Genomic DNA, 143,858 nt, shown 5'->3' with positions numbered 1-143,858 from the left:
GAGAAACTGTTTATTAAAACAAAAAACTTTTGCCTTGTCCTTGCAAATGATCTTGAGAGTTTCAGATGTGCCAGGACTGGTGGAGAGGGAGAGCTGGTGTCAGGGGGCTGGAGAAGGTGGTGGGTATGAATGTGAGCCACCAAAGGGTGACCACACCACTCAAATGCCAGGGATAACTGAAGCAACAGCAGTTATCTCTTGTAACACAGGCAGGTGTCAACATTTGCTTTGTTTTGCCAAGGAATGAAATTGAAAACTTCTGGTGTTGGGTTTTGTATTGTTTTTTCCCCTCAGAAAAAATAAGGTAATTGTTTTGTTCTGGATGAATGCCTGAGGCACCAGGGTAGAGCATCCATCTCTCATGGTGCAGAAACCAGAGATTTCTCTGCTCCCTCACCCATTGGTTGGGGTACCAAGTGAAAGATTTTGCACCATTCCAAAAAAAAAAAAAAAAAAAAAAAAAAAAAAAAAAAAAAAAAAGACTTGAAAATAACTTTCCACACTGCAGGTGAGGGGCCTGGACACCAGATACTCTCCTGGATGATGGGAGCAGGAGAGACAGAAAGGGGTATGCTCCTGCTCTGCCTCCTCGCTCAGCCGTTTCACACCTTGTCTGGAGTTAAATTTAGCAGAACAAATACATTTGCACAGAAAACCTTGGTTCTAATTAACTGCCATTTTCCAACAACACAAACCCCAATTCACTGAAAACTTTCTGGTGACTTGGATAGGATGCCACTGGTTTGATGGTGCTCCCGACACAAGGCAGGATCAGCCTCGGCGCGGGAAGGATAAATAATCAATTTTCACATGCTGGAGGAGCAAAACTGAAAGCTTTTGATGTGAAAAAGCACCTGAACCATCAAATACTGACATTCATAGCTCTGGAAAATTCGACTCTGAGAGTGGGCACTGAGCTTGAAGGAGCAAAGAGAGGTCACATGTATTTTTTTGTGAGAAGACAGTGGCTGCACCTGCCAGCTCATCTAAGAACTCTGCTGAGGCGGGAGGAAGGAGCGTAAGGATGTGCCAGTTCTTTTCTGTGAGGTGGCTCCGTGCCCACTGCAATTATGGAAGGAGGAAAACAGCAGTTTTGTGAATAAAGCTGGCAGCTGCCCAACACAGCCTGAAGAAACAACCGTACCTTGGAGAACCCTTCCTTTTTTCTCTCTGGGCTGGGCCAAGCTCTTTAAAGGAGTTTAGCACTCATGTAAGCATCTTCATTTCAAGATGCTCATTACTGATAAAACCTATCCTGGTCCCTGAGCAGTCTTCAGCCTGTGCTGGTATGAAATGCCTACAATGCTGGTGTGGGAGGTTTGCCTGCTTTAGACACTTCTTAATCTGTAACGAGTGAAAGTTGGTTTCAGCTCAGAAGCATTAGGTTTAAAAATACTTCTAGGGTTTAACAGTAACCATTATAGCTCTGGACAAGTTTATTATCCTATATGGTTGCTGAACAAGCTTAATTCTCAACCACAAAGGCTTCCTCTGGTACTTTTAATCAGGTTTCACATGGGAAAAAACCATCCTTGGATCAGTTCTGACCGCACTGCCTTTTGCTGTGGCTAGATGCAGGAGGACTTTGTTTTCCCAATATGAGACATCACACACAGAGCTCCTCAGCTCTGTGGCTCATGCTGATTTAAAGTCACTGGTTCTGAGCCTGCCTGTGTCCTTACAATCCTTCCCAAGCCTTCCCTGGATTGCAGAGCTGTGCTCAAGTCTCTTTGCAGCCATCCTTGGGGTTGCAAACTAAGCCGATACACTTTGAGCTCCTCTCCATCATGCATTTCAGCAAGTTATTCTGCAGAGTGATGAGGCCATTTCCCACATCCCACACATCTCCCTACACTGGGGAAGTGAAGGAAAACACTGTAAAAGAGTAATAATCCCCCCTCATGCTGAGGCTGGAGGGAGAGGAACAGCCCTGCAGTTATTACTGAATATTGGCAGCCTCCTGGTAACAGCAAAGCCTCCTCCAATGGGTGTATCAATAAATCAAATGCATGAACATTAACACCATGTGGTTCTTTAAAGTGGATCTTTGTTCATATGGTGAGAAGCTGCATTACCAAAGTTTTACAAACAGAAAAGACACAAAATGAGTCTTCTGGAGTACGAGCTTTGGCTCATACTGAGCAAAAGCCAACATTACTTTCCTAATCGGTCCTAGTGGTTTTATCTATTGAAAACTAAAAGGAAAAAGGATTCAACAAGGGCAGAGGAGTCATGAAGAAAATAAGATGAAATGAGAAATAATGTGGAAAATTAGAAAGAGTCTGCTGGAAACAAAAGTTGTATAAAGGTTAAGGCAGAACTGCACTCAATGAAGTGTGAGTTCTTGCAAACCCTTTCATGCAATTATGGCAGAAGGGCTAACATGAAGAAGAACATTATGCAAAAAAAAAAAAAAAAAGAAAATAAATACCCTAGAGAAAAAGAAAGGTGAATCCAGGTTAAGGCAGTGTAAATAGCTTTCTGATATACACACACCCTCCATGTCCTTCATTCCTTCTGAAGAAAAGTATTGCATTTTAAAGTCAATAGATGTGTTTATCCAAGTCACTCCTAGCTCACTTCACAAGGGAGGCTTTGGGGTTTTTACTTTTTGGTTCCAGACAAAGTAATTTTTCTTTGTCTTTTTTTTTTCCTTTTATAAAAATGCAATACATTTTTCATATTAACAAAACAAGAGATTGAAAAATTACTTTTGGCACTTCCATTCTATGACCCATTTGCTGCTGATGTGAGGGAAAAAAAGGCAGGAGATGGTCCTTGCTGAGACTGCAGCCCCTGCAAATACCAGCTTTTTGCCTTTGGAATATCTTTCTCCATGTAATTTTCAAACCAAACTGCATCACATTGATTACAGAATTCCTGATGTGGCCAGATGAGGGGAGCAGTTATCTCCTTCACTTTGGAACCCCAGCCCTCACCACCCCCAGCCCTGACCGACTGCTTTGCTGCTGCCAGCAGGACTGTTTCCCCTTTGGTTTCCTCATGAACATTTCCATCCAAAGTATATTTTGCATTTTTATTGGTCGTCCCCAGACGTGTGGCCTTTCATCTCTTGACATTGGATCCATATGCCGATCTCAGCGGGGCATGCAGGCTGCAGCGCCTTCCCATGCCACACCTTCCACGCATCGCTGCCGATGTTCCAGGTCACATCCCATCCCTAGCCCATGTTTCACAAGCCTCAGCATCCTCTCCAGGCTCTGTCCTGCACACCAAGCAGCTGCCTTAAACCCTCCCATCCACACTCCTGCTGCCACAGCACTGCCATGAGCCTCTCCATGCTTTCCTTCCAGAATATACATCTCATTTACCTCATTATCACTCCTGCCCAGTAACCCAAAATATGTGTGGCCCCACTGGCACCCACAGTGGGGATGAAGCAGCCTGGGGATGTTCAGTCACTTGGCAATGGTTCTAACCCCCACCAAAATCCACAGAGATTTGCTAAACTGGGGTTGGTACTCTCCATTAGCTTCTCCACTCAGCAGCTGTGGGAAGGGTATCACAAAGAGCTAGAGGTGATGCCCAAGAGCCCCAACTTTTTCCACAGTGTGAATGAACTCTCCCAGGCTTTTCTCTTGGCCCTAAGCCAGCTCTGATGATCTATTCTGGCCAGGATTTTGGTTAAACAGTCCAGCCAAGTGAGGAGTGCTGGAAAGATGGTGGAGGTGTGGGAAGAGCTCAGCCTCGACGTGGATGTACCTGAGGCATGACGGAGTCTGGAAACACACAGACCTGGTCCTGTGCTAACATCTGCTCCTCCTGCTTGGCACGTGCAGCTCCAGCTGATATTGACAGGAGTCCCATGTGTGTCTGGACAGAAAAGCTGCAGAGCCTGAAGCAGAGCCATGGTGCTCTCACCATTTCACACCTGGTCCTTCCTCATGCACTACAAAGCAAAGAAATCCCTCCTGCTTGTTGTGGTTTGATCTTTTTCACAGATCCCGACACAGCAGGCAGCCTCAGAGCTGCCCCCAGAAAGGGTTTCTGCTCGGTTTGGATCGTGAACCAGTTGTCAAAGAAAATTATGCTGTAATCCTGGGAGATCCAATAAAACTGTCCCACAGGTTAGGGCCTTGCCAGTTGGAGGCAGTTCTTAATGCAGATTTCACTCTGCGTGTGTCACATTTGCTAATTTTCCATGAATGATTCCTGATTTTCAATCGACCTTGGTCTTTAGGTTCATAAAACTTTGTTCTGCATTGAAGTCTTTTGGCAGTGTGAAGTTTTGCCTGAAATAAAGCAGGAAAGAGACACCCTGAAATATAAATTCAGTCAGGCTTTGCACAGGGAGCAGCATTACTGTCAAATGGTACATTTTGTGCTGCTTCTGCTGAATGAGGAGAAGTTCCTGTAGAAAAGGTAGTAGGATTTCAGGAATACAGATTCAGACAGTACTTCTGAAAGAGTTTAGACTGAGTTTGTAAATGCTTTGGGACTCAGCTTTTCCCCTGTAAATACAGTCTCTATTTTTCCTGTTGTGTTTCCTGTAGTTTTCAAAGGGACCCAGTGGAATTACTGTACAAGTCCCACGGAATAATCCATCTGTTCCAGTTTCATTAAATGCCTCAGTGATGCCCTTTCCTGGGAGAGTAGATCATTCTCCCTGATCTCCAGTCTGGCCCTATTTACATGAGCTGACAGACTACCTGATGGAGCCATTATTCTCTTCTCACATATAGTCTAAACTATTTCCTTTTGCTGGGCACAGAGCAGTTTTAAATCAAGACGTCTTAGTTCATGGAGGTTAGAAACAGCCTTATAAAATGCCTTATTTCTTCCTTGCTTCTATGTAAATCTATTTTATTGGACAATTGGAAAACATAACACTTTGCTTGTGTGGATAACCCCCTATGTGCTTCCAAATACAATATTCAGGGTTTTTTTTCAGAATAAGCTTTTCATGAAAGCCTGTTTTTCCCTGCACCCAGGCAGAGTTTTTGGAAAGCAACCTGCCCTCCTGCCTGAAATAACACCCAAACCCAACCCTTGGCTGGGAGCTCTGCACGAAAAGACATTTCAGGGCTGACATTCAGGTCACATCGAGGTGGTTTCTGTGTGATTTAAGGCTGAGAATACAGGTTGGAGCAGTGCTGGAATCAATGGAAAAACCTCCAAGGGGTTTTAACAATTTTCTCCCACCTGGTCTGCCTGGTAAAAGAAGGTGCCCGAGCAGAAATTAACCCCTAAAGCCCCTTTGCCCGTTGCTCTGCCAGGCAGCCTCTCATCTCTGCCATCCCTCCCAAATGTGTTCTGGCAGGCAGAGTTTGTTCTGGCTGGGAACTGGGTTTACAGAGATTAAAGAGACGCTGTGCGGTGGGCAGCGAGCCTCGGCAAGCCGGCAGATAAAGGCGGCATTGGAGGCAGAACGGGCACGGTGTGGACGGAGCTGCTGGGGGAATGGGCCAGCCAGGGACATGGGGGGAGGTTCCACATGCAGAATACACATGGATTAGTGATAAATACTCAACCTCCACATTCGGAGCAAGAAGTGCTGGAAGGCCCTGTCGCTCCTATCGCAGGGCCTGGCTCTCTCTCGGCTCTGGGGTGATACAGTGCAGCCGTTATGCTCTGCAGGACTCCTTGTCAGCTGCCCAGCGCTGTACAAACACGGCAGAAAAACACCACCTGAATATTTAAAATCATCAACAGGCTCCTTTAATGCCTCTGCTTGACATTTAATGCTCTGACTTGAGGAAGAAATAGTTAACTGAAACATCAACACAGTTTTGCAGTCAGGGCAATATCTTGCGCTTATTGTCACCGTCGAAAAATGTTTTCCCTTAAACCATGCTACTGCAGCACAGGGCACAAAAAAAAGAGAGGATTTACTGCTGAATGCTAAGTCATACTTCATTTTGCTATTTAAGGAGCTAATACAGGAATGGAATAGAGCACAGGCTCAAATAAAAGTTCATATGTTACTGCCAACTCCAAGCAATTTAATTTTGTGACTCAGGCAGCATAATTGTGAAATTGGCTTAGAGCTCATCACGTTGTTTTATTTTTATCTGTTTGTATGTTTAAATGCATGCTTGAGGTTCATTACAACCCAAAGGTTCATCTCAGTTACATATTGAGGATTTTCAGTGTAGTTGTATGGGTTATGAGGCTGTTATTTATGGCTGAGAGCAGAGATCCTCTCACGATTGCCTCCAAGATTTGGACTGTAAGTGAAATACTAAATGCACCAGAACACAATAAACAAAGAGGACATGGGAAGACTTAGCACAGACATGCTGTGGTTCTGTGCCATCTGGCCACCCACCTACCCTGCTCACCCACAGGGTACAGGGATACAGAGAGAAAGGGATGAGCAAAACACCTTAAATGCATTTCCTGAAAGGGCACTGAGTATGGATTTGACTCGGTTTGTCTCCAAACCCAGAGATTAAAAAAGGAGTGAAATTCTAAAATATTAATTATAAAGAGAGGGCGACAACTTTGTTTCATGTCAGGGTGCTTTTCATAAGGCAGTCTAAGGCTGTGTGCGGGTGCTGAGTGTTTTCAAATGTAAATCTGATGGCGGGCAGCAGCCTGTGGGGTAGATAAACAAGCTGTATTTTTAAACGCAGTGTGAAATGTGGGGGCTGATGTGACCATTATCAGAGCCTCACACATGACTTATGAGGCATCATAAAATACTTTCATATTGCAACAATGAAAGCTGAAGCTGCTCTGTGGTAGGCTTGTTTCATCTGATAGTTCACCCGGTTCCCCTCACCGGAGTCTAGGAGGAGGCAGAAATGTTTTCCAAGAGCTGAACTTCTGAATGCCAAGCTGTTCTCTCAGAGATTTTTACAAAGAAAAAAAATTTCCTTGTTGAATGACTGATGAGGAGATGACTATTAAGACAATGCAGGTAACATTTTCAGGGACTTAGGTACATTCCAACCTGCCCATGAATCAGCTAAACTAATCATCTGGATGAGGATTGTGATATGAATGTAAAGAATTAGCTTGCCTTCTTTTATTAAATAGTTCATTAATGTATTTTATCTGAAAATTAGCATTCTTAAAGGTTTTTCAGGGTAGTGGTACATAGCTGGATGGACACAACAAATGCAGTCACTTCATCTTTTTGCAAATAACCAGTCTCTAGACAACTTGGAGACTGAACCCCTAAAATCTTAATGCCACATATTTCCTTTTCCTGCAAGAGCCTCTTTTGTCTCAATTTATTATATTGCATTGATTATGTAAGTGATCATTCCTAGCCTTATTTGCAAAGCTGGGTGATATTTTACAGAATACCTGCTGGCTGTATATTGTTTCTGTATGTTAGTGTTAGAGTTCAGCTGTAGAGGTCTCAGGTGCTGCATTTTATTCCTCCCAGTGATGTTGGTTTCCTGCGTGATCTTGAATGAATCATCTGATTTCACTGTGTTCCACCGCTGCTGCTGCAGTTAATCTGCAAACGCAGGAGACACAGCTGTCCCTGAATTTTGTGAAAATCCTCCTGTGAGAATGCTAGGCCGGGTCACTCTTCCCAGCAGATGTAAAACCTTCCTTTCATCGAGTGACAAGTGGGAGACAAGTCCAGCAGTGCCACAGCTGCTGCGAGTGGCGGGGCCGAGATGCCCTGACAGCCACAGGAGAAGGAGGAATCGTGTCCCTGTGAGTGTCCCAGGGGCACTTTGCACCCTGGCCAGCCCGGGCAGGCATTGGAGTGAGGACTTGGCTGCGATCCGAGCGGTGGGGAGCTGCAGCAGCGTGCCCTCCCCAACAGCGAGTCCAGCTCTGCGGTTTCTGGCACTGCAGGAATGACTTCAATGGCACGAACCCACGGGAAGAGCTGGACCTTGGAGAGTATTGCAGGGAGTCTAATTTGTCTTCCTGTCATGGGCATGAGGTTCAATTACCTTTTCCCCTCTCCTTCTATTTATTGAAGAATATGATGAAAATGTATGTAAGCAGTCAAATATTCAGAACTGTTTCGGCTTGGCAAAATACCCTTCTCTTCTTGTTTTCACACCATTTCACTTTAGGGACACGCAGGCACACTGAATTCATGTCTGTGGTGCTTTTGCACTGAGCTGATTCCAGTCAGCCTAATCACAAAGCCGGGCAAAGGAAAAACTGAATTTTCAAACTGATGACACATTTATACCAGAATTGTAACTTTATGATATTAATGTATCATTTAACTTACATGTGTACTTTGGAATGTTTATAACTACTGTAAATCACAGGCGAGAGGGGCCAAGAGAGTGCCACACAGCATTCCTAGTGCAACTCGTAAAATAAATACAACAATCGCAGGAGAACAACATTCCCTGTTTCAGAAGAGAAAACGTAGCTGCTCTGCTGCAGATGGGAAATGTGCTTGGTTAGATCTTCATCAGGAACAAGCAGAGGCAGCGCTGTGGCCTTTTCCCATGACTGTGCTGGCATTGGGCAGGGATTTCTAAGGATGAAGAGCCATCGAGCCAGCACCAACCAGGAGCTGTGTCCCTGCAAAACGACACCAGGCAGTTGCCGCTGGCATCGTTGTTGTTGTTCTCGGTAAGACAGCCCAGATTTGGGGATGTGATCTTCCTCCTTTTCCTGCATGACTGCCCAAGAGCCATCCCCATGTTTCAGAGTGTGAAACTGGCCTCCGTCCACCTTGTCTTGCAGGGCACCTTGAAAAGAACAAAACCTGCTGTTCCCTGACCTGTAAAATTCTGTGGCTGATTTCTGACCTAGTAACCTTCCATTTTTCCTTTAAGACTTGGCTGTAATTTTATGACTTGACCGGTGGACTGTAAAATACACATTTAAATGCATTCAACTCAGATAAGGATCTCATCATTAGAACAACCTAACTTCTTTGTTTCAAGTTAATCACTCTCAGATTCATCTGGATTCATCAGCACAATTACCAATACCTGGTTTTTCTCCCTGAAGTTGGAAATGCAACCAAAGACAGTAAAAAACATGGCAAAGACAGTAAAAAACATGGCAAATCTTGTTGAAAATCTCCCGCAACTTTAGAGACATATCTACAGAAAACTCCAACACCAGTCTGAATCCAGAACAGCTTTAAACATTAAAAATGAATTAGTTTCTGCAATTCAGGTGAAAGGATGACTTTTCCCCTAGCTTTATTATGCTAAAAACACTGTTGAGCAGCAAGCACAATGTGGTAACATTGCACAGGCAGCAAAATACCAAAATAACACCAAGGACAGGAGACTGTTTTAATGTACTTTCTGGTAAGTTATTTAACATGCTTTTGTTGGCAGGGCGGATGGTTTGGGGCTTTGGATCAGGCCTGGATTACTTAGAACAGGCAGTAGGCAGTGCCTCTCACGTAATGGTTGTTCCCAAATAAAGCTGAAAGCCGGTGTAATGGGACACTCAGTTCTGTTTCTCTTCCCTAACACTGACACCACAAGTATCCCGGCATGTCCTTAGGTTTGAAAGGAAAAAACCTCTCCATTGCACTGCGTCTGCAGATGCTCAACTGAGGTCCTCATCTTACCAAGAAGTCCCAACTGCCTCTTCCTGGCAGGAAGGACAGGACCCAGAGCTCCCCCCTGGGCTGCACAAGCCAAGTGAGTTATGTGGAGAGCAAAGCTGATGTCAGAAATGGGTTGGCAGAGCTCAGGGCAGGTTTTTGGCACCTCTGTCTGCCAAGGGCAGGTGGAGAAGAAGAGCTGTGTACAGCAGAATCAGTCCCTCTGCCTGTTTGATGTTTCTGCACAGTAACTTCACCCTGGAAAAATCCTGACAGGTTAACGATCCAAAAAAAGTATTTCCTTTTCTCCCCTATTGGATCATTTCTTGTTACAGCCAACAATTAAAAGTTTTATTTTAATACATTGCCTAATTTATAATGGGTTCTGTCCATCATACACAGAAATGCCCACTTTTTGAATCAAATACAACCGTGCCCGTGTTCATCCACTTTCTCCATGCAATCCTTGGCCTCTGCATTTCAGAAATGTGACCCTGTGAGGTGTTTATAGAAGGCTAAATATAGATTTATCTGTTCTAGTCTTTCCATGAAAGATCTTTTTCCTTCAACACATGGAGATTAAACACACGGAGCAATATTAGTTAACACTTAAGTAATGCCATGCTGCGAAAAACACCAGGAAATTCCATTTTGAAGTTGACGTTCCAGCCTGAACTTCTGTTGATTTTATATTTCTTTTCTCCCAGAGGCATGAACTGAGGATAGGGTGTTGCTGGAACTTGAGTGACGCTGCTGCAGACGGGTGTTTGGAGACACACCTCACATTAAACTCTCTAGGTGCACTCTGAGGCTTCATTAGGGCCATGGTGGGAAGCAAGAGCAAAAATCCCACTGTTCTCAGCAGCCCAGAACCTACTGAAAGCAATTTCTGGGAGTGCAGTGTATTAACTCTGAGTTAAATAAAAGAAAATGAACCAAACTTGGGGGAATTTGTGTCAGGGCAGCTGTTTGCGTGCATCTTCTGCTGGTCTTAACCCTCACACGTTGGGCTTTCCTGTTGGCGTTTACAATAACATCATTGCATCACAGTCCTAGTGTTTAATATTCCCTCTTTCAAAATATGAAGTTGCAGCTGACTCCTTGTATCCTTCTGGGATAAATGCAGAAAAAGTTCTCCTTAACAGCTGCTATATATTATTATTATTACCTATTACATCATATCTTATTACAGCTCTATTACAAGTTTCCCTTAAAATCTAATCACATTCTGAAATTGTTTACAGCAAAGCTAGAAATGGGCTCGAGACAGAAAGTTCACATCCCAGCATGGGCCTGAACTTTCTAGCAGTTCATATCTGTTCAGATACAGCATTTAACTCTCTTGCTCCTGAAAGATGGGAGCAACTGCAGAGTTTGGATGAGCAGAAGCACAGCCATGAGTGTATGTTGGGACACCTGAGAGGTGTCTGGAGTGGTGGCAGCTGAGACAGGATTTTACCTTCTGGTGTGCCAGACTGAAAAGCAGAGAGATGAGGAGTGAACTTGTGCTCCCATATGTGGGAATAGCAAAACATCCATTGATTTCAGCAGAGCCAGAATGTCACTCCAGCTGGAGAAGGGTGACAGACAGATATTAATTAATTAGCTAATTTGAGCTAAGCTAGGCTTATTTCTCTGCCAGTGAGCTCTGACAGAAGTGTGTCATTGTCCCCATCCTGAGCCCCTTATGGCACATGTCTGGGAGTCCAGCATGGGGAAGGACAGAGGATTGGGAGTGGCTTGAGGCTCCCAGGATGTAGGGAAAAGCTGTTCTGCACTCAGGTCTCCCTGATGAAAAGGATCCAGAGCCCACCTGAACTTCCAGGGACCTGGTCCAGCCCCTCAGGAGCTTCACCATGATGCCCAAACCTTTGTTGCCTCTACCTCCCACCCTCCAGCCTCATGCAGAGCCCCTTGGCAAGGCAGCAATGGTGCTGCTGCTGCAGGGAAACACCTCCAGCTTCTCCTACAGGAGCAACTCCTGCTACTGTGGGCAAAGCTTCCCAGGATGGTCCCTCAGAAGTTCAGGCTCATAACAGTGGAATAAAGCCAGGTCACCAGTCTCATCCACACTCTGACATTTCCATAGGTCTTTGCTTTACAGCTCTGATATTAAGTAGTTTGGCTAACTTTGTAGAAATGTTACTATTTTCTCGACAAAATGTCAAGTAAGTTTTCAGGGGGGAATACTTCATAACTGAAGTATGTTTTCCTAAGGGCAATAAACCACTAAGAAATGTACTTTTTTCCCACCCAGCCTTTGAGCCAAAAGTTTCACATGTTTTTCAAAGAAATAAAATTATAGGTGTTTTTCTGTAGTAAGGTGAAGTACCACCTGGGTGGCAGTGGTAGAAAGCTGGGCAAACTTTATAAATCTAGAAGGGGGAGATTGTTTTGGCATGACTTTGGGTTACAGCCTGGGTTTCCTATGCATAATTTTAAAAGGAATTGCTCAAAGCATCAGGAAACTATGCCCAGTGTACAATTCCTACCTCTTCAAACTCATGGAAGATTGCCACAGCCAGAGAGGACTTTTTCAGTGGAATGAACAGTGGAGTCAAGAGGCAGATGTTTATTTCTTTATCTGACAAGCCCACACCCCTCTACATGCTGATTTGAGAATGTAGAGCCAGTTGAAACTAAAGAATTGGTCAACAGGGTTTAATTTGGTTCCTCTTTCAGGGTCACATTGGGCTCCCATTGTCTGCTGGCCACGAGGACAGCACTGAACTGGAGTCTGGGACATCTCCAGTCTAATCTCAGTTCCACAGGGGTGTGGGAGGGTTTATAAATACTGGTAAAGAGCTGAGGGTCCAGAAATGCATTTTGGGTTTGGTCATTTTAATCTCTGGCATCACAGAGCTCAGAATGTGATGAATGCACTGATTCTGACTTGAATCAGTACTTTTCTGATTTGAGTAATAGAGAAAACGAGCATCAGTTAATACATGATCACTTTACATTAGAGAGGGAAGGTGAAGAAAGACGAAGGACAAAGAAACTTTTGCTAAACTCTCTGACAGTGGTGCAAGAGCTCTAAGGGTTAAGAAATGCCTTGCAGGGCTGTCGGGCACCCTGAGTAATTCTTTTTAAATCAGGCAACATAAAATCCCTCTCCTGGAAATCAAACAGAAGGAAAAGTAAAGTAAAGCTACAAAGGAGCTCTCGTTCTCTGGCCTGCTCTGCATGCTGGCTTCCTCCGTGCTGGGCTGAGGAAACTCTGAATCCTGGGGAAGAAATCCATGGAGAGGAAGCAACAGCCATCACACAGTCTAAAAGATGTGGCTGGTTTTAATCAGGGCTGAGTCTTCACAAATAACAAATGGGAAGGAGAGGTTAAAAAGGGGCATAAGGCTAAGCCAATAAAGCCTTTTCTGAGACAAAATAAGAAGGGTGTATTTCAATATGCCACCAAGGGGAGAGCTGAACAAAGCAATGTGTCCAGGATGTACAAACCCTGTCTGACTCCAGGCTCATGCTGCTGCCCAGCTCATGGCCAGCAGCAGGCTCCTAATTTAGGAGTTCTGAGTAACCCTCGTTGGAAGGCGAGTCTTTTTGACTGTTTAACTGGGCCAGACCTTAATTGAATTAGGCATCTAAAATTAGACAGTGTGAACATCCACACTCCCCCAAGCCCCCCCCAACCCCTCAACATGCACATGAATCACTTGCCTGGGAGCGTCCTGGCATTTTTCAAACGTTATTGCGGGAAAAAATACCGGGTTTGGAACATCAAGTTAGTGAGAAATGTGTGAACAAGAGCAGAGTTTGGCTCTGCCTCCATCCAGGATGCAGAGAGCTTTCCTGCCCGGGTGGGAGCCGGGGTCCCCTGCTGGGATGGAGTGGGAAAAGGGGTTACCGGTGCTGCTGGTGAACACTCTGATCATTTCCAGTGGGATATGCATCCAGTGCACAGTTTTGAACAGTCCTCCTGCAGTCCACATCTAACACCAGCCCTTAAATTGTCATGCTCCTTTTCCTGAAATTCTGGTGTGTTCGGAGACTGGATAAGTCAGCAGGAATCAGGAGACTGCTGGTGGCAGAAAGCAGCATTTCAGAAGATACTGGTCTGGTGGCTATGTGGGGGGTTGGCACTAAATCATTTAGTGCTGCAGCACTGAGGCTAAATAACAATTTCATCCTTGGGTACCAGCTGATGTGAGGGCCAAGGGAAAAAACAGCTTTTTGGGTTTCTGGAACAGATATTGGCAACACCTTGGAGCAGAATCTTCCAAGACCACAACAAAATTTTCAGTGCTTACTGGATTTTTTTCAGCATAAAGCTGTGGTTTGTGTGGGTTACTCCTTAGTGTCTTTCAAGTAACCAGCCTGCTGCTATGCAAACATTTGGGGTATGCAGTGGCCTGTGTGGATGCTGTCTTGATTTATGGCAAATCTTGGGAAGAACTCCTACAGCACCTGAAAGCAATCTTTCAGCAGCTCAAGGAAGCAGAGTTGACTTTTAATTCCCCAGTGTTCAGTAAGAAAGCAGGAAACCATTTATATTTATATTTATATATATATTCTATCTCATACATATAAATAAATATATATATGAGATATAGAAGGGAAGGGAAGTTATAAAACCAGAGGTACATAAAATGCAAGTTATTCAAATGCACCTATTACTGACTGCTAAATTGCAGGTGAGATCTTTTCTGGGTATTGCGGTATAGTATTGGAAATTTATTCCACATTTTGCAACACTGGCTGCTCCATCGACTGATCTCACTAGGAAAAAATCATCTCATAAAATAAATATGACCCCATGGCGTGTGCTAGCCTTTCAAGGACTGAAATCAGTTCTTAGAGATCAAATAGTTTTCATGAGCCTGGAATTTTAAGGTCTGTAGAGGGCAAATCTCAATGTTAATAATCTTAAATCAGGGTCAAAATTAGCACAAAATTTAAAAGGAGGATAAAAAGAATCCACATTTGCTTGATAAAATATCTGAAAGAAGCTGAATTCCCTAGGTATGCAGAAATTTTAATGAAGTGGATCACAGCATCTCCCTGCAATGAATTACATGCCACACTAAGGCATAGGTGGTTAAACAACAGGAAATTCATAAAGCCAAGGAGAAATTTAGTAATCACACAATTTTATATGATCAGTTTAGTAACTTCCATTTGTGTTGGACCAAATCTACCAAAGAACGTATTTTTCCCAGAGGGACGGAGGATAGAGGGATCAGTTTCTCATAATGGAATTGCTCTTTGCTGAGGTGATTTGAAACAGGTCTTTCCAAGTATAAATCTTTTATTGAAAAAAAGAAATCATTAAAAAATGATCAAATACAAACTAGGGTCATTGCAGTAAGGTTGTTTTGCCCATGATTCCCTGGACACCAGAGATCACCCTGGTCTCCTTCTCTCCAGTTTGCCTGGCTTGACTCAGAGAGCAACAAATGTGGGATGCAAACAAATATTCATGCAGAAAACTCACTGGTGTAAGATTGCTTCCTTCAAAGGAAATAACTTTTCTGGGTCTGGGTTTCATGATTCTTCACTCCTGGAGCAAACAATATTCAGCAATAAAGGAAGGGAAAACCCAGTGGGTCTGGAATATAATTTTCATTCCTAGGAGTGAAGGATGGTCTTGGCCAAAAGAAAAAAGACTAAATCTGTCCTGAAGGTGGGAGGAAAGTGTGCAAGTGACACAAGCCAGTGCCTCACCTGCTCTCTGGCAGTGTGTGCATGTACTGTGGAGAGAGAAACTGCAGACGTGCTGAGAGCCCACCCTGTGCACGGTGGTTCCCAGAGCCCTCCAGAACACCTCTGAGCCTGTGCTCCAGTGCAGCTGAACCAAGCCATGTCCTCAGTCTGAGAAACTGCACTGTATCCATCCCTCTCATTAATCTTTCTCTACATCTCATGTCTTAAGTGGTTTCTGAAGGAGGTTTGAGTTGTTTTCTTTTTCCCAAAGAATACAACTTTGCACAGCATGAAGGAAAACATCCATCCAGCAACACCAGTAATTGCAATAGCGGCTCATCCAACTCCAGTCCTTCCAGCCCTGCTGCTACATGGAGGGAAGTGATATTTCCCTGGAGGCAGTGGCTCTCCACAGTGTTACAGGTGCTCCTCTTCACCTGGCTGAGAAACCTGCAGCACAGTCACTGAGACACGGGTATTAAATTAAGTCTTTGGTTTTTTGTGAGCTCAGGTGTTCAGCTCACATCTGAGCCCAGGTTCCCTCCATGGAGAGCTGACTGGGTCTGGAAGAGGGAGAGGAAGGAAGTGGAAATGCAGGGAATTGACCCCATGCTTTGCATTGCCCATTTATTCACCAAGTCACACTCCCTGCAGCTCTGAGGACTCCCTGCAGGACAGCAGTGGTTCAGATAAGGTGTTGTTCAAGAAGGGACACTATTTGCTTTTATCCTTTGGGTATTTACACTTAAAAGATTTATTGGAAACACCATGGAAAACAGCTAATTTCTACACCCTGAATAAAAAATCCTCACACTGTTTTCCTCTGTGAAATACAACATGTGCCCCGGTCATTTGATTTTCCATCCAAAACCCCTGATTTCCAGTTCTATTTTCTTAGGCAGGCTTACATTTAATTAAAAGGAAACTATCAGGTGTAAAAGTCCCTCTTAGATATGCTGCATCCAGTCCCAGGTTAAGCCTGCTCATGACTTCTCCATGTACAATTTCCTCCAGGATTCCAACATATCCCAGGACCCAGTGTGATGCAACAGCACTTTCAGCACAGCAGATAGGGTAATGCTGGCCTGACAAGTGAAATTAATTATTGCATTCCATTAATTTTGAGTCATGCACCCAGCCCATGGAAGTTGGGAGAACCTTGTGAAAAACAAACTCACTGCATTGTGCTCTGATGTTATTCTTGGCTGGGGTTTGAGGCAGCCTGCTGGGGTCCTCCAGAGTGGCTGAGCATCCGTAGAGCAGCTGCTGTCTTCAGAGAGAGGAATAGAGGCTCATTCTTCATCTGGGACTACAATAGGGACAGCAAGGGCCTCCCTGGGATCTTTAAACTCAGGCATGGCTTGGGAGGGTGGTGATGTTGGCTCCTGACACTTTTGAGTGTTGAGCTCCAATTACATATTTACTTGCAATTGCTAAGTGACTGCTTTGAGCATTTCCTGTGCAAAGCTGAGCCCCTGGAGCATGCTGTAGGAATGGCTGTGGCAGGGAAGGGACTTTGATACTCCTGAGAACAATGTGACCCCCATAAATGCCCCGTGACAACTGCATGAAATCCTCTGCACCGCAGCTCCGGGCTGGGACCCCGCAGTAGCATCCTCCCAGCCATAAAGAAGAACAGCTCAGTGTGACTCAGAGCAGAAACACTGCCCATCCCAAATGTTGTATGAAAATTCTGAGCGTGAGTCAGCCCAGTCCCCTCTGGGGAACACAATTACTGTCAGCGAGTGTCTGCTAAGCAAGGCCCTGCTCAGGGATCACATCCAGGGGGTTTCTCCCATGGGAACCTGTGCTGGAGACACCTGGGCATGGCGCTGGGCTGGCACCACGTCAGGCAGTCCGTGACTCATGGCAGTGTCTGCCTTGCAATACTGACTCCGTCAAACCTGGAGTGCTGATGGATAACTACCAACTTCAGGAAATGGGATAAAGCAGGGATTCCCAGGCTCCTCCATTGGGTGGCCTGGTCCATGATAAAAAGACAATTTGACCCCTTCTTTTTCAGTAAGGGCAGTGGCTAAGGCCTGAGGAGATAAAACCAGTGGACAAGCCTTTTGCACCGTCACAGCAGGGAGCAGACACCATGTCCACAGCCTGCAGGCCAGGGCAACAGTCCCCATCCCAATCCTGGCTCTTTTCTCTTTTTTTCCTGGCAGACTGAACTGGGCTGGGTCTCTGTATTAAATGACTCTTCTCACTTTGGTAAACAAAGCAAACCTTTTGCCCCAGCTGCACAATGGCTTGTGCTCAGCAGTGCTCTGGATCACTCCTGTACGTGCTGCTGGGCTGAGGAGGCACAAGCCTTGCCCCTCCCAGAGAGCCTGGACCTGCCACCACGGCTTCCCCAAGGCCACCCAGGAGCCTCCACACTCACTTCTTCCCTACCAATGTCAACAGAGCGCTTCCCACCCCACCTCTTTTCCTTATCACGCCTTTTCCATCTCTGTCTGACAGATAATGAAGTGTATAAGTGCTGTCTTGTCTCAGGTATCTGTCTGGGGCATCAAAAGACGTGCCCTGCAGTGAGCAGAGGTGCTGTGACCCAGTTCAGGTGCTGCTGTTTGCACGCACCGCTGCTCCCCACGAGCTGCTGCTGTCAGGCTGCTCCTTCGGGGTGGGGAGAGGAGTGAAGAGGTAAAATTACCTGGGCAGGCAACCTGAAAAGCCTTTTGCTGAGCACAAGGATGAAGTGAGGGTGCATCAAGTGGAAGGCAGCAAGTCAGGAGAGACAGCAGAGTGACAGAGCACCTCCTTATGCCCCAGAGCAGCCTCTTTGCATGTGCCCCCATTCTGAGTTTTTGGGATGACAGGAGGGGATGAGGAGGAGCTCCATCTCCCCAGCACAGCCTGGTCTTGCCACCACTGTGCCTTCACTCCAGGGGCTCCTCAAGCCAGGAAAAAGGAGGTGCTGACCCAGGATGTGGGGGTTTGGAAGGGATTCTGTTGGCACTGATTTTCAGTGGAGAATTTTCAGTTAGTAGAATAATCTTCAGGAGAAAAGCTCTCTTCTCAACAGAGTCACACCTTTTAGAGAGGTGAAAGATCTTGCATTGCACTTCTTCATTTTGGTATGAAAATTCTTTGCAAAAATATTCCTTGGAAATCACTGTTTCTTTTGACTTTGTCTTCTTTCATCAGCTTGTCCTTGGAGGAAGAAGGAAGAGAAGGACAACTACCAGAAAAAGTGCTTCCCTTCAGGAGAGCACAGGAGGTTCTTTTTGCTTTCAGTGTCCCAACAGTTCTGTCTGTAGCAGATGCTGTGTTTTCATGCTGGCTCTCACCCTGCTGCTCAGGAACAGCTGGAGAACCATGGTAAAGACAATTCAGTGCACTCAGATGTCAGTCCCACACCAGCAGGATGCACAGCCAAACTGATTCTTTCCTTTGCAGACAAACCTCTTGTTGTACCAGGGCAAATGTACCAAAGTAATCCTAATTTCTTGACTTTTCATCTGAGCACTTTAAAAGAAATTTCCCTTGTGGGTGAGTAAAATAGCACACATTTGCTCCCCCTTCACAGCCAAGCATCTGAAGCTCAAGATGACAAATCCAAACCCCGTGGAAGACTAAAGCCTGCCTATTCCCATTCCTGTGCTAACCATGATAGGAAATTCAAAGTTATAGTAGCTTACTAACAGTAGGGAACAACTTAGTCCTCCAGGTGTGAAAATATGGGTAATAAATATTAATAGAGCAAAGCTATGAATATAGCCAGGGAAAACAAATCAGAAACACTTTCCAGAATCTCACTGATTAAAGTGAAATCTCATTTAAAATTGTCAAAAGCAGCAGTTCTGCCTCTACCATTTCTTTTTTGTCACATCCAAAAGTTTCAGTTTGGTAAGAAAAAGCAGCTTTGTTTTAACAGCCTCAGTTGGATTACTTCTGATTTATGTTGCACATCAATCTTAGAATAGGTGGTTTGTTGGATTTTTTTTAGGAAGAATTGCAGTTTTCAATATGATGAGAAAAATGTCATTTTTGACCCAGGACTTTGCAAACTCCTGATTTGTCCAGGGAGGAGCCAGGACCACATTGGTAATTACAGCCCCACGACAGTCCTGGCTGGGGCTGGAGTGGGGTTTTGCAGAATGTGCTGATAGATTTGGGAGACATTTCCCCACATTCTGTGCAAACCGCTGCAGAAAACAAACCCAGGGAACAACTGTGATGGAGTGACTGCCTGTCCTTTGAGGACTCCATATAAATCTCTGCAGCCCCTGTAACCACTGACCCAGATGGTGCTCAGCTCTAATTTTGGCCTTGGAAGCCTTCTTGGGGTGTACAGTGGGATGTCCCTTGATTGTCCCTGCAGCAAAACCCCAGCTCTGTCTTGCCAACCTCCCACACTCAGCTGCCCGCTGGAGCCAGTAGGAATTTAGAAGGCAGAGGTCTTTTCAGGTCAAGCCTTATATGGATTTTGATCCATCCTGGTCCCAGTTTTCAGGATGGAAGAGTCCAGCTCTGATTTGTTGTCTGGACTGTTGACAGTACAGGTACGAGACACCACTTTACCCCAAAAGGTTCAGAGATGCACCCACAGTGATTTGCTGCTGACTCTTTCATTGAATAAAATCATATTACTCTGTAGTGCAGCTGCAACTGATGGCAATAAACTTGATGTATTGGGAGGACAAACAATTTTGCAACAGCCCATGAAAAATCAGTTTTAGAATGACACAGATTTTACCAAAAGAATCATTCTTGCTAAATAGTGCAGAGCTAAATGAGTGGTTATAAAGGCTCTGAAATGGATGGTGCATCCTGTTTAATTTTATAAAGGAAGACAATAATAAACTACATTTTTAAACTTATTACTTCAACATCATCCTTGGTGCCAAATGCCATGTTCTATTCATTAGCAGGTAGTTCCTGGGATCACTCACACAGGGACTGGGCATTTGATGGAGTTCTTTGACTGTAACAGACTGTCTCTCAGACTCCTTCCTTATGTATAGCAAGCTTGAAACAGAGCTAATGAAGGCCAGATGGCTGCAGGCTCCTTCTCACACCCATAATATTGATGGGAACATTCTGGAGGGAGTGGATTCTGCCTGAGTCTTTTCCTTGTGCCTGACATGATGATAACCACATTGCAGACTCTGTAGTGTTTGGTCCTAACTTGATTCAAATGTTTCCTGGATTTCCAGCAAATGAATGAAGTGCAGCTCAAAAGGAAATATATGCAGGCCTTATTAGAAAAGGTTGTACTCATCACGAATCAGCTAAATACCTCATTTCTGACAGCAGGGAAATCCTTTTATAACGGAGTTTGTTTGGAAAGATTTTGAATAGTTCATTATAAAAATGCATTCATCTCTGCCAGAATATATAGAAGCAGCCAAAGTACAAAATCTGGCTCCACTCAAGTCCATGGGATTTGGCATAAACTGGCAGAACTACTGGGCAGAATTCTTTGTTCTGGATTAAGGTAGTACATGTTATGTGCTAATGGAACCCACTGAACTGTGCCTGCCAACCTGAGAAGGCCTTGCAGTTAGGTTCTGTCTGTACGCTAATTAAGAAGAATAATTAATGCCCGAATATAATTCTCTGGAATGCTGCAGACATCCCAGATATTTCACGATTGCACAGGATATTGCACAGGATTAGATACTGTCTCTGTTGGTAAATTCCTCGTGGTTAGTAATCTCATCTTTTATATATCGTTTTTAATAAGGAGCTGCCTTCATGCTGAAGCCAGCTCTGTTTAAAGCTGCAAGAAAAAAGTAATTAAATCTGACAGGACTCGCTTTCATGACATATATTGCAGGCTATCTCATGACACACAGACCTGGTCATATTTTTGTTATAAGGAGTTGATTTATTTTCACCAAGTATCTCTTTTAGAATCAGAGTTTTCCTGAATTCTGTATTTCTTTGGCTAAACAAGCCCCGCTGCCTGCCTGTGGCTCTGTGCTCTGCAGCAGTGCTGGCTGCACACCCTGGCTATGCTGACATGTAACGGTTTGAACATTTGACATTTATATGTGGCTGGCATTCGTTTTGTTGCCTTGCAACCATCTGGTTCCAGAAGAAACTCATAAACTGATCCTGAATCATGCAACCACCAGACAGCAAACAGATAGAGCTGTAGGACTCTGACAGCACATTTATCACCCTCCTGTGATAGCTGACACAAACTGCACTGCACTGTCTTCTCTGCTCTCTGTCACACAGAGCGGCCAGGGCAGCACTTGAAAAAGAGGATTTGATTCTTCCCAGCAGTGGGAGTTTATGGCTCACCCTGCCTGTGGCCCATGCTGTGTGCAGGCTCTCTGTGTGCCCCCCAAATCTCATGCACCAGCATATGCCACTGGGTCCCTGTGTCTGACATATGGGAACAAACCACCCCGAGCTGGAGGGAACCACTCCAAAGCCCAGATTTTGAATTGAAATTTTCCAAACTCCAGAAATACCAGGGGGGAAGATTTCAAGTCAGAGCCTTTCATGCTTGTGGATGAAAAGAAAATTACAAATGTACAGCCCATGCTGATCCTGATGGTGTTGGCACAGCTGAGGGCAGGGGACTGGCAGGGAAGTGCTGTCCTTTTCTTGGCTCCATCACCCAGTCCTGCAGCAGCAGGGAACAAGCCAGCCTGTTCTAACAGAGAGAATTTTGTCCCAAATATTCTTGCCACAAAAGCTATATTCTTTATTGTCAAGTGTTTTTCTCAGTAGATTAATTGATACAGGAATGAGAAGTTTCTAGGAACAAAGTGCATTCTTTAAAATAGAGCAAGGGGAGTGCAGTTGCATTTTTCTTGGCTATGGTTTATTTAGGAGCTCCCCTGTAATTTCATTTGATTATCCTCTCCTTCTTACTTCCAGTTTCTAAATCTCTGACATCTGACACTGGTCTCATGTCCATGAAGCAAAGAGATCACTTTTCTCAATAAATAGAAAAACTGAAAAATGCAGGAAGGCCAGGTTATTAAACCCAAAGCACTCTCACTCACACATTATGTAATACCAATTTAACAAAAATTTTGCTCTGTAATCAAATCCACATAACTCATTCTATAACTGGAACCATCTCTTTCCAAATTAAACAGTGCTTTTTTTTTTTTTTTTTTAATGATTGGATAATGTGAGAGTACTGCAGCAATTTGGGTTAAGATTCCATTTTTGGAATCCATTTTTATTTGCAGCTTCCATAGCAGTGTACACAAACACAAGCTATACACTAATGCAAAAGAATGACTTTTACATTGCAAAATTCAGCAAATAGTAGTAGCAGACACTGGAGGGCACCTGCCTCAAATTCTCACCTACTTAAGTATGCCAGAAAGGAAAAGCAAGTACTTATGGTGACTGGAATGGCTTCCTTTGCAATTTCAATTCAAAGGGTCTGTAAAAATGTTTTATTAGGTTCACACTGGTTTTCTGAATCTTTAAGATATATGTGTGTATCAGAGATGGAACCAGACAGGGAGTCTGAGTGTGCAGCTGGGAAACCAGGTACAGACCTGACAAAGTCAGCCAGGTCAGCACCAACGTTAGTATTTGCTCTGTTCATACATAATTCCTAACTTACAAAAAAACCCAAATATGGGCCATATAGATGCCATTCCTGTGCCAGGGATCCTTATATGTCTATGGACAAGACAGCAAAGGGAAGGGAGGGAGGCACAGGCAGTTAGGGATGCAAAACAGGAGCAGAACTTTGTTATCAGGACTGGTCTGAACTTGACAGAGGCAGGGATTCCCAGTGCCCTTTAATGGTATTGGCTCTTTAGGGAGGGCTTAAAATCTTATTCTTGAAAACTGCATCTCCGTAAGTGGTAGATAAAAAGAGAGGCTTTGCAAAGAGCCAGAGAGCTGCATCCAAGTCCTTTGCACTATTTTCAACAGCCCACAGGAATGTCTTTGCACTCCTTCAGGGCATCTGCATCCTGCTCGGGCCAGCAGACGGAACAGATTTTGTGCTTTTACTCTTTCACATTCTGTATTAAAGCAATGCAGGTCACAGCATCACTTACTGATGTTCAGATTGCAAAGGTGTGGAATAGTGAACTGTGTGAATGTTCAGTGGGTGTTGGACATGGAAACTCTCCCAAGCCCAAATCTTGTCTGATCCACCCTGTCCCTCCATAAACCTGAGTTCATTGCACTGAGCATCAATACACTTCAATAAACATATAAAAGAGGTCAAAAGGGTTTTACAGAAAATATTTTTTTCAGGAAAAGAAAGATTACTTCAACTGAAAGAAAGACTACTTCAACTCAATTCAAATTGAGTTATTTGAATTTTGTTTTAAACTATTGATTGATTATTCAAATTCTTCTTCTTCAGCAAAACGTACACTTTGTTCTGTGCACATACATTGGAACAGAAACCTTATTTAAAAAGCCTGTGGAGGTTTCCAATAAGCAGGGCCATTTGATAGACTAAGCTATCTTTAGAGAAAAACAGGTTTGTTGTGTTAAGATTAAAAGTCCTGTGATGGTGTCTGAGATATTGTGCAGTAGTCATTGCTTGTGTTTCCACACAGCATGAAGTGCTCTTTAGGCAGAGGAGTTGTGCCTGAACTGAGACTGGACTTGACATAAGTTTAAGAAAGAAAAACACTGAGAAACAGAGTGGGAAAGTAAATCAGGATATCAAAGTGTCTGCTGCCACTTGAGTGTAGCTGCTGGTGTCTATATTGCAGCGACGCACACTAAAGCAACAGGAGATTTGAGTCTGGCTTTTCCCGACACCAAACCAAAGCCTGGATTCCTCTTGCATCAGTTAGGTGCTCCTGCCTTTTTACCTTTTTCTTCTTCAAATGATGTTGTACAACTCAACTGTACAACTTCAGTTTTTCCATGTAACAGAGCACACAGCTGAACCCCCTCCACTGCCTCACGGGCCTCAGTTGTTTTCCCACTTAGGCTGCACTGAATATCCTGACGCCAGGTGTATTGTATTTTTTTTTTCTTTTCTGGCCTCTCAATTTACTGAAAAGCATGAAGAAATGCAATGAAATTCCTCTCCACAGAGAAATTATTCTTCTTCATAAAACAAACTGAAAGGAAGAAGCTTTGTGAAATGAAGCTCTGGGAACTATTCACACGGCTACAGCTGTCCTAGGGCTGGTGTGTTGAAATATGTGACTGACATGACAGGTAAGAGCAACCAGGATAGAGGAGAATTACCCTGGCCCATTTTCCTCTGACTGCTGAAACGCAGTTGCTCACTAGGAGGAAATCACAGAAATGGCCACGTTTTAGAGAGCTCTGTATTGGAAACCTACACAAATGGGCACGTTGTGTAAGCTTTGCCCTGAGAGCCATTATTGTCACTGCCAATATGTCTTAGAAGCCGGGACAGCCCTGGAATGATGGCAGATGACGATTTAAGGGATGACAGCGAGGGGCTCAGGAGGGAGCCTGCTTCTGAGAGCCGATGGCAGGAGCAACTTCAAAAAGGCACGGCAGGCTGCAATAACAGCGTGTCCCAAGGGCAGGCGGTGCAGGGAAAGAAAGGGAGGATGGCTGCGAGCTCCCTGCCCGGAGCGCGCAGCGATGCCTATTGCTCAGTAATCCTGGTTTCAGTGATCCCCCTGGGAATTGCCGAGGGGTTTTCCAGCGGAGCCTGGCACCGCGATCTTTCAGCAGCAGTGCAGCGTGGCTGGCATTTAGAAACACAAATGGTGTGAGAGGATTCCTTGCTGTTTGCCTCCATGACATGGCACAAACCCCGAGGTCCTTTTCCAAACAGGATGGAGCATTTCCAAGCTGTTTAAATCTAGTGGAAAACCTCTCTGCCCTGACTCTCCTGCTGAGGGCACACAGGCAGCAAACCACAACCGGAGGGGAGCGCTGGGGATGAGGAGAGAAAAATGAAATGTTTTTCAGGCTGTGGGGCAGGGAGGCTCTGCCAAAGCTGCCTGTGCTTGGGTGCCCAGGATGGGACACCTCCTGCAGGACCAAGGTGGGCTCTGGGAGGAGCTGGGAGACACGGCTGGTACCCGGTGAGAATTCAAGCTCAGACCGTGTGGTCTCTGTGCCTGCCGGGACAGGGGAGTGTGGCAGTGCTGCAGGACAATGTGCCCATCGGACCACGCCTGTCACACGCTCCCCGAGCCCCGATCCTGTCCCCAGAGGATGGATCCTGTGGTACCCGAGCAGCACAGCAAGGAACAGCCTGCTCCAGTTGCAGCCAGTTCAAAAGAAAAGTGGGATTCCAGTTGGGAATGCCCAACTGGGACATAACTCTTACGTATGCATTTTTATATGTGCCTCTTACCCTTACCCTTATCTCTTACCCTTCATGCAAGATGCTTGAAAAATATTTATGGATAATTTCTGCTGATCATTCCAACACAGCTATGTTACTGCTGAGGCCTTCCTGTGGCCATGTATCTTTGGTATCAGAAGCATTCTGGTTTTTTATTATCTCTGAGCAACTACTTTGTCTTACTAGTTTTCCCTCCTGCATTATTCTTTATTTTTTTTTTCTGGTTTTATACCAAATGTGAAAAGCTGAATGTCTGTTTAATCTCTGGTACCAGAACAAAATACCTATCAATGCAAACAAAGGAGAAGTTCCAGATATTTTTTCACCATCCTTGCAAAAGGCAAGACTGCAATAACTTATAGAAAAGGGTTTTTTTGCCGGATTTTTGAGATTATTTTTGCATTTGAACCAGACAACACAAAAGTCACTCTTAGGCAATATTTAGAGAGATATTTCACTCAAGTTCTGAACACTCTTGGAATGTTTTCAAAGGAGAAAATGAAGGAAACTCCACTATTAACAGGCAGTTAGAGAAATTTTCAGATTACTTTCAGTTTCTTACTTATCTTGGCAGTCCATTAAAATAATTGCACTTGCTGTAGTACCGGAGAGATTGATTAGACTGAAAATCTTATTGTTAGCCTGTTTAACATTAAATTTACCCCTTTTAGCAGCTTTTGATTCAGAGTGAGGCACTAAGAATAAAAAATGGAAAGTAATGTTTCTGAAGAAGCTTCCATTTTAGTAGCTTTAGTTTAATCACTATAAAGTGGAGCTCTGCTTTAATCTAGTTTTCTTGGGATTAGAAAACTTTTAATTATTGCTTGCAATCAAGCTTTCTAGCCTTGCATGAAGCAACACATTAAAGCTGAGATTTTAAAAGAGCCTAAGGAACACAGTCATCATTAAAATTCAATGACACTGGCAGCTTAGCTCCCTGCATCCTTTGAACAACTCAGGGTTTCCTTTTAATAAAGTAACATCTGTGAAATTTAGAAAATAATATTAATTTTGACCCCTTCTGGATTTTTTAATGCATCTATTAACCCAATGCAAGGCAATCCTCCCATCCGGCAAGCCCTTCCTGCACATTTCCTGGGAGCAGTTTTTAGTCACAGCATTTTTAAATAAGAATACGATGTTTCTTCAAAGCAGGGAACCTTCAGGGCCACAATGAGTGGATTCTCTAAGCATTTCCCGAGGCAGAGAGCACCAGCTCTGGCCATGGATTAGATGAGGGAGTGGCTGCAGAGCATCCCTGAAATGGATGGTCCAGAATGTGGCCAAGGTGCTGTCTGTGCATGTTTGTGTGAGAGTGACTGAGCCTGGAGGGCCTGACCTGTATTTTCACTAAAGCCATAACTGAAAATGGTAATTTTACACTCCAGAAAGTCACCTTGCTACTCTGGCAGAGGGTCCCAAAAGTAAACCAGCACACTCTGCTGCTGAACTGAACCAGTCCCTAAGTCTGTGTTCTGCCAGTCACACCAAATATCCTTAGACAAAGCTCCTGCACTGAAAGTGGCATTTATCTTTAATTCTTTCTCCTTCCCAAGTTTCCACTGAATTCCCATTACAGACAGAAAATTGGCAACTACTCAGTTTAAACACCAGAGTGAATTTCCTTGGCTCCAAGGAAGACATTTCTGTGTCGAAAGGTAAATTATGTTGCTGTTTTTCCACCTGTTAATGTGCGGATTATATAATAGAGACATTTTTCATTTTATTTTTTTCTTCTTATGATTGCAATGACGTAGAAGATTTGACCTTCACAGTTTCTTCTTTGCTTCACAGAATAATGCCAATGCTTTTGTGAAAAAGATCAAAAAGTAGGATTTGAAACCATAAGGATTTTGCTTGCTGCTTACAGAAATGATTTTTAGTGGTAAACCTTACAAAAACTTTAATCCAAAACCATTTTTTTAGGTTTAAATCTTTGGCAATGCAAGAGCTCAATCCTAAAATTTAGATGGTTGTGGGTAAAGCTGTTGGAAATGCAGATGTGTGGGTCCCGATCTGAGCGTGTTTTGGGATGTCTTGATTTCAGGGTAGCCAGGCTGTAACATCTTTTGGAACTCCCAATTTCCTGGGCTGGTGTAGTCAGGACGTTTGAAGAGCAGTCCCAAGACATAATGAAAGGGAGAGGACAAGTGGTGAGAGCCCCAAATCAATGGCCTTGACTTGGAAGTTGAACACAGGCCGAGCTCTAAGCAGTGGTGATTTCCCCCAAAGGATTCAGGCTACACACACAGCAGCAGCAGGGATGTCACACACGAGGCACTAAAGCAGCTGGGCTTTATATTTGCTGATTGCTGTTGAATATGCAATGGCAATTTCTCTCTGCTTTTTAATCTCTCCTTAAACAAAGTCATAGTTCTTCCACAGTCACCTCGGAGACAGGGAGAGAAATATTTTCCTAACAATTATTCCAGTCAGCTTAGCTGGGCATTTTAAAGTAACAGACATTTAAAAATATACAATAACAGTAATCTTTAAAAATACTTTATTTTAGAAATATTATTTGGGGAAAAAAGTCCTTTCTCCCTTTATTCAGCAGGAAATGCCTCACAATTATCTTTATTTTCTTACTGTTTGTGGGATGATTTGAAAATCAGTGTTTTAGATAAATTTACCTAGCAGCAATTAACATTTAATTTCCTTTAAAAATATAGAAACAAGATTAAAATGTCCATTGGGGGTGATTTATCCTTGATTAAAGTTTAGAAGTGACTGAGAAAATTTGATGCTCAATGCATTAATCAAGAAATAAGAGAATGAAAACTTATGTTTGATATTCCAGAAGCAAACTTGGAAGTGGCTCGGAAACTGGCTGAGTTTATTTTTATTATCAGGGAAATAAGTGTCTTGCAGGCTCGCAGGGGTGACCACAGCCCAGTGAAGCAGAAGAGCAGGTTTTTCACTGAACCCAGTGATTTGGCACACTCAGAAAGATGGGCTAATATTTGCACAGCCAATATTTTCTATTTCCTTAGATGTTAAAGGACAGAAGGAATTCAAAAGTGATAACCTGTGACAATTTACAATGATCTGTATTAATATATCATTTATTACTATGGTTTTCTTACTGAGAGTGAGTGGATCTATGATCTAGACCTGTCCATTTCTACAGAAACCCAGAGATGTGCAACTACTCTCTGTTTTTCCTTTTTAGGGACCTTGTCCAGCGCCCTGCACAAAGGGCTGGGACCTCTGTGTACACAGTGATTATGGAGTGGACATATAAAGATGGAGACAGAATTGTGACATTTTTATGGCATTTTGACTCTTTGCAGAATGTCTGAATAATTTGGAATCTGGTCCATAAAAAATAATATTCCAGATTGTTCAAAATGCATATGTGGTTGAATAATCAGTTTATATGTCCAATTATTTGACTTGTGAGTAGATTGGGTAAAACTTGGCATATTTTTTCCACCATATGGTTGTACTAACTTGTTTGAAAGAAAAAATGACCCAAAATTCACATAAATAACTGTCCCGTAGTTTTTCCTGTCTGCCTAATTTTGTCTATTTTCCCCACTAGCAACCAGAGATCCAATAAACTATTGAAGGCTAAAGGCTGATGTAAGTCCTTTTTTAGGGCAGTGATTTCAACAAAAGTGTATGAAGAGCTTTTTTTAAACCAGAGAAGAAGAGCAAACAGCTAGAAAAACAAAAAAATGTAAAGTGGTTATGCAAAAATCTGTCATGGACATCTGGACCACCCTTGTCCAGCTCAGGAAATGTAACACCAGTCATGCTGCTAAGTGAAGAGAATCAATTGCACTTTCTGTTTGCAGGGGATCAAAGGTCCCCTGGCAGCTCTGAGTTCAGGCTGGGCAGTCACTCAGGGGCTGGGTGCAGGTCCCTGTCTCCCCTCAGCCCTGCAGCACATTCAGGGCATCACAAGGTGGTTCCAGCCCTGGTGGAGCTGTGACTCCTCAGCATCCCTGAAATCAGACAGCTGTGCTCTGTGACGCTGCAGTGGTGATGCAGAAAAAGGGAGAGGCTGGTCTGAAAGTCACAGGAGTCACTTCTTTTTGTGAACACTCGACTCTCGAGCCCAACTCAAGATCAGCATTGTTGCTGTAGCACACATGGAACTCACTGAGATACTGAGGTTTTAATCTTGCTTCTACAAATGCAGAGTATCTCTGCTTTATCCCTAAAATTTTGGGATACAGGGGTACAGAGCACAGATTTATAACCATCTCATTTTTGGAATACCTAAACTGTTGCTGACGTGATAGACTGTGTTGGCTCCAAAGGACTGGTATAACCAAACAGACACAGTATGATTTAAGATTAGATACTTTTGCAAAAACAAATCTTTACAAAATATAAGATGAGGGGAAATTTGCCATATTTATAGTTCAAATACCAAAGAAATCTCTCTTCCCAACACTAATGGGTCTAGACATCTGTTTCTCATGCCTAAAATACAAATGCCATAACAGCAAACCAGTTCAGGACTGCAGGAATTGAAGCTGTCTAGAAACGGGAATAAAAATGACTGGTCCTCCACAGCAAGCAAAAAGCAGGAGGAAAAAACCTCTTGCAATTAGTAGTGGAAAATAAAATTAGGTTTTCAAAATTATTGCAGCCATATGTAAGATGGACTCCCTCACCACTGAAACCACGGGCAAAGCACAGCTTGGAGCTGTCTTTATACATGATCCCTAAATAGCTGGGAGTGATTGGGACCTTTTGGGTCCATACAACCACATCAGAAAATGCCAGAAAAGATTTTCTCCACGTGCTCCCCCTCACCCTCCCCAATCCTCATTCCCACTGCAAAAGGTTGGACATCCAGTTAAAAAGCAGTCCCAATCCATCATCAGCTATCCAAGGTTACATCCATCTTCTCTCAGGTCTTTTCTTTTAATAATGAACTCTGCTCTCTGCTGACTTAATCCTCATGAGAGCCATTGATTCACAGTTTCAAATGTAACATGGATAACATGAAAAGAATCATCTATAAAAAAATACAGATGGTCAAATTCACTGGCTAACCTGGACAATGTTCCTTTAAGTCTAAAGCCTCTGTTGTGCTAAATACCCAGCTGTTAACAATCTCTTCTAGAGGCTATTGAAGGCAGGAAGGACATGTTTTTAGCAATTAGAAAAATAATAGTACACTTACACATGGCAATATTTAGCAGAGTTTGTTTGGTTAATAGGTCAGCAGTTTGGGACAGTTGGTGGTTGTTATGGGGGCAGCAAGGAGGGTTTGTGCAATAAGAACATCCTGGCAAGAATGCTGAACCCCCTGGTACCCGTGGGGCACCCTCAGATGAATGTGTACTATATAACCCAAAGCACTCAAAAGATATCCCTCATTCCACAGCTTCCTTGTATATTTAAAAAAAAGCTTTGAAAACATTTTTTGATAGGTTTGTACAGTGTAAGGGAAAACGCACATATATAAACCAGAAAAAATGCACACAGTGGAATGATGTTTTGGGCATATAAGGGTATTACACATGCAAGGCTTGAACCAAAGTTCATATCCTTAAATACTTTTTAGATAGAGCAAGAATTTAACAAATGATTAAGTGCTTTTCTGGTGCCTTGCAGGAATATGCCATGCAAGGGGCTGGCCTGGGGCGTGAGCAGGTGCATGGTAACCCAGACGTGTGTCTGCTGCAGCAATTTATAGTGCAGTCCTCTCACAGCAGCTCGAGTTTGGCTGGTGGCTTTTGTAATTTATCTCTGCTGATATCATTATGTGCCTCAAGAACATTTATCTTCCTCAAAGTAAAGAGTAAATGATTGTTTCAACAAGGAGGAAACAAGCTTTATTACAACAGCCCTGAACTAGGGACCACAGAAAGGTTTGGGTTTTTGACACGCTCCAAAATCTGTTTTAAAAACTGTTTATGAATACTGTAGTCACTGAACAAAGATATGGTTATTTTACCTTTCCCCAAGTTCTCTCTTATTCTCTCTGTCTTTGCAGAATGGCAGAGGCCATGCTTGGAGCTGCTGGAGTCAGTCAGGTCTGCGCAGTTTTCTGCCTGCAGTGGTGCAACTGGCACGCTGAAATCTCACCCTGAAAATTGCATTACATAAAAGAATGTGAAAAAAGGGGCCATATCCAATCTAAATAATCCATCCGTTGACCTTGGTGGTGGTTTCCAGTCTTTTTGGATTCATGGACCCCCATGGAGTCTCTGACAATAGACCTGCTTTTCTTGGTTATATATTTTGCAGAACCTTAGAATTAATTCAGAGTCACCACAAGGTCCATGGAAAACATACATAAAATCACACGTCGAAGGTATTTATAAGACACTAGCACCTAAATTCCTACAATCCTAATGGGGTAAGCATTAAAAAACCTTGAGGAGATTTTATTACTTGCCCAACAATTAGACTAGATATATATGGTTATGCTTCTTTGTTGTTTCTAAGGTACATGTTGCCCTAAAAAATTAGTTTCAGTACAGATTATCTATAGTAGATTCTCCTCTAGCCAAAGAGAGAGTTGGTGATTTTCCTAGGTTTTGCAATTCATCAGAATAAAAGCAATTTCTTTCCAGATTTGTTATTCTTCTCCCTTCCTGGGTATGGGCAGAAACATAAAAGAACAGGACCTCCCACTAATCTGAAAAAAAGAAAAGCTAGAGAGAAGTAAAATGAGATTTTCATAGGGAATCAGGGCTTTGGAGGTGTCAAGTGTTGGAATATGACTGTCCCAGCCCTCATGCCACTAGAAGGGAAAATGGAAATTAATGCTGGACTGCTGGGGTTGTGAAGGAAGCAGCATAACCACAGAATCAGCACCAGTTTTTTTGAAAACAGGCCCAGTTTTTACTTTGGAACAAGAACTTGGACTGACATGAATTGCGTGAGGGCCTGGCCTTGGATAATCAGTAGGTGCTCAGTATCTGGCAGGATCAAGTCCATGGTGGACAAGAATCTTGGCCCAGATTTGAAACACCACTTCTTCTGCCTTCCAACCCCATGGTGTAACCACCAGACCACAAACGTCTTTCCTACTTTTTTGCTGTTAAGAAGGAAGCGTCAGTTTTCAGGCTTGGAGAAATGTGGTGGACTGAGGGCAGGAAGGATCTGTCATTCATAAGAAAAAGTGGGCTAGAATTTCAAGATTTATTTAAATTTTAAATTTCCTTAATGCTGATAGAGTCAGGGGGCAAGAGAAGGTTCCTTGCCCATGGCTCTCACTGCAGCATGCAGCAAGCTCTCTCCTCTAGCTGCCTTTTAACGTGTCTGCAAACACTAATGACACATTTAATTCCTTCACACTTTGGAAAACAGCGGCACCTTGCACAAAATAGAAATCTGGCTCATTTTTGATTCTTCCTTCTTCCCAAGGCCCCAAAAGGGACCTTGAATTAATGCGTATTCCTGATTAGCATGATGATATAAATCACAGCAAGCTGCTTTCATGTGGAGATGTGAAGCCAGGCTCCAGAGTGCCCTGCAGTGCACACACTCTCAGCAACGTGTAGAGCAGTGACACCAAACAAAGCTGCTGCTGCTGGCATGTGCTACACAAACTGTTGCAATTATCTCCAAGGATGTGGGAACTTTATCTGTTTCAGCCTTTCGCTCTCAGACATTATAAAGTTAATTATAAAATGTGCCAAGGGGGAGGCAAGGAGAAACCTTGTTAACCTTTTCTTTCTGCGGTTTTCCCCCCTCACTGCATTTACATTGGCCTTGAAGAGCTGGGACATTTTGCAGATGGTTTAGGGTCTATAAATTCTTATTTAAATCTTCGTGAGCCAAGTATAACAGGTAGCAGCCCAGACTTCTCTAGAAAGGACAAACTCCAGCTAAGCATGTAAATAATACTCCAGTTCTTTTTAATATGTAAATACATACACTGAGCCAGGTACTCTGCAAAGTTTATTCACATTTTCCTATTGTTGCTCTGTAAAATACAATGGGTATGCCTTGCATGACTCTGCAATATTTTTTTTAAATACTATTTCTTAGTGACTAGTGCAAAGTAACAGGCTAAAAGAAGGTGCTACTTCCTTCACTGCTCATCTCAGGTGGTTAGTAAAGATAACAAAAACTCTGTCTTTATCCACCAAACCTCAAATGGCCAAGTCCAAACAGGCTACTGCCAATCATGGAAAAGTGAGAGGGAATTACCTGCTCAAGATCAGGCTGGTGTAAGAAGTGATGGGGGATCAAGGAGGACAATGCTATGCTTTGTTTACTAATGGTGAGGAGTGTGGCAAGAATACAACATGGAAGTATTGCTCTTGCTGAGTTGAGAGAAACAGGGCACTCATTTCTACTCTTTCCCACCTATTCCAGCTGGGAAATGCCCTCAGACAGGCCCTGATGGCACTTTTCACCTGTTTGAGAAAGACTTATCCTCCATGGCTCCAGTGTCCCTATGGGGAAGATGTCGCTGTCTTCCACTAAATGTTTTGAGTTAATTAATAAAAACTCTGCACATTGTATTTCTCATGAAGAATCCTCTGCACATATTAACTGTTTTTTTACTTGGGAGTGAAAGGAATAGCATTCCCACCTTATTTTCTTCCCCCTGAGAAATTCAAGAATCTTTTCCAGGTTTGTTTATTTTTATACTTTTTTTTAAACTTTTTTTTTTCAGTCCCCTTCTTCCAACTGTGCATCATGGTCCATCTGTTGGTGAGGCTAAGAGTGTAAAATGTATATAGCTCCCTCCAGAGTTTCCCAATGAGATTCAATGGAGTTCCGTGAGGGACACCTAGCTCTTCTCCCACAAGTGCCTCAAAAGAGGGATACATTATTCAAGTCCATCTATTCTTGGCTGAGACCTGACATAAGAAGCTGTAGATTAGAAGTCATTCGCAAGCATTAAGAGAGATGTTGGCTGTGCCTTTAAAGTCTATTCTGAAGAAGAACGACATTTTACAGGTGACCATCCACAGCAGCTGAAATCACCTGGATGAAAACAGAGCCTGAATTTCAAGAAAGATCTTCTTTAATATTGTACCTTCACTGATATTTTGTAGTAGCCTTGTGCCTAAATCTAAAGGCTGTCCTAGAAAGCTGCTAGGGCACACTGATTTCCACCCCCCCATAATATACACCCCTGAAATGAAATAGAACACAAGTGGTTCTAGAGGGTGTATCTTAGTTGTGAATGTACATTCTCAGCACTTCCAGGTCACCCAGTAAATCCCTTGGTATTCCCTCTTAGAGACAAGACTCCAGAAAAGTCCATAAGCTATGGCTTATGGATAGGGGTTTTTGGGGACCCAAGTCTCTACTCAGAGGATCCCTCTTTTCACACAACAGTATTTTCAGAGATGTTGGCTGATCAATCTTTGGTTTCCTGGCCTGCTGCCTTCACGTGTGGTTGCCTACCCTTGCTGTTCTGGCAAGGGGAAGAGAAAATATTTGGCCTTTGGGAACTGGACAACTCAATGCCCTGTATAGCTAACAAGAGTGCATGATCCTGAGTTCAAATATTCTGTACCTGTTTTGCACAGGAATGAATATTACACAAGGTGCCAGGCAAGTGAAGCATAGCTAATGTAAAAACACCTTGGTCTCCTTCCCAGTTACCCTGCAGCTGTGTTAGTATTTACAGCACTGCGAGTAAAGTGCCCCTGAATCAGAATAGGAACAGCTTTTATTCTCTTTGAATGCATAAATCAGGCCGCATGATTCTGCTGGAATTGCAGGCTATTTGCACTCATTTGTCTCTCTCCACGTGCTTCGCCCAGCAGGTAGCCCGTAATTATTTGATAATAAAAATTATAGGCGTTTTTACATCGCTGGTCCTCTGCAGGAGCCGAAGATTACCCAGCAATTTTTACCACGAGCTGAGAATGCAAGCCCGATGTCCTGGCAGATTTCCAGGTTGGAAGACTCCATCGCCTGCCTAAATCCTCCTGGTATTTCTAACAGGCTGTGGCACTCCTCTCATCCTCCCGGGGCAGTGTGCGGCCCAACAGCTGCATCGCCGCGCTGGGGCAGCACAAAGGTGGCGGGAGGAATTCTTCCCCACCTCAAAAAAAGAAAAAAAAGAAGTGCTCATGGCTCAGTTACTTTGATAAGGTCCCTTGGGAGCCGCAGGGATGAAAGAGACCAGATGAATGAAATCTATCGCTATGCCCTGTGGGTCTGATATGTGATAAAGGCTGGTGAAGGTTGATATATGATTATTAAAGTTTTCAGACACCTGCGTGAAAATTATTCTGCTTCGGGTTTATTCCTTCCCCGCCCACCCAAAAAAAAAAAAAAAAAAAAAAAAAAAAAAAAAAAAAAAAAAGCTTTTAAAATATTCTGAAAGAAATGAAGGAGATTAGTGTTAGAGGCTGAAGTATCATATGAGAGGTGTGTATCCAAAATAAAAGTTTGTTAGTGGTAGAAGATTACCTGTTCCATTATTTTTCTTTTTTAAGTTGGCTATGCCTGCAAAGAGTAAGTGCTGCTTTGTAAAGAAAACTTCTTGCAAAATTATTTCTTTCTCTCTATTATCATTATAAAAACCAACTTTTTTTTGCCTATGCATTTGAGGATTTATGTATTTGTAAATATAATAAAACCACAGTGGTTTGGACATTTACCGAGAATGACTGGTTTGGGGAATTTGAGAAACAAAAAGAGATAAAAACATCAGCTAAAAAAAGGAGTGCCTGCATTACAAATGGACTTTGTTATTTTTTATCTTGGCAAGTATCATTAAACTTTAATTCTTTATGCACTTGTGACAGATAAGTTTGTCCCACTTCACATTAAAAATGTTATGCATTATTTTTGACAAAGTCATTAAACCCATTTTAGTGAGACCTCACCCCAGCAAGCTGAAGGTCCTGCTTAGCAAATACAGGACTGTGGAATCAGGCCTCAACTTCTCCCCACTGCAATCAGCAGGAATACTGCTGTGAGCTTGGAGACAAGCTTCCTTATTTTCCCCTAAAATTTCCTTTTATTTGGTGAAACAGCCAGTTTCACCAGGAAAAGTGAGTGTGCAGGGTCCTGGGGTTCTGCCGGGGGCATACATGTGTTTTGATTTCTTTGCCTCATTTGCAAAAACTGAAACTAGCTTTTCAGTCTGGAAAAATGCATTAAACTTCAGCCTTTAGTGCCAGCACCATAAATGTTGACCTGGCAGAGCCATGGCAGCTCAGTCTCTTCCCTCACTGCTCCCAAAGGCAGCCGAGCTCTCACACTACGGGACACACGTGGTGTTTTATGTGCTCAAAGGGATGAACAACAGGGTTCATCAATACTCACCGGTACAAAGAAAAGTGTTGTTCTGTCCCAGACACATCTAAGTTCAGAATTGTGTTTTGCTTCGTGCCAAGAGCTGATTCTGAGTCTTTTATCAATGACCGCTGAGGCACAGGCCTGGTTTGGGGAACGGGAGAGGGAATGGCTGGCCATGGGCAAGCACCACCTGAGGTGGGCATTCTGATTTGCCCTCAAAGGGTCTCGTATTTTTTCTGTGTAGAGTTTTGAGAGGGTCTTTAAGGGATTTACCCCATTCTTTTGACAACTCTGGTGATAATGGAGAGTCTTAGGGTGCCAGGGACACAGTGGGCAGGACAACCAGGCTGTGGGGATGTGGGGACAATCCCTACATGGCCTGGGGATAGAGGGATGAGCCCCTCACGGTGTGGGGATGTGGGGACTATCCCCTCGTGGTGTGGGGATGGGAGACAATCCCTCCATGGCCTGAGGATAGAGGGATGATCCCTTCATGGTGTGGGGATGGGGGACGATCCCTTCATGGCCTGGGGACAGAGGGATGATCTCCTCATGGTGTGAGGATGACGAGACGATCCTCTCACGGGCTGGGGACAGAGGAACTATCCCCTCACGGCGTCCCACAGCGCAGACCCGGCCTGGGCCCCCCAGGGGCCTCCAGGCCCTCGGCGCCGCAGGTGGGGCGAGGTGGGGCCGGTCCCTGAGGGAGAAGCGCCAGGCCCGAGCCGGGTGCCGACCTCGGTCTGTGCTGCCGGGCCGGGGCTGCCCTTCTCCTCCTCCTCCTCCTCCTATTCCTCCTCCTCCTCCTCCTCCCCCGCGTGTGCGGTGCGCGGCCGCATGTGGGGCGCAGGCGGCGGAGTCTCCACCTCTTCTGGCAGCGGGAACCTGTGGCTGCCAAGCTCCATTAAAGCCATCAGCAGCCGGCGGGGGGACGCGCTCCTCGGCGAAGGCGGGGTGGGCTGCGGTGCTTAAATTTAAAAAAATATATACTTTTCTGTTTTCGCGCCCCCCTTCTTCATCCCTTGGCAAGGCTCGGGCTGAGCAGGACGCCTGCCGGGGCTGAAGCCGGGGTGCTGCGGGCACCGGAGCGCCGGAGGCGGCCCATGGCTGCCCCGCCGGGCGCCGCGCCCCGCTGAGCTCCGCGGGCACCGGCGGCCATCGCGCCTCTGGCCGGACACACAGCGGGCACCATGGTCCGGTGCTGGTGGCTCGCAGGGCTGCTCGTAGGTAGGTGCCACCGGCGGCTGGTGCCGTCCCGCGGCGACAGGACGGGAGGGAGAGCGGGTGGAGGAGTCGGGGTCGTGCCCTCATGAGGCTCCCCGTCACCTCCCTCAGCCAAACGGGCGCGGTGAGGAGGCAGGAGGGGGCGAGGAGTTGGAGCGCGATGGGACTGACTTCATGGGGAGTGCAGAGGGACAGCGAGGAGTGTGCAAGAAGTGTGCGGGGAGAGCGCAGCGGACTGGGGAGAGGATGCAGGAAAATGCAAGAGGAGTGCGGAAAGGGTGTAAAGTAGCGGCGAGGAGGGGGCGAGAGGAGCAGGAGGGCACGAGGAAGGCGCATGGCGGGTCTCGGTGCGGCCGGAGCCGGGACGGGGATCCCGGGCTGCCCCCGCCCGGGCAGGAGGCACCTGGCGCCCGGAGCTCCCAGCTCCCTGCCCGAGTCACCCTCGGTGCCCGCCCGGCCCGAGCAGGGTTTCCCTCATCCTCGGTGCCCGTCCGGCCCCGGTAGAGTTTCCCTCAGCCTTAGTGCCCGCCCGGCCCCGGCAGGGTTTCCCTCACCCTCTGTGCCCACCCGGCCCCGGCAGGGTTTCCCTCACCCTCTGTGCCCACCCGGCCCGGGCAGGGTTTCCTTCAGCCTTAGTGCCCGTCCGGCCCGGGCAGGGTTTCCCTCAGCCCCGGTGCCCATCCAGCCCGGGCAGGGTTTCCCCGCCGTGCGGGTGTCCGGGGCTCCTCAGGGAGCTCCGCCGCAGCTCCACCGCCTCTCCCCGGGGCAGGGACGGGCGGGGAGCGCCCCGGAGGGACTCTGGAGCCCCGGGTTGCTGCCCCCGAGCTGTTGGGACCGGGAGCGGGGACAGAACCCCTGGAGCGTTTTCCGAGTGAGCGCCCTCAGTGCGGGGATGCCAGAAGCGCTGGCGGTGCGGTGCTGAGCTGCCCGGGGAGGTGCTGGGCTGGGGCTCAGCCTCTGCCTCCCCTCCGAGGGTCCCGGAGTGGTTGGGGTCGCTGCTCCCTCCCCAGAGACAGTCGAGCGTCCCTTTTGCCACCGCAACTCCGTCCCTGTCCCGAGTGTGATGCACGGAGAGCATCGAGCAGAGTTCAGCTGCAGGAAGGGCTTAGAGGTGATTTTCACTGGAGTTGGGAATTCTCCCTGGGAGGATCCAGCACCTGCCCTGGCAAGGGACAACCTCACAAGTCGCCTCCTGCTCCAGGGACGTGACACGGAGCCCCAGCTGTGCACACAGACTCTTGGAGCAGCACAAGCTGCATCCTTGCGGCTCCCTTTCAGAAAGGCATCTTTCAACCCCACGGCTCTTGGAGCAGTTTCAGAAGAAAAGGTTCTGGCTTAAGAGACCATATGGGAGAACAAAGGCAACTGTGCTGTGAGAAAAGCACAAGACGATTTCTGTTTACAACAAGGAGCAGTGTCTGAGGGAGACTGCTCTATCCTCAGGCAGTATTTTCCTAGGAAATGCAGAGGACATCCTTGGTTGAGACTCCTGAACAGAAGGGACAGGTGAAAGGAAGGGTTGGGAGGATGTCCCTGAGGGCCCTGTGCAGTCTGGACACTGAAAGTCCAGGCACCTGGTTCCTACTGCTCTTTCTACTACTTAGTTCATTCATCTGGGGTTTTGGGCAGCAAATACCACACTGGCTTGCCTGTCCAGCTCAGAGCTTGGTGATCAAGGCAAAAGAACTGTGTAGTGACAGCTATTGGATATTAGTTGCATTAAGTGTAAAGGACCAGACTATAGAAAGAAATCTGAGCAGAGCACTTCTGTAGAGTTACTTTACTGTTCTCCTAACATGGGATGTTTGCTGTGTGTTGTTGCAAAATAAAGCTGAGAAATATGAATTCTCTAAGTATCTTATTAGCTCAAGTTGCTCTGCTCAGGGATCTGTTATACTGCATTATGTAACTTAGCTCCCTGAAGTCTAATTAGAATAATTCTTTCTTAAATCCTCATGCAGTTTCTCTTAGTGCAGACTAAACTAAACTCTCTGCTTCTTGCATCTGCTGTCAGTGAGAGAATTTCCACTGATTTCAGTAAGAACGGAAACTGAACCTCAAAATTGCAGTTTAAATGCCTAAGTCAGACCCAGAACCCATTAAAATCAAAGCAAGCGTTGCTCACTGTGAGCAAGACTGGTATTTTGCATTTTGCATAAGGCTGAACATTAGCATGAGCATGACACCAGTGCATAATTAGTTGAAAAACCACTTTAGTTAGGTAACTGGATCTGACTTTGGAATCTCCTCCAGAAAAGAATCACTCATTCCTGGAAATGTCCCCAGAGACTTGCTGAGTTTTACCTAAGCTTTCATTAAAGTCTGTGCATTCCAATAACACTGGACTGATATTTTTCATGTGTCACTTCTCGTACATGGTTTTAACATAAAAGATCTATTCTTGCTTTCAATGTTTATTTTTAAGTTTGAAAGTGACAGTGTTGAGGTAAGATAAGATCACCAGTTGCATTCAGTTAAGAGATTAGCAAGAGAATCCCCTAAGTGATAGAAAAAACATTCAGCACAGAGATGTGTGTCTATTTACACAATAATATATCTGTTCTTACTATTAAACCAACATCATTGTCTTTGGTTCAAATTTTTATTTGGGTAATGTTTACTTAGCTAATTTTTTTTTTTACCAAGTTGGTGGTTTTTGTTCTTCATTTTTCAAGCTGGCCAAAAAAAATCAACAACTAATGTGCTATGCTGGATCGTGTGATATAACTCTATTTGTTCTTTCAATAATTATAGGGTTAGCCACGTTTCAAAGTCTATGGATATAGATAAAAACAGGGCTGAGATGTAAAAAAAGCACAAGTGAAAAAAATATGGTGTGGTTTCTATATTTTCCCCACAAGCACAAATTGTTGAGTAAGGAGATTTTCAAAAGCCAGAAATTGCTGTGAAGAAAACCAAAGCTGGAATCCAGTGCTAGGGGAGGCTGCATCTGGCAGAACAAAGTTTGGAAAGAGGTTTTGCTTTCAGTGGGATCCTGTGTTTCCCCACAACAGAGCATATGTCATCTATAAAGACAACACTTTCATGGGTGAGATAAAATCAAAAAATCAACTTCAAAATTAGGAAGCACCTATACAATGCTCTTACACAAGTGCTTTGGTTTTCTTACTCATTTGCTGAGGAAGATAAAGGTTTGAAAGAAAAGAAACTTCCTGATTTTAAGATGGTGTATCTCAGATATAATAATCCCAAGAAGCTGACAGTGAGAACGTGAGAATTTCGATGTGTAACCCTTCTTCTGTAGGCTAAGAGTGCTGCCAGAAACTGAAAATATGATTCATAGAACAGCTCCTTCTCTTGCCATTTTAAATTGTGTAAGATCTTAGAGGTTAGTAAAGTGCAATCTGTGGGTTTTTTTTCTTTAAGGAGTTAAAAAGTCTCATGGCTTAAAATTCATAATTAGAAAAGTTGTTTCTGTGTCTTAGAAAAGAAGCTCTGATAACTATTTGAAATGCCAGAGCTTCAGGGTGTTAAGTGATAAGAGGGTTGAAATCCGTCACTGTTTTTGAGTTTTAGCAGGGTGATGGTGTGATAATTGTGGGTTTCATAGCAGTGTTTTATTGAATCATCACAGTTTGGGTTCAGCTGAAACTGAATGCTGCAAAGAAGCTCAGCTCCTGTGGCACCGTTAGACACACATTTGGACTGGTGCAACCTCTTCTTACAGCTGGTGTGAGGGGACATAAATCAACAGGAGAAGTCTCACCACAGAATGCTTGAAGAGATTTGCTCGAGTTTAGATTTTAAAATAAGGCTTTAAACTTGAGTGCACGTCAAGCACTGAAAAAGTTCCCCATGGTTTCTCCTGGGTTAATAAGAAACACTGACAAATGTGTGACATTTTGGCCTTGTCTAACTCCAAGACTGTGGTCTTTGGAAACAGCTTTCTCCTGGCACTCTGGGATCAATGTATACACCAAGCTCCCCACTGAGACAATTGGATTCACCTTGTTCGCACTCTCACTAAATCCACAAGTGCTGGACAGGGCAGGTTATGGCTTGGCTCTCCCCTGTTGATACGAAAACACAATGACATGTTATTTTTAAAGCTTTTCAGAGAAAAAAAAAAAAATCATTTTTCCGAGTAAGGCTGCCTGGAAAAGACAGATGAAAATATAAATGGCAGCAAGGTTTTGCTGCAGAAAAGCTCCCAGAGTTTGTTAGTTTTGAGTAGCACAAGTCCTGTTATTAGATTATGCAGCACGTAGGTTGAATGTCAGCTTTGATTTCAGCATCTGTCGGCAGAGTTTAGGAGAACTGGAACACATCAAAACTTGGCTAATGTGGACAGGCAAAACAGTAGACTGAAATTTCAGGCTATCTAGAAACCACACCCAGACCCCAAAACACATGTTAGAAGTAACTTTAATTCTGTGCTCCAGCTGAACAAGTAACTCTTTTCTGTGGTCACTTGTGACTCTAAGTTAAATGTGTGTGTATTGCTGGTGTGGGCTCTGGATCAGTTTCCCTCCTTCCTGCAGAGCCTTTTTCCTGAGGATACCTTCTGCTATGACTGCTTGTGAATGCCCTTCTCATCCTTGGCTTTGCAGGAGCCAAGTAGCCTCAGAATATTAGATCCTATTAGATCCTATTTTTATTACTATAAACAGTATCCTTGCAGCAGAGCCAAGAGTCCTGTTGTGTTAGGTGCTAAATAAAGAGAGAACAAAAGGATTGTTCTTGCTTTAGTGGGTTTATAACCTAATTTCCTGGACTTAGATTTTCAACAGTGAGTACTTGACATGGCAGGGACCTGCTGGGATTCCCAGCTGTGTCCAGCAGTTTAGTACCTATTGCAGTTGCTTAGGTCTCTACATCCCTAAATGCCTTTGTGCATCCAGCCCTCCTTTCTAGTCCCATGGAGGCCAGGCAGGGATTCTGAAGAGCAGGACAGTGAACAATGTGCTTACACAGGAGAGCAGCTGTCCCCCGTGGGAGCAGGGAACTGGGGTGGCTCCATGGCAGTGGGAGACTGAAAGGCCTCTCAGATTATCCCGCCAACTCCCTGCCAAGAGCGGGTTGTTCCCTGCTGAACTAATGCTTTGCTCAATCCCTCAAAATCCTGCCAAGCAAGTGGACTTAGGTTGCCTACTACATTGTGCCTCGAGAAGTTCACTCTGCCATATGAGCCACATGTTTTTCCTCTCTTCATTCATTCCCAACAGAATCTTTTTATTCACTGCGAGGAATTCCTGCCCTTCCTTGGTGTTTGTGCTTTGTGAATATTTATAGGCTGTTATCATATCCATCTTGCTCAGCCAGGCTATATGTACTCTGCTCTTTTAATCTTCCTTTGTAACCCAATCTCTCCCACCCCCTCATCATTTTTTGTTGTTCTACTCTCAACTCCCGCCAGTTCCAGTTGCTCATTTTGCTTTGAGTAAATGCTGTATTTATGTTAATATTATGTGGTGGGTGGTCCTCTCTGCAGTCTTGGTCCATGTGAGTGATTTAGACGTTTGAAATGAGGTTGACATTTTATAGCCAAGCCATGGCTGATTACTGGTTCTGCTCTTCAAAGCACTCCAGGAAAAAAATATGCTTAGCCATCACTATTAAAAATGGCCATGATAGCCACTAATAAAGTGTCTGTGCAGGGGTTTAGAGGCATTGCCAAAACTGGCATGGGTGCTCTATACATTCAAAACAACAGTGTGGCATTAATTTCACCTCCATGGGATGTTTTTTCTGTTGGGTTTCCAACTCAGCTGAATTAAGGAATGTAGATGTAGTATTTGCCATTTGGTAAGAATGTGAATTCTGGTTGGAATCTAACTGAGTCATGATAGTAGCCCCGGGGTGTTGTTCAGCCTTGGACTGAATTGTCTTGCTTTTGTTTTGGAAAACAAATGCTTCCTCCCATGGGCTGTCCCCAGCCTCTCACTGTTTAGGCACCCAGGGAGTTGAGGATCTCACTGTGGTCTCACCTGCCTCACCAAACTGAAATTCAAACTTTCAGCAGTTCTCAAGATAAAAAGCTCTAATATCACCTTTCTTTCCTTTGTTTTCTTTTGGGTCTTGGTTATATATTTCTCTGTGTCAAACTTACATGGCAATACCAATCAGAGTTTAACACAAGTCATGATCTTCTAACTCTGTAAATTCTCAGATTTTGGCTCACAGCAGGACCCTGTTCTCAACCCTGTTGCCCTGTCTCCTGTCCCTGGCTGGGCTGCCCAGTGCAGGGCTGGCAGCAGCAGGGGCTCTGAGCCAAGGGCCAGTTACCCCAGAGCTGCCCACAGTGTTTGGGCCAGCTGGGGCCATTGGGCTGGATGGAATTGCTGCTCTGTTCTCCAGTAAATCTTTCAACACTGACCAGTTCAGCTGCAGAAAAAGCATAGACTGGTCTGAGTCTGTGCAGCATCTGGGGTGAGAGGGAGGAACATGAAGTGAAATGGCTTCTGTCTCTGTCAGGACAGCAAGAATGTTGTGTGTGGAGCTCTGTTGTGTAACCTAAGAGTGGTGTCTTGGTGAGCATCAACTGCAGGAGAGCTCTTGGGAGGCTGGACTCACATCTGGCTCTCTTTGGTCTGTCATCACAAGTCCTCTGTGCCAGCTCTGACATGTCCTGCTTGATTCACCTCATTTGAGAATATCATGATCTGTAAGGTCCCTTCCAACCCAAACCCTTCTGTGATTCCCCCTATCCCATTTCTCCTTCTTTCCTCAGAGTGTTTACTGTCAGTTTATGGGGATGGGCATCTTCTGAATAAGGTGCTGATGGGACCTTTCTTATTTACAGACTCCAGTAAAACTGGGATCAAGCCCTTGAATCCCATTTACAGGGTTAGGTTTGGTTGTCTTTGGGGTAAACAGCCAGAGAGGCAGTTTTAAGAAGCCATTTTATTTAAATGTAGTTTATGCTGAAGAAGATCTTTGAGTTACTTCTCCTTCCTCCCCTTCCCTACCACAAATCCCATCTGTCTTGTCATCTGTCGCTGGACATGACACTTAACAAGAAAAATACATGATTCCAGGATTCCAAGAGCAAAATATTTACTTCTCTAGTGCCTTAAAAACCTCCAGGCAACTCACCACAAGCCCTTCACTATTTTAATTGTGGATATGAGACAGATCAGGCAGTGTTCACAGCCTTAGAACAAAGCCAGGCTAAAACCATAGAACGGGATGTCTGAACTCGTTTGCCATTGTGCTAAAAGTATGTGGTGAAAGTATGTTTTGAAAACTTCTCTAAAATTCTAAGCTACTTGGGACTTTTGAGTCGGCCGATTTTCCTCTTAGGATCTGCAGGATTTCATGTGTGATTGTGCTCAGCTGTGCAGAGGAAACTCAAGGTGATGCTCTGCAATGATAGTTCATGGGTAATACAGTTACTGTGCCAGCCCTGAAGGCATAACTGAGAAACATTTAGTGAATTCAATGCATTTTATGAATATCATGAACTGAGCACCAGACTGGTGAAACAGCTAAATGTGAATTTACCCATTTTACAGACAAATAGGAGAAGGGATGAATAATAGAAATACTTTTCCAGAAACCAAACAGTGCTCCAGTGAAAGCACTGGCATCCTCCCTCAACCACTTGACCACATTCTGGCTTCAGTTCAGGGAGGCATTACTAATCAGGAAAAATGCTCATGCACTGGCTTAATTTCAAGCACATGCTTAAGTTTCACTGAAACCAATTAGACTTAAGCATGTGCTTAAGTCCTGTCCTGAGCTGTGTTCAGTTTGCATATAGGCAGAATGCAATGTTCTGCTGTGATAGTTTTCCATCCCCAGTGGGTTACATTTAAGTTTTATAACTTTATAATATTATAATATAAAATTTATCTCTTCCCACAGAGCTGTTCTCTTGGGAATGCCTTTTTCTGAGTGAATTAAAAGCACCACAAACTTAATCTCCACACAAATGCAAGAAAAATTGATTTGCTAAATACAACCATTTTGTTTGCTTTTAAAAGAATGCTTATTCCTTTAGTGGCCAACCCAAAATCCATTCTGTGCGCTCTCAGGAGAGAAAAAATGCTAAAGAAACACTGTTCTGCTGTGTTAATGAAGTCTGTGTGGAAAAGTATAATTCACTTATGCAAAATATATTGATACATTTCTTATCGTCTATTTCTTTCCAGTCTGAGCATTCCTCAGAAAATATCAAAGGTTTTATGTCATCTCTAAATGAAGAAATGTGTAATGTTCCATGACTTCAGGCCCTGATCTTATCCCTGTGAATGGGTGACTAACTGAAACATTAGAATTATAAATGGGAATGATAAATTCTGGCCATAGGAGGCAATAACATGTAACAGATTAAACAATCCAGCTCTGCAGAAGAGCTGATCCACAGTAACTAATTTGTTGCAAACTGTAATATATGCATTTTCTTCTCCATTTATGAAGAAACAGATGTGTGACTCAACTTTGCTTTTTTCCAGAGTCAATCTGCTTGGGGGAGCACAAACAGGATTTGTTTCCAAGGAGGAATATGACAGCATTTCTCTCTTGGTTGATAGTTTTTTCCTTTAGAAGTGAGAAGTGGCTCTGCATCTGGAGCACACAGCACTCGTGTAGCACAAGGCTCTCATTTCCAGGCTTGGCCGTGGCCTCGGAATCTTTCACCTTAATTTTACCAACAATTTACTGCGGGGAGAATTTGAGAGTTTCCAGTTCTGCCTTTCTTATCATTTGATGCCGTGGATCTGATTTTCCTGAAAGTGGTTTATACAGATGAGGGTCGGAATAGTTGGTCCGCAGTTGCTGCTGGTGCTGTTTGCTCAAGGCTTGATCCGGTTTGTGCTGATTGCGGTGATGTTTTCAGCTCTGCCACTCCTGCTTGTGCAGCCCTCTTGCTCCAAGGCTTTGGGCCAGTCTTTGGGATGCAGCACACAGCAGAAAGCTGGGAAAAGCCCCTGTTTTGTCTGAGTGCTGTGCTGGGGAGCTCTCTGTGCTCTCTGGAAACGCTTGTGGTTAGTTAATCAATACAGACGGATGGCAGAACGAGCGAGGGGAAGAGATCAGTCAGGCATTTTTTATTTTTTTTTTTTTGATTTTCCTATGAATGAGGATTTTTGTCTTGAAGATGAATTGTGAATAATTCCTTCCTCCTGCCCAAGAAGTCTATAGAGCAGTTAATTTGTGTCTCTCAAGATAGAGGAGTTGCTCTGATGTGCTTTACCAGGGGCTGAGTAGCAGAGTGACATATGAGTGACAGCCACTTTATGCTGCTCTTGGAATAGAGAAGGGCTCTAACTACAGATTTTAGGTCTGGGACTGAACTTTTCCAGCTTGAAAGGATGTTTGGATCTGGTGGGGCTGGAGTATTTGAGAGAAAAAAAAGCAGCCACAAAATTTGGACACAAGCCAATAGCTTTTGGTTTGAGGATGCATCCAGCTTGGAGTCTTGTGCTCAATTAAGTAAGACAAAATCCTTAGGAATTCCCATAATATCAAATATTTACATTCTGGAGACTTTTTTTTTTTCTTTTCTTTTCTTTCCCCATGAAGTTTGATCCCAATTATAAAAATTCCCTTTTGTATTGAATGTGTCAAAATGCAGTGATTGCATTGCCAAAGTGTCTTTGCTCCCAAACAATGTAGACTATTAGTGTTTCTGCCAAGAGTAGCACGAAGTGCTTCAGTGAGATATTGAAGCTTCTGCTGCAATAAACACATGCAGAGCTCAGTTTGTGAGTGGACTGGGTTATATTGTGTATATTTTATAGCTGCATTCTATATATCTACAGACTGCACTGATACCTCTGGAGTCTTTCTGTGGTTATGGGCAAGGGGATATCTGACCCTTATGTCCATTATTACCTCTAATACAAATACAATGATTTTTTAGTTTACAGTATCCTCTAGGATAATAATTTTGTGTTTGTTTGAAGTGTGGTTCAGTTTGGACTGACTTTTTATTCTGATGACTTTCCAGTATTTAGGCCTCTTAGGGCAGTCAAATGAATCTTGGCGTATTCTGCACTGAGTTAAAAAAAAAGCCCTGGGAGTTGGGAACACACAGGACCACAGAGCAAAGTCATGGCAGAGCTGGGATGAGGATACAGATCCCCAGCTCCTAATGGTTCTCCTAAACAGGCACCCATGGGGCAGCCTCACACGTGCTGCAGCTGCCAAATTAGAGGTTTAACTAACACCAGTGGGTTTTGTAATCGTGTATTTTCCCATTTTCACGTGAAGAATCACAGGAACTGCATTTTAGGAACTACGAGTGCAAGCAATTGTGTAGGAGTTGGCTGTGCCTGCTCACCTCGTCCAGCCCTTAAGGATGATAAGAACAGTTTAGATGTAAGAACAGTTTGGGAGCAGACCCATAGAAGTTGTGAGTCTGCTCCCAGAAGAGCCCTGAACTCTAATAATGTGTCTTTCCAGCTGTTTCATGCTCTCCAGTGCAGTGTGAGGTACCAGAAAATGCAAAGCTGGTTTTCCTGGCCTTTGGGTGCTGCTCTCCTGTTCACTGGGGGCTTCCCTTTCCATGTGTTTATTCCTTTTGTGATAGTTCAGGCTTTGTGTGCTTAAGTCTATACAAATACATTTCAAGTGACCTGTAAAACCTTCACAAATGGCAGCACCGTAGTGAAGTGACTGAATTCATCCATCAGATAAAAGTCTGAAGTTATTGAGTGGGAATCCCTCTCCTTTTAGAGGGGATTTAGTGGGGCTCCCTCTCCAGGAGCCTCTGACTTGCACAGCAGACATTTAATTACCAAATTCCCACTTGACTTGGTCCAGAGCTTGTATATTGTGACTCTGTGTCTTCATGTCTTTGACTGAGGCTCAGGGTGTGCAAACCTTTCACAGCCTCGTTCTGTGGGAAGGCAACACATAGATAGATGTTGGATCTTTTGTTCCAGCTGATAGGCAGGCTGGAAAGCAACCTGTGTCCTAACATTGGTATGAAATGAATAAAAGTTGGCTTCAAAATGTCCAGCACACTCCTGGGTAAAATGCAAAGTGCAGCTGGAACAAACGAACCCCATCTGGGCTTCATAAAGCCCTGGCTGGGCTGAGCTCCACTGGGACCAGGGTCAGGGTCTCAGGAGGAGCTTCACTGAGAGCTCATTCCATGGTGCCATGCAGAGGGAAATCCCAGGTTTCTTGGAGAAGCAAACCCGCAATGAGTTCCACAGAGTGCTTGAGTAAAGAGTGAATAATGTAGGAATATATGTACATATGTGTGTGTGCATGCAAAGATCTTCAGGATTTAGCTGAGTGTTCACACATTCCCTAAGCCAATAACATCCGTTGTTATGGGAAATGAGGTAAGTGACAGAATTACTGTCCTTATGGCGGGCGACAGGCGAGGCCAGCGTTCCCATGCTGTAATTCCCCGGTCCAGCCACTGCCTCAACAATAGCACGAGAGGGGGGACAACACGAACAAAGAGCGCTCAGGTTTATTTGAAGATTTCATCTAAAAATCAGTTGGATTCAGATGAAACTGAAGTCGGAAAACTTGAGCGAAATAGAAAAGCCTGTGTCCTGAGCTGAGAGTTTTGTGCAGAGCGGTTTCGGCCGGGGTCCGTTCGTTCCGCGGGGGTCTCGGGGGTCGGGGGTCTCGGGGTTCTCGGGGGACTCGGCCGGGCTGACCCCAGGGCTGACCCCAGGGCTGACCCCAGGGCTGACCCCGCCCCCCCGTGTCCCGCAGCCTGCGCGGCCGCCGAGCCGCCCTGCCGCCAGCAGCTGCGCCACCTGCAGGACAGCGCCGGGATCGCCGCGCGGCTGCCGCCCCGCCTGGAGGGGCGCTGGGTCTCCACCGGGTAAGGCTCCCCCAGAACCCGGGTAAGGCTCCCCCAGAATCCAGGTAAGGCATCCCCAGAGCCCGGGTAAGGCATCCCCAGAACCCGGGTAAGGCATCCCCCAAATCCCGAGTAAGGCTCCCCCAAATCCCGGGTAAGGCTCCCCCAGAACCCGGGTAAAGCACCTCCCAAATCCTGGATAAGGTACCCACAGAACGCGGGTAACGCACCCCCAAATCCCGGGAAAGGCACCTCCAGACCTTGGGAACTTGCCCCCCTCCCCTGACAATGTGCCCCTAAAACCACGGGGAAGGCACCCCATACCGTGGGAAGGAACATCCACCTCAACCTGCCCCAGATTCCCAGGAACATGCACCTAACCAGGTAATCACCCCAGGTAATCCACCTCGTTCTCCTGGGAAGGCAACCCCATCCACTGGGAATGCTTCCCCAGACCTCTGTAGGACCTCAGAATGGACCCCCAGAGGCCCCAGCCCCTCAGCACAGCTCCTGCCCACGCCTAGGACAGCAAACTGCCAGGCAACAAGAAGAGTTTCCTCCTCCCCTTCCCCAAGCCCTCATTGCCATCTGGGGGAGGGCTGGGACCCCTGGGTGCCCCTGGAGTCTCCTGCTACTCCCCCATCGGGGTGCAGCTTGACAGGCAGAGCAGCCCTGATTCCCGCTGCCCTCCACGTGCTTCCCTGTGGATGTGCATGAAGTGTGACACCCTCTGCCATCACTCTCACAGTCTGGTAGCAGATGCCCAGACTGTAAAACCGCCCAAGGGCGGCCACATGTGTGGGAGGCTCTCATCACGATGCTGCTCCTCCCTCTGCTCTCCCTCTCCTCCCTCACCCCGGCTGGTTTCCCCAGGGAGGGATTTCTCCCCGTCCCACCGTGGCTCACTCAGCGCTGCCTTCCCCGCAGGTGTGAGGTGCGCCCGGGCCCCGAGTTCCTGACCCGCTCCTACCTCTTCTACTCCAACCGGCTCTTCAAGGCTCTCCAGTTCTACTACTGGGACCCTTCCTGCCGCGACCCCTCCTATTCACTGGTCATCAAAGGCAAGCTCCGGCTGCGCCAGCCCTCCTGGATCACCCGCGGGGCCACCGAGGCCGACTACCACCTGCACAAAGTGGGCATCGTGTTCCACAGCCCCAGGGCCATGCGGGAAGTGGCCTCCTGGATCAACCAGACGTCGGGCGAGGGCTGCCGCGGGTTCCTGCCCGCGGGGCGCTCCTGGGCGCCCGGAGCCCTGTACGAGGTGCTGAGCGCCAAGACTGAGCGCGACTGCACCGCCGCCCTGGGCTTCGCCATGCACGAGCTGAGCCTGGTGCGGGTGGAGAGGCGCTTCCAGCCCCTGCTGCAGCCCCAGCAGAGCGGGAGCCGCCTGGTGGAGGAGCTGTACCTGGGGGACATCCACACGGACTGGGGGGAGAGGCTGCACTACCGCCCCACCGGGTACCAGCGCCCCTTGCAGAGCGCCCTGGTAAGGATGAGGCCTTTGCACGCTCCCCTCACTGCGTCAGGGCTTTGCCAGCAATTCCCTGATTGTTCAGGTAGCACCTGGCAGCACTTGGCCCCCTCAGTCCTAGGGACACAGAGGTGGGGCAGTGTGGGGTGCAGGGTGCCATCCTGGGTGCTCTGGGGCATGTGGGGTTCACCCTTTGCCTTCCTGAGAGAACAGGACCAGGGTGGGTGAAAGCTCAGCAAAACCAGCAAGCCTGCACTGACATGGGCCTGCACAGATTTTGTTATGGCCATGTTTTCCTAGGAGATGCAGTTTCCTTGTTTCCCTCACCAAAGTCAGTGAAGGCTTCAGGCTGCACATTGTTAGAGCCTGTCTGCTCTGCCCTTCATCTCCTCTGCCCTTCATCATCTCCTCTGCCCTTCATCATCTCCTCTGCCCTTCATCTGCCTGCCCTCTCCCTGCTCCTTGGGGTGTGCTCCAGGCTGAGGGGAACAAGGGATCTGCCATTAACTCTTCACTCTTTGCTGTAATGCCAGTAGCACAGGAAGTTGCCCCCAATACAATAATATTATTACACAGAAATCAGACTTCCATTTTGAAGTACATAAAACTGAGCAGCAGAGTTGGTTGCCTTTTATTCTATTTTATTTTCTGGTTTATAGCAATTTGGTTTATTCCCAGGAAAGCAGCTTTCCATCCGAATGGAAGCTGATCAAATCAGAAATGGTAGAGCAGTGAGATGGGATGAAAAAACCTCTCTGAATTATCCCAGATAGAAGGGAAATAAATGAAAAAAAAAAAAAAAAATTGGGGGAACATTTCCCCACACTCCGAACTACACCAACTGAACTTTGAAAAACAGGGCAAAACCCCTCTCCCTCTCAAAAGTAACATTCTCCAATTGGTTAAACTTGTGTTATCTTGGGCCAAAACCATATATATGAGCAAAACCAGATGGTAAACATAAACACTTTAAAAAGTTAATTTAAACCCAAACCTAAAGATACTGAAATTCACTCTCTGAATGCAGCCCTGTAATTAATCAGCCAACAGCTCTCCAATGGACCTGCACATGATGTCACCACTTGGCCATAATTAGAAGCTGCCATACATTAGAAATAACTTCACACGACTAGTTTAAGCAAGTAAGGGGTTTTTGCTCCATGTCTGTAGTAATAATTTTATTAGGCACAGGATTTTTTTTTTTTTTTTTTTTTTTTTTTTTTTTTTTTTTTTTTTTTTTTTTTAAATTTTATTTTCTGTGAACTGACATCCTTTTGCCTGTGCTGGTGAGTTACACAGCTATGTCAGGAATTATTTTTTACTTTCTTTATGAAAATATCACTCTTTTCCCCTTAAATTTATATCTGTTTTAAAGAAACCCATTCTCCCCAAATTACCTTTCATTATCAAAGAATTTCCTGCCTAAGGAGAGCATATATATTTGCCAACTTCTGGGATTATTTAGCCATAATGTACTGTGTACTGTCAGCACTCATTACTGTGACAGTAGCAGTAAAGCAAGCTGAAAATGACTAAATTACAGTAGACTCCAATCAACTTGCATGTAAATTACCCACCCTACAGTTAACTACTGAGTTATTTAACCTTCTTGCCTATGACAGTTCAGTAAAGATTAGCTCGTGTTCTAGAAAATTATATAATGTTCCAACCCTGCTTATTTAAAAATAAATCAGTGGTGATATATGAAGTACAAGAAAAATTTCCAAGCTACACAAAACCCCTGCTGGCAGCGGATCAGGGGCAGGGCTGGTTTGACTCAGACTCTGCACCGGCGGGGAAGGGAAGGTCAGGGCCTCCTTCTGCAGAGGGTTCTGTTCTTCTCCCGTTCCGGCTGCTGGGAAAACCCCACGTCCCCCTCCCTCTCTCCCCTCCCGGCTCATCCCGCTCCTCCCCCGCATCCCTGGATGTGGGAGCACGGGCAGGGCCGGGGCGAGGGGCACAGAACACCTGGGGCTGTCCTGGAAAAGCTGCAGCTCCAGGGGCTCCCCGCGGGCGGGTGTCACAGCCTCCTCCATTCCCAAAAACCGCGGCGTCGTTCTGTTCTGGCACCGCCCTCCTCCTCACCCAGCTCGCCGCGGAAAACCGATGGGGAACACCCTGGATGTCCCGAGGGAGCGTTCCCCGTCCCGGAGCGGCTCTGCCCTTGCCCTGGGCTGGCTCTCGGGCTGTCCTCAGCAGCCCCAGCCCTGGGCCGCGGGGCACAGCCCGGTGTCCTTCAGCTGCTACCAGAATAGCAAAGAGCAGGGCAGCGCTTTATCTCCCTTAATCTGCTCGGCAGCCTCTGCCAAGCTCCCCGCAGTTCCGCACCCTGCTGTGGACGAGGGGAGTCAGTCGCAGCTTTTGAAATATTCTGGAAGGCTTTTTTGTGCTTTTATTTTTTTTTTCGCTTCCCAATTGCAGAACTGTTGTTTTTCTGTCTCCTGCAGCACCACGCTCACCCTTGCCCGGCGTGTGGGATCATCTCCAGGGCCGATGAGCATCACCCGCCGGTCCTGCCCGCCCGGGCGGCGCTGCCCATGCAGCTCAGCGGGAGCTGGGTCAGCACCCACTGCGAGGTGCGCCCGGCCGTGCTCTTCCTCACCAGGTACTTCACCTTCCACGGCAACAACCACACCTGGGAAGGGCACTACTATCACTACTCCGACCCGCTGTGCAGGCAGCCCACCTTCACCATCTACGCCTCCGGGCACTACAGCCAGGGCATCCCCTCCTCCAAGGTGCGCGGCGGCACCGAGTTGGCGTTTAAGGTCACCCAGGCTCGGGTGACACCCATGGACCAGGTGACGGTGCTGATGCTCAACTCCTCGGAGCCGGGGAGCTGCGGGCTGGCGGGATCCTGGAGCGCCGGGGTGGAGCAGGATATAACACCCACCAACGGGTGCTTGGCTCTGGGCATCAAACTGCCCCACACCGAGTACGAACTGTTCAAAAGGGAGCAGGACACGCAGGAGCGCAGCCTCCTCTACATCGGGGAGCGGCCCACGGACGGCTCCAGCCCCGACAGCCCCGACAAGCGGCCCACGTCCTACCAGGCCCCCCTGGTCCAGTGTGCCGCAGCCTCGGAGGAGTTCTCCAACTACATCAGTCTGAAATACGTGGGAAGAAAGGATGCCAATGGGATCGAAGCACTAAAACCTTTGCCTGTGGCCTTTTTATTGTTTATAGCACTTCTGTTTTTAAGATGGGACTAGTTATCTCTTCAGGTACAGTGCAGAATGCAGATAAATCTTGGTGCTAGCGTGATTTTTTATTTCCTTCAAATGAGCACATCTGGAATCAGTTTTACTCAGATTTGGAAACACTTTTTAAAAACACCCAATAGTGAATGAAGCCAAGGAGATATGCCTGACTCCACACTGTTTGTCCTGTGGCTTTATTGCCTAATCTCCCCTCTTTGCGTGCAAATTTAATGTAGTGACACGGATGCACTGCACATTGCAACAGATAATTTAGCAACATGAGGGGGGGAAAAGAGTGACATCAATTAAAATTGCTGCTTTGAGCTTTTGACATTGCTGAGATTGAATCAAGAGCTTGATTCAGTTGTAATTCAAACATCCGAAGTGTTTGCTGCTGAGTTTCTTTGAGGTTAAGTTCCCTCCCATCACACTCCTTTTTGCTGTTCATGCAAATTTAATCTGCAGAGTCAGTCAGCAATAAACAGTCAGCAAGTGTTCTTGAGAAGGGCACGGTTCACATGCCTCTTGCAGCTCACAGATATTTTCTGCACTGTGCCTGTGCATGTCACACACAGGGACCCACAGTCAGTCTTTGCACTTGGGGATGCCCAGAACATCACAGAGGGCTTGACTTTCCCACCTGACCCTGGGCATAGATTACAGCAGATGGAAAACACTTGCCTCAGCATTCCCTGGCTGCAGCACTGCTGTTATCCCTGCTGTGTTACCCCAGCTCTCCAGTGCAGGGCTGGCCTGGCTGTGAGACATCAGCAGTGTCCCCATGTCACTGGTGCCCTGCCCAGCACAGGCACTGTCCCCATGAGCTGTGGGAAGGGAAGGATCCCTCACCAGCCTTCTCAGGCCATGTATTTTCACTGCCTCCCCATTAGTTACTGGCACAGCAGTTGTTAATCCAGCTCTCCTCTCAAAGTGTCACTTCCAGCCTCGTTCCTGTACAGATGTTTTATAAATCTGCCTCTGGTGAACAATGAGCTGAAGAGATTGCTCAGATCAGACAGCACAGTCAGGTCAAACTGATTCCTACTGACAAGCAGGACAAACTATGAAATTATATTCCCTGTCTGCTGCAGCTAAGCATCATATAACTTCCTCGAGAAGCCCTTCTCCAGCAGCTAAATCCTCTCCAAATAAGCCTATATATCTTACCCACAAAAGATATTTTGTTAAAGCAGCTATGCAATAGCCACCTTCTTAATGCTGTATTTACGAACTTGCAGCTTGTACTTAGATAAATTATGGGGTTTATAACACAAAAATACTTTGGGGGGGATCTGTACATTAATAATTCAAATGAGATGCTTATTAAATGCATTACAGTTGTGACATAAATGTTGTCAGCATGTTCACATGTTCCAGGCATGACCCAGTATTAGTCATGCACATAAACAGTTCTACTCTAACGTGATCACAAAAGGGCCAGGCTTGGCTGCCTTGCCTTGGGTTCCCTCTCTAATCCCTGGAGACTTCAGCAGGCAAATCTTATTTCCAATCTGGCTGGTTGTGCTTTGTTCCCAGCTGCTACATGGAGATCCATGGGCAACTGGAAATGATCTCAGAGGTGGTGGTGTCTCCTTGGGGATGTTCCCATTAGGATGTTGTGAACTGGGGCAGGCCCTGGGCAGCTCAGCTGCATCTCGTGTAAGCCACACACTGATAGAGCTTTTCCCTCAGGAGTTTCCCATCACTGAGCTCACCACAGCCCAGGGAAAGGCTCCTATGGCTCCCATCAGCACAGGATACAGATGCCCATGGCAGGAATAGGGAACAGCCTTGTGCTGCCTTTGGAGCGTGGGTGGAGGAGGGACAAGGCAATTCCTGCCCTACATTTACCCCCATGAATCAGATTTGTGTGCAGATCCTTTTTTTTTTTTTTTTTTTTCATTTACACGGCACAGATATGGATTAAACTTAACAAATGTCCAGGTCCTGCGTGGTGTAAAAGCTCTTACAAGGCCACAGATCCTTTCCAGGTGGGGATGGGATTAACATGATGTGAGACACCATCACACACTTATGCAATGTTTGCAACAAGCCCTTGGGAAGGCTCTGCCCTGCAGCAGCTCAGGCACCACTGGCTCCAGCAGCACCAGTTCCCCACTGCTCTGCTGGCTGAACTTCCCTGTGAAACCTCATCAGGAGACTCCTTGTCCTCTTCCCCCCTCTAAGTACACCTCTGAGAGGAAAAAAACCCCATGAAGAGCTATTTGCATAAATATCATAACTTTTATTGTTCTGTTCACAGTTTTTGAAGACACATTCCTAAATTATACAGTTACTCTCTCTTAAGAATTTGTCCAGTTTGAGTTTGCCTGGCTTTGACTGCCAGTCGGTGATTCTTGTGTTGCTTTTTAAGATCAGAGAGCTGCAGTGTGCAGTATTTTCTGCCTGTGAAGGTACTAGTGCACTGTAATCAAGACAAGTCTCAGTTCTGGTAGAAAAACTCAGCCAAGTGAGTTTTCTCTCACCCTCTCTAAGGCATTTTCACACTCCACCAGTAATTTCTGAATCTTTTTTTTTTTTTTTTTTTTGCATCCATTCCAATTACTCAGCTTCTCTTGTAGAATGTAAATATTCAAATTGCATCCAAAATTCCCAACTCTCCCAGCTGAGACATACAGAAGGATAATCACTTACAGCTAACAGTAATTAAAAACAAGAACACATTCGTATTCATTAGGCTTTTACCCTGGGACTGCACTGGGAATGTACATGGAGCTGTTATTCATTCTGGTCCTGGCAATGGATATTTTTGTTATGTTTTATCAGTAGGGATTTTGTATTTGTGTTCCTCAGTGATCTGGAACCACTGAATGTGCCAGGTCCCTGCAGAACCCTTCTTTGGGCATCCCCATTTCATTGTGGCTCTCTCTGAGCTGCAGCAGTGTGTGATTGTCAGGGAACAGACCCAGCCCACTCTGATCCCAAAGAACTGAAACCCAAAAGACAGAATGAAAGGACTTACACCAAGCTCCACCAGGAACATCCATCTCCTTTTCCATCCCTTTCCAGGGTGTCCCACTGTCCTGACCCACTGAGCACCCCCAGCAGCAGCTCAGACACTGCCCCAGGCTCCTCCCTTGCAAACACTGATCAAGGTTACTGGGTCTACTGAATTAAAAAGTGTTAATTTTTAATCCTGAGCATAGCTAAGGAATGACATCACAGTTGTTTTACATCATCCATAGGTTTTACCTCCTGCATCTATTTATTAACAGTTCTTATCCTACTGCATATTTCCTCTGAACCTCAGCTCATCTCCCTCCCCAAGCACTCCAACCCACATTTTTCTTTTCCTTTGGGCTGTGCTTTCCTTATTTTCTACATTTCCTAACTCCCATTTTGAATGGATTGCTCTCTGCTTCCCTTTTTCTTATTGGTTTTATGTTACTTTCCATCTAATTTTTCCCCTCATTTCATCACTGAAGTAGGATGGGCACTTAGCCAAAGTTGTCCCTCTTCTCAATTGCAAAATTATTGTTTTTTTGGCCATTTAATACCTTTCATTTAGAAAACTGTCAATTCTACTTCAGTTTTTCATCTAATTTCCTCCCTGCTCCCAGATCTGATATGAAATTTGCTCAGCTATGCCCTCTTGAAGCACCAATTACATTTATTAGCAGCTCACATGGCTGTTTGCTGAGCTCCACTGCAATCAGGATCCCAACCTCAGTTCTGACATTCATTTATCTTATCTGGCACAAACAAGACAAAACCAAATAATTTCATCTTTCATGTCTAACACTGCATCACAAAAACAGGTCTAGGACACAGACCAGGAGCTTTAATCCTCAGTACAGGGTTGCTTTCTGCTACAAAACAAATAAATACTTTTTTAATGTCCTTGTGAAGAAAACCCAAGCCAGTGTGTGCTGGGAGTTGATGGTAACAGGCACATGGCTCTTTGTAAACTCTTCCACATTCACTGCTCTTAGAATACATTTTAAAAGAATAATGTTTTTTTAACCACTCCAAAAAACAACAACAAAAAAATCAATTTCCAAAGTCTCCAACAATTTTCTGGCTTCCTGCACTGAGACTGAGCCTTCAGTACCTTCTTTAATACCATGATCTCCTCAGAGAAGCTGCCTTTCCAATTTTCTGCTCCTTTAGCAGGTGCAGAAGTTTAAGGTGTGAGCCAAGTCTGCCAGACAAACAGTCCTGGGTCTGACACACAGCTCAATTAACAGTAACTTATTTTTCCAATTAACCACCTTCATGCCTCCCTGTTTAAAATACCTTAGAAGGCATTTATGCATTCTAGATTTCCCAGATAAAATCAAACAAAATCTGAAGCACTTTCAGATACATTAGCAGCATTGTGCCACTGCTTTGTTTGAGAAACAAGGAATAAATATAAAACCCTGTCCCACAGTATAAATAAATCCACTGCACTGGAACAGCAGGAGGAAGCTGGAGGCAGAAAGGAGATGGGTGACAAGACTTGTTGCTCCAAACTGCACAAAGAGTGAAGAGGAAGGAAAAACAAAGAGGAAGCAGGAGGTGAGTGGCTGTGTGGGATGGGGAAAGGCATCCAGGAGCAGCCAGAGCTCCTTGCCAAGGGAGAGCCCTGCCAGGCACCCAGGGCAGTGTCTGGGACAGGCAGGCAGGGAAGAGCAAGCCTGGAAGGGTGAGGGAAGAAAGAGACCCAGATGGAAAACAGGCAGCAGGGAAGAAAAGGCATTTAAAGATGCTCAGCTGAACAGGGGTTTCTTTGCCAAGGAGCAGTGAAGGAACAAGGATGACTTGGCCTGGACCAAAGCGCCGAGGGAGGGAATGGAGTGAGATTTGACAGCTCAGGCAGAACAGAGCAGGAGGGAGATTGGGCAGCAGAGTCTCCAGCCCCCACAGAAATGCTCCTTTGGGCCCAGCACTGAGGCAGAGATTCCTGGCTCCAATCACACTTGTGTGTGGCCTCCCAGTGAAATGTGGAAACAGAAATTGCTGTTTCAGCTCCGAGTTCCTCCCCACCACACCACGAGCTCAGGTCAAGAATCAGGATCCACACAGGGAACACAAAGAATTCCCCCCAACACACACAAGGGTTACACCCAACACCACAGTGCCACATTGCAAGATCAACTTTTAAAAACCTATTTATACGTAACTGAAGAGAAATTAGGGTTCTCCAAGTCCAGGCACACAAAGCTGGGCAGTTTGGGGCAATTTCTGAGCAGTGTCAGCTCCCTTTTTGATCACTGAAATGATCAGACACTGCAATGTACTCCCCAAACTCACAGTGCACTGGTTCTGCCATTTCCTAACTCCTGAGTGCTTGACTTTGTACAGCCTTAATAAAGGTCTTTTAAAAGTAGCTCTCTGTGGGTAATTGTGTGTGGGACATTTGCCAAACTAAACATAAGGGAGTTCAAGAGGCTTTTCTAATCTTGTGAGTTTATCCACTAAAGAAAAAGATTTGATTAAAAAAATGAAGTACAGCTAAACTGGGAACAATACTTTACTACGGGCTGTTCTTCATAGGCATTTTAGAATTTCGAAAAAAAAAACCCCACAAAATTAGGAACTTATTAAATCAGAATGAAATGTACCAATGCAGAAACATAAACAGAAATGCCAGATGTATAATGTCAACTTGTAATACACAGCTTCAATTAATTCTTCTTAATTCATTTGTTTTCTTAACTTCTTTTGTTTTGCTCTCTGGGAAAGGCCATTTTCTAATGACAGATCACAGGAGGAAAGATCCAAAGTTCAAGTTTACTCCAAGGAAAAGCAGCCTCATTTCTGTGCTCACAGATCCCTTTTGTACTTTTCATTCTTACAGAGGCATCAGGACAAACTCAGGCCTGGACTGGGGGACAAAGAGATCTAAAGGGAAGATTTCAAAGTTTTACTCTTCAAGTACAAATGTGAAATTAGTCCTTGAACAGGAACTGAAGCCACAGGAAATGGCAGAGTGAGTGACAGGCACACAGTCACTCAGCAAGTGTGTATGTGTGTGCTCACTGGAGTATCACGTGCAAGATTCCTGGCTGGCTCTCATTTCTGTTATTTTAAAAATAATCTTCATTTATCCAGTAAAAAAAACCCCAACCCATTAATCAATCAACTTTTATAGCTAAGCAGATTTGAGCACTGGAAACACAATTACTTTGTTCTGTGAAGCGGATCTGCTCAAAATCCTGAAAACATAAACTGAATTTCACTCACCACCTGTCACTTCTCAACTTGCTCACCCCAGGCCTTGGGCCATGGGTGCTGCCCATTCCCAAACCATGGCACAGTGGCTCTCCAGCCCTGTGCAGCACCAGTGCAGCAGCAGTGCAGCTGTGACCCAGCCACAACAAACAGGAGCTTCCCAGTGTTATTTTACAGGGGCTTTAATTTCAATCAAAGGGATTTCTGGCGGTGCTTTTTTCCCTCATTTGCTTTATATAGAAAACAGAACTCAGGGTGTGGAATTTCAGGACATCACATAGGGCAAGAGAAATAAAGTTTCAAAATTAAGAGCACTATAGTGAAGCCTCTACTGTGCCTGAAAATTAAGGACATTCCACTGAAGAGACAGAAGTGCCATTTTCCGAAGGAAAGGGATGAGTTTTCTTCCACTGGGCAATGCAACATCAAGTATGTCAAGACATGAAAGATCCATTCCTTGTGCACACCACGATGTCAAATTGCTGACAAGAATTCCAAGTTCACATGTGCAGCAGATACAAACCCTTCATAGTTTATTGATGAAAAGAAATTTTAGTGAATTGCAAAGTGAAGTTCCAACTTTATCCCACTAACAGCATTTCAGGAGGAAAAAGTAACACCACCAATCGAGCTTTACAATCCTGTATTTTTAGAAAATGACATTATGGTACATCAATCCCCCTCAACATAACAACATGACATGATCTTGCTGTTCAGCCCCCAGGCTACTCCCCAGTAACCTGAGCTGGTCCTGGCTTGCACCTGCAGCTGTTCCAGCTGTGCACTCCCAGCTGACAACTGCCAATGCACAGCAATAGTTATGATCATTCATGCACGGAGTATTTGCTTTAAGATGTGGAGAACTACATAAAAATAGAAGAAACCATTTTCCATTCATTTCCCAGCACTAGGCTTCAAGACATTTCAGGTCTCTGGTTATCCCAAATTCGCCCGAAGAGTGCACCAAGCATCCTCTACTGGGTGTTACAAAAATCAACAATAAATGTGCAAGTGATCATCTTAAAGTAACAGCAAGGACAATAATTAGATTAGTAATAACTTGATTTCTACTACCATGAATCAATCACAGGTTTCTAATATCTGATGTTGTGTGAGGACCCCAGACAATAATCTTATTTAGAAACTCTACATTTTGTGCACAACTTTCTAAGATGTACAATGTCCTTCAGAACAATTCACTTCCTGTGAATACTTCATGAGAACATTTGCTCTTGTGTTGCCATGAAAGGAACAACTTACAAAAAGAGCCAGGTGGCTTGAGAATATCCATCCAATCTATATTTGCACTCTATCTACAAACTGGCCTTTTAGAAACCTTAGAAGAAAAAAAAATCCTTTAAGATTTCTCTCTACTGCCTATGAAAGAAGGGTTTGGTCAAACAGGGAGTGAGAATTCCCCTGATCAGTCACTTTATTTTAAGCTCAGCAAGGCAAAGCATTACCCAGACAATTCAGGGCTACTGTGTTCAGGCTCTTGTCAAAAATGGTGAGGGAAAACCTCCAGATTTTGGTAAATTTCAAAACAGGAGCAGTTAATTTAAGAGTCTTGTTTATGACTGGTGGTGTGGGTCAGCCCAGCTACAGATGTTATCAACACTGCAATCCTCTCCTGGTCTCCTTGATCAGTGTTTGAAGGGAATCTGGAAAAGCATCAGAGGGTTTCCTGGGACCTCTTTATGATCCTGGAGTGCAAACACCAGGAACAATTTTGCTCATGAACAATCTGCAGTTCCAGGCTGGCACAGTTCACCAAGAAGTGACTGCTGAGCACTGGGGGAGGACAGAGCTGGCTTTGCCCAGGGCCAGCAAAGGCAGCTGTGGCAGCTTACACCGGGTGTAAAACCTGCCTGGAACATTACTCCAGATATCCTCACAGGAGACCAGCTTAAACCTTCAATCCTCCCCCTTTATCCTGCAAAGATAGCATTTTTTCTTTTAAACCAACCTCTTTTGGGCTGTTTTTAAGCAGAACAAAGGACTCTCAAAAAACCCTTATTTTTTTCAAAGTGAATCAGAAATTCTGGTAAGAGAACAAGATATTTACAGCCACTTAAAAAAACCCTACTTCATATCTCAGTCTCCCTTCTGCAAAGGTTTTCTCAAATACAGTCTTCAAAGCCATGAAAATTAATTTTGCAGTATCACTCCCAACCTTGTCTTTCTGAAAAGAATGCTTCATTAGAAAGTTTTCTTCAGCTTCTACTGCCTGGGCAGTATCTTCTTCTACATCAATTCTGCCCAGTTTGTCCCATAAACTCTCTACTTGGTCCTTTCCAGCTCATCTCCCACCTGCCCTGCCCTTTGCAGCCAGGCTGCAGTGGCTCTGTCCTTTCCCTCTGAGCAGACAAGGCACCAGCACTTTAAAATGCTAAAAATACACCTCTCCTTTCTCTTGAATCTCCTAGAAACACTTCCAGACTCATGTTCATAAGCTGAACATACAAGTTAAAGGGGGGGTTTTCCACCTATTTTCTTATTAAGCCTCACATAAAATTTCATTTATTTGCACTTGCAGAGGAGGAAGCCCTTGAGACACAAGTGGGACAAACATAAAGGTCCAGGAGTGCAGCAGACAAGCTGCAGCCCCAACAGCTTTCTCACAGAATCCCAGGAACAGGGAAGGAATGACAGAAGTCATTTTTAAAAGACTCAGCTTCATCTTGTAATATGCTTCAAAAAATTTTGTTACTGAACGTTTTTGGGTCTTAAAATAACAGATGTGAATTCACCTGCTCAAAAACTCTTTCATCTACTGAATTCATCACGTTAAAACACACAGAGTTTGTTTATGCACCTTGTGGGAAAAGGAAGCTTAGAAACAAAATCACCTTATTCTAAAGGCGCTGTCAAGTGTCTGAACTCCTGAACCAAACTAACCTGGAAAGTGGGACGTTACCTTGTACCTCAGCATGGTTACTCTGAACAGCTTTTGTGTGGCAGACTCACGATGGGGTGGTTTGGTTTGATTTTAAAATTAGTCTGGAAAAAAAGAAATTCACCCTGAAATAAGTTTCCTTATGCCGTGAACAAAGCTGACAAGAAAACACTGTTTCCTCCCCACCTCTAAAACTGTGAGAACAGGACAAAAGTAACAAAGGAAACATTAATTTGGGGGCTTTATTTAATTTTTCTTTTCTTTTTTCCTTTTTTTTTTTTTCTTTTTTTAAGATGCTACATAGTCAAACAAGATTGGTCTTTTTACGGCATAGGACTAATTTACTACTAATAGTTTTGTTTCTCCCCTAGATAGACTTATTTACATACAAAAACAGTTTCCTGACCACTGTTTCCCCAATGCTCAGATGATCAAAACTCCCAACAATTGTGTAGTGCCCAAAACAATCAGGAGGCAGAAGAATCTTGCACCACTACAGCAGCAAATTTTTAGTTCTCGTCACTGGCTTTGAACAGGCGCCTTTTCATACCACAAAGTATTAAGTCAATTTCGTGACAATAAGGAAAACATGAGATGAAATACATTAAATAAGTCAAATATGCATTAAACATCTCTGAATAATAACATTTTAATTCAACTAAATGAACCAACAGCAATGTAGCTTGGTCCCTTGGTGAGAACAAGGCATTGACCTTTATTCTGAACGAGCCCCTTGGTGCTGCCCAGCTCCCTCAGTGTGGCCACAGACAAGTCTTTGCAGCTTCTCACTACTCATTTAAGTGCCAAGAAATTGGTAACTTGCACAGAGTTGAAGACACTGACAGAAACTGTTAAATTCATGAGCAGAATGGTGGATTAACGTATTTTACAGAAGTTATCAACACCTCCTGCCTAACCCAGCTCCAAACATCCCTTGGGCCAGCTCCAGCAGTGGAGGAAGAGGTTTTTTTTTCTAGTTTTCCTTTTTTTTTTCTTTTTTTTTTTTAAAAAGAGGTAATCCAGCAACATGTACCAGGGTCTAAGAATGTTTAAAATGACATATACAATATTCCATTGTAGTGTTAAATCAGGATTTTCTCCCCCCTTCATCACTGAAGCATTTTCTCTTTCATTCATTCCCTCACTGTACATTTTGAACTTTCTAGATTATGTTACATAGTATTTGTGCAGGGGTAATTTAAAGGCAAGACCTGTGAGATGTCATACATTAATTTTTTTTTTTAAACATTGTTATGAATAAATTTAATCCAATGATATGGCAGAACCATCAAACCAATTTACAATTTCCAGCATGCTGCCTCTACAAGGCTATTTTTCCTATAATTACACCAAAGACAAAGAACAAAACCACCAAAGCAAGTAGTCTGGAGCTGAGCCCTTCGTCCTTGACAGCAGCTGCAGAAGGAGATATTGGGTTGTTTGTCTGGGGTACCTTCCTCATCCGCAGTCCATCTTCTTCCTGAAGGAAGAGATATTCATTATTTCTACAAAAAAAAGCTTTAAATATTCACCCTACTCATATTTATTTAGGTGGGTGTTATAGAATAGGTGAAAGTGAAGGTACAGCTAAGTTAGAGCTGTTTCCTGAATAATCCTGAGAAGGAAGGGCAGTGAGGCAGGAGGGGAAAGCCACACACTCTTGGAGGTTTGTCCTGCTAAGGGATGAGGAACCCTGCAAGAATTCCTGTCCAAGGTCTAGAGACAGCTCCAGAACTTCAGAAAAATGATGGAGGAAAAGCCATGAAGTGCTTGTCTTGCTCTGTAAGCAAGGGAGGTGCTGTTGGGGGAAAATGTTTCTCAATATAACTAAGAAGAAGTTTTTCACAAGCCAAGGCAATTACACTCCTCCTTCCCCATGTCAGATGTCACAAGCAAATCTTCCCAGCCCTCCAAGGGAAATCTGTTTCTCCCATCCTATTAATGTTGACATTTTGACATCAACCTAATGGCAAGAATTAGGATATTTTCTTGATAGGACTTTGGCAGCTCACCTGATTTAAAGATGAGACAACAGATAAAACAATGTAACAGCAGCAGATATTCTCATTTCAAGTGGGGATGATGCTCCCCTCAGCTCTCCCTGAGCTGTTGAGCAGCACAGCTGTGTGTTAGCACACTCCAGTCACACACACACACACACTCAGAGCACTTCAGGAGAGGGGCAAATGAGTCTTTTGTGACTTAATTTGTGTCCAGCTGAAGCAACAGTGTTAGACTTTTTAATGTGACACAGTATTATAGTGCAAAAGTATAATATGGTACCAAAGCAAAAGTCTCCAGTCTATACTTAAAAAAATACTCAAGAAACAAAATTGTAATGAAAGTTACTGCAGCCTTAAAAATTGTCAGGTAAGTGAAGGTAAAAAGGCTCAGGGTATGTCAGTGTTTCTCACTTTTGAATTTAAAGGGGCACCTACATGATCTGAAGGTCAACTTTTCTTTTTTTTTTTAATTAATGAATTCATTTACTTACTCATTGAAAGCCACAGGCTACCCAATACTTCACTGCTGCTCTAGTTCTGAATGGGGACAACTGACTTTTGTAAACAATAAAATGTTGTTTCCATACAACACACACAATTTTCGTTTTAAATATTTTCATTTCCTCCTGACAATGACTCCAGCCTGACACTGACAGCACCTGGCAGCAGGCAGTGATTTAGCATTGCTTTCTGATGTTTTACAGATGTTTTTAACACTCCACAAAGGGAACAAAGAGCTCACCCATCGAGGACGTTACTGTAAGACATCAGCTCAATTCTAGATAGCTCCTGTAGAGTGTTTATTCAAGACTGATTTGCAAAAAAAATTAAATAAAATCATATTGAACTTAAGAGTACTCACTGGCAAAAACAAGAACACAAGGAGAAGTTAGGGTCATGTCTGTTATGTACACATATTATTTCTGTGCAAAACAAAACTGTTTTCAAGAACTCCTTCATGCATCAGCCAGCCAAGCAGCATCAGAGCTGAGAGAACAGAGCTCCTTTCACTGGGCTGCAAGAGTCACAACATCCACACTTTCCTTGGTGCTGATATCTATGGAAGCAGACACTTGCAGCAGCAAATCAAACTACTGTAAAAAGAATTTTTCAGCAGTGATAAAAGCTTCTCAATGACTGGATTTCCCAGCCATGTGCTGGATATGACAGGAAGCACATTTCCCATTCATCTGTCTCAATTTGGCCATTTCAGCAGCACATTACAGGTGCAATTACTGAAACACTCAGTATTTGCACAACACTGCCCTCAAGCTCCCATGGTTTGGGAGAACGGGGCCAAGTCCAACAGTGAATGCTTAATTCAGACTGAGAAATTAGGTGGGAAAATAAAAAAAAAAAAAAAAAAAGAGGGGGAATTCACTCCTCTGGGTTGTTACCCAATCTCCTGTGACTGCATGACTTGTGCCTCCTTTCAAAGGAACCATTGATTTCAGCACCTTTGCAGAGTTTACAGAGAAACCTGAATTATCTTTTACTTTATAGACAGTATTAAAATATTGTGCTAAGGTCAGGTAACCAAACCTTTAAGATGGAAGCTTCTTTTTCAGGAAAGGGGTAAATCTGAAAAGAAAACAACAGCAATCTTTACCTTAAACTGTTTATTCTCCTCCCGTAACCTCTGAACTTCTACTTGAAGCCTCTTATAGTCTTCCATTACTTTCTTAACTTCAGTGTCATCCAAAGAAGAACTTATTGATTTAGACATTACAGAGGAATCTGTCTTTGTTGCAGATGTGGATACAATTTTATTTATTTCTATGTCATGCTGTTAAAAAAGGATAAAGTGATTTTTGGTTAGTTATTAACACCACACCACACACCTGATAAACAGGAGGAGAATCAGGTAAAATTGGCTGTGCCCACCTGACACGCGCCTGTATCAAAAAGAAATAAACAACATTTTCCTTTCTGTACCTTTCTTGCTATCTCAGAAAACACCAGATCAGCAGTAATAAGTGAAGACAGAATGATTTGGACTTTTCAGACCCTGCATATACAGAAATGTCCCTAACCCAGGTCCCACAACCAATGGTCTCCTCACCCTTCCCTCCCCAGGCACAGGAGCCAGGACAGGGCTGCAGCTGCTCCCCCTTCCCTGCCCACTCCTGGCTGTTCCCTCTCCCTATTTCTGTATTTCTGTGGGCATGGAGAATTTGCAATCCAAGTTGGGAAACAAAGTTCAGACCTCCCAACCTTGCTCCCTCTCCTGCCTTTGGATCTTCTTCATGCTCAGCACTTTAGAAAGGGTCTCTCATGGAAACAAACCTCTCCCCAGCCAAATTACATAATCTTAATTACAGACTGTTCAGTGCAAGGTAGAACAACTGTGCCTTCAGTACCTGCACACTGGGAAGCATTTTTCAGTTTATTCAATCCATTATCGGTTTTATACTGGACAATACATATTTGCATTACAAATTAATATGTCCATTACCCTAACAAGAAACAATCTACAATATTATAGCTAATAATTTCATAAAATTTCTAAATGCATTTGTGTTTTCCTCACCAGTTCTCTATCAATTTACCTGACAAAATGAGAGTTGTACTAAGGAAATGTTGGACAGGCAAATTTATATTGCTGATGATTATAACTGCTTCAGTATAAACTCTGAGCTTCAGAACCAGCAATCAGCATCTTTAATTTTTTTTAAATTATTCTTTATCCTGTGACCTTTCACTAAATGAAAACACATCAACTCAAGAATTGCTTTGTGCTGCTGTTGCACTTATCAAGTTCAAACTGGCTGCTAGTTACACCAAGGATTACCAAGACTTTAAATAATTTACAATGTGTTTTTAAAGGGTGATGCCATCCAGGCAGTGAAACAGAGGGTTCTGTCTTGTGCTCATATAGCAGTGTCTGTATAAACATGCCATTTCACAGGATTTACTGTGGTATTAAGTTAAATGACTCAATATGCATCTGAAAATACTCACAGGCTTATCATTTTCTGCTGGTAGCTCAAACACACACCTAAGTTTCGAATCCATGAGTTCTTCCGGTTTTGCTTCTTTCCACTGGAATAAGTTAATATTAATTTCATATTAAACCTATTAGTACAATCAGGCAGATTGGAAATGCAGTGCATTATGTAAACAAATCACATCATTTCACTCAGAAAGGACCCACAGGTGTTTATCACACCACCATTAACCACACACAGGATGAAAAATGAGATCAAAAACATAACTGAGTGGTATCATAAAGGCAGATACTATGAAGCAAATCATTCTAAATAGTCTGAAACTTCCACAGGTGATTTATGAGAGAATTGGGAGCTGTGTCAGAGTAATTAGCAGAGACAGGGGGAGTTATGAGTCTGCTTAAAAAAAAGAAGAAAAAAAAGTAAAAGGAGAGGTGAATTCAAGGGAAGGCAAAGATAAAAAGCCCCCAAATAAATCACAGAGTGAGTTTTCAACTCCCTGCCCAGTGGAGTTCTTGTCCAAACTTTTCAAATTTCACAGGAGCTTCTTCCTGACTGGAACAAACTGCAGGAGTGTCCTTTCTCCTCCTTGTTTTCCACATCCTTATTTTTCAGCATCAACATCTGGACAGCAGCAGATGTGCCACATACAGAGGGATAACTTCCCTCACACCTCCTCTCCCCTTCAGCTGGGGAGTCTGCCATAAACAGGATTCATTGCAACCTCTTTAATAGGGATCAGCAGCAATAAATTTTTGCTCTGTATCAGCTGTAACCCTGGAGTGAAAATATTTATTCTCAGTGATAATAAACAGCAAGAAGTGTCCACACTCATATCCTGGAGTTCCCATGTGCTCCTCTTCACTCTGACCATCCTCCTGGTAGCTTGGTATTCCTCAGCATATCTCAAGTAGGTGACAAATTATGGCTAAGCCTGTGCAACCTGGAGTAGTATTTAACTCATCCTAAATAGCTGAATCGTAGTTCAGCTCTTCTGGGGCTGAAGTCAGTTCTATTTCGAGCTCCTTGGCTGCCTGGGAAGTGTTGAAAGCTTTATAGTACTCCCATAACTGGTCTCACCTGTTCATCCAGAATAGGAAGAGATCTGGAGAGTGGTAACAGAACTGAGAACTGATCAAAGTGTTACAGGAAAAGGAATCCTGTTGGGCTGGAGAGCTCTGGAAAACTGAAAGGCCCATCTAGGTACTAAAAAACATTCTTTGCCAGCAGAATAACATTTGTCATGGTATAAAGTAACTCATAAAAATTAAAGAGCTCGAAAGAAAGGCAGACTGACTTATCTTCCTAGTGATGCAGACATTTTATTACTATTGCTGTTTCTCCCACTGGATCTTATTTTGAGCCCATTAAACAAATATAGTTCCATAAATCAGTTTGAGAAGGGAAATTATTAACCTGCAGAGTGCCCCAGCTTTAAGAAGCTATTCAGAAGAAGACACATATTGTAAAGACTACTGTAGAGTATTTTGGGGTTGGCTTTTTTCTTTTTAAGAAGCACACACAAGCCATACACTTTTAGAATAATGTTTTTTTTCTTTTTACATTGTGTCCTCAACAGCCACTGAATGTTCTCTCAAGCTAACAAAAGCTGGCTACAGAGAGCTGTTTTTTGTGTCTTCTTCTGGGGGCAAATCTTGCTGTTCACGGAAAGCCAGCAGTTGAGATAATGGTTTACTCCTTTGCAGGTTGCCTTACTTGGAGCCTGACATCTTATTTTTATGTCTTTTGTCCTTCTCTGCTCCAGCACCTACATATTTCTACTGCTCTCAGTTGTTATCTACAGGACAGAATCTATGAGGGCCTTTCTTTTACAAAGCCACAGCAGACACAGGTAGGGATAAAGAAAAATACAATACTTGTAAATAATCCTCTTGCTCAAGAGAAGGCTCAAGAGTGAGCGTAGATGCATAAAATATAAAATATGCCACAGACTTAGAATATATTCCGTATATCCTTAGAATATATTCTGTATATCCTTAAAATATATGGTTCAAGCTGGCCTTTCTAAAGAATGATATACTGCAAAGAAACCTACATCTACTTGTTTCATGGCTTGGCATCCCATTACTGACAGCAGCTTCTTAACGAAGCAACCACAGACAACAACTTTCAGTGCAAGATTCCTGGGGCTCAAAATAACAGAAAACTCCTTGCCATGCAGAGATGGAAATCTGGAAAAGCTTTCAAGGACCATTCCAGTGTGGTTTGACAACCACCCTTAAAACAAAGCAGTCAAAGGACTTACAAAATTCTACAGTTAGAAAGAAATCCATTTTAATTAATTTCAATACTTACTACTGCTTCCATATCTGAAGTATCATTTGGAGCAAACATAGACTGAACCATAAACTTGTGTTTACTTTTCTCATTAGGGTCATAGTCAAAAGGCTGTAGCATCACTGGAAGAAAAAAAACCCAGAACACATTGGATTAACATTGCTCTGGTGCAGAGTCATGCACTGATGACACAGTCACCAGATTTCAGAAAAACAAACATTTAAATGGTTTCAAGTTGTCTGTTGTTATGACCAAAGCAGCAGCTGAGACCAGGAACCTCACTTTAAACCAGAATTTTGAAAGGAGGCAAGAGAAACAGATTTTCTCACTCTGTCTAGACTTTGGTCTGAGAATTCTGGAAATGCTGATCATTCTACAATATTCTGTACACAGCTATGACAAGATAATAGTAATTTATGGGAAATAGGAAAAATTTACATATCTTCTGGGACAGAGGGAAAAATTTTCCAAGACAGCAGCTTTTTGTCTTGCTCCATCCTTGGGGCAGAAGTAACAAGCATTTTGATGAGCTGTACACACAATATTGCTGATGGTGCCTGAGAAAAGCTACAGAGGCAAAGTCAAACATTGTAAACCTTGAGGTTAAACCTCGGGATGGAAATTTCCTCTACAAAGTTTAAGAGTCTCATGGTATTTGGCTTATCAAGTACAAGTATTTTACTTCCACAAATAAGTGAAAGTTTGTTACCAATTTATAGCTGGATGTTTATAGTTAAACGTGATACAAACTTTGCCTATGAAGGGTATGCAAGGAATGTATTTCTCTTCATTCAAAAAATCAAAAGCATTCCAAAATTTACTTATGCAGAAAATGACTCTGTTTAGGGGGCAGAGAGAAAGGAACAGCAGGTTAAGGATGTGTGTGCTTTAATTTAATTTTTTAAGCAATATGGGGAATTTCCATGTCTTTGCTTTTGGGTTAAAGCAACCTGAAGAGGGACAGTTGGGTATTCCATTTACATGAAAAATTTTTAATCACAGTGGTCACTTGGAACCCCCACATTTTCAAGTGACACCTGGATATTCAGTTATAGAGACATTAACAAACATGAGCTTGGCTTCACCATGAGACAGAACATGTGGAAATAAGCAATGCAGTTTACACAAACATGTTATTAGAGCCTGCAAAAAAACACCACCCCCTCAAATTGAAAATGAAGCTTGCAAATACTGCCATTACTGCTAACGGAAAAAAATGGTGTAAGGTTTTAAAAATTCACATTTTATGACCTGTCTTCCTTCAGCCCCTCAATTCCATCACTAAGAAGAGAAGCAGTCCAAGAATTAGGACCATTTTCAAGTACGATTAACATTATGTGCCCAAATTCATATGCACTAATTGCAGGGCTTTTCATATAAAAGCAATATCCAAAGATCCCATTTGTTGCAAATGAAGGCAAGTCAAACCAAATTGCCTCCCTTAATGAGCAGGGCATGTTATGGCTGTGCCATCTTTACTGTGCACACAATCTGGCAATCAACAACCAGATGCCTTTTAAAGCCCAAAGAGAAAGCAGGAGATAAATCCTCTCAGATGAGGTGCTTTAAGAATTATTATACATTTTTAACTTACTTTGCAGTACTTGGATATTACTTCAAAATAAATGTTTGCAAACTAACTGGCTGCCTTTTAAACTATTTTTCAAACAGGAGTGACTGCACTGTGAAAAGCACAACTAGTTCAACACTGCCTGACACATCAGTGAAAAGCAGCAGCATTTTTTCTCCTCTGTAGTAGACACTTAAATAATTTCAATGATCCAACTGGATAGTCAGAATTTATTCAGCATTTATGGAACTTCTACAGATTGTGGTTTTTTTCAGCTCACTTTGCTGAGTGCAACTATCAGCTCATTTGAAAATCCTCATTTCCCAAGAGACAGTGCTGAATCCATCCTGGAATGCCAAATGATCACTGCTCTGAGCTCCATTCACTGAACCACAAGAGCCAGAGAGGGCTTGACTGCACAGACATTGTTAGCACTTGTATTTTTAGATCAATACATGAAAGCCACATTGACACAAATTATTCAGCAAATGTCTTGTAAGCCAGATGGGAAGCACAAAAATATGTACTTTTTTCAAGAGGAAACCAAAGCATTTTAATATTTATCCACATACTATTGGGGTTTCTGTGAAAGATTAGTTCCCTAAAGCTGCCCTAATTGCTGAAGAAATTGGCTACTGGGAATGTGACTCCTTTGTTCTGAATGGAAATCACAAACCATATGCAAAAATTATGTGAGAAGTATGTTCCTACAAAATGCCTTATCACATCAGTTGTCCCATCTGGTCAGAAGCTTCAGCTTTCATCAGTAATCAGAGTTTTAAGAAACAAAATTATTAATATGATCTTCGAGTTTACTGCCAGCAGCATCCATCAGGCAGAGATGTATCTCAGCCACTTCCCAAGCTGCTCACCCCACAGCTCAAGCATCAGCACTGTTTTACCACAAGCAAAAACTGCAGAGTCACTGAGAGATCAATGGACATCGGTTTTCTCAGACATTCCTGCAGAATCCCCAGCATTTTACACTCAGTACAGAGCTAAGGAGAGGCACTGACCACCCAATATTCTTTTCCACAGAACAGTTTACTGGAAGAGTTAGTTACAATGACAGAAGCATTAAACTTCTCTGGTTTTCCTAGAATAAGCCAGCTTTCTCAAGGAACAGAGGAAATCTGAAGCAGGGAACACCTTTAACACCTGCCAGGATCTAGCTGTCCTTTCCAAGAGCTGAAGGAACAGAAAAGTCTCCCAGCTCAGATGGTCAGCAACCTTCCTCTAGTTTCCATCTAAATTTATTAATGGCCTGTTTACTTGGTCCTGGACCAACACTGCCCTTATGTTAAAATACCAGGGAAGGGGAAGAATCATTTACTTCTGGTGCCCTCCAGGACATAAATCACAGCAACTCTTGGCCTCCTGGTAAACTTAAGCCAGACTTGGTGGGTTCTCTCTAGGCCAAGCTCCCCATTCATCCTCTGCACCTGTTTTGGTTTGAGCTCCTCTAATTACACAAGCAGGAAACTTTACTAGTGCCTTGAACCACAGCATTTATGCCCTCTGACCTCTTCCCTCACCCAGATGTACAATGCTACACCTGCCTTACTCACAGCCACATTATGTCAGCATTTTGCTCACCCCAATCAGGCCCCCTCCTATAACAAGCTTGCAATTGTACCCAGAGTATTTTATTCTCCAAATATGTGATTTTGCAGTTTTTCTAATGAAACTCATCCCATTTTTCTTACTGTAGCATTCAAGGACAACTAATTCTGCTGCGTATCTCTAATCTCCCAACTTTACAAAACCATCAGAGTTTTTATTGTACTCTTTGTTCCAGAATTGCTTGTAAAAGCACTAGACAAGATTAGGACCAAGAATTACTCTCAAGAAACATCACCAGTAGTTCCCTGCTATCACATTTCCATCCACATCACTGTTCATTCTTAAGCAGCTCATTCAACAGGACAGTCAATCTATTTTTTCTTTTCTGGCTTTATCAATCATTTTCCCAAATGGCACTGCATGGAATTCTTCATGATCTGGATGGATCAAATCTACCTCATTTATGTCACATAAAATACCCCAAGCAGAAACAGGGGCAAGCCTCAAGATCCTTTTGGAATTCCACCATCCCTGGCAGAGGTGAGCAAAGGACACTCACATCTACAGAATCCATTGCACCATCCCACCTTTGTTTCATGTTTACATAAATAGACACAAATTTCCTGTAAATCTTTCAGTAATACTAGTAAGTGTTGAATTTGTGAAGATCAAGATAGAATTTTAAAGCAGGCAGGTGAGAACAACCCAAAACTTGGGGAGTTTCTGCAGAGTCCTGGGAGGTCTGTGGGAACAGGAGTGACACTGCCAAGGTAAGTTTGAGAGTGCAGCAGTGGATGGGTCACAATCATTCCTGAGGGAATGGGGCAGACCCACTGTGACTGCAGAGCACGGGCTGCAGCTCCATTCCTGCCTTTTCAAAGTCAGGCAAGCTCAGAAAGGAATAAAAATCCCTCCCTGGATATTCGACAACAACCCAAGGATAACGTCAGCTCCTCCTCGCTTTTGGGAAGCATGTTCAGACTGCTCTCTTCAGTGGGACACTGTGCACAGATGGCACCATCTGCAATTCCTCTCTCCTCCTTATACATCTACTGCAGACTCACCAGCATCTGCTGGTATTCCTTCACTTTTCCTTTGTAATCCATTCACGGCGTTTATTTAGGTTTCAAAGCCACAAAACCAGCTATCTCTGCTGAAATCAGACGTGCTTAACAGCAGAGGAATGTGTGCAAATACTCCTTTTCCCAAGAATTGCAGCCCCAGTGCAATGGAATCAGATGACAGTGCACACATACGCTTCCCGACAGTTACATAAACTCAGCTGTTAAAATTACATGCCATTATATAACAGGTGAAAACACGGGCTCCAAACCTGACATCCCAGCAGGCAGCACATGCTGACAGGGCCTCAATTGCTGGTATTTAGCAAAAGCTGTGATATGGCATAAGAAGGCAGGCATTTGAGACTCCACTAGATTAAAGTGAGCTTTATTTTTCCAGCGTTTTGTACGTTTTTAAATGAGCCACCGTATTAGTGTGAAATAAAGTGGAACTGCTGCCTCTTAGAGCAAAATATCTTCTCATATACTTACAGCAAAATAGTACAGGCACAGTTTCACAGGAGTATAACAAAGGCATCTGGTTATTACAGAGCAAGAAGGAAGAGGCTGTCCCAAATTCAGCTTCAGGCAATAATATTTTCTGAGATTAACAAATGCACAGGCACTGATTTTTTGGGGACAAGGTGCAGCACCAGTGCAGTGATATCACTGGCTGTGGTAAAGCCTCAGCAATTGTGAAGGGGCTGGATTGCATATAGTAAACACAACCCAATTAGCTTAAGTGTCCAGAAGTTACTGTATTAACTGTATTTTAATAATTTCTCCTCCAGTATTTTCACTAGGTTTGGAGGAATTCAAGTCCTATTTATTCAAGTCCTATTTTTATGCCCTGTGCAAGACTTGAATTAAATGACTGAAAAGGCAGCTGATTTAGAGGCACAGAAACAAATTCTATTTATTTTTTACTTCATTAACTCCAAATCAGTCTTTTGTTCTCAAGCAATATTACTCCAAAACAAAGGTTAAACACATCCCTCTTTTCAGGGAATCTGAAAACAAATCTATTTTGCAAGTTAATGGCAGTCCCCTCTTTGATCCCTCCCATCCAAAGGATCCCATCTGCTGATCAAAACCCTAGACCAATATTGCCATCCTCAAGTCCAGAATTAGGTCCCATCCATGGTTTGAAGGAACTTAATACATTACCTAAGGAACAATGCAAGTGTGCTATTTCCATTTTCAAATATAATGTTAATATAAGGACTGGCAATTTAAGATTGTTATTTATTACTACTGTTAACATCAGCATGGAAATATTAGAACACACATGTGAGCTTGTGATTAAACATACCACAGCCACTTTCCACACTAACCAAATCATAAATCACTACAAATAAGGTTATCAGGAAAGGGAAATTCTTAAAGCTGTGTAAGCAAGAGCAAAGCACAGCAGTCCCATAAGGGGATACTTCAGCCCTGGAGTAGATCCACACTCTACCTGTGTGCCACTGGGAAGGGCCAGGCTGGAAAAGGAAGCTGCTGGCAGCATAACAAGAGCTGCTTCCTATAACACTTGCCTGCACTGTACTTGCTCAAGGTGGAGCTAAGGGGCACTTGTGAGCAGAACTTTAAGAAGCCACTCAACACTGAGATCAAGACAACATTTCAAAAAGCCTGGTAAGAGCCTGCAAAAGGAAGCAGGCTTTTAATTTTCCAAGTTCATCTGCAAGATGAAAAGCAGCCACATCTTTATGAAGATAATTTGTAGCTAGAAACCATGCTAATTTTCATTATCATTTCATTGATTTCAGTGCATTTGATATGCTTGCCTGCAGCTAGTATAGATGACAGACAGCTTTACTTGGGAATTGTCCCGACTTTTAAAAATCTCCATTTCTCTCCAGAGAGCACTTTCACTTACATATTAGTCATTTCAGAGCTCACTGGGTACGTGCTGGCCCTCTGCTGAAAAAAAAGTGCTTTACTTGCCCCACCTGGAGCTCCCACACCTCCCTGGTTACCTCCTCACTGTGACATTCCCCTGGGATTAACTGCAAGGGAGGCACAACGCTGCAGCCCTTTGCACACTCAATTTGACACCACAGGAATCCCAAAGACAACAGATCAATCAGTGTGCAAATATGGGCATGTATAAGAAGACTTGCAGGATTAGAGTTGCTTAATTTCACAGTGCAAAGTGGTTTTGGGATCAATTTTTATTTTGTTGAAGCAAGCTCTCTCCAAGGGTGAGGTGTTTAAATATTTTACATTTTATTAAGTAAGAAACTAGACTCTTGATTTTTTTCATGTTGATTTTTTTGAAGCAAAAAGCAGTGGTTTTAGCTTCCCAAATTTTTTATCCCAGGCTAAAAAAAGGTTGGTAGGAGCAAACTGTATACCCTATCAATGAGATTTCTTATCATGCCAATATTATTTTTTTTTAGGAATAGCAAAGCAAATCTGCATGTTTAGAGAAATCATTTTTTTAACACAAATCTGACTTCATTCATTCAATATGCCACAACTACATGCTTTGACAGAATTCTTTATTAAGAACATGGATCAGAGAAGTCATTGAGAGAATATATTATCAGCAAGTTAATAATATACAGATATTCTGTTTGTGAGAATACTCAGCTCTTTATGCTTTCAAAGTAAGCCCCTCCTTTGCTTTTCCATTACCAAACTTAGGCAAGTCAAGAGCTACTGACTCATTAGACAAAATCATTAACTCTTCCTGTGCAACAGCAAAGATTTAGTCATTTGACATTTGAAACACCAAAGGATGCTGCTCAAGGCACACAAAACAAGCATGGTTTGAAAGTAAATGTTTTCATTGTTGATTAAATCAAAGGCATCAGCCCACACCAGTCTAAACCAGTTGCTACAGTCCACCCAGTTTTATTCTTCCCTCAATGTGCTCATCCAAGCACTTGTTTGACCCCGTGGTGAGCTGGTTCAGGAAGTTAAGCTGGCAAAAAACTAACTGTACAAAAATAATCCCACAGGGAGGGCAGGGCTGCAGCAGGGCTGGTTTGGATACGCTGGCTGAGGCTGTTAATGAACCATATCAATCATTTATATATTTCCGCCTTTTTCCTCTCCAAAACAGGATCTAAGATCAAACCTATTGCTGCTAGACCAGGAGTAAAGAACGTAAGGATACATAAAATGGCTGCTTCTCCATGAAAAAACAACCTTCTTGGATTCACCAAAACACTTCCAGGCTGCAAGGCATTCCAAGAAATAACTGATTATAAGAACTGCTTGAATGGCTTACCAGAAACATTAATTGATGTCCCTGCATCGATAATTCCACTGTTGGGCCTTACACAGTATCTACGTGGTGCTGTGGTCTTAACTTTGAAGCACACATTTCTGTCCGTGGGGTTGCCGAGCTTCAGGTTTGTAGTGACCACATCTGTGAAAGGACCTGAGGAGGAGAGCAAAAAAAGCAGACTTGAAATCACACAGAAAGCACTTTTCCAGCAGAGGCTAAGCAGGAGCTAAATATCCGTTCGCAAATCTTATAAAGTAATTAGATGTTCAATTTCCATCTGCAGCACGTACAGATAATCGTGCACGCAAAGCTGAGGCTGCAGCCAGGCCCCAGCCCGAGAGCTCATCATCAACAGCACAACAAAAAGGGGGAAATCATTCACACATTGTGCCAACACCACAACATGGCATTCAGAGGATGCCAAATTCCCTGCTGTGTCACAGTTGCTCCATTCTAGTCACTGAAACCCAGGCTAGCAGAGACACCACATAAACCCAAGCTGTAGATGGTAACTAGTGAGTACAGAACAGTTTGTTAACCAGGCAAGGAGTGGGAACCAAGGACTATCACAGATCCATCTGCGCATGAAGCTGGACCTCCACAGAACCAGAATTCCACCAGGTACTCAGGAATGCCACACCAAAAACAAGCATGCAGGGTAAATCTGCTTTAGCCTACCAAGGTTTTTAATTATTTTTTTTATAAGCTCTCTTGGCAACTAGAAATTATAAACCAGAAGAAATAAAGTAGCCTACCTCACCCAGGACAGGAAATAACCATGTGGAAATAGGAAAATTTTTAGACACTGAGAGCACTGGCAAAGATTTCCATATTAGCAAAGCCAAAATCAAACCACTGTCAAGTTCTGCAAAACCAAGTGCAGGCAAATCCATTTCTCTCAGGCTCACTATCTAATTGAAACTCCCAAATCCCTCAGGCAGAAGAAAGGCTGATTTCCTACAAGACACTGATAAATCAGACAGGTAGCACACAACTACAGTGCTTTACAGATGGTAAAGAACTAAAATTAAAAGAAATATAACCACACTTTGATCAACTGTCTCCTCCATAGAAGTGATTAATTTGATGCCTGAATAAAACACCTTCATCTGTCCTCAGGAGTAAAAGCAAACTGGTCAAAAAAAAGCATCAAACTTTTCCTTGCAGAAATGGCAGCCCTAGAATTGAAAAAGGGTGAATGATGCTGACAATAAAAATACTGGCAGGCAGCATTCCACCACTCTCTTCTCACAGCATGGATGCCTTGATGTAATTTAAGTTTGCTTCTTATTCTATGCAAATTTGTCTCCTACGACAATATTTAATCCAGCTGTAACAGTACTGCAGTCCTGCAACCTCCATCCTTGATCCAATTTGTTTAAAGTAATTAGAAGGGGAAAAGCCTCAAAACAATCACACACATAATAACCCCAACCAGACAAGAAGGCAGCACCACTTCTAACTGCACCCTGAGCAAATCAGCTTTGCAACACAGGAGCTAAAAAACGATTGAAGCAATAAAATTTTCAGATCCCATGGCAAAGGTTTCACTAGACCTGTGTCTGGTGGAACACTGAGATGTGAAAGAGAATGAAACATAGCTGTAAAGTTTTCTCTCTGCTCTGCATGCAGGGAGAGACTTTAAGTTAACGGAAAATAACTGGCTAGAAGCAGCCACAAGTTGTTAAAGAAGTTAAAGAAGCCAAACCAGAAGAGTCCAGCAAATATTTAGGTGTTTAAGGACAGTAGCTGATCTTCAACACAGCCCGAACTGGGAGAAATCTAACATTTCAGAAGAAATTATAGGATGCCTATGCAGTAAGGATGTGTCTTTACTAAAAAAAATAACAGCTTGAGCTGTTCCAGCACAGAGGGAGGGTTGGCTGCACAAAGCCCTTCATCTGCAGCTGCATCCTCAGTAGTGTTATACTGGTCTGCATGCTGGGATAGATTTCCTGGGGGAAATACCATGTTTTTACTTGGCTGATCCATGAATGTGTGCGGGATTTGTGTGCCCCAGCACGGAGCTGCTGTTTCAAATAGTAATACGACAACAATTCTGTGTGGAAAATAATTTCCAAATGGAGTTACTTATTGCTAACACAGATCATACCAAAACATTTGGCAGCAAAACCTTTCGGCAGACGGAACTCATTTCTTGTCTGCTTGGTGCTTCCTCTTCTGTTTTGTCCACTAAACCCTAAACAGTTTCTTTAGCTGTATTTCCCCCAAATTACAGGTTTTACAGCCACCACAACTGTACTAGAAGGTTGACATCTGTTTCCAGCAAACCTGTGTGCAGGCACACTCCTTTTTATGGCACTGCTGTTCAAACTGTGCAGCAAAGCAAAACACAGCAGACAAATGCAGGATTAACGTGCCATTAGGTGTCCTGAAGTGTGTAAAAAAACCCCACACCACAGGGTATTACTCAGGGGTAATTGGGGCATGGCAGTGAAATATTATCACTTGGCTTGCCTGCCTTTCAAGAGCAAGGCCCATGGACTGCCAACTCAGGCTGAAATGAAACCTTGGTCGCCTGTTGTTGGATTACTACACCCAAGGTAACTACACAGGTTTTTTGGGGAGATTTGGGTACGTGGGAGAACTTATCTCAGGATAGACACAAGCTAATTCTGCATTGGAGATACACATTTGCTTCCCAACATCTTGGATTTGAGCACTGCAGATAAAGCTGGTGTGGGTATTAAAAGCCATATGAGATGCACATCAACCCTGGAGCTTCAATCTCCAACACAAGGCACTGAGATTCTGGGAATTGTACCCAAATACAGTAAGAGAAAACACACTACACTTCTTTCTGGTAACTTTGTCCTCATTACAAGTGGATTGACTATTTATACCAGTTCATGCAACAACTGGACAATGCTTGTACTCCCAAGGTGGGCTGAGAGCACAGTTAAGCCAGATTGGTGGATCTGGATGGTCCTTGGGTCAAAGCAACAAGTGAAGACTGACTCTTAAAACCCAAAACCCTTACTTAATCACATTATTTTGTTTTGAATGTTTTTTCAATGGCTCATAATATTTCTAGATAAGTGGAACTCATACTAAGGCAGGGTGCTTTCCAAATGACAATTTGCTCTTTAAAATTATCCCAGCTGTTTTTTCCTCACGTGTTTTTTAAAGATCATGAGAAAAATGCCACTGGTGTCATCCCAAGGACAAAGTTACGGGAAACAGGGTCTGTACATGCATCATCTGACATGGGGTTGTCATGGGAGCAAGCTGTCTAGAAGGAGGAATGTAGTAAATTGAATTTGGTGCTGAAAGTCTCAGATACTCCACAAGGGCTTGGCGACTTTCTCCTGCCAAAACAAAGTCAACTCATGTTAATGTAAAGTGGGCATCTAGTATACACAAGCCAGCAGTATTACTAGGAAAGGAAAGGAAAGATCACCTTTTATACTCATAAAACAACAAATAGTAAGAGGTATCCTGGCTTTTCTTAGGACTACTTTTCAGCAGGGTTATTTCTGAACTGTGGCATTTCACCCACATATCCAACCCTTCACATTTGAAGATCACAATGTTATCTCAGATTTTTCCACACTCCATTTCCTATTTAAACACCAGTGCTGTATCAATCTTTCCTTAGAGAGCCATTCCCAGCTTTTTTATATCATTACTAAAATGGTGTGGGATATTACAATGCCATATTACAGTATGGCATTGTAATATCCCACACCATTTTAGTAATGATAAAAAAGTCTGGGAATTAGGTCAAAAGAACATGATGTCAACTCTATTTAAATTTTAAATAACTCTCACTGCAATAGAAATTGCCCATAATTGTTTCAGCAAATCCAGGCTGATAACTTTTTGATGAGCACAGTACTCACTGTGAGCTTCTTGCCACTCACTCCTCCAAGAAACCACGTTACACAGCCACACCATTTGTACTACATCTTAATACAACCATCCTCACCTTAACCAAAAATTCCATGCTTTGGCATGGCAAATAACCAGTCTTCATGCTGTTTGGCACATGGAGGAATTTAGCCTCAGTACCAGCAGAGGGAAAGCTTTGATGGCACAGACTTGGGCAGGAATGTTCAAACCCAGCAGGGACAGTCCTCTGCAGATCTGTACCTGCAATTATCACTGCATCTTTCTAATTAACTACACACATCAGGTGGGCCACAGGGTTGCTCAAATTCCTGCATGAGTCCATCCCACTGCTGAAAGGGGAGGTAGTCTGGCCTCTCATCTCCACCAGCTGCCTGTGCAAATTGCACTCTGTTCCTCTGCATGGGCCAAGAGCAGAGCCAGGGAGCTGCTGAGGCTGGAAATTAATCCACTTACCAGGCAGGGAGCGAGGGAGGGGGCAGTGGGGAAGAGCAAAAGGAGAATCAGTTTTCAGCCAGAACGAGCAGTACTCAGAGCTGGCACCAGAGAAGCTGCATCTTCCTGCACAGCATCCTGCCAATTTAAGGTCTCACAGTTGCAGGTTAAAGCTTGCAAGCACATCTGGGCATACGTGCTGCAGTCACACTGGGACTGGCACACTGGTGTTGGCATAGCTGATGAAAGTAATTAAGGCACATGCATCATTTTTTCTGTGCTTAAATTTAATGCAAATTCTCATCTGCTAAAAGCTAGGCATCCCTAAAAAATATAGTGAACTTTTCAAAGAAAAGCACTGCAGGAATACTTGATACAACTGGCAACCACTGAGCCACAAGACTAAGAATAAATTCTTATCAAGTTGCCCATGTTATTCCCAGAGTGTTTTAGATGCACTTTCAGCATCTTCCCCTAAACAACTTTTGCAACTCCAGCTCACCACAGACCTTTATCCAACAGCAAGGTAATTGGAAACAGCCAGAAATACAGGCAGAGCTTCTCATGAGATAACCTCTCTTGTACTTCCTTTGTGGAAAGCAGTGGAATGCAATAATAGGAGGGGAAGCATGTATTTCACCATGGTTTAATCCCACTGATGTGTCAGATGAAAGTCATTAATCACCTGACACATTAATCAGCAATAGAAAGGTAACTGAAGAATCTTTAATAAGGGAGATGGTGGAAAGCAATAGAGGGGGAAACCTAAATTGTTTTGTGACTGTTCTCAAGAGCCCAAATCCTGCATGTGACTGGTGAAGTCCACACGAAGCAGTAATTAATCCAGTGAAAGAGCCACAGTGACTCTGTGTGAGGGGAAAGGATGGGGGCTGAATGTGATAATCATCCCTTCCCCATCCCACAGCCTACACTGGCCTCTCTCCCATGGCATTAATGCCTCCCCCCAGCTCTGCCAGCCCCTCAAACTGGGGATGCCCCTTGCCCTGCCCTAGAGAGGTGTCAGCCCCATCAAACAGCCACCATACCCATCTCTCCACCTGATTTGTTCAGCCTTTCTACCTGCAACTTTTCTCATCTTCACATCCGAGTGATTTCTCAGTTTCTTTACTGCCTCTGACAGCACCAAGAGATTTCATTTTATTTCCATGGGCTCTCCCATTTTATTTTTGTGGATGTCTATCAGCATTAGAGAGACAGGCAAAATAAAACCAGTAGTGATGTGCAAGAGGGCTCAATAACAGGTAAGAACTTGACTTACTGCACAGTTCTTTTAAAGTCATATATAAAGCTGATGACCTTTGAAGATAAACACTGAAATGAAAAGAGCTGAAATGTCAAGCAAGACATCTTGAGCTATCAGCCAGGTGCCTGAGAATCAAGAACACCCAAGATCCAATCAAACTCTCCCACCACCTTACTTGTCTTTAGACAAATCACTTAAGGGCTTGATCTTCTGCTATTAAGAGCCTTAAGAGTTGACAGCAACTCCAAAACAGAAGCAAGTTTGGACCCTTATAGTTTTCCTCTCTGTCAAGTAAGGAGAATACTTACCTAATTACACAGAATCTTGTGAAGATTAATGTTTTAAAAAGTACCATGTGCCAAGGTCTAATCATCATCATCATCTGGCTCTGGAGACTTTCATAATTAAGTGAGCATCCGCAACTTTTGAAATCAAAGACGTTAAAAAATCAGAAACAAGAAGAGCCTGTGTTGCATAAATATCTGATTTCACAAGTAACTCACTGAGAGAACCCAAATCCCCCAAATTTAGTAATTATTTTTAAGAAAAATCCTAGTGTAAACCACATGCCAACCTTTTGACCTCAGCTCAGATTTTAAAAGGAATTAGCTACAAACCCCCAGCCCTGTGGAATCAGTATTTTTACTCCCACCTAAAAGAGCCCTTGAAGCAAAGTGACAGGAGGGGACTGGCCCCTTCCACTTCTGCTGTGTCAAACAGGGGATGCCTGGATGAAAAAATATTACAAAAATAGAAGCAACATCCACATCACTTCCTATGTAATAGCTGATGCAGTGGAGCAATTTTTTAAAGGAGTATGCAATCAATAAAGTGATCTAAAAAAAAAGAAGGTGCAGAAACTCAACAAAATTACATGATCCAGATGCCAAAGTTGGAGCAGGGTTGGCAGTAAGTTATTCCATTTAGATGGATTAATCAGTGTCCTTCCCTGGCCTATTCTAGCATAAACTATTTTTCTCAGAGCATGCCTCATGCTTAATTGGGAAAAAAGCCCAAACCCCAAACAAAGATGAGACTGAAGACTATTTTCAGGGGATCTGTTAGTATGTAATTTTTGTCACCTTTTATCCCTTAGAGGATCATTAAAAGTCTGACTTCACAGTTGTAAGAACTGAGAGCCCACACATAAGTTTGCCAAGAGAAATAGAAGAATATGCCCTTCGTATAATTCTGGTACCAGTGTCATTTGTTTTTTCCCAACTGATCTCTTTGGAGTTTTTTAACACCAAAACATTACCTACAGCAAACTTCAGCAACAAAATCACACAACATGAAATATCTTCTCTGCATCATGAAGTTAAAACAGATTTCTGCACATACTTGCACAAACAAGAGACTGAGAGTAGCCTTGGTGATCTTTCAGAGGAGCATCTATCTCTGTTTCAGCTGAGCTTTCAGATCCTTTCAGAACCAAGTGCCAAACAGATTGTATTACTTTGCTCATTCTGCACACAAATATCACATGAACCAACTCTGTCCAGGTATGAAAACAGCTCAGGAAACAGTGGGACAGCAGCTGCATCTCTTTCAATAACCATGATGCAGCCAGATCCACTAAGAGTAAGACATCTTTTTGTGCACAGCCTGGAGCTCCATCCATGGGGTATGGAAAGGACATAAACAAACCCCAGGCTCCCAGGAGAAGGGGGGATGCAGCAACAGAGCAATGAAGCCTTGATGTGCAAACCTCCCTGACAAAAACACTGCTAAAGACCGAAGTCAATATAAAATGTTTCCCTGGAAGAACCATCCTGATTTTAATCACCAATCCAAGCTACACTTTTTCTTCTAAAGTGATTTTTTTCCTGGTCTAATTTCATCACTAATTTCCATTTCAAATGCACATGAAAATGTTAGGGAAGGAGAAACTTAACTACTCTAATTTTACGCTCACATATACTCCTCAAATAGAGGAATTTGATGTGCAACTTAAATAGCAAATGAGCAAATATTTTAAGTGCAAAACTGTGCGTAAGTCGAAAATACCAGAAGAAACAAACAAAACTAAATATTCTGGGAATGCACAAAGAATAGCTGCTTTTCTAATAAGTTTAAGAAAAACCCAAACCACATAAAATAAGCAGTGGAATACTATTTATGGCTACAAATAAGGAAGGAATCCTGAGTTTAGCAAGATATATTTCAGGGGAACCACTTTAAAGTCAGCCTACTAACTACTTTCAGGACCAAAGGGGAAAAAATAAAACAAAACAGAACAACAAAATCAGAAATTTAGCCAGCAACAGTGAGAAAACTTAATCAGAAAAAAAACCAACCCACCCTGACCATTGTTATGTATGGCACAGAACAAGAAACAAAGGTCAAGTTGTGTTCTTTAAGCCTAAACTTCTGTCTTTTTCAACCCAAACAATTCCATGACTCTGTGATCATCTGCATCACTGTATGACATCAGTAAGCACAGTGTAAAACCAGCTACATAAAAATTACGGGAAAAAAATGTAACTGTCCTTAGATCTTTGCTCCTAATCTGGTAAAAATATAGAAGGGCCAGAAGAAGAGAAATCACAATCCAGAGGAATGTTTTGAGAAAACAAAAAATATATTGTTAATTCACATATTGCAAGAAACACTAATTGCAAATATCAACAGACAACAAACATGAAACTGCACAAGGGAGAGGGTGAACTGCTGGGAGAAACATCAGAACCACCAGCAAGGACGAAGTAACTGGTGTGATGAAAAAAGTAGCAGTCTTGGGAAAAACAAGAAAGTGCAATTTTTTTCTCTTAAAAGAATTACATAGTCATTTGACATGCCTTCTACAAGCACAACTAATTTGTCTTTTAAATTGCTTGTAAAAACATAAGATTTGGCTCCATACTGATCCCCACACCTACATGATTTTATAATCTGCATCCTAAATAACTGGATCACCAGGCAAACCTCCCCCTTCTCTTATTTTTCCACCCCTCATGGAAACCAACCAAGAAAACAGGATTAAATTTAGAATGATAAAAATCTTTAATCCATGCACCATGGTATGAGGGACTTCGTTTACAGCTCAGAGAACTAGACATTAAAGTAGTTTAGTAAAGAGATTATTTTCATAAAGTATTTATAATAACGTGGGGTAAGTACTGCAGGCAGCAGCAGTACCCAATCTGAACAAATGTGTTTGAGGCCAGTGGAATTGAGCAATTTTCAGAACAGCTCTAACAGAGAAAAAGAACAGACTCAGCTCTCAGTCTGGGTCGTGCTGCTGGTGTGAACACACAATCACTTCGATCCCTGTGCACCTCTACCCTGCCCTGAATTAAAGAGGGCAATGGTGATTTGCTTTGCATACATTTCCAGTGACAACAACACCCTGACAGCTGTTCAGACCCACGGCACAAATCCCTCTCCACAAAAGGTTGCCTAGCAGGCCAAATTTTAAACTCAACAACACTCCAGGCATCTTAGAAAACATCTTATATGGCTCTACAGACATCTTGGTCTACAAAACACCAAAAGGGTTTATACATTGAAAAAATACTGGGTCAAATGCCAGAGGAAGAGACTTTGCATGAATGTAACCCCTAGCTTGGACAAACTGGTAGCTAAATATTCATATATGTATGTAAAATAAGCTTCCTTTCTGCCTCTGGTCATCACAGGAAGACAAAAGGCCCTTCAGTGGTGTGGCAGAACTGTCACACCAGTGCCAGTTCCTCATCCACAGGGGAGAGGGCTCTGACTGGGAAGAGTTCCTGACCTAATCAGTGAGGATTTGCTTGCAGAAAAAAAAACCCAACAAAACAATTGCAGCAGCAAGATGATAATGTTCAAGATCACGTTTCTTACGAATACAAAGATGAAATTTAAGTCTGGAACAACAGCTGTCACCACCACAAACAGAACTGTTGCAAACACCATCAATAAGGCTTTCAAAGCCAAGCAGCCACACTGACAGGGAAAAGTAAAGAGGCTGTTATTGTACCAACTATGAAATGCATTCAGTAGTTATTAGCTGTTCCCAGCAGGCAGCAAACATAAGACCAATATGGTAACAAGATAGTAGAAAATGAGTGTGACTGCGAGATGTGGGCAGAATTAGCAAGGGTCATTTGATTCCTGCACCGCCTCAGCTGGGCACAAAGCTGTGCTCACAGGCACTCAGAAACGAGACAAACCCTCCCTCGCCCAGTTTCCTACAAAAATTGCATCATAACATATGCAGAAGTTGCTCATTTGATCCAAAACTCATTTGATGCAATCCATACCTTCCAGAGCTGGCTGCATAGAACAAATTAAGCTGATTTTAAAATTGGGTGTTTGTTCATAGATGTAAGCTGACCTGAGCTCATGAAGTTGGATCATTTGCTATGGTGATGATGCCTTTTTTCCAGTTGAGTTTCAAAACAGAGCTGACAATCTATTTAAAGGTTTGTACTTGAATTTTTACAATCCTAATTCTGAATAAGAGAGCAATTAACAGAATTCACTCTTGTATTTAATGGAAGCTAACCTATTTTAGAAGAAATAAAGCATTACACGATTACTGGTAAGTTTTTAATTTATAAAACTTGTGCAGTGAGGAAAAATAGGTAATAATTTATTTTCCAATGAGAAGGCACTATTAGGAACTGCTGTATAAATAAATTTCTACTCCATATTCCTTTCACAGGTGACAGGACACTGCACATGGCATGCAGGGCAGCAGCTGGTAAATACAATTTACTGCTAAGTACCAGTGTGAACCTGCATCCACTCTGACACATTAACTGTGTCTTCATTTTTGCCATGATAGCCATGCTCCCAGGGCTTGAGAGAGCCACCCCTTCCATCTGTATTTTCAATATAATCTGTTATCAGATATATCTTCTGAAGTGATGAATAGAGGTCACATCGCAGCCACCAAATCAGACTGGCAGGCTGCCATCCTGATGAGCTTTAAATAACAAACTTGAACAACTTTTTCACATATCATTGCAATAGCTCCATAGCTCAAAGTGAGCTGAAAATCCATGGACAAACATGGGATTCCCAAGGAACAGGAAGTTGTGAATGTATATGGCACATTCTGTGCAGTAAAGGCAAGGAGCTCATCACATTTAAAACGCAAAATCCCACAAAACTAAGAGAAGCAATGACCAAGTAACAAATTTTATCACTGCGTTAGGGCTCTCCCTGAAACAATAATACTTTGATCCTATTAATGCTCCTAACTTCAACTGGAATTCTGAACATCTGTACAGTACAAAATTATGCAAAAGTCCTTAACCCATAAATCACATTGACCAAAGCCTTCAAGGAGATTGTGGTATTTTTGGAAATAGTCTTGGGAGACCTAAATACATTAATTAAATTTAACAGAAGATGCAGCTAAACCTCCTTGACTGCTTCACACATCTCAACTGTTCTTAGCTGCTCCAACCATCCTATTCAGAGTCTCAAATTTCTGTTGGTCCCACATGTACAATTCCTCTCTCCTTTCCCAGTGGAGCTGTGAGTGTTGTGTCTCTGGTGTACAGGACACCAACAGATTAAGGAAGCTCAAGAGAAGCACAATCTTCAACTTATTTCACCTTTCAAAAAAAAGATGCGTTGTAGGAAATTCACAATGCATCACTACCCTCTCTTACCTCTGGTTTATTCCCTCCTAACACCTCCCTTTTAAAGTGAAGAGACTATGCAAAGTGATGAATTAATTATAAAACCAATGGAGCACGTGAAACCAGAATAATTCAGTGAGATGTAGCAGGTCTGTACAACCAAACAATGTTTAATAGAATAAGTTATTGATTTTATCTAAGGTGGAAGAAAAGTGAATGTAACATGAACAGCACCAGAAAAAGACTGATTTTGTTTGATAATTGGAATATATTTTAGGATAAATCTGTGTAGATTTAGGAAGCCTGCCTGTTATTTAAATACTATGTCCTCTTTTAAAGATTATAATTTGATAATTGAATTCAAATATGTAGAGAGATGTAAAGGTTTACTTGTATTTAATGCAGTAACAATGACTTGACTTGGAATCAGGCCAGACAAAGGGAAGCAAGGGCTGGTACATCTTTCAGCAGGAAAGCAGACAGCCATTGGCACAGCAGCCTTCAAAGAGTAAAGAAATCCTAGTACTGGCTGCCATTCTGTGAATACCAGGAGGGCTCTAACAGTTTAAAGAAAAGAGCATATAAACGTTCAGCTTAAAAGATGCATATTAATTATCCTAAATAGGCAACTCCTTACAATATTGTCATTATTTTACATCCTTAAACTTGTGTCTAGAAATTCCCATTTATCCAATACAGTAGAGAATGAGCACAAAGTCAAATTCCTCCCAATACCTTCAGTGCAGGAGTGATTCACCCATTCCTGATGGATCAGGACAGGGACAGAGGCAAAAGTGAATAGTCCACATGCCCTTAACCTCTCATTTGAGACTTGGCAACTGCAGCTCCAGCTAACACTAATCTCACACCCCAAATGTTACAGGCCTGTTGGACTGAAGAGCTTTATCCTGGTACCTGGTAGGAATGAGATATTCCTGTCAGACACAGGAGGCTTTGCACACCCCCACTGCAAGGAACAGATCTGGCTGGAGTTTACTCGGGCTGACCTGGAGGAGCTCAAAGTGTCTCAGCAGGGAGTGGCAGCCACCCAACCACGGAAAGGCAGGTCACACAAACTGCACAGGACAGGGGCTAAACACTAAATACTGAACATTTCAGTGCTGCAGATGCACTGTTGGACTGAACACATCAATACAGGCCGAGGCCACACCTTTGGGCTGCACCTCTGAGGTACCCAGGGCTTGCACCTGAGCCAGTGACAGCCCCAGGCCAGGGATGAATCCACTCTGTTTAGCAATGGAGAGCTCTGGTTCAGTGTGCCCTCAGCAGAAAGCCAAGCTACACAGTGACATATTGCACAGGTACAGAATGACATGCTGGGGACAGGAACCTGCATTTCCAACTGGCACGACGACTTGCAGAGTTTAGCAAGGCACTAATCCCTGCTTGGCAATACTGCCGGGAGCCACTTGGGGAGCACGGACAGAGTGCTGAGTCATAAGTCCAGCCTAACCTGGAGCAAACCTCCAGAAATGCTACCAAAATGTCCCTCAGCCTCCGCCACCTCCCATCTGTGCCACCCTCCTGAGCAACACTGCCCCAGCACCCCACGTCTGCAAACATGCAGCAGCATCTCAAACACTACAAACCCAGGGGAGGTCTAAAATATGCTGTATTTTAACAGAATTTTACTTGCTGACATTAAACAGCCGATCTCTACTCCTGGTGGGCACATATGGTGAAAAGACAGATCAGCCTCAGTGGGCAGTGATCCTGTGAGGTGCAGGAGGCATCCTGCAGCACAATTCCACATTGTTCAGGTTTAAATCTAGCAATTCTTAAAGTCAGAGCCTTAAATGTTGTAATAAATTCTTGGCAGATTGATACCATCTCTTAGATTGAAAAAAGGAAGAAAGGGAAACATAAATGTAAATGTCACGTATACCAAAAACAACGTTCTTTTTCACCATTTGTTACCAGTAAATGCTGAGCTGTAAACCTTCAGCTGGATAAATTTTTTTTGCAACCCCACAACGACCAAGAAGTCACCAGCAAGACAGTGAAGCTCCTATTTCACCTGGCATCAAAGATCAGGGGAAGGAAATAGGCACCTTCAGCCACCTAATGGTGTCCAGCCTCCCACGACTCACAGCTGCATTTCAGCACAGCACACGCTGATGCTATTTTGGAGCATGTGTGCTCTGCTGTAGGAGATGCGAGGCGGGAGGAAAGACAACCCCTGCTCATGTTCACATGCTGTGAAAAAAAAATCCAGCATGAAGAACTCCTTTGATTTTTTTTTTTTATATTTTCAAATGAGACACAAGCACAGTATTTTGAAACAGAGCACCAAATGAATCTATGAGATTCACTGCAAAACCAAGGGGCTACAAAAGCTTCTTTAAAATGGTCTTCAACCCTTAAGAAGAGAAAGTGAAGACCATGGCTGCAACCCCAAAGTGACTGGGATGCATTATAGAAGACATCCTCACGCACTGTATTATTTCCAACATTCTACCTGCCTCTAAATTTTATACTGAAGAGCTACACAGAGCCCTTCAACAGCATCAGAGTGAAACATTTTCTGCTTTTTCTACCTGTCTGCATTTGGATTAAGCCCTTCACCATTTCCAGTGTTGGGTTTACAGCCCAATCTCAGCTTCCTACGTTGAGCACCACGTCTTTCAGCACACACCACGGGGATGCCTGTACCAGTCAGCAGCTCCATGACCTCTGCCAGCCTGGATCTACTTGTACGGGGCCAAGGAACACTCTGGAAATAAATGTAACTCCTTACAAAGGTGACAATATCATTCCAGCCCTATCACCAGGCAGTATGTGATTGTCACAAGATCTGCAAGGCAAGAAATGCTCAGAGCAGAATTCACTTTGTGAATAATACTTCAACCTGGTGTTTCCTGAATGAAGGACATCGGTCAGCACTGCTGGCTAGAAAGGACTGTAAGGCAGAGGTATTGCCAAAGCATATGAATGCTGCCTGCAGCATTAAGTCTGTTTGAACATTAATATTTAAGTGTACTTTGAAACTAAGCCATTTAATAGCTGCAGTTAGTCAAGTAGCATTTCATGTTATAAGGAGTATGCGTTTGCTGGCTAAAGATCTGGCAACCAAAAGTGCTCTGGTTAGTTGATTTAACTTCAATGGCTACTGGTTATTTAGCCCAGAACCTCATCTGAAAGAAAGACAGCCTGACAAATTATCATTACTTCAAGAAAAAAACAGAGCCTGGCAAGGTTTATATCTACCTGTGATGAAGAAAAGAAAGAAAAACAAGCCCTGAACCACAATTACGTCTCATTAGCAACTCAGCGCCAATTAAGGAGCCACTTTTTGCCCACCTGAGCTTGGATTTGCTTGTTTGCTGAAAGCAATTTTATCCAGAACAAGAGATGATTTTCATCTAATCATACTTAACACAAAGAACGTGAAAACAACAATAGTTTCCTTCTTAAGCACGTTTGATACTGCTGCCATAACAACTTCAGCTTACAACAAAGATATATTCATTCCCCCCAGTGTTTATTAACAGGCTGTTTGACAAAACCCACTTCATATTATGAGTTCAAATATATTTACTAATAAAAACTGGTAAAGACCATCTCTTTATTTAAAAATGTACATGAAAGCTCTTTTAGAAAGAGTATTATTTTTGCCAGAGGGAAATAAATGAATCCGTATTAAAAAAATAAAATTAAAAAAAAAATAAAGCGCTTATTTGCCAGATAATCAAGCAAAGCTATAAAACACCTCTGGCTCTGGTCACATAAATAAACTTGCTGATTGCTTATTTGTAATCCCAGAATATTGTATTACAGCTGTGCTGTCAGGCTGCAAGACAGAAATTTCAGTGCCAGTGGAAGCCCAAACCCATTCAAGACTTTTATTTAAAGGATGGATTTTTGCACAGGCAGACTATTCGCGACTTCCTTAGCCAAACGTCTTGCTAAATTATAATAATAATCAGGAAAAGCCAGGAAGTGCTGCCCAGCACCTGGGGCCAGAGGCCTCGTGGTTTTTTTACCAGACTGCAACCCCACAGTGCCTGGGACACATCACAGAAGAAACCCTTATTCGTTATCTTATTCCCAACATCCTTCCTCCGTCTAGATTTCACATCGAAGAGCCACGCAGAGCACTCAAACCGCTCCACAGCTAGCAATTTCCTGATTTTGTCTGTCGATTCACCCTTTCCTAGGGTTTGTGACACCTGGGTTCCTCACGGACATCGCTGTCCTACATTCCGGCACCGGGGCCGCGCACACACCCCCGGCCAGCGCCTGGGGATGGCACCCACCACCCCCGGCTCCCTCCGCTGCCCCACAGGGTCCCCTCTGTCCCCGCCGCCGCCCCCGGGAAGGTCAGGCGGGCACAGCCCGGTGTTCCCGCTGCCGGCCGGGCCGAGCCCCCCCCGCGGGCCGCCCCCACCCGCGCCGGGGCTGCGGCAGCGCTGAGGGCGGGCGGGCTGAGGGGAGAGCCCGGCGGGGTGAGGGTGGATCCAGCGGGCAAAGGGAGAGCCCGATGAGGCGGCGGGCGCGGCGCTGAAGGACATTTTATCTGCCGGCGGTGCCCGGCCCCCGGAAAATGGCTGCCGGGGAGCGGGGCCCCAGCGCGGCCGCGCCGCCCGCCCGGCTGAGGGAGCGGCGGCCAAAGCGATGGCGGCGGCCGCCTCGTACCTTTGAATTTGAGCTCGTGCTGCGGTTCGAGGCTGAGGACCTGCTCCGCTTTCGCCATGTTCCTCCTCCTCCTCCTCCTCGGCGGTGGCGGCACCAGGCGGAGAGAGGAAGGGACGGGGAGGGAGGGGAAGGAAGAAGGGGAGGGAGGGAGGAAAGGGAGGGAGGAGGGAAAGGCGGGCGGGGGGCGCGCCCGGCAGCGGGTTCACCACTGGCCCAGCCCGCTCGTCCCTCGCTTGTCGCTGTTTCACCCTCGCCCTCGGGTGGGTTGTTCACGCCGTCCCGGAGCGGAGATGGGCGCGGTGGGGCTGGGAGCACACGCTGCCGGGCAGGGCAGGGCTGGGCAGGGCAGGGAAGGAGGGAGGGAGGGAGGAGGCGGGATGATGCAGCACGGCGGGACCCGCCGAGAGGCTGCGGCGCCGCCTGACGTGAGCCCGGCCCCGCCGCCGGGGGGAGGCCCCGCGCCGCCACCACCGCCGCTCCTGTGGTGCCTCCTCAGAGCCTCACGGCAAAGAAAGAAGGCTGATAAATAACGTTTAATCGTCGCTGGAAAGCGCGATTTGTAATAAACGCCTTGTTGTGAAGAAGCAGAGTGTTGTTTTAGGCCTGTACTCTGTGTGGAGGCCCTCGGGCCTGTGGCCGGCCCTGCCCGGCTCCAGCGCCGCCGGGAGCTCCGGGAAGGGCCGGGAAGCGCTCCCGGGAAAAAGGAGGAATTCTCAGCACCGCAGGGCTCAGAGTTACAGGGCAACCCTGGGAGCCGGCATGGAGCTGCAGGAAATACTCGCTTTTTAATGAATAAAGCCAGAATTTCAGGTCACTTCAGATTTTAAGGCATCCCATCCCTCCCCCGTTTCTTAACTACCCAAAGTTTTGGGTTGCTCCTTGGGGTTTTTGTGTTTGTTTTGGGGTGGTTTGTGGTGCTTGTGTTTTGTGGATTTTTTTGTTTGTGTTTAGTTTTGGCTGGTTGGCTTTCACTCCAATGGTTTAAAACATTTTTTTAAATTTACAGCATGGTTTAATATAAACAGCTGCTTTATTTATAGCCCTAGGCTAGTGTAATTGCAGCAACACTATGGGTTTTCGCTCCCCTCTCTATTCAGGTTGTTTTAAACACTTGAAAAGTCCCTAAGAATTTATAAAGCATTGCTGTAACCTGTCAGAGGCAGGAGTTTGGGATGCCCCTGTTACCAGCAGAAACATGGTAGTCTTAAAACCTGATAATTTATGTACGCTAAAAAGTATTCACTGGACTTTATACATACAAGACTTCAGGAGGAGATGCAGAAATAAAAAGCTTCCAAATAACAGTAACTCAAAACACAAGGTTATGTTTGGTCCTAGGCAGAGCTGATGAGCAAAGATGTGAGAGGTGAATAAAAATGTTAAAATGTTCAGAAAATTCATTTTCTCACACTTGTATAATCTACGTGATGCAATGCAGCTTTCCCTCACACAAATTCTTTGTATTACATTATTTGACTTAATAAATGCCAAAAATATCTCGAATTACAAGTGTTGTTCTCCTTTCTGGCACTAAGAGCAATGTCAAATGAGTGATGTACATGTTAAAATTAACACCCCTAACAGGACAATGGCAGTCACTGCTCTGAACACATCTGCAGTGTTTGTACCACACCTTCAGCTGCTCCTGTCCACCACAATCCATTTTTCTGCTCATGTGCTTTACCACCTCCCACCCTATTTCATCCTTTTTGTTCTCAGTCGTCTTTCATTCCATGCCAAAACAAACCAAACGCACACCAGTATTTAGTACAAACCTCTTAGTTTTGCATGATACAAGTGAAACCTGCCAACTCCTTCCAGCCAGGACAGCAGAACTGATTTTGTAAAACTTCAGCACTGCAGGGCAATACATTCAAATGCTGCTCTTGTTCCTTAAATGCCTTCTCTTTTGGAGAAAGAATGGTCATATAATGCCATAAAGGGGTGTGTTTTTTTCCCAAGAAACTAGATTTGGATGGTCTTATTATTTTTGCTCCTGGGGGTGGTAATTTTTAGCCTAAACTACAGGTTATATCATAGTATTTTAGATCTCAAGTTAGGAGAGAATTGAGTTCACTCATACTTTGCAGCTTTCATGGTTAGTACTGTGGGAAGGTTACCTTCTTTTACCTAATCTCTTAAGTTTTATTTTATAAACGGATTCTCTCCATCAGCCAGGGATTCTTGGACCAGTAATTAGTAGAAAAGACAAGTTTTATACGTACTGGTAAGTTAATTGCAACCTAACAGCCAGGAGTAAGAGAGAAAGCTTTACACAGCATATAGTCATATATAATAAAGCCTCTAAAGTAAACAACTATTAAGTGTTGTTGCCCAAGCCTTTCCGAGTTTTACTTTTCCTGAAAGAAGTACAAAGAATCCCCTGAAGCGTTTGATGATCCACCCCTTAGAGGATTTGCCAAGATGTATTGCCTTGCCCTAATTGGCAGCTCTGAACTTACCTGTTTGTGTTTGAAGGACTCGCCCACGTTTTCATCCAGGCTGAAGGTTTTTATAAAGCACAGCGTTGTTTAAATTGAAAATTTATGAAGTCTCATGAATGTAGGTTGCCAGGTTTTTGTTGCACGTAAATAATGTGTGTACATTTAATGTTGTGCAGGTCAGATTCACTGAAATGGAGGCCACCTGCAATACCCCATCCCTGTTTCACAGACAGGGATGTTCGCTGGGAACAATTCAGCCACAAGACTAAAAGGCAACTTGTTGTTCATGTGGGGCTTTTGATTAACAGGAGAAAACTGGGATGAACACTACAGGGAAATGCTGGACAGCACCTGAAAGCTCTGTAGTGAAACAATTTCAAAGAACAAGTTCATTGGTTGCAACCCTTCTGCCTTAGAAGCCATGAAAGACTTGATCCAAGTGAAACATTCTCATTGTGTGTATGCAAACCAGGTGGTTTGCATTTAGTTTGCAGATTCCCTATGCAAACATATGCAAATGTCTTTTTCTCTCTATTCCAGCATATTCCTTGTGTCTACCCTTCTCATGCCCTCCCTGATGCACGTTCATGCCATCTTAGACAAACACATCTGACACTATTCAAAAACAGTTTGCTCACATCTAAGAGCATAACTTCAAAATTGCAGGTAATAAGAATTTTAAATTATTCTGGGTCTCTGTTAAACAAAAGATGACAGGGTATGGGTTTCCTGCATAGGAGCTGCAGCCACTTGCTTAGTAAAAACTTGTATCCAACCTTTTCATGTGAAACAGCAGTTCAGAAGCAAGACTTTTTTGTTTATTTAGCTTTTGAAGGCTGCTATTAACTCCAAATGTTAGACGTGCATCCCAGTTTGAAACAACCAAACCACATCATCTATTAAGCATCATGTAAGACAAGTGAGTTAACTGCAGCCAAGTCCATATTTTTGGGAACTACATAAGCAACAGAGCATTGGTTTAAAAAAAGCAAGCTCCCAACCAGCTGGCTGTATTAACAAACAAGAGAAGATCCCTTCCCAGCACAACAGGCCCCACGACACTATGCAGATATTAAAAGCACTCTGTGGTTTTGATTGACAGAAACCTGGCCTAGGCAGATGAGAACTGTGCATTTCATGCAGTCTAAGGTAAAAGCAATGTATTAAATAACTTGGCCCTGACAGAATTTGTAAGGCCTTGCCCTGCTTGACAAGACTGTGTGTGGCCTGCAGTTTCTCAGACATGGTGCTGCAAAGAAAGGAAGTGTTACACAAAAGCTGCATTCTCTCTGCTGTTTCCCCCCATCCCTTCTTTGCACAAGATCTTCTGCCTTTGTCTGTGTGTACATAAACCAGGGAAAAGCTCTTGTTTCTGCACACCAGTAGTCAGGACTTCTGGAAAACAGCTATTCCAGTCATTTGTACATGTAAGCTATTGCTTACATTCCTCTTCTATAATTACATTGCTATAGAGACTGTTTTTTAAGATGTGGAGAATTTTGGAGGCATTTATAAACAAGCCAGCATATTTATAAACAAAGCTTTTTATTAATAAAATGTTTACACCTTTTTTTTTTTTGCACAATACATCAGACTGGTAGTGATTTAGCATGTTATTACACTATAAAAGTTTATTATGAATGCTTAGGCTGAAAAGGCTGTTTACATTATGTCAAATCAACATTTCTTTATTTGCATTCTATGCACTATATGGGAGTGTAACAATTCAACCTAAAAGGAGAGAACAAAAGCCTGGTTTTCCTCATTAGCATCTACAAACCAACAATACAGACAAACCTGTACACGCTCTCAGGACCAGCCCAAGAGAAGACTAAAAAAAAAGAAAAAATAGTCTCAAAACATTCATAAGCTTGGGAATTCATCACTACAATATTTCATCACTAGTAATCTGACTACACTTCATGCAGTGAAGCAATGGTTGGAAATTTGTGCAGTTTACAGTGCTGCAAATGCTCTGTAACTTTGAGCGGCTGAAGTTTGTTTTAGTAAGAGATAATATGGTAAGAAGGCACAGACCTTTCAACCCTTGTAACAGGTTAACCCCATTCTAGAATGAAAAGGCAGAATGTTGTTATGAGTGACAAGAATTGCTGACACAAAGGTTAACCTTCACACATTTTACAGGCAAACATTTACTACACTGCAAGAGCTCTATGCATATCAGGTTATTTTTGTGTCCTGAACACACAAATGGAGTTTCTCCTTCAGAAAAAAACTCTTTTTTTTTTTTTTTTTTTTTTTCTTCATTGTCCTCAGTGTGGGGGGTACAAGTGGGGAGATTGCCAGGAAGTCTTAAGCATCTTAGCAACAGAAAGGCAATCCATTTCTGTGCCTTAAATCAATTAATTCACCATCACAGTGTCAGTGTTGGATACACAATTTCAGAAAGAGGAAGTACAAGAAAGTAAGTTAAAATACAGAAGAGTGGACTAGAGGCTTACAAGAGCTTGCTCCTCCAGGTGAATGTGCTTTTAGCCTTCATTATGTGGTAAAACACAGTCATGGCACAGGTCTCAGCTGCTGTAACAGTTTCATAAGGCTGTGCTAATGAATTACTGTTTTGCTTACAAATATTTGCTGCTGTGACAGATACTTCTAAAACTTTGTGGCAAAAAAGACACTTACCACCTACCGTTGTCTAAATCCCATAAGGAAACAAAGAACAAATTGCCAAGAAAACATAATGGATTTAATAGGAAATACATACTGTAACACGAGTAAAAGTGAGGCAAGATAGAAGCAGTGTATTTATCAAGGTGTCAGAGTTACAGAATATTCAAGTGCAACAATGGGATGGAGTATCACACCCACAGTGATGAAGAGCATGACAGAAGATTGGTCTGTGTCCTTCAACATTTGAAAAAGTTGGTTTGTTCAATAATATGTATATGAAAACATCAACAGAAACCAAGCAAAATGAACCCTGACCTTCTTAAAAGAAAATTTTTACAAAGGTAATTAGCTCCTTAAATAAAATTCCTAGTTAGTGTTCAAGCAAAAATTTAGGAACATCAATTTGCAGATTGATCTAACAGGAACAGCAAAATTGTTTCTTCAAAGTCATCTTTATTCTAAACTGAAAAAAGTCATCCTACTGCCTTGATTCTTCAGGTAAAATAGGGAGCACCAAGGAACTCTCAGCCATTAGAAGTTTTATAAGTATTTCTGAATAGCTCTTTACAGCATGTACACTCTGACAACACTATGTTAAAAATTCAGGGTTGGGTGGGGTGGGAGGAAATGGAGGGGGGGAAAGAGGAAAAAGCTGACCCTAGGAACATTTTGACATGTCAGAGGCCAAGCTCATCAGTATTCTTGGATTTCAGGATGGTCTTATATCCCTTGAAAGATTTGTTATCTGTGTCACTTCAGGGATAAAGTCTGAGAATTTGTTAATTTTTTTCCAAGTCCTGCATGTTTGACTGTAGCTGAGCAAGAAGTTTGCATTCAGACTTTTGAGACCTCCAGAATATCAGATGGGATTTTTCAGAAACAAACATTAGTGTCAGAAGGCCTAAATAATTTTAGGGAACTACATTTTGGCACCTGAATTTTTGTATGATATACAAATATGTACTTTCAAGCACATTTCTTTTGACAAGCTGGAGCCATATGGCTCAAAGGAAAGCTAACATGACTATTTTAATACTAGAACCTGTATTTCCATCTTACATTGGTAATTCACACCAGCATCATATTTCTGTAAATCTTCTGTCACCTACCACCACTAGGCTGTAATCTGCTACCAGAGATGGGATCTGAACAAGAAACGTCAACAGCTTTCTATAGGGATTTTTTTTGCAGATTTTTAGAGACTTAATTCCAAGTACACAATTCTCCTGCCTTGAGTAACTTATTTGTGATGTACAAACCATCTCAGGTGGTTGTACAATGACTTCCTGCTAGAAAAGTTAAGAAAATTTGAGCTTTTCTCTCAACTGTGAACCAAAAAGCCATTTTTAGAGGCTGCAAGTATTCAGGAGAGATACACAAAGCCTTTTTATGAAATGAGCAGGCAGTGTAGAAGTTGAAGCCAGTGAATTAAGCAGGTTCTCCTCATGTTGGAGATGATTTTTGCCCTGCTTGTCTGTAGCTATTGCTGCTGAGTGAGGTTCACTCCAGGGTGAGCAGCTCCACTGTTCTGACAGCTTCTGTCCTGTAAATCATCCACTCCTGTGCAGATTGCTGACACAGCACACCACAAATAGCCTACACCATCCTTAACACACACTAAAGACTGTTTCACAAGCAAGTAATTCAAACATCACTGCTAAAGCTTCCTTTTCCAACTTATACTGGAACTAAACACTAATGTGAAGGAGTAATTTAAACTTAAGAGTAACAAAAAAATCTTGCTGAGACCAACTTTTAAACCATTCAAGATTTTCAACGGGAATTACTTTTTGATAATAAATTGAAGCTTTAACCAAGAATGTAGTTCTCCCTCAACCAGGTTAAAGGATTAGACTTCCAAATCAATAAGTAGGTCCTGTCTCTTCTCCTCTTACCCTCTTCCCAAGCAAATAAATCATCCTTCTTGAGCAGGCTGGTAGCATTAAATGTAAAGCAACACATCAAAGACTCCCAGTCTGCATAAAACATCCCTCTAAACCATTAACTGTCTGATCCTGCAGCACTTAAAGGAAGGGTCTCACTGATGTCAGCAGGGATCTGGAGTGCAGGGATTTGTTGGACCTAAAACAAAGTCTTTACCTTCACAGCAACAGCAGAAGTTGTTAGAATTGTCTTAGAACTTTTCAAAGCACCTATAACAATTTTCAGCAGTATGATTATTAGATGCTACTAAATGTCAGCTTCCAAATTTCACCTACTTGGGTACTTGATATGCCAGTTTTCATCACGGGTATAAAATATCCTACAAAACTACCTACAGCACAGATTGAGAGCCTGGCAAGTCAGCCAAGTGACTGCTTTAACAGAGGGTCAGATGAAGACACTTCCAAAACCTGGAGAGCACATTCAAGTTGCTCCAAAGCTTAAGAATGAAATCTTTATCAAATTACATTTTTGTTCAATTTTTTAAATTTCATGAGAAAGAACTGGTGGTATTTAGAAGTCATAATTTTTCAGCTAAAAATGCTCTGGATCAATGATATAACACACATTGTAGCTTGTTACATTTTTATATACATGACACTTTGCCCTTTCAAACTTGTTCTGCAGAAATTATTCTGTGCAATGTGCTCTGGGATGACCCTGCTTGAGCAGGGAGGTTGAACCAGATGACCCACTGTGGTCCCTTCCAACCTGAACCATTCTGAGATTGTGTGATTCCCTTACACAGGATCTGAAAATTGAGTCTCTCTGATGAGCTCCACTCATTAGACAGAAAGACATGGTGGATAAAACTTTAATCCTGAGCTTTTTAAACAACTTCTTACCAGGAAAACAGTTATTAAAAATTTAGCTGGAATGGTTGATAATCAGCACTCCAAACACTCCAATACCAATGTATCTCCAAATAGAGAAGCAATGTTAGGACAAAACATAATCAATTCCAGCAAGCCTAGTGCAAGATCAAAGCAGCTGAGCTAACAAATTATTAATACAAAATAAACCATTTTTCTCCACCAAAAATGAAACAATGAGCATTTGCAGGGAAGATTTCATTCCAGCTTTCAGCAGGGCCAGTGATCAATAAACACTTATCTGGACTCAGAAGAACTTACATCAACTGTCTGTCTTTTAAATAAGTGAGTATTAAGAAGCAGCCTCGGTCCAGAGTTGGTAGTTTGGACAATCTGGAACACTGGCTATTACACATTACCTGCAGTAATTCATGGTCAGAACTGCAGAAAGAGTAGGGTGTACACCCATGTAGTAGTTGGATTTCTTGGGCTCTCTAGAAGCATGGAGCCTGCAGGACTATAGCAAAGAAGGCAGAATTGGCAATGCAGGCAGGGTAAGGAAAAGGCATGACAAAAATGTAGTCACCAAATATCATTAAACTCATTGACTCATCCAAAAACCTCACTGTACCAGTTGGCCTGTTTTGCTCCAGCTCTGCAAGAGTTTTCACTAACACAAATGAATCTGAAGTACAAGTCCTTTCATTTCTCACAAATTTCCTACGTTTCCTTCAGAGAAAATACTTGAGATGATAGAAAACCAGATTAAAAAAAGAATAAGCATCATCATGACCTCAGTTTGATACTAAAGCTAACCAGCATATTTTAGTATATACTCAAGTCTATTAAGCTCTTTTTCTTCAAAAGTATTAAAGTTTCTCACTAGTGCTGGTAAGAAACAATAAGTAAAAATAAATAAAATAGCACAAACAGGTATGGTCAACCTATAGTTTAATTGAAAGGCTACTAAAGCCCATAGAGGAAAAGCTAAACACTAATTTGCTAAAAACCCTCACAGATGAAAAACCTCAGGAACAGAGAGGTAATGATCTACATTACCACATGTCTTAAGGTTATTTCCTATGTGTATTTTTGTGCCCAAAATAAGACAGACTGGGTGCACCCCAGATGAAAGCTTGTTCAACAGACAGGCCTCGTGCTGCCCCAACAGGATTTTCTATTGGCCCTTTCAAATGTCATTGAAAGAGAAAGAATTTCATCTGCCTCTGGATGAACTCACAGTGACAATACCTAAAATACAGGAAAAAACTCCTGATGGAGATTCCCCCAAGAGCTTATCCCTAGGTGTGGAATGGAAGGAGTGTAGAAGACTGTATTATTTTTACTGTTTTTACATAATTTATAACACTTTAAACACTGGTCTCATAAATATAATATGAACACTTTACACATGCCAAGCAATTAAAAACTTTCCCCAAAAACTTGTAGGTCTTATCAGAACCACTGGCAGCATCTGTTTACAGCATCTCTTTTTTAGTCAGCAACCACTTAATTTAGTCAGATCTACAAGGAATTTTCTTCAACCAACATCTTAATATTACAAAAAACCTGCAACAACAAAAAGATGCCTATAAGCACACCAGTTTGCCTTAAAGTGATTACAGTCAGCATGAAAAAGAAGATTGTCTGTGGTTTAAGATCTGTTGCTTGTGTCCCCACCCACAGTGCAGATCATCCTTAAATAAAAAGTGCAAATGGGATTTGGGGACTGGATGGACTGATTTGCCTACTATTTGTCTTCAGTTGCTTATTCTGTAGCCATCTCACACCAACTGTCCCATCATACTTTGGATTAGCTACACCAATATTTAAAATAAGGCTCACTGAAGAAAAGGAAGAAATGACATCTAACTTCCAGACTCCTCCTAATCCAATCTCCCACGAAAGTGCTCATTTCCCTTTTTATGAAAAAAAGCCTCCCAAAACCTTGATTACAAAAACCGTGAAAAACATTTCAGCTCTGCCATCCACGTAGTCACCTTCCAGTCAAGCAAGGCCAAAAAAGTGATGATGGATTCCCTTTGAATGCAAGAGACACTGCACGCTGTGGAAGGCAGCAGGCTGCCCTGACGGCTGCAGTCCTTTCTGCGCGCGTACGGGTGTCACAAGAGCCGGTCCCCTTTTTTGGAGGAGAACCTCGGGTGTATCAACACCAGCAGATAAAGATCTAAGACTGAGAATATAAACCCAACGTGAACTATTAACTTCCAAGACCACCTACTGTATAAACGAGTTTGATTTTTCTAAGGGGTCAGTCAACAGCAGCTGCGCTTTGTCACCGATGGCTGTCGTCGGAGTTTGAAGCCCTTCCCACTGGACGCGGGGTTGGTGTCAGTGGATGGAATTCTGCGACCTGCAAGGAGGCAGGAAAAAAGAAATTTATAGGAAATGTTATACTTGAAAACAGTTCTAAGCATCTGGTGTATGCTCTGTATACAAAAATGTGCCTTCAATTAGCTTGCAGGCCACTAGGGATGACATTCCTGCCCAGCGGGATGGCAGCAACAGTCTGTGTTATGTCTGCACAAAAGGACAGCAGAGGAAGTTTGAAGTCAATTTAGCAGCAGTTACACTTCAGGCTCATCTAGACCTGGACAGCTGAGCTGTAAAAGCACTTGGAGAATACTTTGCAGGATGCAATACCATCTGGAATAGCTTGAGAACAACCATCTTGACCTGCATTTCCACAGATCACCTGCTTTGGGCTTAACAAAGGAGTGCTTGTAGAGAGAGCTGCTTTACTCATCTCATGAGTCTTTAAAATGGACTGCTCCTGGTTGAGCATTCTCTTCTGAGGAGGATTTATGATTTTTTTTTACCCCCATAATTTATTCAAGATCAATTTTAGAGAGCAACTATTAAGTCAATAAATCAGGAAGCTAATCTACAGCACATACTTTTCCCATCAGCTTCAATATATTCAACTCCTTCTATAGACTCTATTTTTTTATTAAGTCTGATGTTTCTCTTTTCACAAACAAGCTGACACACCTGCACATTGGTGCTGCTACTTGACACATATCCTCCAAATAATATTGCATAGAATTCACTTTGCAATACTGCTTTTTATTCACACATATAAAAAGTATCATTGTTGTCTGTCCTCACCACAAATGGGACAGAAAAGATTTGCAATTTAATATAAAAAACCCCCAAGGTACTACAAACATGCTTGAGGAAAATCTACATGCAGTAGTTCCTATTCCCCATGCAGTAATCTGGCATTTATGAATTCTTTTATTTTTAAAAATACACTTTTTTAGCCTAAGTACAAGCACTAAGAGTGAGAACTTAATTCCTTTTCTCAGATGTATAAAGTCTGGATTTTCCTCATGCCATTTCCTTCCTCTTTCATAATCTTGGAAGTACTAATTGGAACATTCAATAACAGACATGGTAAGATGACACTGATTTCTGACATGAGTACCCTGCCTGCTATTTATCCAGCAGCATCACAGTAGGCTGAAAACCTCTAGAAGGAATATTTAGAGGTCATTAGGTGACCAGAAATTCATGCAGCTCATTTCGCAGTTTGTAGTCATGTCAGATTGTAATGAATTTAGTATAAAGTCTGTAAATTTTCACCCAAATAGCACAAAAAGCAATATAGAAATCAAATTTCTACTCAAGTTTTTTGCAGAAGAAAGTACATTAACTGTTTAAATACTTACTAATTTCTATAAAGAGTTCATTAATGTTTATTGCATTTTTCGCACTTGTCTCTACAAATATTGCATGAATGGAATCTGCATAGTCTTTAGCATCTTTTTCCATGACTTCTCTGGAAAAAAAAAAAAAAAGCAAAGAAAAATTCATAAATGCAAAAGAACCTCATTACTCAAAACCTTAAGGGACAGATTAAGTTTTTAAGTGTCTCCTATAATGAATATTTTACCTGTCTGGCATCCCAGTGCTCCCTCATGCTGAAGCTGATGCTCATTCTTTACTCTGTGCTGTCTCCCTGCCTTGAGGGAGGAGCACAGTCATCAACTACCCAAGGCTTTAACCCCCCTGACAACATCGCAGTGGTTTTGTCTGGAGTGCTCTAAGTTTGGGTCTGCAATCAATCCTCCTGAGGGGTGTTATTCACCCCACCAGCTTTGTATGTCCTAAGAAGATCCTAAAGCATCATTTCCAATGATCCTGTGCATTTCTTGTGACTGTTTACAAAACCAAAGTATCTCCCAACACCGCACACGTCATCAGCACAGCATTTATTTTGCATGAAGATGCAGGTATAATAAAAGGAATATTTTTATACTGGGCACATGGAAGTGTACAAGTTATTCTGCACCCCAAAGTAGGCAAGTTGATGATTTTGTATCTTTCCTTAAACAAAATGAAAAATACAACCCCCCAGTAGCTGTAGGGAGGTCTGGACTTTATGTTGTATCACTTCACATACAATTTCTGCAACACAGTGGCTGCTTTCAGTAATGAGAGACTCTAGGATATCAAGGGCATAGACTTTGAGCAGTGACTCAAATATTGCCTCTGACTGAAGTACAAGGAATCTTCCTCATTAGCTTGAGTAGCAATGTTTACACTTATGATGCCAGCTGAGCATAGAGATATGTTCTAAATAATTTTACACTGTATTTCCTTCAAAAGACATGCTACTTCTAATGAAAGTTATTAGAGCTCACTAGGTAACTTCTAGGTATTAACAATTTGTAAAACCATACTCAGAGCCACCTTTGCAGTGGTTCTTTAAACATATTACCAGCTGTCTCCTTTGAGACACCAGCTGTGGTGCCTTTTCCAGTGAAACCTATACCCAAGAAGTTTACACACACCTTCTTTCTGAATTTTGGCTTATTTAACCAGGACATCAATAAAAAAGGCCTTCTTTTGTTTTTAGTACATGCCTTCCTGAAAGTTTGGCTGTTCATAAAGTTTCTCAAGAGCTTTTCCCGCTCCCTGCAACTATTTTGGCCTCAGCCAATTCCACCCCAATATTTAAGCAGGGAAGGAAGGCACCTGAACAAGCAAGCTCGAAAAACCTACACAATGCTTTCCAACAGGCTTGGTGTTTTTCCTAACAAAATGAGGTGCTACAGACTGACAGGGGCACTTCTTGTAAAGTGAGGTAAACAGCTTCTATTACACTATAGTTTCACAGGCAGTTTAGGTTTGTGTAACTTGGCACTGCCACCAGAAAAGGTAATCCTGTCTCCCTGTAAACTGCTCGTTCCTAACCCTGCTATCCCCAAACTGTTATGCCAGCAAGTGTTCATGGTGCGAGAAAGATAAATATACTTGGATCAGTTTTCTTTTTTTTTTTTTAAGGGTTAGTTTTAATCTGGATCCATTTTACAGGCCTATATACTGCCCAGTCAAACATGTACTCACATCAGCACAGGGGAGGAAGTGGGTGAGACCATCCAAGGGCAGACTAACCACATCTTCTGACAGCAGAAACAGCTCAAACCCCATGTCCTCTGACAGCAGAAACAGCTCAAACCCCTAGTGAAACCACAACTCTAGAGCAGAAAAGCTTAAATTCTTCTATGCCTTTCAGCTGCTCTAAAATCTTAAAATATTTAATGCTAGGGCTTAAGGAAAACCCTAAAAACTGACAGCAGTTATTTACCTGACATCATTAAGATCACACTTATTTCCTGCAATAGCTACAACAATGTTGGGAGGTCCATGCTGGCGAAGCTCTTTAACCCAGTTCTTTAACGTTGTGAAAGTTTCCTAATGTGGAAAAAAAAAAAAAAAAAAAAAAAAGAAGATGAAAGGATTTAAGAAATTAAGAGTCAGAACTGGCCCATGACACAAATAAAAAACCCCAGAAAGAGTAATACTGGGTCAAGATCAAGTTTCTTACCTCTTTTGTGATGTCATACACGATGATGGCTGCTGCTGACCCTCGGTAATACATCGGGGCTAAAGCACGAAACTGGAAGAAAGAAAGCAGACAACATAAACCTGATCTGCCACTGACCTCCACAACCTCACTATCATCATTATTACTATGGAAAAAAGTGATAAACAAGATCACAGCAGTGAAAAAATTTCCTTTACAGTCACAATGGTGTGTGCAGTAGAGCACATAATCTCCCAGGAAGGCATTGTTCTCCTAAGGCCAGGCAATAAATCCTGTGGGGCTCAGCAGCACCCACTGCAAACAGCAGGAAGGCAAAACTTGATTTTATTTTGCCTAGATTAGAACCTCTCCCTTAACAGACTGTCTACACAAACATGCATGTGCTTGACTTGAAACACCAAACAAGGGCAAGAACGCAGGGAGAAGCAAGGTCAGCTTTGACTAAGATGAAAATGTTAAGAAAACTAGCAGATATTAATTTTGATCTGAAATGTTCAAGAGCTGCTGTCAGCCCTGTGGGTCAGTCATCAGTCTAAAATGCTAGAAACTTTAATTTCTTCACAGTTTAACCTATGGCTTTAGGGATTTTGCTTTGGTTTTTCCCTCAAATTTAGAAGCATGTTTAAACCAAAAAAATGTGAAAACCCACAATTATGTGCCCTATTGCAAGCAGAGCTTTAAGGAACATACCAGATAAAAGGCTGCAGTAATTTTTAGTGATTTTAGTAATTTTTTAGTGGTTTTCAGAATGAAATCTACAGCAGGTCTGTTTCCTTTGTAGGGCCTGTACCTTTGTGTGCACAGAACATTATGAATCCAGTGCTAAAAAAATAAAGCTATAAAGTACACAATCAAGTTGCATCAAAAATATCAGTGAAGCACTCTTAAGAACAGTGGGATATTCTGCCAACTTTAAAAAATCCAAGACAACTTATCCAGCAACCAGAACTCTTCATCCAAGTGCAGAGTGAACTGTATGTATTGGTTCCATGTAAGATTTAGAGCTTTTGTGCATCTTATTACTCAGAGTAAAAATAATGAATTGGATACAGTTTTTCATAAAGGCTTATTCATTTCTAATAAAATACCAATTTCCTTTTGCTTAGTACAGTTCAACTGAGAGCAATATAATAAATCATAAAAATCTTGCTATAAAGCAGAATTCCAGACCATTTACATTTGGCTCTCAAATTCTGTTTTGAAAATAGGATTTTGAATGCAAAGTTCAGAATATAAAAATATTTAATAGTGGGAAAGGGAAACACAGGCAGGCATTCAGTTCACATTGGGACATAATCCCTCTCTTCCTTCTAAGTACTAAAATATAAAGGGTAAACCACCACTTGGATTGGTTGCAACCTGGCTTTTTGATTATCTCACTATTTACATTGGGAATAAACCAACTTTCATTTGCTGATTTTGTATTACTCTCATTTCCTGTCTGCTAACACTTAGATACTTTTTTCCACCTAAGAGCAGTCGGCAGATAAAATATATTAACTAAACAGATGTTACCAGAAACACTGGATTTTCCTTTTGCAATTTTTCCACAGACTTCAGCTTGCCCCCAGCCTCCAATTTATGTTTTGACAGAATTATTAATGTAATTATGCATAATGTAATTATGTAGAGAAACTCAAAAGTGTTAGGTAAGAAGGGAAAAATCCTAATTACTGTAAGTGATCACCTATCAATTGAATTCAGTGGAGAAAAAAATGAGAGAAGAAATAAAGTGTGTGTGTAAATGAGGTGTGTGAATGACATTTCCATCTCTGGAACAAGGCTACCCAAAGCCACTGAGAGCAAGGGGGTGCCCAGTGCAGTGCAGCACTATTTGCAGCTGGGCTTCTGAAATGGGAAACAGCAAACACTCCTCAAGAAGCCAGGACTGTGAATTCCATGCATTCCACATCACAGCTCAGCAGAGACATTTCAGTTCCAAGAATGGTGTGGACATTTTTAGTATTCCAGATCTATTCCACAGAGGGAATCCCTTCCATAATGGATTGTCAGATATGCTGCATGACCAGAAAACTGTGCTAGAGATTTCAGGGCCAGGCAGCCCGTTTGTGACAGCAGTGATACTGTTGTCCTGCTCTGGAGAAAGAAATCTCAGTGGAGACACTGAATAATTTCAAAGTAAACATCCCTGCTCACATTTCACTGGTTTCCTTGGGTTATATTGGGGTCTCAAGTGATTTCTCTCAGATATGGAATATGAACTTCACAGGCATCACAGCTCCTGGGTCAGAGTCCTGGTAAAACACCTTTCCTTTTTTGATTTCAATAAAGATATCAAGCAACTTGTATGGAAGAAAATGAAAGAGGTATCACTGAGAGTCCAAAAATAGACCAGGAACATGCTGGTCATGTCCAGAGATGCTTCCTCAGATTAGATGTGCTGAATCCAAATCACAGGGTCCTCCCATTGCTTGCACAGTTAAAGCAAACAGGATGGAATGCTAAAATGTAATGGATGTTTCCTGCCAAATAGTGGCAGGCGTGTTTGTAAAGATTTCCATTAAAGAGTACCAACCTCTAAAAATTCATACCTCTACCTCTTTGCAGCAATAACATTCCAGAATGGGCTATGATGTTCACTTAAGACAAACTATTTACAGCAAATGCTGACTGACTGCTGGGAATGGAAGGACTCAGGATATTTTTGATAACACAGATACTATTGGACATATTCCTGGGAAACGTCCCTGACAAATTAAGTTTGCTTTATATGGTGCTGTTAGAAGGAAATAAATTGTCATTCAAAATCTACAGCACTAAATCACAATACAAACACACTTGAGTTACTTCCTAGCCATCAAGGCTGTTATTAAGCCAAAGAGCTGGCAGCTCAGTTCCACCAGGAATCCTAAAGGTAAAGTGCCTGGATAGGGATGACTGAGGCTTTACAAGGTGTTTGTTTTGTTTGTTGTTATTGGGGGGAGTTATTTTGTTGGTTTGTTTTTTGTTTGGGCTGTTTCTCAAGCCAATCCTGAAAAGCAGTACAGCTGTATTTGCCTCTTGTTACCCTGAAGTAACAACCCAACCTTTATCACAGTTACCTCACATCCTAAATAAACTCATTGTGAGTACTTGGCAGCTGCCAGCAGTTCACTTGCAGTCAAGAAACAGCAGGAATAAGCACTGCAAATACAGCTACTGTAATTTCTGCCACTCTTACTAGTAATCCATAAGCAAGCAAGTTCCCTAGCAAAGTCTTCCTTTTAAATTCCAAGTAAAAATCATGCAAAATAATTAGCTGGGATTTCATCTGATTAGTCATTTTCTTCAAAGCTTTTGTTGCCTTCCCTCAAAACTAAGCACACTGCAGAGATCAAAACCTCAAACTACGAAATTAAAACTTAAATTTCAGAAGAGATTTCTTGACATAGCTTCTAACATCAGATTTGATTAGTAGAACTTTACAAAAGAACAAAAGAGCAGTTATCACCTGTAACATCGCTTGAAACTCTGCTTAGGAAAGCCTAAATTTACATCCTACTCACATGAAGCTAACAGAATGTGTTAGCAGTTGTTTATTTTTCCAGAATCAAAGCCTTGTACCATGAAACATGGTAATTCATTTCACTTTGATTCTTGTGTTGCTGCACTGGCTGTAAATATTGCAACTGAATTAAAACTCAACAGAAATGGTACTAGAAACTGCTGCTGGCTTCCCCCTCACCAGCCTTGTTTTCTGTGGAAAGACCATTCCCTTTCAGTGAATCTAAACCCAGACTATTGTTTCATTAACTCCTCGTAATCTTCCTTACCTTTACACTTCAACCATGACAACAATGAAAAAAAAAAAAAAACCTGTCTGCAGCACCCACATCTAATAAGAATCTGCACAGAAGTGTTCTAATACATGTTTGTAAAGCCAGATCACTTTGTGACTTTTGGGGCAGAGTTGAAAAGCAACCTAAGGTCTGGCCCAAACTTTCTCCTCAGATATTGACTTTACTCACCCTCTCCTGTCCAGCTGTATCCCAAATCAGGAATTTATGCAGCTCATTTTGATACTGTACAGTCTTGGTCATAAATGAAGCTCTGAAAAAAAAAAGAATACACAGTTCATGCTTTTTGAGAATATAAATACATCCTTAGAACATTCATTACCACCATGAGCTTTCAAAAAGGTTCACATTCCAATAAAAGTGCTTTCCCCACACATAAACACACAAATTGATGAAGCGTTTCAGACATAAAGGCTGAAATTAAGAGGATGAAATTTCCTTTCAGAGACTGACATTCAACTACCAAAACACAACATGAATGCAAATTATAGGTTTTAATTTTTTTATAAGCTTTGCATAAAAAAAAAAATATAGGATGTATGACCAAAAAACCCAGAAAGGTCAGCCTTTTAACAACATCCTCCCTCACAGCACCACAGCAACCACCTCAGTGCACACTGGAAACTCCTAGGAGGAAAGAGGTCAAATTCTCCCCTTTGTATCAGCTCTTTCTATCTCTGTACTAACACTCAGATAACTGCTAGTAAATCCATACTGGGGAATAAAATAGGAGATGGATATCAGTATTGGTGGGTGTTAACAGGACACAGAAATCAATAGAGTAAATTGCTTGTTGTCTGCACCCTGTACAGCTCCCAAGTCCTGCCTAGTATTACACATTTTATTTTGCAGAGGCTCTTGGACTTCCAGAAGAAAAAAAAAAATCTCCTATGCTCCAGGTGCTTCTCCCCTGGCCCAAATTCTAGATATTTTACAGTTAAATATTGCAAAGTATTTCCGTGGTTTCTTTGATCTGCTTTAGCTGAATGAGTGTATTTCCCACAAGATTACAAATTGAGTGACCTTACTCTTTTACAAGAGGGAGTCATTGGCTGTCTCTCACCTGTAGGCTCATTTCTCATTGGAAAAACCACACACTGAATTCAAATCCTTGTACAGATGGAACTATAGGTGACATAACTGTTTTAAGCACATGAGATCCCTGCACTGTGAACTTGAATACCCCTTGTGTGATTAATTCCTGCCACTTGAAATTATTGCAGGCTTCCAAACTTGTTCTTCTGTCAGTTTTGGCAGGATTGTGAAGACACTGGGGCTTCTTACAGTACCCCAAACTTGCTGTACAGTCAGACTCAGACCACAAGAGTCTTTCAGTATGATCAGCATCGAATACCTGAGCCCGGGACTCTCAACTCCAGTTTGTCTTGGGGCTTAAGAGCCACTTAATGATGTCCTTGACACTTTTGTAGCAAATGTAACTGCAAGGTTTAGACTTGTTTCAATGCTATAAGAGGACAATTAGCCAGCTACATTAAAGAAAAGGAAGCAGTTACACAGTGTTTCAGCTGTTAGGCGGGACCCTTCTTACCATTCCTCAAGCCCAGATCATTTGCCAAGTAGAGTGTCAATCTCCAAAGTTGATTTGTCTTTTGAGAAGCCAAATAAAAAGTTGCAACACCCCGAAAAAAGGAAGAGCCTAATTGCAATGCATTTCAACACCACTGAGTAAAGAAAAACAAAGTGATAGGAGTATCTCTTGTAAAGCACAGCAGAGACTTTCACTTCCTTTAACATCGCTGCAAATTATGCATCAAATCTGAATTCTCTGCTCAATATGGAAACAGTTTCCTAAATCATAGATTCTCACTGAATTTATCTTACTTGGTTCTATAAATCAAAACATCCCTGTAAAGTCAATTTGAACTGAAAAATTGTGGTTTTGTAATTCACATCAGAAGTAAACCATCCCCTGACAAGAAGTTAAATGCTCCTCAAAATCCTTTGACAATTGGGTCAACAAGCCCCTGCAAGCTGGAGTTATCCTTGATGACTTTTAGTAGGAATAATGTCTGTTTTGTTACTAAATTTCCCAGCTGCTTCCACCAGCCAAACAGACACTGTAACTTGTTTGATACTCCTTTTTGATGCTATAAGGAAAGACAAGATATTCTGCAGTACCTAGGAGTATATGTTGGTTAAACGTGCCCTCAGCATCCTGAGGGGAGAAAAGCTGCAGAATTCTGACAGGGCTTCTGCAACTTCTGCCCATATCAAAAACTGAGCAATGAACACTGACAACAACAAAGTGTGATTGCTCAGCTGATTCTAAGAGGAATGAAAACAGGACAGGAAACCAGATCATATCTCATGAACTCAAAGACCCAGGAATAAAGTTGAAACACTCTCAGCTTTAGTTTTGCAAGATGCTCAAAGCTCTTCTAATCCTTATTTTGTCCTTTCCACCTACTAGTCTCAATCAGGAGCTAAAAGCAAAGTATAAAAAAAAAAGTAAAAATTAATTTAAGTATTCAGACTGAGTGTCTTGCTGGATTGCTTTACACAATCCCTGCATTTGAGCAAGTTTTAATTCATTTATATAGCAAATTACCAAAATAACCAGTCCTCAGACCAGTGAATGATTTTGTTAAGGCTGGTAAAAGACAGATTTTCAATCTGTCACTTCAAGCAACTATAATGATTTCAGTACTGTCAATAAAACTCTGTTAACAGGTTTTAAACAAAAAAATTAAATTTAAACAAAAGCACACCTCTACAGAACACCTTGCAGTTCAACATCAGCATTTATACTAAAAAAGAAAGGGATGTAATGGAACAGAGAGAGACCACGGGGACCCCAATTTCTCAGAAGGACAGGATGAGACACAGCTCATCTTTATCAGCAGGATCTTTTTGGTCCAAGCTGCAGCAAAGCCTGTGTGACACCTGAGACAGGAAGCTGTACTGACACCCCCACACACCTTTTGGCATCAAGCAAAGGCTGTCCTCCCATAAGCCAAAAATTGCTTCTGATCAAAGCAGCCCAAAGGACACTGGCTAAACAAAAAAACAAAAAACAAACAACAAAAAAAAAGACAGCAAAAGAAATAAAAAGATCCAACCACTCCAAGAATTCCTGATGTTTACCCTTCCTTCTATCCATTCAAAGATTTGAGATCAATAACGTTGCTACTCTGAGGCTCAAATTTCAAATATCCCCCTTACCTATGAGACCAACTGCAAAAAAAAAGTTTCATCAAGTAGTTTTGTGTGTGCATTGCATACAGATGTGTAGTATTTAAACTAATTAGTATGTTAATCACCCTCAAGAACCTAAGAGACTTATAGTACTTGAGTCTTAAAAAAATTGTATTAGAAACCATGGAGTTGCATAATAATTAGGTGTTGAAACTTAAGGGTTGTGCATGAGAAGAGCATGCTGTCCCTTTAGCAGAAGCATCTGTAGTGTAATTTATTCACTGTTAGCTTAGATTAACAATACAAAAACGGGTCCAGACCTTACAGATGAAAATGGAAGCTGCAGGAGTGCTGAGAACACTCCTACGTGTCCTGAGGTAGCTCCCAAGCTTAATTAAGGCTGCAGTCATGTTTATTACCATGTTTAGCTGCCACACACGGAGAATTCCCAAGTGATCTATTCAGATAATTTCATTTTATTCTTGCATAAATCACATTTACTTCATTTATTTTCTTACCCTATTGTTGGGTTGATGTTGGGATCAAAGCTATCTTCCACAAATCTCCACACAATACTTGATTTGCCCACACCAGTGTCCTAAAAAAGGAACAGAAACAGTTGAAAGTGGCATTAATGACTATAAACAGACAATTCTTTTTGTCCTCAAATCCTGCAGTACACTGCAGTGAATAACACATTCCTGCAGAGAATTTCAGAGAAGTTGTGAAATACTTCAGGTATTATATTAACTTAGTAGAAAATGAAAGGTCTGTGACAAGTTACAGTTTTCTGAACAGAATTGTTAAGTTTTTTTTTTTTTTTTTTTTTGAAGGACCACAAAAATCTGCATTCACACTTATTATTACTCAAACTTTGGGGGTTTTTACAAAGCTAGGCACACTTTGCAATGGAACAACAGTGGGAAAATACCACTTTTGGTAAAATATACAGCAATTGAGGCTGGCTTGCCAGGATGGAGGACCAGTGGAACACATGAAATTACACAAGTGTGACACATGCATTCAACCTCTGACTAATGCTGTCCCACCCTGCTTAATGAAAGACTTGAAATTTCTTCTGTGACACACCTGAAACACGTTTCTAATGCAACTCTACAGTGCTAAAAACGGTGGAAGAGGAAACAAACCATGAAAACCCTGGATTGTGTATATTTTTGCATCACCGACTCCATGGATAAAATGTAAAATATATATAGAAGTCATATTTAGAAGTGAAATAAACTCTTATTGATAAAATATTTCTCAATAGAAGCTGGACATTTGAAATTGTATTTTAATTAAGAAGTGCGAAGACAAACTTTTTGCTTTACATTTCCTGAGTCATTAAAGCTTTAAGGTATAAACCCCTAAGGAATTGCTTCACTGGAAATGAAGTCTTATGTCATTCATGCATATTTTTTTAAAAAAACTCCTGAATATTGCAGTAATTTAGATACACTGTGTATTGACTGTGTTCATCCTGCCAAGCTGTTTTCCTTTTGAGAAAAACCACGTTATCATAGCTCTGTATTTTATACCATAATATATACGTATTTTATACCATTTATACCATATTTTATCTTGTTAATCAGAGCAAATCTTAAAAAGAGAAACACAGATGTGGTTCCTGGCTCAGGAAGCTCAAGGACAAATTTTCCTGGGTGTTTTTTCTCCTTTTCTTGCGTGACAAAAGGTTTCTCAGGCCAGGCAAACACAAACAGTAGTTACCCCAAATACCTTCATAACAGGAAGGGCACTCAAACAGGTAATCTTCCCCTCTGAAGGGCAATGTGGCCATTTAGAAGCAGAAAACAATTTTGAACAACAGCGGGTTTGGATGCAGGTGGTGACACCTCCACCTGTTCAACGTGGGGCTCCCAAACCAAACCGACCCAAATCAAACCAACATGCAGCTTCAAAGCCTTCAGTTTTTCAAACTTCTGCTTCACTTCGCTTCATATCTCCTCCTTCCACCACCTATAAGTCTTTCAAGTCTACATCTGTTCTTAGAATATAAGTTCAGGCCACTCCCTCTCTCCCACCAGTTTGATTTCAGGTGCTTCTATTTATTTTGTGAGCTCCAAGCCCGAAACAACCTAGGAGAAAGAAGGAAGCACGCATTGGACGTTTGTGCTTCCTCTATTATTTTGTTTTAAAGGCGAACAGGGCAGAAAAGGAGCGATATTGACCCTGGGCAGAGCTTCCCGCCGGGGAGGGGAAGGCGCGTCCGCCCGGTGCCCTCAGAGGGACGGGGCGAGGGCCGCCCGTGCCCGGGGAGAGCTCCTCAAGCTCGGCGCCTCTCCGGGCTCTAAAACAGCCTCTCCGGGCTCCGACATAGCCTCTCCAGGCTCCGAGAGCTTTCCGCCATCGCCACACAGCCTCTCCAGCCTCTGACAGAGCTCTCCGCCATCTCCAGAGGCTTCCCGGAGCTCTGACAAGAGGCTCCCCGCCACCACAGCCAGCCCCTCAATCCCGCTCCCACCCTCCCCTCCCGCCGCCCGGCACTCACCCCCAGAAGGCAAACTTTCAGCTCCCTCAGAGCCATGGCAGCGCCTTCAGCGAGCGCCTGAGACGCGGCCCAGCAGGATCATCGCCGTCCCCGCGGCGGCCGCCCCCCGCCCGCCCCGGTTACCCGCACACCGCGCTCCTCCTCGGGCTGCGCGGCCGCGCCGCCATCTTGGGCGGCCGCCGGAGTCCCCGCCCGCGTCCCCCGCTCGCTCCGGTCCCCCTTTTGGGCGCTGAGGGGCCGCTGGACCCCCGGCAGCCGCTGCTCCTTCAACCCGGTGGCGTTTCGGGGCTGACCCGGCGGCAGGAAGCACCCGCGGCTCCTCCCTGTGCCCTCCCGCTCCTCCTCCTCGCCCATGTCCATTCCAAGATGGCCGGTAAGTGGGGCCGGCGGGCGGCTCGGCCGGGGCTGCCGCCGTCCCTCCGAAAACCAACCCCCTGGTGTCTCTCTTCTGTTTGTTTTTTTTTCGTTTGTAGGGATCCCTTTGTATTTTGTGGATTTGCAGGATGACTTAGATGATTGTGAGTAACTGTTTTTTTATTTTTTCCGCTCCCCTGTTCAGGCCCGCGCTCCCACCCTGGGGTCCTCCTGTCGCCCTCTTTTCCCTCTCTGTATTTTCACCCTGGTGAGGGCGAGGGGAGGATTTTTTGAGGCAGTTCGGGCAGGTGAAGCTCCCAGGGCGTTGGGACCATCCCTGTTGGTTGCAGTGGCCGCTGGGCTTGGTGTAAACAGCAGCTCCCGAGCCTGGGGAAGGCGCTCTGGGGGACGGGAGGATCAGCCCCGCTCCTGTCGTCGGTGGGAATTAGGATAAATACCCCATTGCTCAGCCGCAGTGAGACTTTCCAAAGCTGTAGAGGCTGTGAGGACTCGCGTTCCTCTGCTCCTGCATCCCGGGGATGTGCTGCGGGTGCAGATCGGGATGAAGGGAAGGTCTCTGTGTGCTCCGGCGGGTTTGGGGTCCCAGAGCAGGGAACAGCCCCATCACACACACCCGGTGTGGTCCAGGGCTGTGCTCCAGAAGAGCCGGACACTGAACCAGGTTCACCCTGTCAGACCTGAACCAGCCCGGTAAGCGCTGTGACTTCAGGAGATAAAGCTTTGACAAACGGGGATAGGAACTTCTGTTCCCTTAGAAAGCGGCTCTCCCTGTGGGGTGGCTTCATTGAAGCGTTGGTTGCTGGGTTGATATTTCTGTTAAAAAGAAAAATGATACTTGTATTCGTTTCTTGTGAGAAACTTTTATTTGTTTCTCGCAAGAGCTTTGTTGTTTGATACTGCTGGGAATTGTGAAACAAGTAGACACATCCCACCCAGCTGAGCATGAGAAAGCTGATTTGGGGGAAAGGTGCTCTTCAGGAACACCAGGGGAAATGTTGGAATACAACTGAGACCTAAAGTCTTTTGTTTGGAAGATGTGCAGGGACGTTGCCTCTGTGGGAGGAGCTGGTTCTGTGGAATTCTGTTAGTTGTTGTTCTCAGTCCTTGAGGTTTCTGCTTTTCCCTAGGAGATAGCAGCGTGTAAAGTGTGAGAAGTAGAAATAAATGCACACTTAGAGTAGTTTTCTTATGGGTTTTGGCCTTGGACCATCCCTGGAAGTGTTTGTTTTCCATAAGTGTCCACTCCTTGGCTCTTCTGTTTAGACTGTAACAGATTTGTCTGCTAAGCTGATTAAGAAGCTTGATGCTTATAAGACAAAACTCGAATAAATACAAATGTCCAGATAAAGAGAGTTTTGCCATAAGTGGTAATTCATACAAGAAGTTATCAGTTTCAGGATGAGCATGTATAAATGTGCCTTTTAGAGCTTTATTCAAACCTAATCCGGTGATTTTAAATCATTCTTTGATTATGTTAATTAGTTTGACAATACCTTTGGAATTATGGAATTAAAAGCTCTCTGTTATAGCAGAGTTCAGGTGTCCCATGGCTGAGATACTGTTGTGCTAATCCAGAGGCAGAGTTCAGGATGTGTTTTAGGAAAGCCTCAGTGAAATAAATCACTGGAACTGAATTCTTACTTGGTTAAGTAAATTGGTGCAGTAGAGTCCTGCACACTGAAGATCAGTTTTGTTGAAACAGGGAGTCTGGGGCTTATTCTGAATGTGGGAAAAAGCTGTGTTAAAATCTAGCTAAATTCAAGTGCAGCTTAAAGCTTGTTTTTCATAAGACAGTGGGTCATCTGGAAGAAGTAATTAGCTTATTTATGCCCTTTGTGCAATTAATAAGAAAGTATTTGTTTTTCCTTCTACAAACACCAGGAGGGAAAACTACCTTCTTGAGCTGATTAAAAGGTTGTGCTGGTATTTACTGGTTTGTGTGTGAAATGTGAATGGGGACACTGATGATGACATTGAATTGCTCCACTGGGTCCTGTGACCCTGAGTTTCTCACAGCTCTGAGCAGCTTTTGAGCACAGTGAACTCGAGTCCAGTTCTAAATACTGTCACATTTATTTCTATTTATAGGTGAACAGATTTTAAGCTCACTTGTTTGGTCTAGTTAGAGGGAAAAATACTGAATATTAGACATACCTGTGAAGTAATACTAGTTCAGTATTTGGGATTCACTTTATAGTACTTGGTGTATTCTAAAACTTGTGAGTACTTGTGGTGTCCTATTTTATGAAAAAAAATCCCAAACCCTAAGATTCTTGAGAGGAGGTAAAATGGATTCTGCCATAATTATTCCTTACTTTGTGTAGTGAGAGTGTGTGGAAAAAATTTCAGGTATTTAACTCTCAATCCTGAGCATTAGTAGTGGAGCTCTGTTTTCTCTCTGCTCTTGGAAGCACTGATGTGTGCTTAAGTACTTTAAATGAATAATGGAGCTACTCCATGCAGTAAAATTAAACATGTACATCATGTTTACAAAATTAGCCCCAGGTGTGGTATTGTAGTCAAAGTTAGAACTGGGATTTATTTCATTGCCGTTTGAATTGGTAGGAATTCTGAAATATTTGAAGTAAACTAACAGCTTTAATTGTTAAAACGTTTCTAATTAGGGACAGGTGGGAACGACGTAAAGCTAATGACAAGTATATTGATTCTAATCAGTCTTTCTTTGTGTAACAGGTGACTAAACTCAAAAATCAGCTACTGAATGTCTGGGAATTTCATATATATATATATATATATATATATACACACACACTATAATTGCATAGATATCACACACTATAATTGCATAGATATAAGGATGGCCAGAGTTTGGATGGGGAGAGTTTGTTGCAATCTCAGAAGGGAAACGTGCAATCCTGCAGACACTGTATAACTTCCCCTGAGCTGTCAGGATTACAGCAAGTTTCTTCTGAGGCAGCAAATCTGGACATTCCCTCTTCAGATGCTTTGACTGGGGGGAAGTCCTGGAGCAGATTGATCCCAGACAGACCTGGGCTATGTAAATTGTTTACACTTGTGCTGATAAATGTTTTGAACCTGACAGACCCTTCTGTAAGGAGCAGCCATGAGGAGTAATAATGACCAGTGGAGGGGAAATAAGGGTGTCAGTGCAATATGTCATCATTCTAAAAAGCTGGGAATAATTAGCATCTGTTTCCTATTGTGTAGTTGTGGGTTCACTTGTAGTATCTGTGTGCACATTTGGAATGTCAACATTTAATCCCACAGTTCTATTCTGTTTGAAATCTATTGAACTTGTTGAGCACGTTGTATGCAAGAACAGCAGAATTTGGAACTTCTGTAGTATTTTTACTCACCTGGTTCCTTGGAGACCTTAAACCAATCTGTTGTTTTTCCCCTGAAGACCCAGGTATAGCATTTTTCTCCAAGTATGTTCAGATGATTTCCTCTTTTACTGAGCTGTACTTCTGAGAGTGTTTTGACTTGTGCTGAATAATTAGAAAGCAGAGTTCTACATAAGAAATGTTGGGGGAAAAACTGAGGCTTGGAGGTTTTTTTAAAACATATAAATTAACTTATAATGAGTATTAATGGAGTTTAGATCAAATAAGTGGCTTGTTGTCTTCAGTGGTTGTCACTGTCAGCACATGTGCTGGTTTGTGAGATATTCATGCATATGAGAAGCTTTGTTGGTAGAATTTGCATTCACTGAAGTGTGATCCCAGTTGCTCTGTTTGTGTGAAAGGAGTCTGCCTGGCTCTAGGAGTACTGGGGACAGTTGTAAACCCAGAGCAGCAATATTAACTACTCCATTGCAACTCTTTCTGTGCAATTCCTATATCCAGTGCTTAAATAAGAGCATTTATGTGAAAGATTTGTGTTGCAGGCACATTATTTCACTTGGTTCTAGGGGTGAAGGATTAAAATAAGTTTGACAACAAAGTTCTCCCATTCCCTTTCCTTTTCACAGTCATACCTCCTGTCTGTGCTCTGTAATGGTGACTTAGACTTGGTAAAACAAATTGTGGCAGTTGATGTGGTAATATTTGGGTAAAGATCTGAAGCTGGGAATACCAAAAAGATTCAGAGAAGGGTGGGTTCACACAGAGCAGTCCACAGTTGGGAGGTGCAGTAGGGAGCTCCCAGCACATTCACAAGTATTGTGAAGTTGAAGTTTTTCCCAAAGTTACCTGTTTGATTTGGGTATGTGGGACCCAGTAACTACAGTGAGAAAAATGTATCTTGGGAACTTTGAAACAGACTTAAGAATTTGCTGTTTTAAAGCAATACAATTTGAGATTTGCTATGGTTGTTAAAATTCCAGTTTCTTCTAATGGGATTTACTTTCCTTTTGAATGTGTGGGTTTGTTTGTGATGCGCAATTGTGTCAGCTGAGCCCTCTTAACTCAGGGCATGTGGATCCTCCACTCAAAGGGCATAGTGTGTTTAAAGCCAAGGATTTTGACAGTTGAATTAAATTTTAAAGCTTAAATTTACAACTCTGTATGTAGGTGTTATTCTCAACTTGATTAGATACAATATAAGATGATTTTGTAAGTTGTTTCCTGTTTTGTGCAATTACTTTTCTTTTGAAGAAATAGTTACTGGTTTCTTGTATTTTACATTGTAACATTTCTTGCTGACTCTTGGATTTATATTTTTTTTTTTGGCTACTTTTCATCTCTTTCAAGTTGGCTTTGAAGATTATGGACCAGACTGTGATAGCATGAGGATAACAGCATTCTTGGATATTCCTGGACAGGATAACTTAACTCCCCTGGCTCGTCTGGAGAAATATGCCTTCAGTGATAATGTATTTAACAGGTGAGGGCACAGCAGGAACACTTGGTGGGACCTGAGTCTGAGTGCACTGTGGGTGGTACAATGTCACTGTGGCTCTCATTTTTCTCCCGAATACATTCCTGATGTTATTTCTATTTGAATAACTTGTAAAACACTTCCATGAAAAGAGATTTTCATTTTTAGTTACCTAAATAAAATCTCTCAATTCCATCTTTGTTTTGTTGGTACGTAGAATGTTCAGAGAAGAGCTTGATCTGTTTTATGGTGCCTTTTACATTTTATAAGTTCCCTTTGCATCCCATCTAAGTGTCATTGGCTGGATATTAAAGCAATTATTGTGTTCTCTCCACAGGCAAATTATTGCCAGGGGTCTTCTGGACATCTTCCGAGATTTCAGTCACAATGAAGAAGACTTTCTGACTGTAATGGAAATAGTGGTCAGGCTCTCTGAAGATGCAGGTTTGAAAGTTTGCTTCTGTTTGTTTTTTAATTTGTGTGAGTTATTTTACGTAAATTGCAGCATAGGAAGTACTGACTTCCGATTTTGAGAAGGCAATGAATGAACTAAGGAAGTTGAATCATCTCGCAGGAAGATCTGTCAATGGAAAAAAATGCAATTTTATCTCTGTTTTTGAAATATTTTTTTATGGTAAATGTTAAATTTAAAGCCTATTCTTAGTATAGGACCTGAAGCAATATTTTTCAAGAAATTTTTTAAATTTGACTTGTTATAGCTGGTGTAAGTCACACAGAGCAGTTGTGTGTTTTAATAGTTCTTGTGCATACATTCATGGTGACTGGATTTTCCAGCTTGTGATCTCATTTTGTAGGATTGATTTGGGAACTGATCCCAAGTCTCTGAACTGTGATGATAAGGCTATTCTGTTTTATTCAACTTTCCTTTAAGAACAGACAATCTTAGTGATTAGCGATGCTATTTCTACGTTTCGATTATTTTAATTTTCCTCTGTTGTGAAAGCATAAAGAAAAATGTCACTTTTTTCTTAAGCTAACTGATCTTCATTTCATATTCACCAATGTAATTTGATTTTATTTCCAGAGCCAACTGTTCGCACAGAGCTGATGGAACAAATACCTCCCATTGCCATTTTTCTACAAGAAAGTCGACCAAAATTCCCAACAGCATTTTTTGAATACCTTATGCCCATAGTGGTGAGGTACCTCACAGATGTTAACAATCAGGTAGGAAAAACAGACAACAGGAGTTGAATCCTTGGAAAATCCTGTGTGGCTCAGTGAATTTAAGGCATGAAGAGGAGATAAGAGGAAATTCTGTGTTGGTTGATATCTGGTTTTTATGTAGTGCTCTGTGTTTATTGGTTTCAGTACATTCCTCTGGAGAGGTTTGATTTTTTTTTTTTTGTTTTTTATAGTTTTGATTTTTGCCTTTAATACTTCCCTTAGCAGATAATGGGAGACTTCAGGATTTCCCTGAGAGTCCTTGGACAGCATCCGATACAGGAGTCATGACTTGGAAATCCTGTCTTCCTCTTCATCTTGTGTCTTATTTTCAGAATGTGATGAGATGTCATCTAATGATTATATTAAACTTTAGTATTTATTACTAATTCCCTATGATAATAAAACTACAACTTTTTTTCTGAGTGGTTTTTTTTTTCTTTAGCTTGTACCTGTGTGTCCATTCAAAGGATAGAGGGTTTTGTGATTCTTGTATCTGTAAGTGTTGTTTTTATAGTGACAAACTTGTTTTGTGTGTTTGTTTGTAGGTTAGAAAGGCAGGGCAGGAAGCCCTGCTGATACTGCTGGAACAAGACCTTGTGGCTCAGAGTGACATTGAAAATAAGGTGTGTCCAATTCTGCTGGACCTCTCTGCTCCTGACAGTGATGATGAGTACAAGGTGGAAGCTGTCAATGTAAGTTGATAACATTAATTTATAGTGGTGATTAAGATGAGGTCCAGGAATAGTGCTGACACTAAGTAAAGCAAGCAATCAAACTTTTTGTGTTTATTCATTCAGGTATTTGGGTTTTTACTTTAACAAAACAAGTCTTTAATTTTTATTCTGAGTTTTTGAAAATATCAGATTTAAAAAGAGGCCATCTTTATACTTCAGGATTCTAAATGATGTCAAAATATTAGCTGAATAGTTTTAAAATACAAAAAAAAGTCCTTGGCAGCCTCTTTTAAAATTTTTGTTAGGATTGTTACATTCCCCAGAGTGTTCTTTACATTTGCTTTACCAGGTTTCACAGTAATATTGTAGAGATATGACCTGATCTCTCAGTTCTGAAATGTTTTGAAAGAAACATTGCCTGGTGACTTTCAAGAAATCAGTTGACTCCACAGAAAAGTGCTGGTGTGTAATTACATTTCAGCATGGATATCTGACACTTGACCTGTAAAATATTTTACCAGCTAGATTTTCCTCTTCCTTGTTTGGGAGTTGGGAATTGCTTAGGCAATTTTCCAGGATGACATCTGAGCACCAGATGCCTTTTAGGAGTTTGAAAATTTGTAGGAAAGTCCTTGAATGGTCTCTTCCTTAGTTCTTATTTAGCATTCTATTACAAAGGCAAGCATTTATTCCTAGAAAGGAATATTGGTTTTTGTGAAGGTAGAAAGCCTTCAATATTTTTTGAAAAACAAAAACAGAAAGTTGAGGACTGTAACCTGATGATGTTTGTGTAAGCATTAAACCCCTGGTGCATGAGAGCCTCTTGCTTTCTCCTCTTGCAAATACAAGACTTACAGCAACTTTTCCAGAAAGTGGGAGCTGAAAGGAAACACATAACCCAAAGCAAATGATTTTCACAGCAGAAATGGTTTGTGTTGGTAGTAGAAATTGATGGTTCCTCAGAGAAAGCTGAATTAATGAGCACTTTACTAACTTCCTTTAATTACGTGCTGCTAACTCCTAAAATCCCTGGGCATCATTCCTGTAAAGTGTGCACTAGCTCAAATAACTCTTTTTTTCTTGCACTCCCTTTTTTTGTTTCCTGTTGTATGGCAAACTTCTATTTTATTGTGGTATCAGAGCTCAAAGGAACTGTGAATATTTTTAAGTATCTGAACTGTTAAAGCCCAATGTCTCACTTGCATGCTGAGGTTTGGGATATTTCTAACATGCTTTAAAGAGTGTGGTTTTTATAAGGTCCTTAGTGCAATGGAACATTTGTCCTCTCCCTACAAAATAGCAGTGTTTGCCACACTGTAAACACCTTGAAAACAAATCTATTCATAAAAGTCTATTTAACCAGATAAAAAAGACAAGAAATTAAATGCAGAAATGTTATGTTCTGGTGTAGAATGATTTACAGTAAAGCTGTGTTTGTGCTTTATATAAAACAGGTGTGTGGAAATACAAATAACATGTAGCAGTTTCATCTATTTAATTGTAATCACTATCTTGTTCTTTGAGGTAATTTTTAGGAGGAATATTTGGCTGTGTTTACAAGCTTTATAATTTTCTTCTCCTAACACATATTCCTTTCCTGATTTTCAGATAATCTGTAAAATGGCTTCTATGTTGAGCAGAACAACAGTTGAGCACATGCTGCTTCCTCGTTTCTGTGAACTGTGCAGTGATGGGAAATTGTTTCAAGTCCGAAAGGTCGGTGTGTGTCCAACCCTAAACCACCTAAAAATGAATTTGTCTATTGCTTTTCAAATGCCTTCCTGCATGATTTAATCACAATTTTAGCTGATGAACTTTCAAAGCATCTGGAAGAGAAGTTTTGATTTATTGACATGGTTCTAGTTTCTGTGGTTCAGTAAAGAAGCAGTTAATAGACTTTGGGCAGTACGTTGGGTCCAGTAGTTAAACTGTTCTTGCACATTTAATAGTTTTGCACAACCTCTTTTTTAAGCTGCTGTGCTTGGTTATAGGCTGGAAGCAACTTTTACAATTTCTAGCATCTTATTTCAAAATTCAAGAGGAATAGACATTTGAGACATCCTTTCTTAAAAAAAAACAAAACACACCTTATTTTTGAAAGGAGAAATCCCCAAAGTCTAAGACTTACTTTAATTCATGTTTGAGTGCAAGAAGAAACTTGTAGTGTAAGAAGTATTAAAATATTTGAGTAGACTTAAGGGTCATGCTGAGCTTCAGCTTGGTCTGCAACATAAGCTGCACTTGCTGGAACCTGAGCTGCTTTTATTGCCTTCTAAATAAGCACAGAGAGTGACTAAAACATGTATTAACACAGCTCTATCTTAAACAATTTTATATTTTGGCAACATCCTTTTCCAGCATGAGGGGATGTCCCTTTTGCCTTAATTAGAGCTTCTGTAATGGCCTGTAAATGGCACGAACTTGAGACCTTGATTAAACTTTGCTTCAGCAAAGCACTTAAGCCACCTTGAGCCAGGGTGGTGCTGTCAGGACACCTAAGTCCTGACCCTGGTATCATGTTCTGGCCTGCTTTGGGTTTGACAGCTGCTGCTCAAAGTGATTTAAACTTTCATGTGGCCTTATTGTCCCTTCTGGTGGTTACTGGAGCAGATGATGCTCCTCATGCAGAAACTTTTATTGCTATTGATCCCAGAGACATGTGGTGTATGGACACTTGCTCCATGAGTCTTAGTTTGCATGAGTTAATATTACATGATGCAGTTACAGGGCTGAAATTGGAAGAGTCAAAACATGTGCAGATGTTTGATGGGATAAATAATGCATGGTGGAGTTGATAATCAAACTAATGCCCTTGAAAGAGACACAATGGTATTAATGACTTTTTATTTCTTAGATTTGTGCAGCTAATTTTGGTGACATTTGTAATGCAGTTGGGCAAGAAGCCACAGAAAGACTGCTGGTATGTAAAAACCAAATCAATTTGCAAGACCTGTATTTCTCAGTTCAGAAAGTTTAATAATGAGTTTCTTTATTGTCTTCTCTATAAATTAATCAGTGTGCATGCATTTTTTAATTGACTTGGCTAAAGCCTTGATTGCAAATTACACAGCAAAACTGGGAATTAAGAGAAGTGCAAAGTTCTTATTTTGCAAAACATTTATAAAAATGTAAATGACAGCAGATATATATACGGATATATTCTTTTATAATATATATACACACACTTTAGAATCGCCACTTTTATTTTTCCCCTGAACTAGATGATCATTCAATGATCATCAATTCAGTTATGGTTTTGTAGGCCATTAATAATTTTTTCTATTCTTTCTTATTGCAGATAGTTATACGTACATTCACACATTCCTTATGGAGTAAGTGAGAGACAGATGGGGTTTTTTTCCAATTCCTTTAATTAGTGTATGCATTTAACCTGTCCCTGTTTCTTCTGTTCTTTGCTTATTTTATTCTCTCGAGTTGTCATTGTCTCCAGCTTTCAAACAAATACTTCGATATTGCTTTGTTTAGTCTTTAGTCTTTTGGATTGGCTTGTTTTTGGCAGATTCCCAAGTTCTTTGAGCTGTGTTCTGACAGTGTGTGGGGAATGAGGAAGGCTTGTGCTGAATGCTTTATGGCAGTGTCTTACACCACGTCTCCAGAAGTTCGCAGGAGCAAACTGTCCCCAGTGTTCATCAGCCTGATCAGTGACACCTGCAGATGGGTGAGTAACTCCCTCTGGAACTGATGCATCCTCCCAGGCACATCCTAAACAAATAATGGGTGAGTTTAGTGGTGCTCTGAGGTGCATTTGCTGAGATCAGAGCTTAATGTGCTAAAACCTAATCTCCTCTAATGAGATAGTGTCTTATTTTTCCTCTCTCGCAACAGTTTATAAGGGTAAATACTCTCCTGAGAAAAGGTTGCTTGTGTTAAATAGATGAGTTGAAGTAAACAGATGTCCTTCAAATTTATAACTTCCAAAAGACTTCTCTATAATGCTTATAGGTACATGCTTAGGTGTATCACCCTTTGCTTAAGTGTTACTTATTTGGTAATTTATTATATTTGGTATTAAATGAAGCTGTTATATTAAGAACCAAATGGTTCTTTCTGAAAATTGCACCACAATTAGATTTTTCAACTCTGTGAGAGTTGCAGGAAGCCTGACTGTTGCTCTTACACCACCACAGGTTCGTCAGGCTGCTTTTCAGTCTCTTGGCCCATTTATTTCTACCTTTGCAAACCCTTCGAGTGCTGGTCTCTACATTCGAGAAGATGGGACACTGAGTATCCGACCATCAGCACAAGATGTGAATGCCAATTCCTGTCAGCCAGGCAACAATATCACTGTGATGTCTCCCAGTGCAAATGGTGCATTGTCCAGGTAAATCCTGGGAAAGGTGTGGTGTAGTGGAAGGGGTTAAAAGGAAGGTGATTGTTTTTGTTGCTTGTCAGGGCTGAAAATCTCCATTTGAGAATACAGTTCCAGAAAAGGTCTGAAGAGTGAGATCACACATTTCAGTGTAACCACATTATTGAAAAAGTCACTTTGCCTTCACAGGAAGGCAAAGGGAAAACTGGTCAAGTAAAGCATAGTGGTAACACAAATCCTGTCTTTAGAAAAAAGCTTCTGTTGTTTTATGAAGTATTTCACTGAAAGCCTTTTGTTACAGAGTACCTAAAGTTTACTTTCAATAACTGTTTCCAGCTCAGAACAACCAATGGAAATCAAACCTGAATCATCTCCTGAGGAGACTTCAGCAGAAATTCATACAAAGCTCTCTGAGGACCTAAATAAAAATCCACGGGAAGAAAGCTCAGCTTGTTGTGCCAGCCCTGGAGCAGAAGTGTCTCGCGTGTGTCAGGGTGACAAAGCTGCCGCTGAAGGCAGGAAGGAGAGCAGCTTTCCGGGGCTGAGCTCGGGGCTGCCGCCTGCCGAGGACGTGTTTAACACGTTCCTGTACTGGCGCCCTCCTCTGCCCGACATTAGTCAGGACCTGGAGCTGCTGCAGTTCAAGGCTGAGAAGCACAACGACGCCTGCTCTCTGCCGTGTAATAACTGTGTTGCTAGCAGTGAAATAAAAAAGGTTCTGGAAAGCTTACAGGAGCACATAGATGATCCAGATGTTCAAGGTGAGACTCTGTGACAGGAAAATTGTGTTTTCTCTGAGCAGGTTTTCTGGCCTTTACTAAACTCTTGATGGCATTTTAATTAGCTTGGTATTCATAGGGTGAAGAACCTACCTTGAGTAGTAAATTATAGTAGAAGGTTATGCAATAGCTTCTTTATTAAGATCCGAGTTATTTCTAGAGCAGCTGGGGAAAAGTTCCTGGCTTCTGTTTGCATGAAAAATAAATTGATCTAACTACAAAAGGGAAAACAGCTTGTTCAAGACAGTTTTAACAGGTTTTGAGTCTTGTAGGTACAGGTTTTGAGTCTTGTAGGTGCTGTGGGTTTAGTGACAGTGCTGCCTGTTACAAGCTGAATTCATCTACTATTGGCTCACTGAGAATGGCCCTAATTTCAAGTTCTCTCTCCTTAACCACCTGAAACAGGCCCTTTGTTGAAAGCATTGGAAGGATATTGGCCTGATAGTGGGATCTGTGTTTTATGGACCAAATCCCTCTTGTCATCCATAGTCAGCTCAGTTTCTTGTTTCACCAAGTCTCTTGAGTGCTCTGTGGTCAAAGCCCTTTTCTTTCCAAGAGCAAATGTTTGCTAATACAGCATTTCTGTAAAGCTCATACTGGGCTATCTTCTATCTTTTCAAATGAGTCAATGACAGGTTTAATGCCTTTAAATGCAGAAAAGAAACTAAATAACCATCTTTTGCTTTATACAGCTCAGGTCCAAGTGTTGTCTGCTGCCCTCAGAGCTGCTCAGTTTGATTCTGTTGGTGACTGTGAGACCAAAAAAATAGAAGAAAGTAGTGACAATCTTCAGAACAAAATGATTTTGGATGAAACAGCTGTTTCAGATGCTGCCTGCAACCAGGTGCAGGGGGACACTCATTCATCCCCTGCCTCCCAGGATGACATCAGTGACCAGTCAAGCACCAGGGTGCTGAAAAGCACAGTAAGTACACGTTGTGCTCCATGTCTGAGCTGTGTAGGGTTGTGTAGTCCCTGGCATAACTGACCCACTTTTGATCCTTTGAACATTACTAGACCACAGCTATCATATTCTACTTACTTTAGTCAAAAAAAGAAAAGCCATTAAGGGTAATTTTTTTTTCTGGTTAAGTTAATTTCAAGAATAAAAACTATTTAAAAGTAACCATCCAAAATGTGTATGAATGTTGGGTTTGTGATGTTAGATTGCCCTCTTTAGAAGTAACTACTTAACTACTGCTGCCCTTGTTGCTGCTACAGTCTCTCTTTGCCTCAGTGTGCAACTGTTGTCTTTTTGTACTTGCATAAACACACTGAACAGGGCTCTGCCTGTACAAGGCTGTTTTGAATCTGAGCTCCATTGTTCTGCACTGTGATGCTTTGAAATAGCCCAAACAGCACTAAGTCTCCTTCATTTCACTACCTGGTACCTCCTTTTACAGGACTCAGAGGAACAACACAGAGGAACCAGTGTATTTTTGAGGAAAGAGCAAGGAAATAATCCACCATTTGAAGATGACAAGTCAAAATTACAGGTGATTAAAATGGTATCTAATGGATTTAGTGGAGTACTGAATACAGTTCATCTTACCCTTAAGGCAGTGATACCTTCTGCAATGGATCAGTTGCAGAATGTGAAGGAATGCTCCAGAATTCAAGGAGAATCCTGTTTTAAATGGGAAAATTAGAAAAATTCTGTTGCCTTTTTGCTGCCTTAGAGGCAACCTGTGCAAGCAAGGTAGGCACTGACTGTCCTGTTCTGTCACTGATTTACTGTTTGGCATCAACAAAGAAGGAATTTTCAGCTTGGTTGATGCAAGGTGTTGACAAAGCCATAAATGACTGTTCATTGCTGACTGCTCTGTCCTAATGAGAGGACAAAGAACCATTGGAGTCATTTACTTTGGTGAGGGTAACACACACAAGGGGTGTCTTGTCTCTGTGTTTTGGTGCTGCCTAGTTGGTAGAACTATAGCATAGCAGTTGTGTTTTCTTTCTGCTCCTAAATTGAAGTGTGTCTGTCTTCAGGACATCATCCCTCAGCCTTTACTGGACCAGTACCTGTCCATGACTGACCCTGCTCGGGCCCAGACTGTTGACACTGAGATTGCCAAGCACTGCGCCTACAGCCTGCCCGGGGTGGCCCTGACTCTGGGCAGGCAGAACTGGCACTGCCTCAAGGACACCTATGAGACACTGGCTTCAGATGTACAGGTAAGAAAAGAAAGTTTTGTTACAAAAAAAATCAGAATTTTGAGGAGGTTTTTTTTTCAGTTTGTACTGTAGTTATAAGATCATTAGATAAATTTATATAGAGGAATAAACATGCACTCAAAACATAAGAATTGCAGATTTAAATCAGACTTCATAAATATGATTAACACTTTCTACTAGCCTTGTTTGTTGTGCTGTCTCAATTCTCACATAGGGGTAGTTCAAAAACTTGTTTATTTTAGTCATGGTGCCTCATGTAGTTCCCTTGCTGGGCTGTTTGCAGTGGAAGGTGAGGCGCACTCTGGCTTTCTCCATCCACGAGCTGGCTGTGATCCTGGGGGATCAGTTAACAGCTGCTGATCTGGTGCCAATTTTCAATGGCTTCTTGAAAGACCTGGATGAAGTGCGTATTGGTGTCCTCAAACATCTCTATGACTTTCTGAAGGTAGGAAAATATAATACATTTCTCAACATAAAATTTTTTCTGACTTCATTGTATGAAGAGTTTTTGAATGAGCTGTGCATGTCTCAATATCCAATTAATGTTTCATTTTGTGCAATGCTGCCATTTTGTGTATGTGCCTCTATTCCTTCTTTTAATGTGCCTCACCTCTCTTTTCTCTCATATCCCAACAACGTACCAAGCTGAAAACCCTTTGTAAATGTGCTTGCAAATGCTGCTGGCTGTTGTAAAGTAGGAACATTGGCCCAGTAGCAATTTGTGTTTGGGGCTGGGAGAGAAGAGAGCAGATCCTGATGGGCTGCTGTGGAATACACACAGTTCCTCAGCTTTTTTTTTTTTTTTTGCTCACTCTTCTGCCCAAAGATGGTGCTTTGAGTGTTGCTAAAGGGATGACTTCTGCTACTTTGGATGTTACTTGTGTGTGTCCAGCACTTGGCTGATTGTGCACAGTTTTCAGGAAGCACCTTGTCATTGGTCACTTGCTTTCAAGTAGGAAAAGGCACATAGGTGTGAATAGTGACACACCAGAGAACTGCAAGTTTGAAGTTTTATCAGTTTTATGCCAGTAATGTTTTTCCTTTAGCTACTTCATGCAGACAAAAGGCGAGAGTATCTTTACCAGCTGCAAGAATTTGTGGTGACTGATAACAGCAGGAACTGGAGGTTTCGTTACGAGCTGGCAGAGTATGTAATTTTGTTAACTTCTGATTTTTAACCTGTATTACTAACTTGAAAATAAGTACATTCAGAAGTTGGCACGTCTCAATTAGGAGCTAAAAGTTTACAACTCTTCTTTAGTAAGAAAAAAGCCACTGGCTGTTTAGGGTTGTTTGGGGAGAGTTGAGGACCTTTGGGGGTTTTGGGTTTTTTATTTTTCACAAGTTGTGTTGTAATATGTGCCTGAAAGTTAAATGTATGTGATTTTACTAAAATGGAGATCTGATTCACTTGCAGCTGATGAAACATGACAATCTGATAGATACTATTCAGTGAGAATTTATTAGTTCAAGACTCCCTTGCAAAAATTAATGAAATGCATGTAAAAAGTATTTTTTTTTTAATGTGTAGGAAAGAAAGACCAGTTCTTAAAAACAACCTTATTCTTTTGATACTTCTGTAAGGCTGGTATACAAAAAAGGTAGATGAACATCCCACAGATATTTTTCTACAAGTCCTGTTGATATCTGAAGAACCTTTGTAGCCACAGTCTGCAGATAAAGTCTGACCTTTGTGTTCATTGTGTTGCTGTGTTTGGGCTCTCGAGCCTTCTCTCCCTTTGTAGTTTGGCACAACACACTCACAGTGGTACAGGAGTTACACAGCAGCTCCCTGAGCCCTGGTGGGGAGCTGCCACTGCCTTGGTTCTGTGTGTCTGCTGGTTCTGTGGCTGGAGTGAGTTGTGTGTGGTTCTGACATAGGAATTATTTTCTGAAATGTAGATTTTTTTACACTGAGATAAATATTCAGTCTTTGCTTTGCTTTGCTTTTGCTTTGCAAAAATGTACAGGGTATTGCTTTGAAGCTGAAAAAAGCTTCTCATGCTTCTGTTTATAGCTTTTGTTATTCTTTTGGATCATGTTGATACACCGATACATGTAGTTTGGATCACTGTTTCTCTTGGCCCAGATGGATTAAAGCCTCTGACAAGTGAAGAACAAACTGCTCAAGGGCTCTGTAGTAACCCTGGTGCTTTGGTGCTCCTTCCCCACCTGTAAGAGCTCATGAATGGCAGCAGGCTGGTGCTGCACTTGGTACAGTTAATGATTTCCTTTGTGTTCCAGGCAGCTGATCCTGATCCTGGAGCTCTACAATCCCAATGATGTCTATGACTACTTAAGGCACATTGCACTAACCCTGTGCTCCGATAAAGTTTCCGAAGTTCGGTGGATCTCCTTCAAACTGGTAGGGGATTTAGTTCACTTCCTGGCAGGAGAGCAGGAAAATGGTCCTGGAGAGGGTACCTGAAATCACTGTTTTTTTAGATAAATAGGGTGAATAGGGATGTTTTTATAAACACAGGAATCAATACGGAAAAAAGTGAAATTGAAAGTTTATAAAATATTTTGAGTTGTGGACTGCCACAGATAGTGAAATTTTTCTCTGTGGTTGTACGTGAATGATAAATCCTTTGAAGTGAGTAAAAGCCAGTATATGTGATTTGGAAAACCTTCCCCCGGTTCTGGGGGGAAAAAACCCTACAACAAAACACAGAACAACCAACTAGTGATCTTTCCTCAAAGCTGATTTTTTAGGAAGCCTGCAGGGCACAGCTGACTACATTGAATACAGTGTCCCTTATAGAATTCAAATGAAATGATGCCTTTTTAAGTCTAAGGGCTGCAGCAGAAATTTCATTTCTTCTTTTTGTTCCCCTCCTTTTCCCATTCCTTTGTCTCACAGGTTGTAGCAATACTACAGAAGTTCTATGCAAATGGTGCCAACACCCTGGGATTAAATTTCATCAATGAGCTCGTCGTGCGGTTTCGCCACTGCTCCAAGTGGGTTGGGAGACAAGCCTTTGCCTTCATTTGTCAGGTTGGAATGTTCTCTGTTTCTGTGTGTACATTGAAATTTGAGGCTTTGCAGCAACATGGGCAAAACTGAAATCTGGACTCACAATTTTTTTTGGTCATTTTTGATTTGGTCAGAGTCAGTGTGGTGTCAGTGCTGGCATCTGGCTGTCCCACCCCAGGCTGTATCCATGTCTGGGTCCAATGCTGGACCCAGACATGGATACATGTCTGTATCCATGCTGGTCCAATGTCTGGGTCCAGTGCTTCCAACTGCCACAGCTGATCCTTGGACTATCTGGTACCCAGTGGCAAAGCAAAAAATAAATCCCAAACAGAGGTTTATTTGTTTAATCCTTGGCCATGCTAGGCCAAAGGATCACAAGAGCTCTTCACACCACCAGCGGGTGGAACTATTTCCCTCTTTATTGCCACCAGTCACCCCCTCCAAACCAAAAATGCTTACTTGGGTAGCAGTGAGGAGCAAGGGTTGAACCTTAAAAGGGAAAAGGGTGATGACAGGCAAGAGAGCAGCATTTCCTGAAACGTTCTTGAAAGAAATGTATCTGCTCTTCCTGGCCCATCTTTGGCTGAAATTCAAAGTGGTGAGACACAGGTTGGGGTGTTCTTGTTCAGAGCTTTTTTAACAGGCCAAATTAAGGACAGGGTGGAAAGAAATGAAAGGAATGGCAAAGAGTGTATTTTTAACATAAATCTTGCTTTTTCTGTTGTGTGTTTGTGTCATAGGCTGTAGTAGAAGAAGAGTGCATGCCTGTGGACCAGTTTGTTGAGCACTTACTCCCCAGCCTGCTAAGCCTTGCATCGGATCCTGTGCCCAACGTCAGGGTCCTGCTGGCCAAGGCTCTCAGGCAGACATTGCTGGAGAAAGGTGTGGTCCTTATTTCCTTGGAAAGATCCAACTCCTCGGGAAGCTGGCCCTCCTCTGCCAGCACAGCTCTTGTAGCTCAGTCCGTGAAACAGAATCCCGCAGTGTAATCTAGGATTTAAATTCAGATTTGGGAATACTCAGCTGGCTTTGCAGCCTCGGGAGGGCGCGATGCTCATCCCCGGGCGGTGCTGCAGGTGCGGAGCGGCCCCACACGGGGGCACTGCGGCCCCGCCAACCGCGCCCGAGGCCGCTCTGCCTGCGGGATCCTTCAGCCTTCCTCCCAAACAGCCAGCTGGGTTATTATGCTCTGTCTCAAATGTAATTTGTGCGCTGCCCTCTGAGTATTCAGAGGAAGAAGTATAGAAATCGCCTAACTTTTTTTTTTTTCAGAATAAAGTATGGAGAAGGTTTTGGGATGCATTGGATGGTAGCAGCTTCCTGAGCTGACTGTTGTTGCTCATTGATACGTTTCTATTTAGGGCTTAGCAAAAAGAGTTTATCTTGAAGTATTTAAGTACCTAATAAGATGAATCAGAAGCAGCATATTTGTCTTTCTCTGTCAGCTTCCTTGGTTTTCTGTAGTTTCTGTAAGGAGACTAACTAAACTGGATAAGCTGCCCCAGATGGTTTTGGCATTCTCTGTATTTCTGTACTACTTATGTTCTAGGATTTATTCCTTTGAATTTGATTAAAATTGTCTTTTTTTCTCTTCTTATTCCAGCTTATTTTAAAAGTGTTGGCAATCCTCATCTAGAAGCTGCAGAGGAGACCATTCTAGCCCTGCAATCTGACAGAGATCAAGATGTGTCTTTCTTTGCCACCATAAAACTGAGACAGGATAACATGGACAATATCACCATTGAAAAACAAAACTAAGGGGTTGTTGTGCAATGAAGGCTGAACAGCAGGATGGTTTTTCACCTTGTTTCTGTTAGTGTGAGTAATGAGGACAGATAAGGTGGGTTTTGTCACCTATTTGAGCAGGAAAGGGGGTGTTGAGAAATGTTACAGTTTTCATTTCATGACCTTGTTTCATCTACAGCGGTGTGTTTGATTCCTGTGAGTAATTCCTTCCTTTTGGTTTTTCCTTTGTGAATGGAGGTGATAACTCTGACCTCACCTGCACTTCAGTATTGTCTGTAAAGTCTTACACCACACTCAGTGTTTCAGCATAATGGGAATTTACATTTCACTTTTTAAACAAAATATTTCCGTTAGTACAAGTTTGCTATAAGCTTAAAAAGGTTTCTAAATCTTAAAACCTGATTATAGCAAACTTTCCTGAAGCTATTCTTTCCTCACTTTTATTATAATTTTTGTGCTGTCTCACCTATTGCATTTATTTGAAAAAGTGTATATATGTGAATAGTTTTGAATTATAACAAAAAGATATGAAGAACTTAATTCCATATCAGTGGGAAAAGCTCAAAAGTCATTTCATGTTTTAAAGTAGTTATACTACTAAAATTAAGCATGGCTCATTTTTATGTATGATATTTTTCAAAGCACAGAGAGCTCAACATCCTTTGTATATTGTGAGGTTTCTATTAATTTGTTTCTTCTGAGCTAGACCCTTACAGTGTTAACAGGTGAAAATAGCAACATTTCTGACTGCCCTTACAGGTGTTCACAGGTCAGTTTTTGTTGCTGCTGCCTCTCCCAGGAGCAGGTTGACTGGAGATTTCCTAAATGGAAAATTCCTCCTTCTGCCCCAGCAAAGGTCACTTGAGTTGAGAGATTCAGTTCTGCGACAGGAGCTGGAGCTGCACAAGGGTATTACAGAGAGTTACAGGCCTGAGTCTTTGTTTTACATGCACACCTCATTTAACAAACACCTTTTAACCTGCCCAGTGGTTAAACCACTAACAGCCTTTCCTGAGAAACAAAGGAGCTCTAAATTCTGCAGAACCTCAGTGCAGGAATATTCCAGGGAAAGGTGGTGCCACAGTTTGCTCTGCAGCCTGTGTGGGTTGTAGGGCAAGGTCTAGGGCAAACACCAAGTGAGACGTGTAAGGTGAAGTGGGATGTCTCCTGTCTGTTGGAACAGGGGCTTGGAAGAAAGAGCAGAATTGTGTTAGTCAAATTGAGTATCCTCAGAAAAATTATAAAGCTTATACTTCTGCTGGACCCCGTCTTCTCTTGGATCACAAATCTGCAATAATGTGGGTCCTGGGGGAAAAAAAAAAATCTTTTTTTATTGCAGATTGAATCTTTGTCCTGCTCAGACACTAAAGAAATGGTTTCATGTGATAGCAGTTACTTTCTTTCTGAGAGCAGAGTCCTTTCTCCTCAGCAGTCCTGTGTAAATACCTGCCCTTATTTCATGTTCCACAGTAAGTAGTTCACATGGGGGAAAGTTTTCACAGAAATACCAGCTCTGGTTTTGTTTGAATGTGGCTTGTCTGCAATACAGTGAGTAGGTTCCTCAGCTGGGTTCTGTATTTTGGGAGGGCTCACTTTTGTATGAGTTAACCAGTCATGTATTATAATATGTACAGTATTTGTAATAAATTGTTTTCTTGCAAGATCACAAAAGGCTCTTTGGAACCTGCAGGCAGAAATATACCACTGCTATTGCAGCAAACAGTGTGTAAACGCTGCAACATTCTACATTTAATTTTTTACAGTTTTTTTATAATTTAAAACAAATGCTTCTTCAGTACAGACTTTTTATGATTGCAATTTCTTAACAAAAAGAACCCTCAAGTTAATTTTTTCTAGTTCTAATATTTTTTCTAATGCTGGCATTATACTGATATTTTCTAACGGTTCAGATTTTCTAAGGCCTTTCTGACAAGGTTTCACTTCAGTTTTTTATTATCAGTTCATTAAATTTCTCAGCACTGAACAGATTTTTTTAAGTGTGTGTATATGTAAGTATGTTTGAAATATAGTGTATATAAATTAAATACCTTGAACGTTAACCCAACCCAGGTTGCTGTTTGTCAGATCACCTTGAATATTCACCTTGACTTGCAATAATCCACTGGAAAACACAAGCTTCCATAGGTTTTAGCATGTTTGGTTAGTGTTCAGTAGGAGTTTTAAACTAGGATATTGTGGAAAGGGTAAGCCCACCAGCTATAAGAGTTCATAAAAGGCTGAACAAAGTTCTGTTTTTAAACAATATTTTGGTACCTCTCTGGCTCCCAAATTCAGGTCGGTTTTGAATGAGGATTTCAATCGAGCATTGAAAACCTCCTGTTACAACTCCACAGTTGCATGTCCTGATAGGGGCCAACAGAGTTCAGGGGTGGGTTTTTTGTAGACAATGTGCAGGTCTCTTACCCAGATTTACCCTCTGCAAGTTTGTCTTTTTGGTTTAGTTTTAAACTAGAAATGATTTCAGCATGACTAAAGGCTGCACTTTACGTCTTGTCCTAGACAAATGTATGCAATGAGTGTGTTCACGTGCAGTTCTCTGGGTTGTTTAAATTATGCAAAAATATGTATTTAAAAAGCCAGATGGAGCAAAGTTGGGTAGTCCATCCACTTTCACAGCAGCAGTAGGAATATTACTTTTCAGTATTTCTGGCTAAGGAACGTGACAATAACAGTAGTTGGTGCAATATTGCTGGGATGCTGTAGGGGATGATCCAGCACTTGTAATCCAAAGCATGTTGGTCATGTTGCTTAGGTTTGAGCCTCACTGGTGGTCCTGGGGGGATGAGCACGTGGCAGCTGTGCCAGTACACGGTGGTGTTTAGAGCCCAGTTAAGTGGGGACACTCTGGAAGTGTCACTCATTTGTCAGAATAAAGAATCTATGTAACTTTCTATTTGTATTTATCTCAATAAATCCTGTGACTGTTTTATAAACCAACTTGTGGTAAGTGATTTTTGTCATGGGTGAGATGTGAGTGCATTTCTTGCTTAATGAAACCTGTCCCAGGTGTAAATGCTGTTGGCTGTCAGACCAGGGCTGAATGTGGAATCCTTCATACTGTGTAGTAAAAGAATCTTTAAAATGTGCCATCAATTGCTGGACTTTCCCCTACCTGTGGGGATAAGAAACTTAAAGGGAAGCCTCCTTCCAGGCTCAGGCGGCACTGAGCAGAGTTTTGTGTTCTTGGCAGCTTCACACCACGGTAGGTCTTGTCTTACCTGTGAAATCCAGTCTGCTGCACATCTCCCTGTGGAAGCTGAGTGTTGGAACTTGGGAGCAGAGACCTGTCCTTGCTTTGGCATTCCACAAACAACTTTTTAGCTCAGGGAATTTTTAAGGAGAAAGAAAGCGAAGCTGTTGTTACACCTGTTTCATATTTATCAATAGACACCAGAGGCTCAGAACACTGTGGCAATTGTTACACTCCCTTCTTAAAGTGAACGAAATGAACAGATACTGTTAAATGCCAGAGTACAATACAGCTTATAAAGCCCAACAGACGTCAGGAAACTGGTGCTGATTGGGCTCTTACATGTTTTCCTCTTGCTTAGGAAAGAGAATTGTAGTCAGCTTGCAATCTCCCTGACATTGTTCCTGATGGAAGCAGACAAAAAGTACCGATGAAACAGAAGGGCTGCAATTTAGTTAATTTATGCAAAACACAATCAGCATTCAAACTGGGAGTTACCAAGCAGAAATGTATTGATAGAAAAGCCAAAATACTCTCTGTGCATAAATTGTGAAATATTAAAACAGGATTTCAAAGAGACTCCTGGAATTCACATAACTCTAGGCCAGAGAAGATTCAGGAGGGAATTTTGTCACTGTCAAGTCAATGAGGAGAGGCAGAGGAGCTGTGATTTACTCCCCAGCACTCAGGCCATGCCTCCATGTGCTGCAAACCAGCACAGCTCTGCTGTGGCACAAGAGCTTGGAGCAGTAAGGAAAAATAGAAACAGCTTTTTCAGAAGAGTGATTAGCAGGGAGGGTGATTGCTTATGAGGGGCGGCTGCTAAGGACCCAGGGTAGGGAGAGGATGCAGAGGGAAGGGCTGTGAGGAGGAGGCAAAGGACTGAGAGAAATGGAGCTGCAAATGAGCTGGGGCACACAGTTCCAAAGGTGGTCTGTAGCAGGACCCACACCCACACACTTTCTCTGCCTTCACTTTCTGAATTTGCTGTGTTGTTGGGTTGTAACCACCAACTGTGTTCAAAGGCAAGCAGAAGCCAGCAGTGAGCTGTGCCTGAGGATCTGCTGACCAGTAAGGTTTAGGGAGGGTGGTGGTTTGCAGAGGGGAGCCAAAAGTTATTAATTTCCTACTCTGCTTCCAGCAGCCTGTTTGGGTTGGTTTGATGCATGAGCCAGGCTGCAATTGAGGTTTGTGCTTTGGTTTCCCTTTAAGTTCCAGTTCCCTGTACATTGTTCTGTTTGCAGCATTTGCTTGACATGACTGTCTGGTGTGGGTTGCTGGTGTTTTTCTGGCATTCCTGTGTGTACAGGAGCTAATAAAGGAACTGTCAGCTCAGAAAGCCCATAAATATAGTTCTAGTGGCTTGGGATAAGAAGTGCAGAGATCCCTTGGCCAAGCCTCTTCCGTGGAATTTCTGATGCTATTTCAATTCATTTGGTTTCCAGTAGCCAAACAACCTCTGGGGTCAAGCAGAAGTCAAGGTATAAAAATTCATGGCTATGAGCTCCCTTACCTATGAGCTGCCATATGTTAGAGGAGTGATCTAGACCATAGCAGTTGTCTTCTTTCCCCTGATGAGTGTTTGTATGTATAATTCAAATGTGTGCATGTGTTTGAATTCCAGCTTTTATTGATTGAATTGGGCTCTGATAATAAACAGTATAAATAAATCAGAAGAGAGTTAAAGCACTGATGTGCTGGGGGGGTTGGAATTAAAATGAGTGCAGTGACCTCGAGCAGAATGTAATTTCCAAAGTGCCTGAAATATGCTGATGACATAAAATAAGGCTGAGGAAGTTGGAGGCAGAGAGGAACAAAACAAACTCATTCAAAATGATTTGGATTTATCAGGATTACAGGCAGGTAAGTGGCTTATGCAGTTTATTGTGGGGAAGTGTGAGGTAATGAGGCCAGGGACCAAAAGTAATCAGAGTGCAGTCAGGGTGAGAGTGGTGTGGAATGTGCATCAGAGCTTGTGGGAGGGCAGGTGCAGCACTTGTCATTGGTGTCAAACATGCAAGAATCCTCTCACTTTGCTTTGGCAAAGCACAAACCTTTCAGAGGCTGAGATGTGTCTGGTGGTTTGCACATGAAGAGAGGAGAATCCAGCTTTGGATGTTACAGCAAACACGATCTGTTACTGAGCTGCCTAATAGTTCATCACACTGATTTCAGACTAGAAAAATTTAAAAATGCGTTGCTTTGGACTGTTGAATGCCCTGACAGTCACAGGAAAGCAAAGAGGAACTGGTGAATCCTTCCAGTTGGCTAATCTAGAGGTAGATTCTGTGGTTTTGAAAGTACTTGTTTTCTTCTGGTTTTCTTTCCTTCTTTTTAGTCCTAATGTCTATTTTATATTTTTTAAATGTTTCATTTATCCCCTAAATTGTAAGCTTTGGGTTTTGCTCAGTTGTGGCCAGGCAGCTTTTGAAACCAAATCAAAGGCAGAAACAATAAAAGGAGAGCTCTGTGTTGAATTCTGTCAATGTCCTTGCAGCTTTTATTGTTCTGATAGAATCTATATTAATTGTCCCTGTTTAAAAAGGCTTTCTCTAACTTGACCTATATCTCTAAATGTCATTTGTACACTTATTTTTCACCAAACAAATTAGATATGTGAAAATATAGTCTTACCTTTTAGTGCCCCAGTTTTACATATATCCTGTAAGATTCCCAATAATTAAAAATTTCCAGGATCTTAATGCCTATCATTAGGGGCATATCAATAACACAGAGACTTCTCTTTTCCTTTGAGCCCTTCATGCTGCATCCCATGAAATCCTTTATTGTCTGGAAGCCACAGCTTTGGTTTGCCACACCTGAGTAAGACAGTGAGGAGCTACAGGGAAAGTTGAACTGGGAAGGACAGAAGTTTAAGGCAAGTCACAAATAATAACTTAATCTCCTACCCTAATCCTGGTATCAGAATTAAATCAGGTGTGGTGAAAGAATCCTTGGAGAAGTAAGAGATGCACTTTGGATTTTTTTTATTTTTGGAGTATCTTCAGGGGTTTGTGGCCTCTGATTGACATGGTGTCCCTGCCTGAGATACTGGGAAGGTGCTGGATGCCCTTGAGATGGGCTCTCCCCACACCCAGACTGGATCTTGCTGTGATTTTGATGTTGTTACAGCAGTAAGGACAGAAGGATGCCCTCCATGTTCTGGTATCCATTGGTTCTCCACAGCAAATGATCAGTGCTGGCCACAATCTGCAGCCTCAGATTCTGTTGTCAGCTTGGGCTGTTGTCACACACTTCACTAATACCCTCCAGTAATTTTATTTCTTATTCACATGCACACTTAATGTCCTTAGTCATTAGACTGAAAAATGTTAACCTTGTCATAGTTAGTGACTGGAAGCAGAAAAGTCCATTAAATTCTCGAGGGAATAAATTCTAATTTTCTGCTTGTCAGAAAGTGGCATTTTACATATTTTTCTCTTTTTTCCCCCCACCAGTTTAGTGCTAAATTTAAATGTGTGTGTCATAGGAACAGACCTTTAGTCAGTGCTAAACACCCCAAAAGCCTTGGCAGGGGTCCAATGTATGAAAGTCTTGACCAAGAGCTGCTGCTAAAGCTCATTTCAGACACTGCCTGAACAGTGTGGGGGGGTGAGAATGGAAAGTTAAGAGAGAAGAGGTCAGCACAGAGGGCACATTAACATTGCATGTCAGGATGCATTTCTTCCCCCAGCAAATATGGATGGATGAAAAGCAGCTCATCTGGAATAAAACGTCCAGTGAAGAAATAAATTATGTTAATCAAGCAGACTAGTACTAATATTTGTCATTAAGATGTGACATCTTCTAATTAATGTCACAAGCTACTGTGAGCCTTTAAAAACCACACTGGTGGGGAGGGAAGTTGTCTGCAAATACTGAGTTCCCTGTTCTGTGAAAGGGAAGAGCTTGTCTTGAAAAAGAGATGGCATTTATGGCAAAGAGAAATAATCCTCCCACAGATTACAGCTGTTCACTGCATTGTTGTGCTGGTGGTCCTATCTCATCAGTGGATGTTTTATATGGTTCTTTTTATTTTTCGGATGCATTTCCATAAGGCTGTTCTGAGGAGGACATTGTGTACTGGGAGCTGGGTGTATTTTGAGAAAGAGACACCACTACAAAGAACTCTGAGTTTAAATTGCAAAGATGGATGAAGTAAAAATGAGAGATGGTTATTTTGCTTTTTACAGATGGGAGCTGAAGCAGGGGAGGTGACTGTTGTGGCCAAAGTCACCCTGGGAGTCCATGGAATTGCATCCTGATCTTTGAAGTGCAGTTCCAGTATTTTACCATATATTGTCTTCTGTTCCCTTGCTGCTGAATGTGGATTTGATATGCACATGTGTAATGAGCCAGGCATGTTCTGCATATGTTTAGCCAAGTTGTGACCTCAGGGACATGAGGGGAGCACTCTCTGATCTGGTTAGGAAAGCTTCCATGGGCCCATCCAAGGACTGCAAAGCAGTGTTGGCATTTACTTTATGAAATTAAAGTCCTTCCACTGCCTGTTTGGTGTTTTAGCATCTGTGGGTTCTGGAGGGGCCTGGCAGGGCAGTGGGTGATGCTGCATGGCTGATTGTGTGGCCCCTTGTACTGTCTGAGCACCAGATAATGATGAGTGTGTAACAAATTAATAAATTGATACCACAGACAAATAAACATCTATTACAGGGGCTTCTCAAGTCTCTCTCCTCTGGGGAGAAGGGAGA

The 143,858-nt window shown here is 42.6% G+C and overlaps 4 protein-coding genes across 5 annotated transcripts; 2 read left to right on the top strand and 2 right to left on the bottom strand.

Moving 5' to 3' along the window:
• Positions 1 to 48,888: 48,888 nt before the first annotated feature.
• APCDD1L (APC down-regulated 1 like) lies at positions 48,889 to 55,783 on the top strand (the record flags this gene model as incomplete). Its single annotated transcript, XM_083873170.1, has 4 exons — positions 48,889 to 48,910; positions 49,419 to 49,530; positions 50,437 to 50,995; positions 53,428 to 55,783. The coding sequence occupies 4 exons, from the start codon at positions 48,889 to 48,891 to the stop codon at positions 54,190 to 54,192; spliced, it is 1,458 nt and encodes a 485-aa protein (XP_083729296.1). The 3' UTR covers positions 54,193 to 55,783.
• Positions 55,784 to 60,523: 4,740 nt separating this feature from the next.
• Positions 60,524 to 93,906, bottom strand: VAPB (VAMP associated protein B and C). Its single transcript, XM_083873471.1, has 6 exons — positions 93,739 to 93,906; positions 77,938 to 78,090; positions 70,521 to 70,624; positions 68,218 to 68,298; positions 66,866 to 67,042; positions 60,524 to 64,733 (listed from the first exon to the last, which is right to left on the bottom strand). Exons 1-6 carry the CDS (start codon positions 93,794 to 93,796, stop codon positions 64,575 to 64,577), a joined length of 732 nt encoding a protein of 243 aa, XP_083729597.1. The 5' UTR covers positions 93,797 to 93,906; the 3' UTR covers positions 60,524 to 64,574.
• Positions 93,907 to 97,721: 3,815 nt separating this feature from the next.
• Positions 97,722 to 117,016, bottom strand: RAB22A (RAB22A, member RAS oncogene family). The gene is made up of 7 exons (XM_083873470.1): positions 116,889 to 117,016; positions 114,898 to 114,977; positions 111,395 to 111,476; positions 107,427 to 107,498; positions 107,187 to 107,293; positions 105,265 to 105,374; positions 97,722 to 103,946 (listed from the first exon to the last, which is right to left on the bottom strand). The coding sequence occupies exons 1-7, from the start codon at positions 116,922 to 116,924 to the stop codon at positions 103,849 to 103,851; spliced, it is 585 nt and encodes a 194-aa protein (XP_083729596.1). The 5' UTR covers positions 116,925 to 117,016; the 3' UTR covers positions 97,722 to 103,848.
• Positions 117,017 to 117,225: 209 nt separating this feature from the next.
• Positions 117,226 to 138,872, top strand: LOC310916154 (serine/threonine-protein phosphatase 4 regulatory subunit 1-like). 2 transcript variants are annotated; one of them, XM_083873468.1, is made up of 20 exons: positions 117,226 to 117,261; positions 117,362 to 117,406; positions 121,937 to 122,069; positions 122,401 to 122,507; positions 123,109 to 123,251; positions 123,797 to 123,943; positions 125,534 to 125,641; positions 126,780 to 126,845; positions 127,446 to 127,604; positions 128,074 to 128,267; positions 128,592 to 129,016; positions 129,727 to 129,959; positions 130,438 to 130,530; positions 131,024 to 131,209; positions 131,493 to 131,654; positions 132,256 to 132,356; positions 133,454 to 133,574; positions 134,073 to 134,207; positions 134,930 to 135,071; positions 135,793 to 138,872. In XM_083873468.1, the coding sequence occupies exons 1-20, from the start codon at positions 117,255 to 117,257 to the stop codon at positions 135,945 to 135,947; spliced, it is 2,862 nt and encodes a 953-aa protein (XP_083729594.1). In that variant the 5' UTR covers positions 117,226 to 117,254; the 3' UTR covers positions 135,948 to 138,872. The 2 variants fall into 2 exon arrangements, with proteins under 2 accessions (XP_083729594.1, XP_083729595.1); XM_083873469.1 differs by lacking the exon at positions 117,226 to 117,261 and adding an exon at positions 121,216 to 121,338 and having other exon boundaries at positions 117,361 to 117,406.
• The last annotated feature ends 4,986 nt before the right edge of the window (positions 138,873 to 143,858 follow it).

The sequence above is a fragment of the Zosterops lateralis genome (assembly GCF_965231275.1).
Source record: "Zosterops lateralis genome assembly, chromosome: 16".
NCBI classification, from domain to species: domain Eukaryota; kingdom Metazoa; phylum Chordata; class Aves; order Passeriformes; family Zosteropidae; genus Zosterops; species Zosterops lateralis.
Note: the sequence above shows the minus strand (reverse complement) of the source record. Positions and strands in the feature narration are given on the sequence as shown.

What these genes read in the sequence shown, in the direction of transcription:
- VAPB (XM_083873471.1), bottom strand. Translation starts at nt 93,796, where the DNA reads ATGGCGAAAGCGGAGCAGGTCCTCAGCCTCGAACCGCAGCACGAGCTC. An exon ending in GACATCAATTAATGTTTCTG is followed by an intron (nt 70,625 to 77,937) that starts GTAAGCCATTCA and finishes TTTTTCTTCCAG; the next exon opens with TGATGCTACAGCCTTTTGAC. An exon ending in AGGAGAATAAACAGTTTAAG is followed by an intron (nt 64,734 to 66,865) that starts GTAAAGATTGCT and finishes CTCTTCCTTCAG; the next exon opens with GAAGAAGATGGACTGCGGAT.
- LOC310916154 (XM_083873468.1), top strand. An exon ending in CCAGGGTGCTGAAAAGCACA is followed by an intron (nt 129,960 to 130,437) that starts GTAAGTACACGT and finishes CTCCTTTTACAG; the next exon opens with GACTCAGAGGAACAACACAG. An exon ending in ATGACAAGTCAAAATTACAG is followed by an intron (nt 130,531 to 131,023) that starts GTGATTAAAATG and finishes GTCTGTCTTCAG; the next exon opens with GACATCATCCCTCAGCCTTT.
- RAB22A (XM_083873470.1), bottom strand. Translation starts at nt 116,924, where the DNA reads ATGGCTCTGAGGGAGCTGAAAGTTTGCCTTCTGGGG. An exon ending in ATACAGCTGGACAGGAGAGG is followed by an intron (nt 107,499 to 111,394) that starts GTGAGTAAAGTC and finishes TCTTTCTTCCAG; the next exon opens with TTTCGTGCTTTAGCCCCGAT. An exon ending in TGAACTCTTTATAGAAATTA is followed by an intron (nt 103,947 to 105,264) that starts GTAAGTATTTAA and finishes GCCTCCTTGCAG; the next exon opens with GTCGCAGAATTCCATCCACT.